The 132860-nt window shown below is 36.8% G+C and overlaps 1 protein-coding gene, 1 non-coding gene and 1 pseudogene across 2 annotated transcripts; 1 reads left to right on the top strand and 2 right to left on the bottom strand.

The window, feature by feature from the left end:
- The first annotated feature begins 563 nt into the window (after positions 1-563).
- On the top strand, positions 564-71860 carry Hsdl2 (hydroxysteroid dehydrogenase like 2). The gene is made up of 11 exons (XM_026391158.2): positions 564-676; positions 14550-14713; positions 15630-15728; positions 17963-18077; positions 20629-20732; positions 22895-22993; positions 41971-42165; positions 44491-44565; positions 56799-56948; positions 60508-60636; positions 70336-71860. The coding sequence occupies exons 1-11, from the start codon at positions 660-662 to the stop codon at positions 70446-70448; spliced, it is 1260 nt and encodes a 419-aa protein (XP_026246943.1). The 5' UTR covers positions 564-659; the 3' UTR covers positions 70449-71860.
- LOC113184460 (U6 spliceosomal RNA) lies at positions 64027-64129 on the bottom strand. The gene has a single exon (XR_003300999.2). It is a non-coding gene; the product is annotated as a U6 spliceosomal RNA (small nuclear RNA).
- Positions 71861-118544: 46684 nt separating the features above from the next.
- Positions 118545-119063, bottom strand: LOC113184436 (peptidyl-prolyl cis-trans isomerase A pseudogene; annotated as a pseudogene).
- Positions 119064-132860: the final 13797 nt, after the last annotated feature.

Consider the following 132860-nt stretch of genomic DNA (forward strand, 5'->3'; position numbering starts at 1 on the left):
CTGAAAAGATCTCTGTTCCAGAAACTGCCCTCTCACCACAGGCTATCCACAGACGAGTGAGATCAGGAAGGCTTTACTCCACACTGGGTGGGCGAGTGGAAAGGCGACGCTTGCTGGCTTCTGCCCCAAAGTGCATTTCTGCCGGCGGGCCCGGAGCCAGGCTTGAGGATGGGGTGGAGAGAAAAGGTGGAACTGAAAGGTCGAGAGCCAAAGCACCCCAGGTAGTCCCTAGAGCTCAGGGTCTCCAGCGGACCAGTCACTCGCCTGGCCTGAAACTGGCTCTAGAAAAAACCCCAGGCGCCAGCAAGGACGTAAGTAGCTACTGACGTATCCCGCACCGCAGACGCTGGCAGAAGTCAATTGTCCCCGTAGAACCCCGGGAGAGGGGCGGGGCGGAGGTGCCTCTCAGGGCGCTTGCGCAGAGAGCCGGTTTCCAGGGCCCAGGCTGAGCGCGGGACAGGCACAAACGCGGAGCTCCGGCGCCCCACTGCGTGCGCAGGCGCACTCAGCGATCTCCGCCTTCTTCGAGCGCCCATCCCCTGCGGGCCTCGGGGGCGGGGCCTCGGGGGCGGGGCCGTTGAGGAGCTCAATGCGCATTGAAGTTGCTCCTAGTGCTCCCGGCTAGCAGCTGCCGCCACCTCCTCAGGTCTGCGGAAGTCATGTTACCCAACACCGGGTAAGGGGCTGGGGACAGTGCGGGGAGAGATCGGGCTGAGTGAGTGCATGGCGCGGTGGGATCGCTGCGAATCGCCCGGGCCAGTGAAGGTGCTGGGCGTTGGGTCCTTAGGACGTGCAGTAGTGCGTGGAAAGTAACCCCAAGTTGTGTACTACGGGGGGCCTCCGTGTAAAATCCTCTTCCTCAGGTAAAGAGTCTTGAGTGGTTTTCCCACTACTTAACCCTACCTTGGGTTTAGAAGCAGTTACGTGGGACTAGCCGAATGCCTGAAAATTCTAGGTGAAAGGTCACTGGAACAAGCTAGTGACCTTGGTGTTTCCACTTGTTCGGAACATTTGATTTTAGAGTTATAAGATAGTTGGGATACTTAAATTTAGTAACAAACTGCTCTTAAAATGTGGGTGTCTTTTGGCAGTGATTTTTTTTTTCAAAGTTTTAAGCGAGATAACATATAACAAAATGGGCCATTTTAAGTGTACCGTTTGGTAGTGTTAGGTATGTTCACATTGTTGTGCAACTGATCTCCAGAACTTTTCATCTCGCAAAAACAGAAACTGTACCTCCCAGTTTTCCTTTTCCCTGAAGCCCCTGGAAAATACCATTCTACTTTGTTTCTGTGCAGTCTGGGTACTTCTAGCTGAATGACAACTGATACATTCTGTATTATCTTGAAACGAGTACATAGCCAAAAGGCTTTTAATGAGTTCAAAAAGGTGTGAAGTAAAGAAGAATCTTTGAAAACGTCTGTTACTTTCTGATCTTTCCATTATAGGGGTTTATAAACTATTTTGTATACCATCCAAACAGGGACACTTATTTGAAAAAATAGTAGCAAACTCCATTTTGGCTTTGCTTCTTTTACTTAACATGCCTTGGGATATACAGTCATTTTCAAAGTACATGTATATCTTCCTCCTCTTTTTAATGATTGCATAATGTATTACATAGTTTTACCTTTATTTAGTTAACTTGTGCCCTATTTTTGGATACCAGATCTTTGCGGTTTTTTTTTTTTTTTTTTTTTTGGTTATTCCATCTTTGCTTCCAAGATTATCCCTGAATTCTGTTTGCACAGTGAGTGTGTGTGTTTGTGAGCATATCTCTAGGATAAATTCCTGGAGGCGAAATTGCTGAATCAAAGAGTATATGTACTTAAATTTTGATCATTGTTACAAGATATATATTTGTCTCCAAAAGGGTTGCATACCCAAAATGATGAATGAGGTTTTCTAATCCAACCTGTTGAATTTGGTCAGAACAAAATATTTGATAATGAAAATCTAATTAGAGAAAAAAATGGCTCCTCATGATATTTCAACTTTGTATTTGTTTCATCACAAGTGAGGATGAGGATCTCTTTATAAATATAAACCATGGAGCTTTTTGACTCCCAGAGGCTATTTGGTAATATCTGAGATTTTTGATTGTCATAATTGTGGGGAGATTCTAATGGCATCTAGTGAGTGGAGTCAACTAGATGCAGGTAAACATCTTACAGTGCACAGACAGTTCTACAACAAAACATTATCTAGTCCAAAATGTCAGTAGTGCAGAGGTTGAGAAGCTGTGGTTTAAAGCCAACTGTGTGTCTTTTTAATGACTGGCTTACCCAGTGAGATTTTTTATTGATCTTTGAGAGCTTGCATATTTTAAAAATTTATTCTTTATCATATGTGTTACAAATACTTTCTCAGTTTTTTAAAATTGTGTCTTAGGTTTGATTGTTATTTGTTTAACATGAAGAAATGTGTTTTTATGAAGTCAGAACTATTAATCTTTTAAGGCTTTTGTGTTTTTGGAACAAGCTCAAAGGCCATGTGTCACATCCACAGCCCAGTTGTGCCAGGCCAAAGAAAGTGCACAGAGACAGCGTCCAAAACGTGATTTATTGGGGAAAGCTTACCAGTGATCAGTGACTGCTCCAAGAAGAGTTCAGTGACAACAGATTGAACTGGTAGCTCTTCTGTCCTTCGAAGTGCTTTGCAAGCAGTGTCTACTTTCCCTCAGGTGTTTTGTCCAGTGGTAGCCAGCTGGACACATGACACATATCTTTTCCAGTGTTCTTAGTTTGGCACCCATTCCCACTTAGAGAAGTTTTGTTTTGTATGTTTGGTTGCAGAAGCAGTGATATCATCAGCATTAGCTTGTATACATGACCAACATATCAAGGAGCAGCTGTTATGGTGAACATGTAAGAAACTAGCTTTCTACATATAACACTTTCTTCATATAATACTAGTAAATGTTCAATTTGAATTTCTAGTGTGCATAAGAGAAAACCAGTGTCTTACAAGATATATGATGTACTTGGACTTTCTGGCTCAGGTTTACTGTCATTGTTCCCTAAATTTTTTGGACAGAAAGGGGGCATTCAGCAACAAGATGTTTTATTGTCTCTCTTTTCTTTAGGGATAATGGTACACCATGCTTACATACACACACACACACACACACACACTTTAAATTCTTGTTATAGTATTTTTATGGTTCTCTACTTTTTTTAAAAGTATTTTTTAGTTGTCGAGGGACCTTTATTTTATTTGTATGTGTGCTGAAAATCAAACCCAGTGCCTCAGGCATGCTAGACAAGCATGCTACCACTTAGCCACAACCCCAGCCCCTGGTTTTCTACTTTAAAAAAAATTTTTTGTGTGTGTTTGAAAGGGATCAAATCTAAGGCTTCATATATGATAGGCAAGTGCTCTATCCCTGAGCTACTCCTCTAACTTTATTTTTATATTTTTATAAATATTTTACATTTTATAGCATTTATATGTGTGTATATATATGTGTATATTTTGCATTCAGATTTTTAAAAAGTAAGACTGTTTTATTAGAACTGGAGGAGTTGCTGAAGAAGGAATGTTCAATTTGAATTTATGAATTCAAGAGTGGAAAAGTCCTTCTAGCACCTAAAAACTGGAACTTACAGTCAGGAAAGTAGGATGGCTTCCCATGTTCAGAGTTTTTCATCCATTTGAGATTAATTTTGGCTCGGAGGAAGTCCACTTCATTTTGGTTCTGATAGCCCTCCATTAGTTTCAGCAGCTTTGACCTAATAGTTAATCCTTTTCCTTATGTCAGCAATTCTACTACTATCACATGTGAAATTCTTGTATGTATAGGGATCTATTTCTGGACTTTATGTTCTATTATAGTGGTCTTTCTGTTCATGCAATGGTATCAAACCACTTAATTACTCTAGTTTTATAAAATATGTTAATATTGAGAAAAGCTAGATTTTGCCTCATTTGGAAATTTTTTTTTCAAAAACTTCCTGATTATTCTTGGGTCTTTATTTTTTCAAATGAACTTTTGAATAGTTTGAATAGTTTTTTTTTTTTAAATTAAAAACTTTTTTTTCTGGGTGTGGTGTGCATGGTCATAGTCCCAGCTATTTGATAAGCTGAGGCAGGAGGTCACTTGAGCCTAAGAGTTTGAGACAAGCCTGGGCAACATAGCAAGACCCTGTCTCAAAACCAAAACCAAGGGGCTGGGGTTGTGGCTCAGTGGTATAGCACTTGCCTAGCACATGTGAGGTACTGGGTTTGATTCTCAACACCACATATAAATAAATTAATAAAATAAAGGTCTACTGACAACTAAATATGTGTGTGTGTGTGTGTGTGTGTGTGTAAAATTAAACAAAAACAAAACCAAACAAATCATTTTCCTTTTTAAAAATGGTTAAATATTTCTTCACATTTACCCTGATTTTCAGATCTCAGAGAATTTTAGTAAGTTGAGGTGTAGGTTATCTCTACATTTGCAAGTTTTAGCTACCTACCCTTGGTATTTGAGAAATGTGGACTCTTTCTCTGAGGTGCTCTTGTCATTAACATTCTGGTTCTAATGCTTTGGAGCTGGAGGAGATCCTTCCTGTAGTACCAGTCTAGCTGCCTTTGACTTTCTTGCTGCCAGTGCCATCTGGCTCTGGGTGAGGAGGAGAAGCCCTTTATCCTAGTGGGAAGCAATCCAGCTCTATCCTGGGCCTTTTAAAGCAATAGTTGGGATATTTTCATGTGAATATTTACATTAAATCAATTTAATAATCTGTGTATACTACTTTTTATATATGGAAAAGGGAATATTACATAAGCAGATGTAAAATGTCATATATATATATATATATATATATATATATAGTGTGTGTGTGTGTGTGTGTGTGTCTGTTTGCATATTTCTGGAAAAATAAGTACAGAAAGGATCAACCAGAAATCAGTGAAGCATGTAACCTCCAGGTAAAGTACCAGACTTCTTTGAATGTATATTAGTATAAGATTTTTTTTTATAATTTTTAAATTTGTTTTAATTAGTTATACATGACAGTACAATGATCTTGACAATACATTTGAATCAGACGGGATATAATTTCTCATTTTCTGAGTGTACAGGTTGCAGAATCACATTGGTCATGCAGTCACATATATACATACAGTGATAATTATTTCTATTTTATTCTGCTGTCCTTCCATTCCCCCCTTCCCCTCCCCTCCCCTTCCATCACTTTTCTCTACCCAATATAATGTGACATACTTTTTTTTCCTCACATTGTCATACATGTATTCTGTATAAAGATGAGGGTCTCCTTCCATTTTCCGTGCAATTTCCCTTCTCCCTCCCTTTCCCTCTAGTACAAGATTTTGACTTTTAAACGATGTACATATTTTACAATATCCCTTATCAAAGATGAGGGGATAGAAAAACTAAAATTGAATTAAAAAATAAACAAACTTAGCTACATATCAAACTTAACACATAAACATACAAGGAAAAGAACAAATTCTTAAAATTTTTTAAAAAATATTTATTTTTTAGTTGTTGTTGGACACAATATCTTTATTTTATTTATTTATTTTTATATGGTGCTGAGGATCAAACCCAGGGCCTTGCACATGCTAGCCAAGTACTGTACCGCTGAGCCACAACCCCAGCCCCAATTCTCATAATTTTTGATGTATGATCTGTCTATACATTTTAAAGGGATTTGAGCTGAAGGCAAAAAGAAGTGCAAAGAAATCTTCAATTCTGCTTAGGAGACTTATTACTGGCATTGGCATAGTTATTGGAAGACTATTGTATCTTATGCTACATACCTCTCTCTCCTTGCTCTGACTCCTTAACAGAAGAATGGATGGGATTCTTACTCCTCTTCCCTTTGATAGGAGTGAGAGATCCTAGAAATTCTTTTTGTAGTTTCCAACTTGGCCCACAGGGCCATTGTCCTTTTTCTTTTAGAGTCATTTCTGTCAGCATCATGTTCTTATTACTGAAACTGTCAAGGCCTGGGATTCTTAGATCTCAAGTGTTTATCTTAGGCTTTTTTTTTTGGACTGTACTGGGCATTGAACCCATGGTCTTATGTATACTAAACATATATTCTCAACAATATATTTTAATTTTGTCTTTTTTAACCCTACAATCATTATTTTATTATTAAAATCTTTAGATTCTATACTTATTTACCCATATCTTTGGTTTTCATATCTTCTTGCATCTCAGACTTTCTTTTTTCTTTTTTTTTAAAGAGAGAGTGAGAGAAGGTGAGAGAGGGGGAGAGAGAGAGAGAGAGAGAAAGAGAGAGAGAGAGAGAGAGAGAGAACTTTAATATTTATTTTTTAGTTATCGGCAGTGAGAGAAGGTGAGAGAGAGGGAGAGAGAGAGAGAGAGAGAGAACTTTAATATTTATTTTTTAGTTATCGGCAGACATAACATTTTTGTTTTGTATGTGGTGCTGAGGATCGCACGCATGCCAGGGCCGCACGCATGCCAGGCGAGCGTGCTACCGCTTGAGCCACATCCCCAGCCCACATCTCAGACTTTCCATCTGGAAACTTCTAATTGAAGTAGTAAGACATAAAGAAGACGTATATAGACTGGGGTTGTGGCTCACGGTAGAGCGCTCGCCTACCATGCATGAGGCACTGGGTTCAATCCTCAGCACCACATAAAAATAAAATAAAGATATTGTGACCATCTATAACTAAAAAATAAATATTTAAATAATTAAGAAGTATATGGATTGCAATGAAATAAACATTGTTGCCATTATTTGTAGATGATATCATCCTACATAGAAAACTAAAATAATGTATAACTAAATTATCAGAATTAATAAGAATTTGACTATTTTAGGATCTAAAAGTCAATGAAGAAAAATAATTTAGATTTCTATACATGAACAAAAATCTGTAAGAAATATAGAAATATAGTAGATTTATAAAAGTATAAAATTCAAAATCCTGAGTAGGGACTCTACTATAAAACAAATGATCTATATCCTTCAGCAAATAATGGTTTATAGCTGGAAGGGGAATTAGTACAGATTGAGATTTATAAGATATGACAAATGCAATGTGAGAGCCTTAATGGATCCTGATTTGATCAGACCAACTGTAAAAAGACATTATTGAGAACATTATCAAAGTTTAAATATGGACACATACTGGATGGTATTGAGGGATTATTTATTTTCATAAGCATAATAATTATGTTATATCAAAAGTGTTTATCAGAAAAGTAAATACTAAAGTATTCTTTTTTTTAACATTTATTTTTTAGTTGTAGATGGACACAATACCTTTATTTTATTTTATTTCTTATGTGGTGCTGAGGATCGAACCCAGGTCCTCGCACATGCTAGGTGAGCGTTCTACCCCAGCCCCTAAAGTATTCTTATGTGAAATTATATGACCTTTGGGATTTGTTTTCTGATAATTGCTTTCAAACTTTTGATAATTGTTCAGGAAATAAACTGATTGTACTATTTTTATTTTTAGATATATTTGAAAATTCTGTAATAAATAATTAAAAATGGTCTTAGTCTTTTTTTTTTTCGTACCTTTATTTTGTTTATTTATTTTTATGTGGTGCTGAGGATTGAACTCAGTGCCTCACAAGCTAGGCAAGTGCTCTACCACTGAGCTACAACCCCAGTTATGGTCTTTGCCTTTTGTTGTTGTTGTTGTTGTTGTTGTTCCTTTTTCTTTTTGGCACTGAGGATTGGACTCAGGAGCACTTTTACCACTGAGCTACATTTCCTTCCCTTTTTATTTTTTATTTTGAGGAGGGTCTCACTAAGTTGCTTAGGGTCACTCTAAGTTGCTGCTGAGGCTGACCTAAAACTTGTGACCCTCTTGTCTCAACCTCCCCAGCAGCAGGATTACAGGCTTGTACCACTGTGCCTGACAAAAGTGATCTTTGTCTTTACACTGATTGTTTTTTGTTGCAAAGGAATATTAGTAACTATACAGTGGAGAAATCTGATAATATTGGTTGGATGATAAAATTAGCATTATCAGTAAGACCAGGTAGATACTGTGTACTTCCTGATCTGATACACTGAAGAAAATAGTATTTCATATTCTGGCTGGGAATGTATAGCCTGGCTCTGATAATGAGGAAATACCGGATGAATCTAAAATGAGATTCAGGGGCTAGGGTGTGGCTCAGAGGTAGAGCGCTCGCCTAGTATGTTCGAGGCCCTGGGTTCGATCCGCAGCACCACTTAAAGATAAATAAATAAAGATATTGTGTCCAACCTCAAAAATAGAAATAAAAATAAAATAAAATAAAATGAGATTCATTCTATTATTATTTTTTTAAAGGAATGGAGGAGTGCAGGTGCAGTGGCACATGCCTCCAATCTCAGTGGCTTGGGAAGCTGAAGCAGGAGGATTGTGAGTTTAAAGCCAGCCTCAGCAACTTAAGGAGGCTGAGACAAGAGGATCACAAAGTTGTCCTAAGCAACTCAGCGATAACTTGTCTCTAAATAAAATGAGCTGTGGATGTGGCTCAGTGATTGAGCATCCTTAGTTTCAATCCCTGGTACCAAAAAAATAAAAGTAATGGGGGTGTTTGGGGTTGTGGCTCAGTGGTAGAGCGCTTGCCTAGCATGTGCGAGGCACTGGATTTGATTCTCAGTACTACATATAAATAAATAAAGGTCCATCAACAACTAAAAAAATTCTTAAAAATTAAAAGGAATTGGGACTGTATTTTTCAAAAGGTCAATACTGTAAAAGACAAGAGGCTGCAAAAATGTTCTAGATTAAAGGAGATGAAAGAGATATGAAAGTAAAGGCATAGTCTGATCTTCACCTGGGTCCTGTATTTGAGGGCAAAAAATTGCTCTAGGGCATTGTTGGGTCCATTGACAAAATTAAAATACTGATGTTATATTAGATATAAGTAGTTATTGTGTTAATGTTATATATACTAAGGTTGTTAACTCTACTGTGGATGTATAAAAAGATAGGCCTTGATGTATTCATCTTACTCTTAAGTGGTTTGGAAAAAATAAGATCTATGGAAGGACAAGAGTGGGGATGAGCAGGAGTACAAATGACAAAGCAATGAGGTCAACTACTAATCTGGGTGGAAGATATTTGTGTATTCTTCATATTATTCTTACAACTTTAAGTTTGAAATTATTTACAAATACAAACTTGAAAAAAAGTTAAAAAACAATGGAGTACCCAAGAATAAAGTCAGTAAAAAATGAGTAATACTTTTCTGTAGAAAATTATACAATTATATGGGGCTGGGACTGTGACTTAGCAGTAGAGCGCTCACCTAGCACATGTGAGGCACTGGGTTCAATCCTCAGTACCACAAAAAATAAATAAATAAAATAAAAGTATCATGTCCAACTACAACTAAAAAAAAAAGTTGCTTTTTTTTTTTAAAGAGAGAATTATACAATTATATGAAAAAACATTAAAAACCTAAATAAATGGAGAGTGATACCATGTTCATGGATTGTAAAACAGTTACGAAGACACCAATTCTTACCAAACTGAGTTATAAATTTAATATAATTTCTATCAAAATCCCAACTAATTTTGCTGTGTAGATAGATAAAATATGTGTGAAAAAGCAGAGGTCCAAGTATAGCCAAGAAACCCTTGAAGAAGAACAAATGGAATTTTTTGCCCTATCAGTTATCAAGAATATTAAAGCTATTATAATTAAGACTGTGTGGTCTCTGTAGACCAGTGGACAGAATAGAAAGTTTAGAAGCAGGTCTATAAATTTATGGAGTTAATAAAGCTGACATTGAAGACTGTAGGAAAGATAAGTTTTTCAGTTTTATACAGTTGGTTAATCATACATGGGAAGAAATAGATTGGCTTCCTAAACTTTAAAACTTTAAAAGGCAAACCATAAAACATGTGGAAGCTTAATATGCTTGTAGGTAAGGAAGAATTTCTTACCCTAAAAGCATTGGCCATGAAAAGTAAATGTTCATAAATTCTGCTATATGAAAAATGAAGAATTTCTCTTCATTGAAAGATATAAAGATAGTGAAAAGGCAAGACACAGTGAGAAGATATTTGAATGTATATAATTTATAGACTTTATGAGTCAATAAGAAGAAAAATAACCATATAGAAAAATAGAAGAACAAATTAATAGGAATTCTTGGGAGAAGAAACATTAAGTGACCATTAACATGAAAATATGTTCAACCTCATTAGTAGTCAGAGAAATGTAAATTTTAAACCAGCATTTCATACTACCAGATTAGCTAAAAAAAAAAAAAAAAAAAAAATTAAATGACTGACATTACCAAGTGCTTGGGGGCAGGGCGGGGGGGTGTGTGAACTGTCATCTCATATACTGCTAGTAGAAATATTAACCACTTTGGAAAGGGATTTGGTATTGCTTGAACTTCAGTGTTTATTTATCTATTCCCATGTAACAAATGATTCCAAATTTTAGTGTTTTAAAACAACTTTTTTTTTTGTTTAAGGTAATAGGGAATCAACTTAGAGTGTTGGGTAAATGCTAGGCAAGGCTCTCCCACTGGGCTGCAATCCCCAGCTCCTTTTTGGTTTTGTTTTGTTTCAATTTTTTAGTTGTATATGGACATAATACCTTTATTTTTTATTTTTACGTGGTTCTGGGGATCGAACCCAGTGCCTCACGCATGCTAGGCAAGCGCCATACCGCTGAACCACAACCCCAGCCCCTGTTTTGTTTTGTTTTAATTTTATTTTGAGACAGTATCTCAATAAGTTGCTCAGGCTGACCTTGAACTTGTAGTACTGAACCCTCAACTTCCAGGATTGCTGAGATTATGTGCACTACCATGCCTGGCAAAACCAACTTATTTTTCACAATTCTTTGGGTTGCCTGGGTTCTTCTCCATGTAGTGCATACATATGGCTGCATCTAGCTGGTAATTTTGCTAAAATGTCTTAAGTAGCATCAACAAATGATGAGAGGCCATGTGGAGAGACACTCTGGAGGGTGTCTGTTCACATGGCCTCTCATCATTTGTTAATCTACTCACTAGCAGCAGGGCATCTGGCTTCTAAGAGAAAGTAGAAGCTGCCCACCATTTTATGGTTTGGAAATTCAAGAGTGTTGCTTCTGTCACATTCATTTAGTCAACAAAAGCCATAGGCTAACCCAAACTCAAAGGGAGGGGAAAATGTACTCCTTCTCTTGACGGAAGGAATGTCAAAGAATTTGTGGTTACCTTTGATTCATAAGAATATCCTTTAAGCCAACAGTTACACTAATAGATATGTGTTCTAGGGAAACCCTTGCATGTGTGACTGAAGATAGGTTCCACAGTATTTATCACAGCATTGTTCATACTGCCAAACAACAAAATACCTGGAAAATACCTTCCACTAAGTCCATAAGCAGCAGGATAAATAAAAAATTTATAGTTCATATGTGGACTCTCATATGTTGATAAAAATAAAAAGTATAGTCACTTGCATCAACATGGTTAAATCTCCAGTGTTTGAAAGAAGCAAATCTCAGAATAACATATACTATATGAATCTATTATATAAAGTTCAAAATTAGACAAAAACCTAAACAGCATGTTGTTTAAACAATGGTTAGGCAAAACTTTTCTGAGAAGTACCAGACAGTAAATATTTGGCTTTATGTAGATATACATATCAATTTCCATTTTTTTTCCACAAGGTCTACTAATGGGGAAAATGGAATTCTATTTTTGAGATGGTAGTGTGGTATAATATAGTTCCTAGAGCTGCTACCACAAACTGGGTAGCTTGAAACAAATTTTTTTTTTAGATATTTATTTTTCAGTTTTCGGTGGACACAACATCTTTGTTTGTTTGTGGTACTGAGGATTGAACCCAGTGCCCCACGCATGCCAGGCGATCGTGCTACCGCTTGAGTCACATCCCCACCCCTTGAAACAAATTTTTAAAAAAATATTTATTTTTTAGTTGTAGATGGACACAATATCATTATTTTATTTATTTATTTTTATGTGGTGCTGAGGATTAAACTCAGGGGCTCACACATGCTAGGCAAGTACTATATTGCTGAGCCACAACCCCAGGCCCTTGAAACAAATTTATTCTCTCATTGTTCAGGAAGCGTGAAGTGTGAAGTCATGGTGTCAGCAGGGCTCTGTCCTTCTGAAATGCTGAGTAGAATCCTTGGTCGGGTCTTCCTAGCTTTTGATGGTGCCAGCAGTCAGGGGTAATCCCCCTCTAGCAGCTGTATCCCTCCAATCATATGGTGTTGACAACATGGCATGTGGCTGTCTTCACATAGTCTCCTTTCTTCTTAGGAGGACACCAGGAATAATTGCATTAAGGGCCCACCCTACTCTAGTAAGACTTCATCTTAGCTAGTTCTGTTTTCAAATAAGGTCATATTCTGAGGTATTGGAGTCTAGGACTTCATCATGTCTTTTGGGGGAACACAATTCAGTCAATAACAGGGAAATAATGTTTTGCTTAGTTGGTGTTCAAGGTAGTGCTCTATCAAATTGATCACAAATATTCATCTGTAAAAAAACTTTCTCAACTTTGATCAGACATACATAAGCAGTGGTCATATTTGGCTTGTGGGCCATAGTTTGCTGACCCTTGGTTAAGAGATTGATACACACATAGTAGAAATGATTACAAAAACAACAACAACAGGGAAGAATGATAATATTTAAGGTAGTTTTTACTTTGTGGGGTGGGAGAAGGAAGGAGGAGGATAGAGTGGAGAGAAATAAACGGGTGGTGGCAATATTGTTTTTCTTGGTTATACCACCATTCATTTTCATTTTGTTCTTTTAGCTTTGCACATTCATTTTACTTGCTTTTTGTATATTTGCTGTATTTTACCAGAAACTGTCTCCACTTTTGCCTTCTCCCATTTTCTGCTTTCTTCTCATCAAATAGTTATTCCTTATTTTTTTAAAATATGTAATGCTTTTATTCATTCTTTTTTTTTGACAATATTTGACACTTCTGAAAATCCCTAAATAGTTATTCCTTATTAAAAACCTCTCCTCCTTTCACCTCTGCTGTCCTACTTGAGGAGTGCAAGCCACCCTCCAGGGCTTGACAGGAGCCGGACCTTCTTTTGTTAACATGCTTGCCTGTCCATGACCACTTTTTTCTTTGCCATTGTCACTTTTGCTGTCTTCTCTTCACCTTTATCTTTAGGCAGGCTGTGTTATTTGTCCTTAGAAAGCAAACAAGAAAGTAGTTTTCCTTCTTTGTCATCCTACTTTATTTTAGGTGTTTCCTTCTCATGAACAACTAGGAATGTAAGATGGAAGGATGTGAAGAATGAAGTGGACATAGGGAACTGTCAATGCATTCAATCAGAGTATTTCTGATCAATACTTAGCTCTTTTAGAGCCCTTTAGGGGCTCTTTGGTTGTTGATACCGGAGATTGAACCCAGGGGTGCTCTCCCACTGAACTATGCCCCGATCCCATTTTTTTTTTTTTGAGATACAGTCTTGCTAAGTTGCCATCTTGCCTTAAATTTGTGGTCCTCCTGCCTCAGCCTTCTTAGTAACCATGATTACAGGCATGTGCCCCGCACTGTGGTCTAGGTTGGTTTGTTTAACAGCTTTACTAAGATGTGCTTCACACCAAACATTTCACCTGTTTTAAATATGTAGTTCAGTGGCTTTTAGTATATCTACTAAAATCACCACAGTCAATTTAAAAACCTTGTAATAACTGAGTGGTGTGATGATTCATGCCTATAATCCCACCTACTGAGGCAAGGAAGATGCAATTTAACCAGACCCTGTGCAAAAGAAAATAAAAAGGGCTAGGGGTGTAGATCAGTGGTGGAATCCTTTCCTAGCACATGTGAGGCCTTGGGTGTAATTCCTAGCACCACAGAACACAAAGACTTTTCCACTCACTTTCAGCTCTCAACTCCCAACCCTCCTACTCTCAGCTTTAGGCAGCCCCTGATCTTGTGTCTCCATAGACTTGTCTATTCTGGATACAAAATGCAGTCCTAACACATGTGGTCCTTTGTGACTACATTCTTTCACTTAGCAAAATGCATTTGATTCATTCATGTTATGGTAGCATTTATGTAAGCATTTTATTCTCTTTTATTGTATGGATATATGCTACATTGTTTATCTATTCATTAGTTGATAGACATTAGGGCTGTTTCCACTACTATGAACATCCACTGAACCATTATTTGTTTTACATAGTTTCTTTGTTATGTATTCATTGTAGAAAATTTGAAAAGTATTAGAGAATATAAAGAACCTGGTGAAATTTATGCATAATTCTGCCATTCAAAAATAAGCCTTGTTAATACTTTTTTTGTGAAATAATGCATGTTTGTGTATAGTATTTTATTAATTTCTCATTAAAATTTACTTTGAGCAGATTTTGTTTGCCAAACCACAGTAAGACTGCAGTTGTCATAAATAATTTATAAGTCATTATGCAGTGGGAGTATAGCAGAGTTATTAGCTATCAGATGGGCAGCAGGGGCTTAGAGAAAATTTCACAGAAGAAGAAATATGTATATTATGAAAATGTGCATGAGCTCCTGATACTGGTTAGTAATAAAATATTGCACTTTCTAACAAGGTCACATTTGTTCTGTTGTAGGAAGCTAGCAGGATGTACAGTTTTTATCACAGGTGCAAGCCGTGGCATCGGCAAAGCTATTGCATTGAAAGCAGCAAAGGATGGAGCAAATATTGTCATTGCTGCAAAGACTACCCAGTCACACCCCAAACTTTCAGGCACAATCTATACTGCTGCTGAAGAAAGTGAGTATGACAGTCCCATTTCATGAAGTGCCCTCACAGTGATCTCTATAGTTTAAGCTATTTGAAAAATACCCTAAGATAATTTTATCTGTTTAAGGAAATATTTATTTTGTTACCTGAAAGCAGGAGTTTTGACTGTTTTTCTTCTCTAGCACTTCTAAGCCATATGAGAGATTTCAGTTAAAAATCATGTCTCAGGGCTGGGGATGTAGCTCAGCGGTAGGGCAGTTGCCTACTGTATGGGTGGCTCTGGGTTTCATCCCCAGCACCCTCCTTCTTCCCACCAGGCAATAATTCTTGAATGGGAGGGAGCGATGGAGTGAAAATGGAGAGGAGACCATCTGAGTGGGGGATGGTGTGAATATTTTGAAAAAACTCTTACTCTCTGTTCACTTTGCAAGTTGTTCTCTTAATGTTTTCAGTTGATGAATAATTGTGCTTATTTTCAGGGATTGTGCTAGGTTCAGTAGCAGGAGAAAAGGCTTAAATATTCAAGTCCAGTTTTGCTGATCAAGATTATAGCATTGTTGGTTATGTTGGAGAAAATGAGCAGGAAGTGCTTAGAAGGGGAAGATAAACTGGCAAAACAGGAGCAATAGGTGATATATTAATGACAATTCTTTAAACTAGCCTGTTATTTTTGTGTACTTTGTGAAATTTTCCATGTTAAAAGTTTTTTTAAATTACCTTCCTTTTTTTTTTTTTTTTAATAGAGTTGGCCCAGTTAGTCTGAAGCTGGATGGGGTTAGTCAGTCTGTCCTACTGAGTGGTAGAGTCACTAGTGGTTATAACACTGTAGTAATTTATATTGATTTTCTGAAAATAGGGTACTTTTTTCTTTGGACGGTTATATCAGAATGGAAGGTGTACAGTATTTGAGTGTGCTGATGCTTTTCTGTTTGTTTGCCCTTTGTAGTTGAAGCAGCTGGAGGGAGAGCCTTGCCATGTGTCGTTGACGTGAGAGATGAACAGCAAATCAACGATGCAGTGGAGAAAGCCGTTGAGAAATTTGGAGGTAGTGCCTTAATTCTGAAGTAATTATTGACTATTGATAAAATATAGGTATAATAACACCCAGTGGATGATTATTGGATATTGATAAAGTGTAGATAGTATCAGAACACCCAGTGGATGCCCAAAACTATGGATAATAACTGAGCCCTATAAATTCTGTGTTTTTTCGTATACATACAATATGATAAAGTTCAGTTGTAAATTAGGTCAGTAAGAGATTAACAACAATAATCAATAATAAAATAGAACAGTGATAATAATATGATTATAATAAGTTGTCTGACTGTGGTTTCTCCCTTTCATAGTCTGAACTTTGAGGTACATAACTCACCCGAGCACGTTAGCATAACTAGCCCACATTCCTTTTTCCTTCTTCACAGTGTCATCTGTAGAAGATTCATTCTTACTGTAGTTCTTAGCAGCCTCAACATGACAAAATTTTTATTTCCTTGAGAACTTTCACCTTCTTACTTAAAGCACTTTATGGCTTTTCTGTTGCTTATCTGAAATGCCACCATCACTACTTTTACATTTTAGGGCCATTGTTAAGTAAAATAAGGATTCCTAATACATAAGCATTGTCATTGTGATACCGGGACAGTCAATTTGATAACCAAGATGCCTACCAGGTGACTAATGGGTGGGTAGTACCCCACTTTGAAGGCTGGAAGGCAAGAGAATCACAAGTTTGATGCCAGTCTTGGCAACTTAGCAAGACCTTATCTCCAAATAAAAAATAAAAAAGGCTGGGAATGCAGCTCAGTGGTGAAACACTGATGGGTTTAATCCCCAATACTATTAAAAAAAAAAAAGTGAGAAAGAAAGAAAAAAAATAGTAACAGAAATTGGTACTGAAGGGTATGGAAATTGAGAAATGAGAATATGATCCAAATTTTATAATGTTACTATCTATGAAGAAAGGGTGCTTATGACTAAAGTATTTTAGTGAATTTAATGATCTTATTTAAATAGTTTTCCACATGTTTTGAGAAAGGGGATTGGAAAAGTTAGCAGAATAGTAAAAGATGTTCTTAGAAGCTGTCTAACCCAAGAAGTAGAAATTGTAGTATTCCTGCTTTATGGAATATTAACTGTCCTCTCCTTTTTTTGCATTCATTTTTTAAAAATTTTTAAAAATTGTGGCAAAAGACAAAACTTTCCATTCTGACCATTTTAAAATATATAGTTCAGTAGCATTAAGTTCATTCATACTGTGCAACAGTCATTAAGTGAACTTTAAAAAAGAATAACAAAGGACATGTAGAAACAAAGGAAAACATTTGACATATTTTATATTTTGCCATTTTCATTTGGTATTATTTCATTAAGCATATAACTATAAATGATACATAGTAGAAACTGGATGGAGTATACAGAACTAGATACAGTATACAGAAATCAGTTAAAGATTTGTGTTTTTTTTTCCGGCCCTGGGGATTGAACCCACAGGTGGGCGCTTGACCATTGAGCCACATGCACAGCACTGTTTATTTTTTATTTTGAGACAGTCTTACTCAGTTGCTTATGGTGTCACTAAATTGCTGAGGCTGTCCTCAAATTAGTATTGTTACTGCACCCTGCTAGTTATTATTTATGTGTGTATGTGAGTCACTAAAACAAAATTGATCCATTTTGATCCTTTTTATGGGATTGAAAGTTAAGGTCTTTCTCTTCCCAGTTTCAAGAACAGAAAGGAGCCCTTGCCTTTAAAAATAGGGTCTTGGGGGAAAGGGAGACTTGTATACTTGGTAGGGGCACAGGCCTTGGAGACATGCCAGAGAAGAATTTGACTTAGGATTCATGGAGACAGGGAGGGAAGACCAGGAGGTAAAAGAACAAGTAGGACGGAAGCTATAAACCATTGAGGACTAAGCCTCCTAGAATTTTCCATGGAGTGCTGGTGATTGCCTGTATTTCTATTGTACTGCTACAAATCATGTGGTGCTGTTTGTTTTTTTTTTAAATAACTTTATTTATTTATTTTTTTATGTGGTGCTGAGGATCAAACCCAGTGCCTCATAAATGCAAGGCAAGTGTTGTACCACTGACCTATGACCCCAGCCCCATGTGGTGCTATTTTGAAACAGCTACTGAATCTTATTATCTAAAAGTGATATTTGTGAATCAACCAAGAGTTCAACAATGTAGAGTAAATGCTTTTATTTGTGTGCGTGTGTGCATGTGTGTGATAAAGTGTCCCTTCCATTAAAATGAAACTGATTATTTTGGAAACAGGAATTGACATTTTGGTGAATAATGCCAGTGCTATTAGCTTGACCAACACATTGGAAACACCTACAAAGAGAGTGGACTTGATGATGAGCGTGAACACCAGAGGCACCTACCTCACGTGAGTCACAAGGAAAAGTTGTGGGGGGAGAGTCACAGTGTTTTCACAAACAGATGTGAACTGAATTAGCAATATAGTTTTAAGCTAGCAGATACATTTTACTATTTTATTAAGCTGAAGGTAGTAGTATTGTAAGTGTGGTTCTAAGAGATTTCATATAATATAAAAGACAGGGCTTGTTGCTGTGAAAAATGTACTTGATCCAGGATTAATGCTAATAAGTGCCAGGCCTGCAAGGGGAAGATGGAAAGGTTTTGTCTCACAGATCAAGGGAAAGCTCATGTTTACAGTGTAAATGAAATGCATTCTTTCCTGTGAGTATAAGATATAGTCTGGAAAATAGATTTAGTTGGTTTCTACTGATGATTTGATGAAAATAGGGTATAATATTTTTTTCCCCTCTTCACTTTACACCCCATAAAAGTGAAGTACCTTATGCCTATTAATGCCAGCTTCTTGGGAGGCTAAGGCAGGAGGATTGCAAGTTCATGGCTACACTTAGCTACTTAGTAAGACCCTGTCTAAAAAAAAAAAAATAACAATAACAAAAAATGGGGACTGGGGATGTAGCTCAGTGGTAGAGCACTTGCCTAGCTTGTGGCCCTGGGATCAATCCCTAGTACCACACACACACACAAAAGAAGAAGAAATGAAATGAAAAACCTTATGTACAAAAACCTGTAACATCAGGCACCAGTGATCGAAATGAGGCAGATTAAAAGCTGCTGAACAAGGCTTTATTTAGATTTGATCCCTGGTGAGATCCTCCAGTCCACCCGAGCCCGGTCTCAGAGAGTCTTGCCCAGGCTCAGCCAGATTGGAATTTTATTGGGTTTAGGGCAGGAAGGGAGGGCTTGAGATAGGAAAGGAGGTTTTTAGAGTCGCTTGTCCTCCTGGGGTTGGTTGGGGGATCTGTGTCCTTCCAGGATTGGTCAAGAGACCCTGCTGATTGACAGGTGGTTAAGAGGCACCATCACTGCCTATCTGTCGGTGCCTGATTGGTTGTTCTTTCTGGCGCACGGGTTGCCTGGTGCTTTATCCCCTTAGGCACCTCAAACCGGCCTAACAAAACCCTTTAGTCATGTTGATTGTATTTGGAACGTTTGTAAATTTAATAAAATGTTGCAGTTGGGAATTAGAGTATTGTACATTTAGAACATTTAGAAGTTTTTTTTTTTTAAAACGACTTGAAAGAAGAATGGACCAGGTTTGAAAACACATCATGACTTGAATATAAAATAAAGCTATATAATAATTAAGCTTAATATATTGTTTAGCTATAAGATGTTTTTACTGGCATCAGATCAATATTGGCATCAGATCAATATTGGCATCAGATTTGCCATTTTAGGTCAGGAACCATTTTATCTAGAGGTTCCAAAGTTTCGATTCTGGGGCAATATTGCTTAACATGTGCCTGCTAAACAGTCAACCCCACCCCAGCTTATGATGCAACTTATGAAATTCCTCTTCCGGGCTATAAAGCAGCTTATGAAATTCCTCTTTCGGGGTATAAAGCTGCTCTGTGAGGGCCGACATGCTGTTGCTCTCCTTGGAGGGACAGTATTGTTGGTTTGCCTTGTGCTACTGATGGTAAATCTCTTGTGAGATTCCGGTGTGTGGCATAGTCTTTGGATTTTGCATGGACTCTGTGAGTGTCCTTTCAATTGTAACTTACTACTTAAAGTTTAATCCTTTGTTCAGTTCCAGATTGTCATGACTATGGTGGGTGTTACCAACATTTATAGAGGAAAACTAAAAATTAGAATATCCTGGGTGTGGTGGCCCATGCCTGTAATCCTAGAGGCTCAGGAGACGGAGGCAGGATGATCATGAGTTCAAAGCCAGCCTCAGCAAAAAGCAAGGCACTAGGCAACTCAGTGAGACTCTGTCTCTAAATAAAATACAAAAAAAGGCTGGGGATGTGCCTCAGTGGTAGAGTGCCCCTTGGGGAAAAAAAATTAGAATGCTATGTAATTTGGGAAGGGGCAGAAGCAGAATTTGAACCCAGGACTGTCTGACTTGAGCAACACCCATGTTGTTGTTTCTTCTTTTTTAAACTTGAGTTTTTCCCCCAGCCCTTTTTATTGTTAATCTTGAGACAGGGTCTTGCTAAATTGCTGAGGCTGGCCTTGAGTTTGTAATCCTCTTATTTTAGCCTCCAGAGTAGCTGGGATTATACACCCAGCTGAATACCCATGTTCTTTACCACAGTGGCAACTGAAAAGTACATTAACTGTTTCTGTAAAAGTGTGTGTGCTGGGGAGGGAGAATTTATCACAGTTGGGGTTGAGGATAATCTTAGCTGGACATAAAACTAATGTATCAAAGATTTTTTTTCATCAAGCAGATTATGTACTCAGGCTATTCAGTAAAGTTTCAAAGCATGAAAATTAGTTGCTTTTCTATCTTCTTTCTAGAAAACAAAGAAAACTATAGAAAACTAAGCAAGTTGAGTTTCTCTATAGGAGTAATTTAAAATATAACTTTAAAAAGTGCAGAAGTTGTGAGAAAGCGATTAACTTGACTTGTGTTTGCTTCTACTTTCCAGATCTAAAGCATGTATTCCCTTTTTGAAAAAGAGTAAAATTGCTCATATCCTCAATCTCAGTCCACCACTGAACCTAAATCCAATGTGGTTCAAACAGCACTGTGGTAGGTAGTAGGGTCAGGGGATGGTTTACTGATTTGTTTTGAATTAAGTCAGTGTATTTATTATGTAATCATAACTTGTACATAGTACTCCGTGGTAAATTTTCTGTTCCAAATCAATAGGTAGCATTTTGGAAAGTAGATTAGTGATCATTTATCTATAATGTTAGAAATTTATAATTTAAAAAATTGAAGTATAACATACATTCAAGAAAGTGCACAGATCTTAGTGGTTCAGTGAGTTTTGAATATGTGTATACCTGTATAATCATTACCCAAATCAAGATATGGATTTCTTTTCTTTTTTTTTTTTTGTTTTATATTTTTAGTTATAGATGGACACAATACCTTTATTTTATTTATTTATTTTTATGTGGTGCTGAGGATCAAACCCAGTGCCTCACACTTGTTAGGTAAACACTGAACCACTGAGCTACAACCCCAGCCCAACATATGGATTTTTATTATCCCAGGAAACTCTTTCACATCCCAGTGGGTATGTTTTACTGTATGTAATTTTTCCTTTAATAAGTTGATTAAATACACAAAAATAAAGGGATAGTTTTAAGATTTTTTATTAATCACTGGACATGGTGATGCATGCCTGTAAGACTAGTGACCTGGGAGGCTGAGGCAGGAGGATCACAAGTTCAAAGTGAGCCTGGGCAGCTCAGTGAGAATTTATATATCAAGATAAAAAATTAAAAGGGCTGGGGATGTAGTTCAGTGGTAAAGCACCTCTGGGCTCAATCCCTAGTACTGCAGATAGATAGATAAATAGATAAATAGATAAATAGATATATAGATAGATAAAATTGATTTAATGATTTTAGGTGAATGTGCTAAGTAACAAGATTTATGTATAGTATGTGCCTGTTTTAAGATCATTATGTCAAATACTTGGTTCATGTTGCAGTAGAATTCACTAACATTTGGAAAGGCACTTGGAATGGGAATCCCTAAAACAAAACAAAAGAAGTTCTGCTTTAATCGATTAAGTGAATTTGCAACCTTTTGTTGTTATTAATATTTATTTTTTGTGGTACTGAGGATCAAACCTGAGGCCTTGTACGTACTAAGTACATACTCAATTACTGAGCCATACCCCCAGCTCATGTTCTTGTTTAATGGTTTGTGGTTTCTCTTTAAATAATCACCTTTGGGGTTGGGGTTGTGGCTCAGTGGTAGAGCGCTTGTCCCACATGTGTGAGGCACTGGGTTCAATTCTCAGCACCACATATGAATAAATGAATAAAATAAAGGTCCATCAATAACTAAAAGAAATATTTAAAAAATAATAATCACCTTTGTTTTTTAAAAAGAAAAAAAAACAAATTAAGAAGTAGTAATGCAATTTATTCCTATAATATTAAGAAAAACAAAAGTTTATTCATCTTTTCTTTTAATCAAATATCAGGAAGGAAATATTTATTTATTTATTTATTTATTTATTTATTTTTTAAAGAGAGAGAGAGAGGAGAGAGAGAGAGAGAGAGAAAGAATTTTTAATATTTATTTTTTAGTTCTCGGCGGACACACCATCTTTGTTTGTATGTGGTGCTGAGGATCGAACCCGGGTCGCACGCATACCAGGCGAGCGCGCTACTGCTTGAGCCACATCCCCAGTCCAGGAAGGAAATATTTAAAATGGGTTCATCTCTGCTCAACTAGTTCCATGAAAACTGTTATTCAAAACTTAGCACATTTATTTTTTTAAATTAATTAATTAATTATTTTTAGAGAGAGAGAGAGAGAGAGTTTTTGATATTTTTTTTTTTTTTTTAGTTTTTGGCAGACACAACATCTTTGTTTGTATGTGGTGCTAAGGATCGAACCCGGGCCGCACGCATGCCAGGCGAGCGCACTACCACTTGAGCCACATCCCTAGCCCTGAAAAAACTTAGCACATTTAAAACTGTATTTTGTATCTTTTAATATTATTGAAAAAAAATTCTCAAAAATATATCAGGGAGTTATGGAATATAGTTCAGTGGTAGAATGCTAGCCTAGTATGCACAAGGTTCCCAGTAGTACTGGGGTAGTGGGGGGATGGAGATAGATCAATCTTTCAGAGAGAAAATAGTAACAGAAATAAATTGGTTATGCATACTCACAAATCAATTTGTTTCTGAATTACATTATTATTATTTGTGGTTTGTTTGCAGCTTATACCATTGCTAAATATGGTATGTCTATGTGTGTACTTGGAATGGCAGAAGAATTTAGAGGTGAAATTGCAGTCAATGCCTTATGGCCTAGAACAGGTATGTACTTGTTTAAAGGTACCTTTATTAGATTTGCATTTATTGTCCCCCTTTCCCCTGGTGCTGAACCCAGAACCTCACCCTTGGATGCCCTAGGCAAGTGCTGAACCACTGAGCTGCACCCCCAGCCCTATTCTTGTTGGCACTCTTGAACTGCTTCTTGGAGTGGGCCTGCGTAGACTATCAACAGTAATATCATTCTGCTTGGAAACAAGTTACATTTTTATTCTGCAGCATAAGAGCCTAATCTGTCACCTTTCATTTTTGACTGGGGCTACATGGCTGACTCTTCAGCTGAAGCTGTATTAGGAACACTGAACACTGGGCCGTGTGGAGATTCTCATGAAGGCCAACAAGAGAAGTGCTTCCCTAACCTCTTCCCTGTCTTGTCTTTGGTATCTTCCTAAATTCTACAGATTCTTATGCTTTTGTTTTTTCCTTACATATCCCCCAAAATGCTTTTTAACTTTCTTATATTCCTACTATTTTTATCTTTGCTTTTATAAAAGGCTGCATTATGTATAGTTTGATATAAGTTCTTGTGAGTTCACAGAGTGCCCAGAGCCTTCTTGGATGATAGGAGAGTATTCACATGCCTGGGCTTTGTATATAAATTTACAGTTTTTAAAACAATATTTATTTTTTAGTTGTAGGACACAATAACTTTATTTCATTTACTTATTTTTATGTGGTGCTGAGGATCGAACCCAGGGTCTCGTGCGTGCAAGGCGAGCGCTCTACCGCTTAGCCACAACCCCAGTCCCAACATTTTCAGTTTTGGTATGACAAATTGATGGCCTCCTGGCTGCTGAAAATCTGTCTTGTGGGTTTTTTACTTACCACTTTTATATCAAAATAGCTTAAAGAAAGAAAAAGAGAAGATAACTTATTTCATCATATATTTTTTTATATACTTAATAGATATTGCCCATGAAAGCCTTAATTTCTTTCCTCTTCAATCTAAATGGGCGTTTCACCCCTGAAAATGTATGTCTAATGATTATGTAAGAGAAGCGACTGAGAAGGACTTTGATTCCTTCTGGGAGAGAGGACACATGGGGCCAGCAGAGAACAGAGGAGGGAGACTAGATATAGACAGTCCCCAACTTACGATGGTTCGACTTAATGATTTTCCAACTCTTCAATGATGTGAAAGTAGTTCAGCTTTCAGTACTTCTGATTTTGAATTTTGTTCTTTCACTGGCTAAGAATATGCAGTACCACATATTCCATGGTACTGGATAATAGCAACAAGTTGCCACTTCCAGTCAGCCACAGTCATATGAGGGTAACAGCCGATTTCTGCTGTGTACTGTGCTGTCAGCATCGTTTTGGATTTTGTATTTTGTGTTTTTGCATACTGTTATATTTATAAAATGCCCATCTTGCTAAGTGTGGTGACTCAGGAGCTGAGGTGGGAGAATCAAAAATTCAAAGCCAGGGGCTGGGGCTATAGCTCAGTGGTAGAGTGCTTGCCTTGCATGTGTGAAGCGCTGGGTTTGAGGCTCAGCACCACATTAAAAAAAAACAAAAAACAAAAAACAGTAAATTAATAAAAAGGATATTGTGTGTCCATCTACAACTAAAATAAAAATATTTTTTAAAAAAATTCAAAGCCAGCCTCAGTGACTTAGCAAGGCCCTAAGCAACTTAGTGAGACCCTATCTCAAAACAAAAAAGCTGGGGATATAGTGCAGTGGTAAAGTGCTCCTGGATTAAAACAAACAAACAAACCCAGATGCCCATCTGAGTAAGTACATGAGATATTAACACTTTGTCACAAAATATGCTTTGTATTAGACTCTTTTTTTTTGTTTCGTTTTGTTTTTTGGGTGTTGGGGATTGAACACAGAGGTACTTTACCCTTTACCGCCAGTCCTTTTGGCTTTGAGACAGGGTCTTGCTAAGTTGCTTAGAAAGCTTCACTAAGTTGTTGAGGCCGGCTTCAAACCTGTGATTCTCCTACTTCAGCCTCCCAAGTTACTTGGGAGTACAGATGTATACTACCTCACCCAGCAATGATAGACTTTTTTAAAAAAAATACCTTTATTCTATTTATTTAGAGAACAGGGTCTTTCTAAATTGCTTGGGGTCTCATTGAGTTGCTGAGGCTGGCCTCAAATTTGCAACCCTCTTGCCTCAGCCTCTCAAGTTGCTGGGATTAGAGGCATGCACCACTATCCCCAGCTTTTTTTTTTTTTAAGTATTTTTTAGTTGGACACAATATCATCTTTATTTTATTTATTTATTTTTTATATGGTGCTCAGGATCGAACCCAGGGCCTTGCATGTGCTAGGCGAGCGCTCTACTGCTAAGCCACAATCCCAGTCCCACCTAGCTCTTAAATGCATTTTTGACTTAAGATGTTCTCAATTTATGAGGGGTTTATGATAAGTTGAGGAATATCTATACTCAAAATTCCTGGATAGAGGGCTGGGATTTGTAGCTCAGGGGTTGAGCAAGCACCTCTCGTATGTGAAGCACTGGGTTTGATCCTCAGCACCACATAAAAATAGATAAATGAAGTAAAGATAGTGTGTGGGGCTGGAGCTGTGGCTCAGCAGTAGGGCACTCACCTAGCATGTCCAAGGCACTAGGTTTTATCCTTAGCACCACATAAAAATACATAAAATAAAAGGTATTGTGTCCAACTACAACTAAAGGAAAATATTTTTTTTAAATAAAGATAATGTGTCCATCTACAACTAAAAAATAATTTAAAAAAAATTCAGTGAAGGTAAGGGGACCCATATCCAGGCACAGAAAGAAAAAAACATCTAGAATAGCAGCTTTCAGTTGAATAAAACTGCTAATAAAACTGCTAACAGAAAATACCTTGATTAAAAACTACAACTACATTAAGAGATTGAATTATAGCAGGAAAAAGTGCTTTCTGGAAGTAATAGATTGTTGTGAATTAAAAATGTATGTATAATAGTTGAATTCAAGGACTATATTTTTATTGTAATACCTGAATAAATAGCTTGGAAGTTCAAGTGCAAGAAATAAAAGAGCAAATGCACTATGAGTAAAAAGAAGAAACTTAGAAAACACATCCAGGGAACATGCAAATATCAGGAGTCCCAGAAGGAGGGCTGGAAAAAGAACAAATAGAGTAGAAACAATAATTGAACTAATAATGGAAAGCAATTTCCTGAGGCTGAAGAAAGACATACATATATGGATTGAAAGGTTTATCAAATATGAGTCTGAATTTATAGGGAGTGGGAAAAAACATCTAAGGAATCTCAGAATTTCATGAATAGGAAGAAAATCTGTCAAGCATGTTTCTTACCAAAAAAAAAAAAAAAAGAGGTCCGTAGTCTCTTTTCATCTTCAACACCAGAAACAAGAAGGCTGTGAAATAACATCTGCACATTACTGACAAGAAGGAACTCAGCCAAGATAATATTTATTGAAGGAAGGGAAGATATGTGAGTCTGCTATCACACTTGAGAAAAATCTAGAAAAGTCTCTTAAACAGCAAGCTGTCAGAACAAAGACTTTTTCAGGATAGAATTCAGAAAAGAAAAGAGAAAATAATGATAAACAAATAACACTGCAGTATGTATGGCTAAATATAAGTGGATTATGATAGAATAACTGGGAATAAGAAATATAGGTAATAAACAAGAATTCTTGATATAGGAGAGTATAAGAGAAAACTTTAATATTGGTCTTTAACCAAAAGCAGTAAACTCTCTTCAAAACCTAGGAGTTGGGAAAGTCATTGTATTCTAAAGGGCTCATATGAGCCTAGAATTGGGTACAGAGAAGCATTCTGACAGTCTATTTTGGGGCAGCCACAGCTCTGTTTGGTGCTGGGACATAGAAATGTGTTTGGATTTTCAAAATTTATAAACAACTACCTTTTTAGTCTTACCTTTTTTTTTTTTTTTTTTGGTACCAGGGATTTAACTCAAGGACAGTCAACCACCAAGTCACATCCCCAGCCCTTTTTCATTAGAGACAGGGTCTTGCTGAGTTGCTTAGGGCCTCGCTAAGTTGCTAAGGTTGGCTTTGAACTTGCAAAATGTTCCTCCTGAGCTGCTGCCTCAGCCTTTCAACATCTCTCATACTTTCTCAGCTTCCTTCCCCCAGCCCAGATGTCATTGCTACCAAAATTGATAGAGTTAGGTAGTTAGAAGGGAGGACTCTGAAGTAACAAAGTTCTAATAAAGTTATCTTTGTACCTCTTTTATGTTGTCACTTTCCATTCATTTGTTTTCCAAACATTCATTGAGACTTACATGGTTCTCAGCAGTATTCATTGATGACGCATTCAACAGATATTTCATCTGTTACATGCAGGCATTGGATAATGAGATGAACTGGGGTCTGTCACCCTCACAGAGTTTACTATTTAGGGTGGGAGATGTAAGAGTTTGTTACCATTGTTTGTGCTTGTTCTTCCTGCTTGCCTGCACTCTCTAACCTGTAGGTTTTGGGAATCCTGAGTTAACAAAGTGAGAAAAAGCCTATGACTAAGAATTTTAGATCTTATTGATACAACAAACATTATTAGACACCTGTTAATTTTGCCAAGCTCTGTTCTGTTTGCTTAAGGAACATCAGAGAACAAAACAGGTAAGAATCTCTGCCCTCAAGGAACTTAACAGTCTAACTGGGAGAGACATAATAGACAATCAAATAGATGATAATGCTGTGAAGAAATAGAACAAAGAAAGAGGGACTGGGAATCTCATATATTGGGGAGAGAAGGTTTCAATTAAAACAGAAAAACAAGGTAGAAAGGTTTGGCCTTTTTGAGAATGTGGCATTTGAACATAGACTTGGAGGTGACAGAGTGAGCCTTGGGAATAGTTATCTGAAGGGAAAGTATCCAAGGCAAAGCAAAGTAATCAGTGAAAAGGTCCTATGGACAAGCATGGCTGATGGGGTCAGAGAGCAGGGAGAAGGCCAGTGTTTCTGGAGTGAGGGGACAGTAGTGGGAAATGATGAGATGATATCTAAGGGAAGTAGAGGTCAGATACCATAGGTCCTTGTCAAAGTTCAGCCTTTTACTCAAGAGTGAAATAAGCAGTTGCTGGGTTTTGAGCAGAGGAATGATCTGACTTATCTTAAATGCCTAAAGAGATCTCTCCAGCTGTTCTGTTGAGCCTAGATTTTTGGGGAGGTGGGGCAAGAGAGAAACTGGACACTACTGCAGTGACAGTAAAGGTAGTGGAGAATAGTCACATATTGAGATATTCTAAAGATAGAACCAGCAGGCTCTGCTGACGGATTGTATGTGGGTACGAGAGACAAAGAATCAAAGATGATGCCAAGATTTTTGCCTTGAGCAAACTAGAGCAGTGGGCCTATCATGAACTGAGAGGGGGAGAGCTATAGATTAGGAGAGAAAGGTTAGGAATTCAGTTTGAGGCACTGTGTTTGAGCATCAGGTAGAACTGGTCAGTAGACAACTGGGCATATGAATCTGGAGGTTATTAGCTTATCAATGGTGTATAAAGCCATAACACTTGATGTATAAGGAGAAAGGACCATTGGCCAATGCATCATTAAAAGGATTAGAAAAAGAGGAAGACTTGCACAGGCCATTAGGTAGGAAGAAATCCAAAGTATGATGCCTTGAAAGCCACTTAAATGTTTCAAGGAGGAAGGGGAATGATTGTGTCAAATGTTGCTAATAGTTCTTATATGGTGGAGAGTCATTGGATTTGGTAGTCTGTGCATTTCCTTTACTTAAAACATTTGTAATTATTAATTTATAATTAATTATTAATTTATAATTGGGATTGTTCAGTGCATTCCTAGCTAGAATAAAAACTTCTTGACAACAGGGACAGTGTCTGCTTTGTTCATTTTTTCTATTTGTTATAGACCTTCAATAAAAGTTTGATGAAGCTGGGTGTGGTGGCTCACATTTGTAATCCCAACAGCTCAGGAGGCTGAGGCAGGAGGATTGCCAGTTTAAAACCAGCCTCAGCAAAAAGCGAGATGCTAAGCAACTCTGTGAAACCCTGTCTCTAAATAAAATACGAAATAAGGCTGGGGATGTGGTTCTGTGGTCAAGTGGCCCTAAGTTCAATCCCTGGTACCTGCCCTCCAAACAAAGTTTGATGAATGAACAAGTGAAAGAATGAACAAATGTACAGTATGATTGCCTCCTGCTTAGTGTCAAAGTAGACAAAACTTGGGCTGGGGCTGTAGCTCAGTGGTAGAGCGCCTGCCTAGCATGAATGAAGCACTGAGTTTGATCCTCAACACCACATAAAAACAAACAAACAAACAGCATTCTATCCATCTACAACTACAAATTTTTTTTTTAAAAGTAGACAATTTTTTATGAAGGAGAATATTGTGTGGTACTACATACAGAAGGGATCATCAGGACCTGCAAGAGAAATCAGCTCTTTGCGATAACTTTAAGGTGCTTGTTTTTGGTTTACTAGACATCTTGGTGCCAGTGGTATCATATGGTCTGAGACTTGATGACATGGTAAATTAATTTATAATCATATTCCTTGTGACACGTGGAAGGATGAATTATATACAGGGTACTTTTTAAACATAGCAAAAGTTCCTTCTAACTCAGGTTAAAGGGTAAAGAATGGAGATTTTTAAAAGGAGGCATACAGTAGAAATAAGATTTCAAGGGGATGTGAGGCTATCGAGGAAAACTGGGCAATACATCCCTTGGCATAGCCAATTACATATGCAAAGGCTGGAGCATGGGAAAATCCTATTTCGCATGGTGGAACTCCTAGGAGTGTGATGGGGTGTATGATAGGGCGTTGGCTGTTATTTCCCACTAAACTTGAGCAACTCAAGTAGTTCAGGTTCACTGGAATGTTGGGTGGAGATGAGGGTGTGGAGGGAGATGGATGAGCTAAGCCTCAGGTCTTCTTTGCCAGCTTTAGCTGTTGATTTTTTCCCCCTAGTGCTGGGTGTTGAACAGGGCCTCATACGTGGTAGGTAAGCATTCTACCACTAAGCTATATCCCCAGCCTAGGAGCTCTAAAGTCTGTTCTCATTGCCGTACTAATGAGTAGTGTAATATTCTAACTATCTTTAATTCCTGTCTCTGTAATCTCACAAGTCAATCAATAGTCAGATGTGGGATTTAAACATCTTCAACAGCTATATCACTTCATGTTCCTATTTTCCCTCTTCTTGTTAATGCTCTACTGTTTTAAAAATTCTTCAAGTGGTTCTTCACTGAATATAGGTTAAAATTCAAGCTCCATAGGCAGGAGTGGTGGCACATTATACTTGTCATTATAGCTATTTGAGAGGCTGAGGCAGGAGGATCACAAATTCAAGGCTGGCCAAGGCAATTTAGTGAGACTGTATCAAAATTAAGAAAAAGTAGGGGGTGGTGGTCTGAGAATCGTAACTTTAGTGGTAAAATGTCCCTGGGTTCAATCCCCAGTGCTGGAAAAAAATAACTTTTTTTTTTAAAACAGGGTAGTAATAATTAGTAGTTTAGAAAAATAGCAATAAGGTGATATGGTTGTTTGATGGGGTTTAAGACATTTAATCCCTCATCGGGCTATTGGATGGTTTATAGGATAGAGAGAGGAGGCAGGAAAGATAGCTAGAATGTTACATTATTTATGAGTAAGGCAGTGAAATGGATTTGAGAAGGAATCCAGGCTCTGGGCTGTTTAATTAAAAAAAATAATAATAAAAACACATTTCCTCATCCTGGGCTGTGTAGAAGACTGTGTCAGCTGGAACTGACTATGTCAGCTAGAAGTAATCTCACAGTGTGATTGCCATTTAAGGAAAAGGAGATTTATTGCACTTAGTGAAATGGATACCATGTAACATATATTATTTTTCATCAGTGCAGCGCCCTGCTCTCCTGCTTGACCTCTTGGCTTGGTACTGGTGACATTGCTCTTCCTGGCTTTAGCACTTTCATTCTGCTAAAATCATCACATCCAGAGAAGAATCAGAGAGCAGGCCTCTAATGGTTTCCTGCCTTGAAGATCATTCACTTACACACATACACATATGTGCATGACATGTATTTTGACTTTATTTGCTTTTGAAGTGCTAAAGATGGAACCCAGGGGCATACACATACTTACGCAAGCACTCTACACTTCTGATATATATATATATATATATATATATATATATATATATATATATATATATATATATTTAGTTATGGGAATTAAACCCAGGACCTTATGCATATGAGGTAGTACTCTACCATGAGCTATAGTCCCCAACCCTTTTTAAAATTTTGTTTTGAGACAGGGCCTCACTAAGTTCCCCAGGCTGGTCTCAAACTTGTGATCCTCCTGCCTCTACCTCCCCAACAGCTTGAGATTATATGCATATACCACCATGCCCAGCTTCAGCAAATACACTCTTAATTAGACTTCTAATTTAGAATTTCAAAGAATTTTCATGTGATTCATATAGTTTACATTGAGTCTGAGAGTATGCATGTATGATTATAGTGTCAAGATAGGCTATCTTGAATCACCTCTAGGATTATAATATTTTTCTTTTTATAAGGCCTATTTCATAGTTTCTGTTGTGGTGTAGGGTGAGGGGACAAGGGAAGCTGGCTGCTACTCAAAATGTTGTGTACCTCCTCCATCTAACTGGTCTGAACATATGTGGTGGAAACAGGAAAGTCCACTTTGTGTTGGATTTTATGTGAGCCTGCTGGGATAAGGAGTTTGGGAAGGGCAACTGCTGATCTGGTAATGACAACAAAGAAGAAGGTCACTAAAGTATCACTTCTATGCAGGCCTCTGATACCTGGATCACATTACAAACAGATGTGAGAACTCAGTTAACCAGGGAGGGTGAGGAGACAGCGTGGCAGCTGCCTCCTCCTCCACTTTGGTGCTGGAAATCAAAACAAATCCCCCTGTTTTTCCAGGGACCTATTCACTGACTGAGTTCAACAGCTTTTGTATGATATTTTGTTGAATCTGAGATACCCGTTTAACACTTTTACATTTGTGATATCAAAATGTTTTACATCTCTGGTACCAATATTCACCTTGCAGTTAATGATGTACCATAGTTCAATTGACAGCTCTTTTGTATCCTTAGCTGTGCATAAAGTAAATTTTGTTCTTTTTTTTCCTTTAATTTTTATTGTTGGTTGTTCAAAACATTACATAGTTCTTGACATATCATATTTCACACTTTGATTCAAGTGGGTTATTAACTCCCATTTTTACCCCATGTACAGATTGCAGCATCACATCAGTTACATATCCACTGTTTTACATATTGCTACACTAGTGTCTGTTGTATTCTGCTGCCTTTCCTATCCTCTACTATCCCCCATCCCCTCCCCTCCCATCTTCTCTCTCTACCCCCTCTACTGTAATTCATTTCTCCCCCTTGTTTTTTTTCCCCTTTCCCCTCACTTCCTCTTGTATGTAATTTTGTATAACAATGAGGGTCTCCTTCCATTTCCATGCAATTTCCCTTCTCTTTCCTTTTCCCTCCTACCTCTCACCCCTGTTTAATGTTAATCTTCTTCTCATGCTCTTCCTCCCAACTCTGTTCTTAGTTACTCTCCTTATATCAAAGAAAACATTTGGCATTTGTTTTTTAGGGATTGGCTAGCTTCACATAGCATAATCTGTTCTAATGCCATCCATTTCCCTGAAAATTCTATGATTTTGTCATTTTTTAATGCAGAGTAGTACTCCACTGTGTATAAATGCCACATTTTTTTTTTATCCATTCGTCTATTGAAGGGCATCTAGGTTGGTTCCACAGTCTTGCTATTGTGAATTGTGCTGCTATGAACATCGATGTAGCAGTGTCCCTGTAGCATGCTCGTTTTAGGTCTTTAGGGAATAGACCGAGAAGGGGAATAGCTGGGTCAAATGGTGGTTCCATTCCCAGCTTTCCAAGAAATCTCCATACTGCTTTCCAAATTGGCTGCACCAATTTGCAGTCCCACCAGCAATGAACAAGAGTGCCCTTTTCCCCACATCCTCGCAGCACTTGTTGTTGTTTGACTTCCTAATGGCTGCCAGTCTTACTGGAGTGAGATGGTATCTTAGGGTGGTTTTGATTTGCATTTCTCTGACTGCTAGAGATGGTGAGCATTTTTTCATGTATTTGTTGATTGATTGTATGTCCTCCTCTGAGAAATGTCTGTTCAGGTCCTTGGCCCATTTGTTGATTGGGTTATTCATTTTCTTATCGTTTAATTTTTTGAGTTCTTTGTATACTCTGGATATTAGGGTTCTATCTGAAGTGTGAGGAGTAAACATTTGTTCCCAGGATGTAGGCTCCCTATTTACCTCTCTTATTGTTTCTTTTGCTGAGAAAAAACTTTTTAGTTTAAGTAAGTCCCATTTGTTGATTCTTGTTATTAACTTTTGTGCTATGGGTATCCTATTGAGGAATTTGGAGCCTGACCCCACAATATGTAGATTGTAGCCAACTTTTTCTTGTATCAGACACCATGTCTCTGATTTGATATCAAGCTCCTTGATCCATTTTGAGTTAACTTTTGTGCATGGCGAGAGAAAGGGATTCAGTTTCATTTTGTTGCATATGGATTTCCAGTTTTCCCAGCACGATTTGTTGAAGATGCTATCCTTCCTCCATTTCATGCTTTTAGCCCCTTTATCAAATATAAGATAGTTGTAGTTTTGTGGATTGGTTTCTGTGTCCTCTATTCTGTACCATTGGTCCACCCGCCTGTTTTGGTACCAGTACCATGCTGTTTTTGTTACTATTGGTCTGTAGTATAGTTTGAGGTCTGGTATCGCTATACCGCCTGATTCACACTTCCTGCTTAGAGTTTTTTTGCTATTCTGGGTCTTTTATTTTTCCATATGAATTTCATAATTGCTTTATCTATTTCTACAAGAAATGCCGTTGGGATTTTGATTGGCATTGCATTGAACCTATAGAGAACTTTTGGTAATATTGCCATTTTGATGTTAGTTCTGCCTATCCATGAATAGGGTATATTTTTCCATCTTCAAAGATCTTCATCTATTTCTCTCTTTAGGGTTCTGTAGTTTTCATTGTATAAGTCTTTCACCTCTTTTGTTAGGTTGATTCCTGAGTATTTTATTTTTTTGAGGATATTGTGAATGGAGTGGTTGTCCTCATTTCCATTTCAGAGGATTTGTCGCTGATATACAGGAATGCCTTTGATTTATGCGTGTTGATTTTATATCCTGCCACTTTGCTGAATTCATTTATTAGCTCTAATAGTTTCTTTGTAGACCCTTTTGGGTCTGCTAGGTATAGAATCATGTCAACTGCAAATAGTGATAATTTAAGTTTTTCTTTTCCTATTTTTATGCCTTTAATTTCTTTCGTCTGTCTAATTGCTCTGGTCAGTGTTTCGAGAACTATGTTGAACAGAAGTGGCGAGAGAGAGCATCCCTGTCTTGTTCCAGATTTTAGAGGGAATGCCTTCAATTTTTCTCCATTCAGAATGATGCTAGCCTGAGGCTTAACATAGATTGCTTTTACAATATTGAGGTATGTTCCTGTTATCCCTAGTTTTTCTAGAGTTTTGAACATAAAGGGATGCTGTACTTTGTCGAATGCTTTTTCTGCGTCTATCGAGATGAGCATATGGTTCTTTAATTCTATTGATGTGGTGAATAACATTTATTGATTTCCGTATATTGAACCAGCCTTGCATCCCAGGGATGACTCCTACTTGATCATGGTGCACAATTTTTTGATATGTTTTTTTTTTTTTTTTTTTTAAAGAGAGAGTGAGAGAGGGAGAGAGAGAGAGAGAATTTTTTTTAATATTTATTTTTTAGTTCTCGGCGGACACAACTTCTTTGTTTGTATGTGGTGCTGAGGATCGAACCCGGGCCGCACGCATGCCAGGCGAGCGCGCTACCACTTGAGCCACATCCCCAGCCCCTTTTGATATGTTTTTGTATCCGATTTTCTAGAATTTTATTGAGGATTTTTGCGTCAAGGTTCATTAGAGATATTGGTCTGTAGTTTTCTTTCTTTGAAGTGTCTTTGTCTGGTTTCGGAATCAGGGTGATGTTGGCCTCGTAGAATGAATTTGGAAGTTCTCCCTCTTTTTCTATTTCCTGAAATAGCTTGAAAAGTATTGGTATTAGTTCCTCTTTAAAGGTTTTGTAAAACTCTGCTGTATACCCATCCTGTCCTGGGCTTTTCTTAGTTGGTAGGTTTTTGATGGTTTCTTCTGTTTCCTCAATTGATATTGGTCTGTTTAGGTTTTCTATATCCTCCTGACTCAATCTGGGCAGATCATATGACTTAAGGAATTTATCTATGCCTTCACTATCTTCTATTTTATTGGAGTATAAGGATTCAAAATAATTTCTGATTATCTTCTGTATTTCTGAAGTGTCTGTTGTGATGTTGCCTTTTTCATCCCGTATGCTAGTAATTTGAGTTCTCTCTCTTCTTCTCTTCGTTAGCATGGCTAAGGGTCTGTCGATTTTATTTCTTTTTTCAAAGAACCAACTTTTAGTTTTGTCAATTTTTTCAATTGTTTCTTTTGTTTCGATTTCATTAATTTCAGCTCTGATTTTAATTATTTCTTGCCTTCTATGTCTTTTGCTGTTGTTTTGCTCTTCTTTTTCTAGGATTTTAGATGAAGTATGAGATCATTTATTTGTTGGTTTTTTCTTTTTTTTAAGGAATGAATGAACTCCAAGCAATGAATTTTCCTCTTAGAACTGCTTTCAATGTGTCCCATAGATTCCAATTTGTTGTGTCTGTGTTTTCATTTATCTCTAAGAATTTTTTAATTTCCTCCTTGATGCCTTCTATAACCCATTGATCATTCAGTAACCTATTGTTCATTCTCCAAGTGATGCATGATTTTTCCTTCCTTCTTTTATCATTGATTTTCAGTTTCATTCCATTTTTTTTTAATTTTTTTTGTAGTTGTAGATAGACAGCATGCCTTTATTTTATTTGTTTATTTTTATGTGGTGCTGAGGATCGAACCCAGTGCCTCACACATGCAAGGCAAGCGCTCTGCCACTGAGCTATAGCCCCAGCCCAAGTTTCATTCCATTTTGATCAGATAAGATGCATGGTATTATCTCTACTCCTTTATACTGTCTAAGAGTTGCCCTGTGACATAATATATGATCTATTTTTGAGAAGGATCCATGTGCTGCTGAGAAAAAAGTGTAACTTCTTGATGTTGGGTGGTATATTCTATATATGTCAATTAGGTCTAGGTTGTTAATTGTGTTATTGAGTTCTATAGTTTCCTTATTCAACTTTTGTTTGGAAGATCTGTCCAGTGGTGAGAGAGTGTGTTGAAGTTTCCCATGATTATTGTATGGTGGTCTATTAGACTCTTGAACTTGAGAAGAGTTTGTTTGATGAACATAGCTGCACCATTGTTTGGGGCATATATATTTATGATTGTTATGTCTTGTTGGTGTATGGTTCCCTTGAGCAGTATGTAGTGTCCCTCTTTATCCCTTTTGATTAACTTTGGCTTGAAATCTATTTTATTTGATATGAGTATGGACACTCCTGCTTGTTTCCGAAGTCCATATGAGTGATATGATTTTTCCCAACCTTTCACCTTCAGTCTATATGTCTTTTCCTATCAAATGCATCTCCTGTAGGCAGCATATTGTTGGATCTTGTTTTGTGATCCATTCTACTAGCCTGTGTCTCTTAATTGGTGAGTTTAAGCCATTAACATTTAGGGTTATTATTGAGATATGGGTTGTTCTTCCAGCCATATTTGTTTATTTATGTTACTAAATATGGTTTGTTTTCCTCTTTGATTATTTCCCCCCCTTTACTGTACTACCTCCCACTGTTGGTTTTCATTGTTATTTTCCATTTCGTCTTCCTGTAATGTTTTGCCGAGGATTTTTTGGAGAGATGGTTTTCTAGCTGCAAATTCTTTTAACTTTTGTTTATTGTGGAAGGTTTTAATTTCATCTTCCATCCTGAAGCTTAATTTCGCTGGATACACAATTCTTGGTTGGAACCCATTTTCTTTCAGTGTTTGAAATATGTTATTCCAGGATCTTCTAGCTTTCAGAGTCTGTGTTGAAAGATCAGCTGTTATCCTGATTGGTTTACCCCTAAATGTAATCTATTTCCTTTCTTTTGTAGCTTTTAAAATTCTCTCCTTATTCTGTATGTTGGGCATCTTCATTACAATGTGTCTAGATGTGGTTCTCTTATGATTTTGCACATTCGGCGTCCTGTAGGCTTCTAGGATTTGGGATTCTGTCTCATTCTTCAAGTCTGGGAAGTTTTCTTGTATTATTTCATTGAATAGATTGCTCATTCCTTTGGTTTGGACCTCTATACCTTCCTGTATCCCAGTGACTCTTAAGTTTGGTCTCTTTATGTTATCCCATATTTCTTGGATGTTCTGCTCATGGTTTCTTAACAGTCTTGCTGAGCTGTCTATGTTCTTTTCAAGTCGAAGTACTTTGTCTTCATTGTCCGATGTTCTATCTTCTAAGTGTTCTACTCTGCTGGTAGTATTCGCAATTGAGTTTTTAAGTTGGTTTATTGCTTCCTGCATTTCTAGGATTTCTGTTTGTTTGTTTTTTATAACCTCTATCTCCCTGTATAGTTGATCTTTTGCTTCCTGGATTTGTTTATGTAATTCATTGTTGAAGTGATCTTTCATTGTCTGATTTTGCTGTCTAATGTCTTCCTTGAGACTCTAGATCATCTGAAGCATGTATATCCTGAATTCTTTATCTGACATTCCATCTGCTGCAGATATTACCTCTTCTAACGTTGAGTTGACCTGCATTGCTTGTGGTCCTTTCTTTCCTTGTCTGTTCATACTGTTCGCGTTTCTTTCTGCTTGGTGAAACTGTTGTGTTAATGAATTTTCCCCCTATATATTTATATTGCTCTTGTATAGTTGCAAAGTCTCCCTCGAAGGCGCAGGCGGTGGCTCTGCCCCTCCTCCAATTGGGACAATGTGTCTATCACGCCGGCAGGCTGCTGGGCCTCTTCTGCCGGTCGGTAGCAGGTCCGCCTACCTTGCAGGAGCGGGCTGCTGGGCCTGTTCTGTCTGTAGGTTGCAGGTCTGTCTAACTTGCAGGTGCGGGTTGGGGCTCTGCCCCTCTTCCAACAGGGTTGATGTGTCTACCATGCTGGTGGGACGCTGGGCCCTTTCTGCCAGTGGGTTGCAGGTCCGCCTACCTTGCAGGCATGGTTGGCGGCTCTGCCCCTCCGCAGGCCGCTGGGCCTGTCCTGTCGGTGGTCGCAGTTCCACCTACCTTGCAGGCGCAGGGGGTGGCTCTGTCCCTCCGCTGGCTGCTGGTCCTGTTCTGCTGGTGGGTCGCAGGTCCGCCTACCTTGCAGGCGCAGGGGGCGGCTCTAAATTTTGTTCTTTATAATCAGTGACATCATTGGGTCAGTGAGCACAGGTACAGGTGAGGGGCAGTGAGGGCTGGCAAGTTTGAGAAGTGAGGCAAGCTCTTTCACCAGAGAAGGAGTTGAAGGCAGTGCTGATATTTTAAGCTTGATATGCACTCCAATGTTTATATAAAAAGAAATCTTTGATTGGTTTTAAAACTCTTGTTACTGTTTTGCGTAAGCTGTCAATAGGAGAATCAATCAGAAACTATTCAATATCTTTCCAATTATTCCTTAATAAGACTCAAGTTTTGAAGTTACTTGTGATCCAAGTCTTATCTGTATTCATAACAAACTCATTCATTTTCTTTCCCAGAGGTCATCAGTGAGTTTTATTTGATTGATCGTATAGGCTGTTTTGGTTATCAATTTTTATTTTCTGTTGAGTTAGCCTATTGTTATTGCAAAATCTTGAGATTCTGAAAAGACTTAGGCCTTCTCTCCCTCTGAGAATGTGGCTCATAGGGAGAGATTTGTCTGGCGTGTGTAAAGCCCTGGGTTTGATTCCCAGCATGACCAAAAAAAAAAAAAAAAAAGAAAAAAGAAAGGAAAAGATAGCTCTATAGCTCCACAGTTTGCCTTTATTGGTGCCTTCTTTGTATTTTTTCTAGAAAGATTGTTACCTAACGATAGGTTGTTTTGGAGAACCATTCCTTGTTCTTATGTTCTGTACAAGCATGTACATATTTGTACTTGATATATTTCTTTTTCTTTTTTTTTTTTTGGTAGTGCTTGGGATCAAACTCAGGGCCTTGCACATGCAATGCAAGCACTCTACTCCTGAACTATACCTCCAAATTGACATACATTATTAGTCTTCTAATTTAGAATTTTAAAAAATTCTCATGCTATTCATATAGTCTACATTGAAATTGGGAGTATACAAATATGTATAATGGTCTCCAGATTTGCCCTCTTGAAATATTTTGAGAAAAATTGTGCAGTTTATAGGAATGGGACAATTACTGAATTCTAAGAACTTGGTTAACGCTTTGGGTAGATTGAAGTCAAGCTGCCAGGTACTTGAATTCTAACTCCTGTGACCTTGGATCAGTCACAACCCTCTGTGTCTTAGTGCTTCTATCCTTAAAATGGAAATAACAGTATCTAACACTTGGGTTCTAAGAATTCAGATACTGTATGTAAAAGTGTGTAGCAGCATTCCTGGCACAAGGCATATTTGATGAATGTTAGCTGCTGTTTTTTTTTTTTTTTAATTAATAAGATGTCACTTTAAGGATGAAACCTATTGATTAAGTTAAAAAAAAAGAAAGAAAGAAAGACAAATTAACTCCTAGTGAATGAACTTTAGTTATAAGGTAGAAAGCTATCTTCTAACTCAATGCTTTTATGAAATCCCCTAAGTTACTTGAGCATTCTTTCGAAGTTCTGACATAAGCTCTGTGAAAGTAGTGGTTTATGTCTTTTGTCCACTCCTTTTTCCCTAAGTAATATCCGACTCGAATTAAGTACTCAATAACTATTTTTTGAATGAATGAAAAAGAGCCAGTGGCTCTTATAAGCTACAAACATTTTATCTTACAGACCAAAGTATATATAAGTTATTCTAGTGTGTAATAATTTTTTTTAAAGAAAGAGAGAAGAGAGAGAGAGGGAGAGAGAGAATTTTAATATTTATTTTTTAGTTTTTGGCAGACACAACATCTTTGTTGGTATGTGGTGCTGAGGATCGAACCCGGGCCGCATGCATGCCAGGCAAGCGCGCTACTGCTTGAGCCACATCCCCAGCCCGTGTAATAATTTTTTTCCAAAATTTTTTTGGGTTATAGATGGCCACAATATCTTTGCTTATTTTTTATGTGGTACTGAAGATCAAACCCAGCGCCTCACATGTGTGAGGCAAGTACTCTACCCAAGCTACAGCCCCAGCCCCAAGTGTGTAATAATTTTATATGTTGTTTTAATGATGGAATGGAGAGAAGTTTTGTTAGAAACTCAAGCCTAAAGTTCGTAGAATCAAGCTGGGCAAAGGGGCATATGTCATCCCAACAACTCAGGAGGTGGATGAAGGATAATGGAATGTTCAAAGCCAGCCTCAGCAACTTAGCAAGGCCCTAAGCAACTTAGTGAGATCCTGTCTCAAATAAAAAATATAAAGGGCTGGGGATATGACTAAGTGGTTAAGCGCCCCTGGGTTCAATTCCTGGTACCAAAAAGAAAAAAAAAGAAAGTACATGAAAACAAATTGATTTTCATTGCTTTGTGTAAACTAAAATATACATAAACAAATTTGAGATGTTAAAATTTTCGGCAGTATATAATTAACAATGTACCATTCATCATAGAGTCACACATTACTTCATATAAGAAATATGGACTTTGGTCAAGTATCTGCACAGCTATTCAGGAGGCTGAGGCAAAAAGACTGCAAATTCCAGGCTAGCCTTTGCAACCTAGTGAGACCCTGTCTCAAAATAAAAAATAAAAAGGATTAGGGGTGTAGCTCAGTGGTAAATGCCATGGGTTCAATAAAAAAAAATATCCAAATGGTGAAAATCAAAAATTGCAGATTATATATATATATTTTTTAAGGAAGAGAGAGAGAGAGAGAGAGAATTTTTTAATATTTATTTTTTAGTTCTTGGTGGACACAACATCTTTGTTTGTATGTGGTGCTGAGGATCGAACCCAGGCCGCACGCATGCCAGGCAAGCACACTACCACTTGAGCCACATCCCCAGCCCCAAAATTGCAGATTATATTTAAAAATTCTTTGGACTGGTAGTGTAGAAGTTCTGGGTTTAGTCACCAGTACTCAACCTGACATATACAGATTCTTCCTTTGCTTCTTTTTATTTTCTTTTCTAAATTTTTCTATAAACTAGTATTATATGAATTTAAAGATAACCCTCCAAAATCCTGTCAGTATATATTGCATGCTTGTGGGCTTTCATCATTGTTTCAGACATTGGGGATCCAGTGATGAACAAGAGAAACAAAGTCTCCATTTTCAAATCAGGGGGAAGAGAGGCAGTAAACTTAGGAAAGGGTGCTCCATATTTTAGAGATGGAAAACTGAGGACCAAAGATGTTCATTTAAAATTCCCCTCATGTGCCTTGTGCTAAGTGCATTTTCTGTTATACCGTATAGGCTTTCTTGACTCTTGGGAATGCCAGGTGAATCCTTTTTTTTTTTTTTTTGTATTGGGGATTGAACCCAGGGGCATTTAACCACTGAGCCACATCCCTAGCCGTTTTTTATATTTATTTAAAGACAGAATCTCACTGAATTGCTTAGGGCCTTGCTAAATTGTTGAGCCTGGCTTTGAACTCAGGATCTTTCTGCCTCAGCTTCTAGAGCCTCTGGGATTACAGGCATGTGCCATTGTGCCTGGCGCCAGATGAATTTTTGAACATCCTAAATCAGAAATCTCTTTATCTGTGATTCTCCTAAGGGAGTCCTTGTAGGGAAGCATTGTATAGGATAAAGAATATGTGTTTTCTACCCTGTTCTTTCTCTAGAACATTTACCTTTTTGGACCTTGTTTTTATCATCTAAGGAATAAAGAGATTAGTCTTGGTAATTTTGAAGGATGGTGCTTGCTTGTTACTTCCACAGTCCTTTTGTTTGATTTGGAGTTATGTACATGTACATGTGTCTATTTTTTCTACAGCCATACACACAGCTGCCATGGATATGCTGGGAGGATCTGGTGTTGAAAGCCAATGTAGAAAAGTTGATATCATCGCAGATGCTGCATATTCCATTTTCAAAAAGCCAAAAAGTTTTACTGGAAATTTTGTTATTGATGAAAATATCTTAAAAGAGGAAGGAATAAAAAATTTTGACATCTATGCAGTTAAACCAGGTAATACTTGTAGTTTTTTAACATAGTGATGTGTTTTTCCATATTTTCTGCAATGACTACATCGTGTGTGTGTGTGTGTGTGTGTGTGTTTGTGTGTGTGATCATAAAATGAATATGTTCTTTTAAAAGCTGTCCTTCCAATGAAGTGGAAAATCCAAACTAACAATATTTGAAAAAAGAGAGAAAGGACAAATAGAAGTGAGTTGAGGGCTTTTGAAGTGACGCAGAAGGGTTTAATCAGCTACTGGCCATTTTCAGATTTTGAAACCAGAAATGAAAATTAGTTTTTAAAGTCAGTGTTAAAATCAGAGTAAGGATTTTATTCAAGGATATGTATCAGATGGTACAGTAGTTTTGTTTTATTTTTTTGTTGTTGTTGTTGTTGTTTTTTTTTTTTTTTTTTACAAACTTAAGACTGTGGACTCATTCTGAATGTTTATTTTTGGGAGAGGGTTACCCAGGATTGAACTCAGGGGACTCAACCACTAAGCCACATCTCCAGCCCTATTTTGTATTTTATTTTAGAGACAAGGTCTCACTGATTTGCTTAGTGCTTCACTTTTGCTGAGGCTGGTTTTAAACTCGAGATCCTCTTGCCTCAGCCTCCTGAGCCACAGGGATTACGTGGTGTGTCACCGCTTCCAACCCAAGTGTTTATTTTTTTAAGTGCAGTGTCTAATACCTTAATGATGGATTGTGAAGGTGCATTGATGAAATCATACTGTCTTAGGTACAGCAGTCTGATTTGAGAAGTTTGCAGAAGGCTCCCTTATTAAAAAATAACTTTCTCTTAAATTGCAGAAGAAGATGATAATGGATTTTTACTTTATATAATAAGTGTATTCTAAGCCAGGTGCAATGGCACATGACTGTGGTCTCAGCTGCTTGGGAGGCTGAGGCTGGACAATCATTTGAGCCTAGCACTTGGGGACCCTCCTGGACAATATAGTGAGACACTGTCTCACACACATGTGTAAATGAGTGAATGAATGAATGAATGCAAGCCATAAATATGGGTTATATTTATTTGTATTAAAGCATATAAATCATTAAATTGAGCTTGTAGCTGACAGAAACCACATTTTTAGATTTGTGTCATCCCTACCTGTCTCTTTAGTTCACTTTCACATACATTATCTAATTAACTTTCATAGCAATCCTGCGAGAGAAGTAATAGTGTGTAATGATTAAGAATGTGGAATTTGGGGAAAGACAACTTGGGCTCAAATTTGCCTCTCCTTGCTACTGTGTAGCTTTGAGCATATTACCCACTTTCTTTGTGCCCCAGTTTCTTTTTTGGGAAAATGAAGCAAATGATACCTTCCATACAGGCTTTTTGTAGAATTATGTGCAATAATGTATATAATGTGTTTGGCACAGTACCTGGCATATAGTACACTCACAATATTTAGTAGTTAAAATAGTCCAGTGTAAAAAACAGGCTGAGGGAGATGAAGCCTTTGTCTAAGGGCTGATGGCTAATAGGTGGCAGAACCTGAACCAGACTCCTGTCTTCTGGGTCTTGGTACAGCATGATGATCACGTCAGGTTTTAAAGACCCAATGTAATTTTATACAAACTTTTAAGTTAGGTTTAAATTAAAAATCTTATCAAGTACTGAGAACTTATTACTATGACCAGTTATTCTGATATTAAGGTATAACAAATATCAATTAATTCTTGCTTTCCAGAAGTTTGTTTAATTTTCAAAGACAGAGAAGGGAGGGAGAAAAACAGAGAGAGAGGGGTTAGGGGAGAGAGAGAGTGAGAGAATTAACATCTAATTTTCCTACAGTTTTGAAGGTTTTGTGACCTTTGAATCTCCTCCATGCATGTGCCATGAAAGGTATCAGTGTGATGTTAAGATAATTAATTTATTTGTAAGCACAACTGTTAACCGAAAATAAGGCCTAGGAGAAGAAGGTGTCTTAGTTTACATGATGTTAGAGTGGGAAGAAGAGGAAGAGAGAAAAGACCCAAGTGCATTGATCTGGGAAGCAAGTCCTCCTTAATGAGGGCCTCCCTGCTCTCAGGGGCCAGGTGAGCTGAGTTGTGGACAGAAGGAGTTGTAAGGATGAAGAGGGTAAAGACTTCACATAAAGGTGTTTTTTAAAACTAGATCTTGAAAATGAATTGAGTCATGGGAGAAGATATCTAGGTTATGGGAACATTAATGAAAATAAGTAGTTTGATAATTCTCCCAGAAGCCTTTACTGTTTCTCCAGAATGATTTTAAAATAAAATGATAATGTTTATTAAACAGGTGTGAAAATCCTAATGTCTTGTAATTATATTAACATGATTATTCTGGGGTCAATTTTTCAGGCCAGCCTTTATTACCAGATTTCTTCTTAGATGAACACCCAGAGGTTGCAGTTATCAAGCAGATGGAATCACCTGGTAAGATCCGTAAGATCTAGTCCATATTTTTTGTGAGAAAATATAGATAGTAACTTATGTTTTTTTTCCAAAACATAGAATTTATCCTGTAATAGTGACATTTCTGTCTTCTGCTTCTAAATAATTTTGTAATTTAAACTAAACAAGTTATGTGAGTTTAGTTAATTCTGGCAAAAAAGGAGAAAAAACGTGTTTTTTTTCTGTCTATGAGTAAGGCTCTTAAGGGTCTCACTAAGTTGCTGAGACTGGCCTCAAACTGGATCCTCCTGCCTCAGCCTTCTGAGTTGCTGGGATTACAGGCTTGTGCCACTGTGTTAGACTTTTAAAATTTCTTCATTTTTAAAAAAAATCTATTTAAGTTTTATTCATTTTCTTTAGCATGCTTTCCTTAGGCATTTTAAGGTGATATGTTATTTTATTTTGAGGAAAAATGTGTCACATCAAAATTGTTTTAAAACCATTTTCACAGTTTGTACCCTGTGACTGCTTTGTGGAAGGCATTTATTTCAAGAAGGTTTTGGTTTTACTTTGTCTGTGTAACTAGGAATTTATAGGCTCCTTGAGTTGGTCTAGAGTTTAGGTTCTAGTCCTTGTGTTCTGAAACTATACCTATTGCTTCCTGAAAGAAGTCAGAAGGAACTCTCTTTAACTAATACCCGTAGGAAGAATTTCTCTTGTGTTTACTAGTAAGAATGGCTGTGCTTCTTGTGGGTCCTTACCTTATTTTTGTATTATAGGTACTGTGAATCTCCTAAGTGATCCTAGATTTCTTTAGAAGGCTGATAGAAAAGTTAGGAACAAATATCCTCTGCACATTTAGTGAATCTAGAGGCTATCACCAAACCTTATTTCCAGTTTAAGCTTATTTTTTTGGTCACTATCTTTTCTTTGCCCAGATTTTTCAGGAAATTGAAAAAAATTACTTAGGTAATAAAAAGCGTAATTTTTCTTTTGTATAACAGAAAATTTGAAAATAACAGAAAGGAAATTAGTTAACTCTGAATCCTACCACCCAGTCACAGCTCTTCTAAAAATTATGTCTTTGGCTGGATGTTTTAGTGGAAACCTCTAATCCCAGTAGCTAAGGAGGCTGAGGCAGGAGAATCTCAAAGCCAGCCTCAGCAATTTAGTTAGGACCTAAGCAACCTAGTGAAACCCTATCTTAAAATAAAAATTAAAAAGGGTTGGGGATGTAGTTCAGTGGTAGAGTCCCCCAGGTTCAATCCCTGGTAGCAAAATAAAAACAAAACAGACAAAAAACACAAAACAGGCTTGTCAGTCTTTTTCTTAAAAGTCCTCTTACAGAATGGCAGAAATTACCTAAAAAGCCTGTAAAGTCTTTAAGAATATGGTCTTAAGTTTAGGTAAGCCCCAAATCCTGATTTTTGTCTTGTACCCTAAGATTGGATATTTTGAAGGAAGACATTTATGAACTGAGTTTGTTTAATTCGTCTCATATTTAAAATAAGAACTACTTTATTGGTCATGTATCTTCATTAATGGCTGAGATAGGAAGACAATATGATATGGTTAAAAAGAAAGTAGGGGTTGTGGCTCAGTGGTAGAGTGCTCACCTAGGACAGGTAAAGCCCTGGGTTCAATACTCAGCACCACATATAAATAAATAAAATAAAGGCATACATATATTAAAAAAAAGGTAATTAGCTTGAGAAGCAAAAACACAATAACAAAATTAAAATAAACATTAGGGGCAATATAGAATAGAAATCAAACCAGAAAATCTTGTTGGAGTTCTCTCTAATACAGAGGACAGACTTGACTCCCAGAATACAGAAGAAAAGCACAAAAAGATGGGAATAATGGCTCTTCTTTTCTCCTGCAGTTAGCACTGCCTCTCATTATTTCATATTGTCTTCCTATCTCAGCCAGTTATGTATGACTTTCTGTACCTGTTTCATATAGTGTTTTTTAAGACTTTATTTTTTAGAGCATTTTTAGTTTCACAACAAAATTGAGAGGAAGGAACATGAACAATCCCATGTACCCCATACCTCACACATGCACAGCCTTCCCCATTATCAGAGTAGTGTATTTTTTAAAATCAAGATCAATATATTGTGAAGTTTTAATGTGGAGGAGTTCTTGTGGATTTCATAGGAAATTATTTTTAGAGACAAACTTTTGCTTTTCAGCATAGTCTTGTATTATACTTGTGCTACATTATTTTTTTATAGGCAGCAGATTATATTTTCTCCCCATTAATTCATCCTCTTACTAGGAGGTAGTGTAGTCAAATGTCAGGGATGTGTAGTTTGCCTTTGAATCCTGGTCCATCTGGTGGTATTCTCATGTGGTACCTGTTGGGTACATAGACATGGAATTTTTTTACCTGCTTCCAGGACTCCTCTTTCCAGTATGCCCTGCTGCCAAAGCTCTTTCCCTCCCCATCTTGATCAGCTATGCGCTGAGGTGTGTTCTTCCCAGGACTCACCACCACAGGACTCTCCCTGCTGTCTCTTCTTCTCTTATTTGGGAGCTTCAAGCTTGAACTTGGATTGCAAAGATGAGAATGAGGAAAAATAGAGTCTCTCTTGAAAAACCACATCTGTGTTTTACAGATGGCCGACTCCTAGTTTTCAAGTTGATATAAGCCCAGACTCTAATCCAGAGAATTAAAGAGTGCCTCTCTCCTTTTTTTAAGCTGGCCAGGGCTGTTCTCCTTGGGAATCTCTCATGCGGCAGGCTTGTGTTTCTTCAGCTGACTCTGTACCTTAGGGTTGCTGAACGTGCTTCCTAGATTTAACAGTAAATTTGTGTCTCAATCTAGGAGATAGTTGTATTTTTTTTTTTTAATCCATTGCTGGGGATGGAGCCCAGGGGCTGTGCGTATGCCAGACAAGTGCTGTATCACTGAACTATATCCTCAGCCACCACCACCCCCCGCTTTTTTAGCACATTACTTATATTTATTTAGAGTGAAGTTAGGAGAGGCTGTATTAGGAGGCTGCTAGTCATTCATATGTCTTTTTCTTTCTAAGTTATTGAATTGCTGTAAGTGACTTGCATTCCAGCTTACATGTTTACAGTCTGCTGACTGCACATTTCAAATACTTTACAGGTTTGCTTTTCCTTCTGATGTTTTATTCTTTCATGCCAAGTCATTATGCATATGTCTAAATGTTCCAGGTGATAAATAATACAGCTTATCTCTTGAAAATGTCTTTCAGTGCTGCTAAACTCAAGTTTTTCCTGAAATATCTTTGGCACCTGACAGTACAGATGATATATCTCGATTAATATACAAATCACCTTGAGTAGTCACTCACCAGTAAGGGAGGGGTTCCAGCAGTTATTTATATGACAAATGCTCTTCTCTCTGGTGTAACTACTAAAACTAAACACATTCCCTGCCCATGGAAACATGAAGGAAGCCTGTGTCTTTGCTACCCTTGCTTTGGCAGTCTCTGCTTGGGCCAGTTCTGGTGAGTTCAGATCTTGGATCAATGCTTGTCCTTTATGTTGGCTTTATACAAATTAGATAGTTAGATGTGAAAGGAAATGTGGAGGAAGTATTACTCTGTGGATAACATTACAGGATCTGGAGTCAGACTGTCTGAGTTCAAATTGCTGGTGTAATTCTAGTTGTCATTTTAAAACCTTTCTCACTTCTTATTTTAATTCATTTTTTTCTTTCTCCTGTCTTGCTGAGGATTGAACCCAATAACTTGAGCCCACAGGCTTGTGCATGCTAAGCAAACACTCTACCACTGAGCTACATTCCCAGCTTTTAAAATTTTTTATCTAGAGACAGGGCCTCACTGAGTTTCTTAGGGATTCACTAAGTTGCTGAGGCTGACTTTAAACTTTCGATCCTCCAGCCTCAGTCTCTGGAACCGCTGGGATTATAGGTGTGCGCCACCATGCCTGACAGTTTTCTAATCTCTTGCTTTCCTTTTGTAAACACTGTGAGGATCAAATGTGGTGGTACATTATATTCTGCATTTGATATGGTAAGCATTCTCTAAATATTGGTTGTAGTAATTATCACTGAGTTAATTATCTTGAATTTTCCGAGTGCTCAAACTTACTATTTATATATATGCCTTTTCTAGTTATTTCTGCTTTTGTCTAACTATACTGACTTGAACTTCAAGGAGGTTCATTGAAAATATTTATTTTAGCTATTCTTACTTTATTCTTAATTTTAATGGGAAAATCTTTAGATTTTACCCATAAGTAGGGTGTTACATGATGTAAGATGGATTTTTTTGTTTGGTTTGGGGTGTAACTCAGTGGTTCAATATGTGTTTATTACCATGGGAGACACTCAGTGTTCAATCTGCAGAACACAAAAGAGAAAAAAAGAGGATTTTGTTGTTTTAATCCAAAAAGTTTTATGCCTGTACTCTTTAGAGTAACAAGCTGGTTACATTTTGAATATGGTAAATGAATTGGGTAACTTTCTTTTTCTGTGCTGTTTTCTCTGAATGGTTGAAATATCTCACCTGCTAAATCACTGGGACTTGTAAAAAGTTATTTCTTTGAACAAACTTTTTATTTTCTCATTCAATTACCAGCTCTTTAATTTTGGATGGTTACTGGGGATTGGACCCAGAGATGCTTTATCACTGAGCCACATCCCCAGCCCTATTTTGTATTTTATTTAGAGATAGGGACTCCCTAAGTTGCTGAGGTTGGCCTCAAACTTGCAATTTTCCTTCCTCAGCCTCCTGAGTTGCTGGGATTACAGGTATGCGTCACTGTTCTGCCTTAAATTTTTAAAAATTATTTCTGTGATGCTGGGGATTGAACCCAGGGCCTCATGCTCTGGTAAGTGCTCCATTATTGAGCCTACCCCCAGTTACCAGCTTTTCAAAAATAAAAAGCCAGTCATCCATTTAAGGTTTAAAATTTACTTAAGAGTTGAAATGTAGTATTAACTTAAAAAAAATCCATGTTTAATTTTCCCTTTTCTCATTTTTTTGATTGTTTGCCAGAAAATTGCGGAGTTTATTGTTATCTTAATGTTTTTTCTCCATACACAAGACTTTAAATTTTATTTTTAATTGTATTGCTTTAAAATACAATTTTAAAAATATTTTTTAAATAATAACTATTGATATAATTTATCTTTACCCCGAATTCACCATTCAGAAATGTAAATTCCTTTTAATTTTGACTGTGCATTTAGCTCTTTAATATAATTTTGGATATGTCCACTAGATTTTGTGTACTTCTTTCAATTTTAATAGCATTTAAAATTAGTCTTAGTATGGAAGTATAGACAAGTATAGAAAAGTATGAGAAGCTTGAAGAAAAATTTTTAAATGACCTGTAATCTACCTCCTAAATGTAAATGTTGCTTTGTTTTGGGGTTTATGTTCTTCTTATCACCTTTTTTTCTTTACAGATGTAAAATTCATACCCACAAATGAATATTTCATCAGATTGGATCATTTTATATTCAATTATATATACTCTTTTTTTTTACTTATAATTATGTTGTGAATATTTTCCATGTCTTCAGAAGTAACTTGTTGAAATGACAACTTAGCATTATATCACATGAATATATTATTTTTTTATCTTTATTTATTTATTTTTTAGTTTTTGGTGGACACAACATCTTTGTTTATATGTGGTGCTGAGGCTCGAACCCAGGACGCACGCGTGCCAGGCAAGCGCGCTACTGCTTGAGCCACATCCCCAGCCCAAATATATTATTATTATTATTTTTTTTAAAGAGAGAGAGAAAGAGAGAGAGAATTTTTTTAATATTTATTTTTCAGTTCTTGGCAGACACAACATCTTTGTTTGTATGTGGTGCTGAGGATTGAACCCGGGCCTCACGCATGCCAGGCGAGCGCGCTACTGCTTGAGCCACATTCCCAGCCCAAATATATTATTTTTTAATATATTTTTTAGTTATATAGGTGGATTCAATATCTTTATTTTCTATTTTTATGTGGTGCTGAGGATCGAACCCAGTGCCTCACTCATGAGAGGCAAGCACTATCTCTCTCAGCCACAACCCCAGCCGTGAATATATTATTTTAGTGGTTTGTAATTGTTTCATTTTATAAATGTTACCACATAAGTTTTTGTTCTTAAGTCACAAAAAGTGGGTAATTAGGCAAAAGGAAAGACATTTTAAGGCTTCTGATACATTTTACCAAATATTCTTCTAGAGTCATACATCTAATGTCAATGTATACTTAACTGTGTCAGTGCACTATTGATATTGGAATATAACGCTTAGGATATAGCTTGCCTACCATGTGCAAAAGCCTTGGGCTCTATCCCCAATACCACAGTCAATCAATCAATCAATAAACAGACAAATAAATAAATATTGAAATACATGCCTCAATTTTTAACCTGGTTTCTAAATAATAGTACCTTATAGCAGTATACCTCATCCACTTACACTAAAGTATATTTGAAAAGTAATTTATTTTCAAGGATATACTAGGAAAAAACATTGTACATAGTACACATTATGAAGGTTATAAAGTATTAAGTCAATCATTGGGCTGAAGGTTACTTTTCAAATGTACTGTGAACTATTGACAAGATGTTGTGTTTCAAATTGCAGGGTAAGTATGTGGGTATTCACATATTCAACCTTTTGTAATTTAATTCAATTCAGACTGGCTGCCACCTTGTCTAAAATAATCTATCCTATCCCAGTTCTTGCTTTTTAAAATAATAATACCTGTCCCTTCTTGACCTAATTTCATCTAAGTGTACATGTGTTACCTGTTTGTGTAATGTCTGTCTTCAGTAGACCGTTTTCCTGTTTTGGTTTGGCCTCATGATAACAATGGCCTCAACAAAACGAATTAGGAAGTATTCCTTCTCTTTATTTTTGGAAGGGTTTGAAAGGATTGACAGGCATAAAAGAATAGAAACTATGTGATTGTTTCCATTTTTTGGAAGGTAAAAATAAGGCAAACTGAATGGTATCAACCATTCAGAGGAGAGGGCCTGGATTGGGCTTTTGGGTACCTTTAATATCCTGCTTCTTGACCTAGATGGTGACTACTAAGGGCTTTTGCCATCTGATAAGTTATTAGCTGTATACTTACAACCTCTCTCTTTAGATCTATGTTGTATGTTAGTAAAAAGCAGTGCCATGCCATAAGAAGCACTAGAAGTTATTTGACCTGGAAGCAGGCGATGAAAGAGTACATTGTAGTGAATTTAAAAACGATTATAAAACTGACTAAAAGAAAAAAGAGTAGTCTATCTCATTTGCTTAATTGAATCTTAAGGATTTTATCTTTGATTTTTGCTTGGACTTGAACTTTAAAGAGAAGAATAATTTTATATTTGTCTTTGAAAACATTATACTGGAAGGTAACTTACATTTGGTATACTTATGCAGTATCTTTATGCTGTCAGTTAGACATCATTTCATAACTTTGGTGAGTTGTCCTGGATAAGATGGCAGGGTATAATTTATGAGGAAATAGATGGGGGATTTTATTTTTAGCCTAGAGGTCAGTTTTCCCTCGGAGTTAATTAAGAAATGTTCTTACCTGTATCTGAGGGCAACTACTAAATTTCCTCTAAGGATTCCAGGTGGGGAAAAAAAAAAAAGGAACTCATTGGGGAATAGCACCATGCTGTGGGAGCAGAACAGTCCTATGAACTGTGCCTTCTCCCCTGGCTAATCATATGCCGAGTTGTTTTAAGCAGTTGGTTAAGTGATGCAAGTCTTATAGGTGAGTCTCTATTCCTCCAGCCTCCTGTTTGCAGGCAGGGGAGCTATCACCAGATTGACAGTTTGACCTCCCTTTTTGTCTACTGGGAGGCACTAGCCTGAGCCAGTGAGATGGGGAGAAGAAAGTGACCTTGCCTAGTTCTTTTTTTTTCTTTTTTTTATTGGTTGTTCAAAACCTTACAAAGCTCTTGACATATCATATTTCATACATTAGATTCAAGTGGGTTATGAACTCCCATTTTTACCCAAAATACAGATTGCAGAATCACATCGGTTACACATCCACATTTTTACATAATGCCATACTAGTAACTGTTGTATTCTGCTACCTTTCCTATCCTCTACTATCCTCCCTCCCCTCCCCTCCCATCTTCTCTCTCTACACCATCTACTGTAATTCATTTCTCTCCTTATTTATTTTCCCATTCCCCTCACAACCTCTTATATGTAATTTTGTATAACAATGAGGGTCTCCCTCCATTTCCATGCAATTTCCCTTTTCTCTCCCTTTCCCTCCCACCTTATGTCTCTGTTTAATGTTAATCTTTTCTTCCTGCTCTTCCTCCCTGCTCTATTCTTAGTTGCTCTCATTATATCAAAGAAGATATTTGGCATTTGTTTTTTAGGGATTGGCTAGCTTCACTTAGCATAATCTGCTCTAGTGCCATCCATTTCCCTGCAAATTCCATAATTTTGTCATTTTTTAGTGCTGCATAATATTCCATGGTGTATAAATGCCATTTTCTCGAAGAAGCAACTTTTAGTTTTGTTAATTTTTTCAATAGTTTCTTTTGTTTCAATTTCATTGATTTCCGCTCTGATTTTAATTATTTCTTGCCTTCTGCTACATTTGCTGTTGTTTTGCTCTTCCTTTTCTAGGGCTTTGAGATGAAGTGTGAGCTCATTTATTTGTTGGTTTTTCCTTTTTTTGATGAATGACCTCCAGGCGATGAATTTCCCTCTTAAAACTGCTTTCATTGTGTCCCATAGATTCCTATATATTGTGTCTGTATTTTCATTTATCTCTAAGAATTTTTTGATTTCCTCCTTTATGTCTTCTGTAACCCATTGATCATTCAGTAACATATTGTTCATTTTCCATATGATGTAGTATTTTTCCTTCCTTCTTTTATCATTGATTTCCAGTTTCATTCCATTATGATCAGATAAAATGCATGGTATTATCTCACCCCTTTATATTTACTGAGGGTTGCCCTATGGCATAATATATGGTCTATTTTTGAGAAGGATCCATGTGCTGCTGAGAAAAAAAGTATATCCACTTGATGATGATTGATATATTCTATATATGTCAGTTAAGTCTAGGTTATTGATTGTGATATTGAGTTCTATAGTTTCCTTATTCAACTTTTGTTTGGAGGATCTGTCCAATGGTGAGAGAGGTGTGTTGAAGTCACCCATAATTATTGTGTTGTGGTCTATTTGATTCTTGAACTTGAGGAGAATTTGTTTTATGAACGTCACAGCACCATTATTTGGTGCATAAATATTGATAATTGTTATGTCTTGTTGGTGAATGGTTCCTTTTAACAGTATATAATGTCCTTCCTTATCCCTTTTGATTAACTTAGTCTTGAAGTCGATTTTATTCGATGTGAGGATGGCCACCCCTGCTTGATTACGAGGACCGTGTGCGTGGTATATTTTTTCCCAACCTTTCACCTTCAACCTGTGTATGTCTTTTCCAATCAGATGTGTCTCCTGGAGGCAACATATTGTTGGATTTGTTTTTTTAATCCATGATACCAGCCTATGTCGCTTTATTGGAGAGTTTAAGCCATTAACGTTTAGAGTTACTATTGATATATGGTTTGTACTTCCAGCCATGTTTGATTATTTATCTTTTTTTTTAAATTTAGTTTGTTTCTCCATGATTAGCTCCCCCCCCTCCGCCCTCTATCATTACCGAGGCACTTCCCTCTGATGGTTTTGGTTATTGTTTTTCATTTCTTCCTCGTGTAGTGTTTTGCTCAAAATGCTTTGCAATGCTGGTTTTCTGGCTGCAAATTCTTTTAGCTTTTGTTTATCATGAAAGATTTTTATTTCGTTGTTGTACCTGAAGCTTAATTTTGCTGGATACAGAATTCTTGGTTGGCATCCATTGTCTTTCAGTGTTTTAAATACGTTGTTCCAGGATCTTCTCGATTTTAGCGCCTGTGATGAAAAATCCGTTGTTAACCTTATTGGTTTACCCCTGAATGTAATCTTTCTCTTTTCTCTTGTAGCTTTTAATATTTTCTCTTTGTTTTGTATATTGGCTATCTTCAAAACAATGTGTCTTGGCGTTGGTCTACTGTGATTTTGTGTGCTCGGTGTCCTGTATGCATCTACAATTTGTATATCTGTTTTCTTTTTTATTTCTGGAAAGTTTTCTGTAATTATTTCATTCAGCAGGTTACTCATTCCCTTGGTTTGAATCTCTGTACCTTCTCGTAAGTTTGGTTTTTTTATGTTATCCCATATCTCTTGGATGTTTTTCTCGTGATTTTTTACCAGCCTTTCTGAGTTGGCTAGACTCTTTTCAAGATGATATATTTTGTCTTTATTATCTTACGTTCTGGCTTCTACTTGCTCCACTCTGTTAGTGATACTCTCAATTGAGTTTTTAATTTGGTTTATCGTTTCCTTCATTTCTAGAATTATTGTTTGATTTTTTTTTATAATCTCTATCTCCTGATAAAGATGCTTAACTTCTTCTTTTATCTGTTTATGTAATTCATTTTCAATGTGTTCTTTCACTGTTTGGATTTGCTGTCTCGTATCCTCTTTAAGGTTCCATTCCATCTGTCTAAGGTATTCCTTGAGTTCTTTATATGTCCATTTTTCTGGTGACTCTAGGTCCTCCTGAATATTTAGGCTGTCCTTCATTGTTTGTACTCCTTTTCTTCCTTGCTTTTTTATGCTGTTCATGTTACTTCTTGTTCTGTTTGACTGCTGAGTTACTGTTTACTTTTATAAATTTATTTGATGCTGTCGCTGCTGGTTTCAATGAAGTTATCTCCTCCACTCGTGTAGTCAGTTCTCTGCCATGATGGTATCCCATGCAAATGGTGACCGTTCTTTCCCTTTGTCGGGTGACCAATGCAACGGGTGGGTACTGAGTGTCTCTCCCAAGCCCTGTTTCAATCCTGTGGCCACTGCCTATGAAGGCTCGGTTGGCTTTTACCTCTGCATGTTTAGAAGAGCTGACCAGTTATTTCAGCGGCATCGTTAGTGCTGAGTCACGAGAAGCAGGCGAACCGGAGCTTGAATGCAGCCGATCCGGGCTCGGTGTGTGTTCTGAGAGGCCCAAACTGTTGGCCCCAGATCCATGTCAGCTCAGCATTGCCTAGTGATCCTGAGCAAACAGCATTTAGACAGTTTACGATTCCCTATGCCCGCGCAGCTGGAGCGGTCAGAGACTTGATCTCTCTGCGCCCACCGCCATGTTGGATCCCTTGCCTATTTCTGATCCTTCTAAGCATTCTCTTTGTGAGCAGGCTGTCTTTGGTGTTCACATTAGCTCTGCCCACAACATTTTTTTTTAAAGAGAGAGAGAGAGAGAGAGAGAGAGAAATTTTTTTAATATTTATTTTTTAGTTTTCCGTGGACACAACATCTTTATTTGTATGTGGTGCTGAGGATCGAACCTGGGCCGCACGCATGCCAGGCGAGCGCGATACCGCTTGAACCACATCCCCAGCCCTGCCCACAACATTTCTAACCCCTAATGGGAGGATGCAGCAAGTTCAATCCATGGATAAAGGATGGGGTGAATAAATTTAATGTAGAGGGAAAGTGATTACAAAGTTCACTTGGCTATTGATTAAAGCTACAATCTCCACTTTAACTCCAGTAATTCCATAGTTGGTATTTTGATCTTCATTTTTCTGACTTCAAGGTCTTTTTTTCTCATTTGGTTTTAATATTCAAATAGGGCTGGGGTTGTGGCCCAGTGGTAGAGGGGTTGATCCTCAGCACTGCATATAAATAAATAAATAAAATGAAGATCCATGGACTACTAGAAATATTTTTTTAAAAACTCAAAGAGAATATTAAAAAGTAATTAATTATGACCCCTAAAACTCCAGTAGTTTTGTTTAGGTCTGTTTATTATAAACATTGTATTGTTTAGTAGTAGGTTTTTTTGTTTTGTTAATTTTTTTTTTTAGTTGTAGTCGGACACAATGCCTTTATTTATGTATTTATTTATTTATTTTTGTGGTGCTGAGAATCAAACCCATCGCCTTGCATGTGGTAGGAGAGTGCTCTACCGCTGAGCCACAACCCCAGGCTACTTTGTTTTGTTTTTTTATAACCTGTTCTGAAAGTCAGCCCTTTCCTTAGAGAGTATAAGCTACTACATTCATAGTTATAACTCATATGTTTGGCTGCTACTCTATCACTTTGATTTATACTTTTATATGCTACTTAATGTGTTTAAAGTTATTTGGTCAAACAGGTCTATTTGGTAGCATGTCTCTCTTGCTTACTAATTAATCTTGTGTGTGGCTTTAAGGCTATTTACATGAATAATATTCTGCAGGTGCTGTTCCTGAAGTCAAAGAAGAGAAGCCACAGCCACAGTCAAAAGCACATTTTGGAGCTGTGGAAGAAACATTTAGAATTGTTAAGGACTCTCTCAGTGATGATGTGGTTAAAGCCACACAAGCAATCTATCAGTTTGAACTCTCAGGTAAGGACTGTGTTGGATAATCTGAGGCTATTATGAAACAAGGTGGAATGTTTCTTTTGGAAGAAAATCAGTCTACAATGGTGATAACCTGAATACTTGACTGTATTTAACATGCTTGAATGTAGACATTCAAGAATACTGTTGATTTCTAAGCTAAGATCAATGAATATGGATGCATGCAAAATAGTTTTATTACATATACTTCCAGTGTTAAATAACAACTTGATAATGGAGAAGAAAATTCTATGCTGAGAGGCATATGCATCATGACAGGGAGTGCAGTGCAATAATTTATCAATCGTGAGCAACTTAGTATTTTTATCTTTGATATTACTCAGATCAGTCTGAGTATAGTCAGCTTTTAAAAACCTCTTAATGTTTTTCTTTTCCACATAGTAAAATTAACACAGGTTAATGTTAGTCCTCAGAAGTAACTACCACAGTTCCATTACAGAAACTTTTGCATTCCATGTCTCCTGAGTTATTTAACATATTCCTTTTTTTTAAAGAGAGAGAGAGGATTTTTTTTTAATATTTATTTTTCAGCTTTTGGCGGACACAACATCTTTGTTTGTATGTGGTGCTGAGGATCGAACCCGGGTAGCGAGCGTGCTACCCCTTGAGCTACATCCCCAGCCCTATTTAACATATTCTTGCCTTTGTGTTTTCACTTCCTTTTTGTCCTTGGAATCCATGGTTCATTGCTTCAGTCACTCTCTAGCCTGTGTCCTAAACTTGTCCCAGACCCTTTCTCTTCATGTTGTTATCTGTCAAAGGCCCTGTAGTCTCAGTTGAATCATCAGACTATCTGAGAGCTTCATAGTTGCATTAAGGCTGCTAAGCCCTGTTGAAGAAAAGGAAAAAAAAAATCAGGTCTGCACCAGTAGAAGTTCATCAGTGTCCCTCTTCAAATGGTACCTCAAGTAATACTTCTTCAAGTAGCACCTCAGAATTCTGTTTTCAGCCACTGCCTTATTTTCCACAGCAACTATTTTAAACCCTTTCAGAAGGCTACAGACAGAAATTGCTCTTCTTCCTACCATCAGATATAAATTAACCATTATAGGTTCCTCCTTCCCTCCTGTATAATGGAGCACATCCCTCCATCTTTAATTTCTGTACTATCCTGAGTGCCTAGAGTCGTACTCAAATGCAGAATCTGATCCAGTTGGTCTGGGGTAGAGTCTAAGATTGTGATTTCTGACAGGTGGTGACAGTATTACACCTCATGAATGTCACTTTCAGTAGCAAAATTCTAGGTGTTTTCTCTGTCCATCTCAGGAATTATGTTGTTCATCATGCCTTCTTCAACCTGCTCATCCTGCAGCCTCCTTCCCAGTGATATTTTAATGTTTCCAAGCCTATTCTGTCTTTAAAACAGAGCATAGCAGCAGTAACAAACCACACACCCTGTCTTTCTCTCCCTTTCAGAGCCAAACTTACTTTCATCTGCAACTCACACTCTGGACACTGCTCTCTTATCATTTATCCCTCCCTGTTCCATAGACTTGACTTTCACCAGGGACCTGGATGGACATTCATGCCACCAGTGGGCATTTGTCCATCCTACCTGTGACCACACTGCAGCTTCCGAGGCTGTTGACTACTCCTTCCTTCTGGAAATGCCCCCTTTCCTTGTTTTTATTCCCCACCTCCTTTGCTAGATGCTTCTCCTCTATCCTTCCCTTAACACTGTATCCTTTAGGTTGCTATCTTAGCACTCCTTATACTTTATACAGATTTGTTTGAGGAAACTCCAATCATCCCCTGGTTTCAATGACCATATGAACTGATTAATCATATATTTACATTTCTAGCTTAGTCGGATTTCATTTGACTTTTTTTTTTAATGTTGTAGTTGGACACAATACCTTTATTTTACTTATTATTTATTTTTATGTGGTGCTGAGGATCAAACCCAGGGCCTCGCACATGCTAAGCAAGCCCACTATCTCTGAGCCACAATCCCAGTCCTTCATTTGACATTTTAATTTGGCTGTCCCAAAGATACCTCTATCTGAAAATGTTCAAAACAACACAATATTTCCAATACCTGCATTTGCTGTTCTTCTAATTAGTCCTTTCTCAGTAAACCCAACACCCATTTTTGCCCAAGTTCCCAAGCCAGAAAACTAGCAGATCAGTCCTGTGCACGCGGCCCACCTTTCCTTCTGCATACTTGGTCCATTTTCTGGCTTTGAGGTTCTGCTTTGAAAATTTCTCTCAAGTATGCCCATTTGTCCTCATCCCCATGGTCACGATCCTGATCCAGGGATCACCTTCAAGCTCACAAATGATCCCACCAATGTCCTTACTAGTCTTCTCCATCCTCTTCATCCCTTTCTAATGTATCACCTGCACTGAAGGTAGGGTGAGCTATTTAAGATGCAAACCTTATTGTGTCATTTTCCTTCCATGGTGACAAAGGATGAGGGATGAAGTTACTAAATCCTTTACGTGGCTCACTGTGTCCCCCACCGAGAGTGCCTTATGAGTGAGTCTGGTGCCACTGTCCTCCAGTCCTACAGTACTGTTTTCAGGTCCAGTTCCTCACACAGGCTTCATGCCCTCCTTTTTTTTTTTTGTATTGGGGATTGAACTCAGGGGCACTTAACCACTGAGCCCATCCCCAGTCCTTTTTTATATTTTATTTAGAGATAGGGTCTGTCTGAGTTTCTTAGAGACTCCGCTAATTTACTGAGGCTGGCTTTGAAAAGTGTGACCCTCCTGCCTCAGCCTCCTGAGCCTCTGGGATCCTGCCCACTTAATTCTGTTGATGGTTTTGTTTTTGTTTTACATATCCTGTTTTCATTGCCTGAGGTATTTTCCCTCTTCCCTGTCCAACTAACTAATTCTTACTTAACTTTCAAAGTTCAGCTTCAACTGGGCTTTCCTGGCCCTAGTGGTTTTTTTCCCCCCTAGGTGTGTTGGGTGTTGGGGATTGAACCATGGCCTTGAACATGCTAGGTGAGCCCTTCTACCACTGAGCTATATACTCAGCTAAATCAATTTTTTGTTATTATGGTAAAATACAAATAAAAGTTGCTAATTCCTTTCAAGAGTACAGTTACATTCACCTTGTTTTACAACCATCTCCAAAACTTTTTCATCATCCCAAACTGAAGTTCTATACTCCTGAAATAATAACTTCCCATTTTCTCCTGTTACTGGTACTTAGTAATCCCGTTTCTTCTTTTATTAGTACGTTCATACATCACCTTCCATTTCCTCTCTTATTGTGAGAACAGTGTTTTTTTTTTTTTTAACATTTTACTAGTTGTTGATAGACCTTTATTTATTTATATGTGGTGCTGAGGATCGAACCTAGTGCCTCACACATGCTAGGCAAGCGCTCTACCACTGAGCCCTTGCCCCAGCCCAGGGAACAGTGTTTCTCTTATCTTATTGAAGGCTCTTTGGAACCTAGCACCTTGAAACAAAATAAGTGCTCAATAAATATTTGCTGTTTGGAAGATTATTCTAAGTATTAATTATTAATATTTGGAAGATTATTCTAATCATAATAATTGTTTATTTCTATATATTAATCTCTATATAGGTGAAGATGGTGGCACATGGTTTCTGGATTTGAAAAACAGGGGTGGGAATGTTGGACACGGAGAGCCCTCTGATAAGGCGGATGTGGTGATGAGTATGTCCACTGATGATTTTGTCAAAATGTTTTCAGGTAAGTTTTCAATTTTGTTAGTTCGCTTGTTGTTCATGGAGAATTTAGTTCTAATATTTTACTTTATTCTTTTCCAAAGAATCAAGACTCATTAATGTTTGTTTTGGAATCTCAGCCTCGATTTATGTTGAAGAGCATAGTTTGGGGAAGGCTATTCTTACTGTTGCCCCTATGGTCACTTCTGTCTTACTCAACAAATGGAAAAGATGGCAGAATTTTTTTTTTGACTGAGAAGCTAATATAAGACATAATGTTAGAAACAGGGATAGTTCAGATGGACTCCTAGGTGTGCTTCATCCTGGTAGACGGATTAAGATATTTCCAATAATGCCATGGTTACTGGAGATGTCATACTCAGCAGCAGTTCATTTATTGAGAGTGGATCATGCTTTAGTCTTGCCAACTGTTGCAATAAGAAAATGCCAGCCCTCTGCCATGGCACTGCTTTCTGTGGAACCCCCAACTCAGGAACCTTTTGCATGATTTTCTGTCTGTCCGTTTACTTCTAACAATGTCCGAAAAAAATAAAGGATAATTTGTTCTGTTTTCTATTCTTAGAACTCTATTCCAATTGGTACGTTCATTAACAAATTCTAAAGTGTTAGCAGCACTTTAAACTAAGGTATTATAATATTCCAAAGTCTTTCATAAAATGAATTATAAATGTTATGCATATTTTGTTCTGTTTTAATCTTGACAAGTAGGATCACAGTGTATCCTGAACCCTCTAAGTCTTGCTTTCCAATTCTAATCAAGGATGCCTGTGGCCTGCATTCAGTTTGAGCCAATCTGATGTCTTTATGATCAAGATTTCTTTAACTTTCCCCATTCCTTGTAGTAGGGTTAAACATACAAAAATAAGAAAATATGCTTAAGAAAAAAGAAAACAATTATTTTTTATTACACCACTGAAAAATGACCATCAATTAATTTAGTGTAGCATCATACGTATATATTTGTTTGTGTGCATGTGAATGTATATAATATAATGTATGCTTATTAAAAACAAGATGATACTACTGAAAAATAAGATTGTACTACTGTTTGGTAATCTTCACATTGTGCTTTATAGAGCATCTTTCAGTATTAATAGTTATCTCTTTATTCATTTTAAATAGTTTAGTGTGTGTTTAGGGTTTTAAATACTTTCTTCATAGAGCTTAAACTTGTTTTGGACACAAAAGTATTTGATAAATTTTTAGTGAATATGGATCTTACGAATATTTTTTAAACTTAAAGATCATTTAAAAATTTATTGTCAACTTGTAAACTGAAATGACAGTAATTATATCCAATAATTACTGTCCTTTGGGATAAAATATGTTCTTCATTTTATGAAGATAGAGACTGAGACTTTGATGAATTAAATAACAAGCCCAAGATAGGGAGTGATAAATGTTGGACACAGGATTTGAATCCAAGCTAAGTCCCCAAAACTCATTCTTTTAATTATTGTGCTCTGATGATCTTCAAAGGTGAATCAATGGCCTCTTTAATTTACCTGTCCTTACATAGCATAAACTAGAAATAATGGGCTTTTCACTTATATATTTCTGTGAATGTGCTCTTGCATTGACTAGGAGAGGTAGGCCAGCCTTTGAATATTTTTCAAAAGATGTAAGTTATTATGAGGTGTATTTTGTAGCAATGGTTTCACCTGGGAGCAAGTGAGTTTGCTCTTTCATTCTTAGCTATTGATCTCATCTGCTTTTCTTTAAATGGGTACAATTTAGACCTTACAGCCTAAGAATTCTACTTTTAGAAACCATAGGCATTTCTATGCCTTTTTGTATAGTAGATACATTATGAATATAAAAACTTAAAGCAGCTAGTAAACAAATTATCACAATCTCTTCTTTTGGCCAGCAGAGGCCACTGTGTGGTAAATCAATAAGATAGAAATAAATTTTAGCAAGACATAGTGGTACGTGCCTGTAGTTCCAGCTACTAGGGAGGCTGAGCCAGGGGAATCACTTAAGCCCAGGAATTTGAGATTAGCTTGGGCAACAGAGAGAGACTCTGTCTCTTAAAGGAAGGAAGGAGGGAGGAAGGAAGGAAGGAAATGTGTTTGTGCCAGGTGAGGTGGTGCACACCTATAATTCCAGAGGCTTGGGAGGCTGAGGTAGGAGGATTTCGAGTTCAAAGCTAGCCTCAGAAGCTTAGTGAGGCTGTAAATAACTTAGTGAGATCCTGTCTCAAAAGGAAATATAAAAAAAAGGCTGGGGATGTGGCTCAGTTGTTGAGTGGCCTTGGGTTCAGTCTCTGGGAAGGATGGAAGGAAGGGAGGGAGTATATTGTACTTAATAGCTATTTTTAAAAGTTTTAAAAAATAGTATTGTTGAAGTATAAAATTACATACTATAAAATTCATCATTATCAGTTATATGTACATACTATAAAATCCATCATTTTACGTTACATGTACATGATTTTTAGTAAATTTCTAGAGTTGGTCAAACATTACCACAACATAATTTAACAATATTTTCCTTATACCAAAAAAAATCATCTCTGAAGTTGACCCCTGTTTCCACTGTACTCCACCCCGCCCTCAGCTAGCCAAACACTATTGTTCTCTGTCTCTACAGATATTTTGTATAAATGGAATCAGAAAGTTTGAAGTCTTTTGCACCTGGCTTCTTTCACTTAGCATAAGGCTTTTGAGAGTCAGCCATCTGCGTTGTAGCATGTCTCAGCAGTTCATTTCCTTCTTATGGGTGCATAGCATTCTGTTGTAGAGCTCTATCTCTATCCTCACACCGTTTATACCCTTAACCAGCTGATGGACATTTGAATTGTTTCAAGTTTTTGGTTGTTATGAATATTGCTACTCTGAATATCATCATACATGTATTTGTATGGATGTATATTTTCATTCCTCTTTGGTGAATTTCATTGGGTTATATGGTAAGTTGATTTAACTTTTTAAGAAACAACCAAGGGCTGGGGTTGTAGCTCAGTAGTAGAGCGCCTGCCTAGCCTGTGTGAAGCACTAGGTTCAATCCTCAGCACCACTAAAAAAATAAACAAAGTTATTAAAAAAAAATAATAAAGAAAAGAAACAATCAAACTGGTAAAGTGGCTGCACCATTGTTACATTTCTAACAACAGTGTATGAAGGTTCCAATTTCTCCACATTCTCACCAACACTTTTTTTTTCTAATATTTATTTTTTAGTTGTAGTTGGACACAATACCTTTATTTTATTTGTTTATTTTTATGTGGTGCTGCGGATGGAACCCAGGGCCTCATATGTGCTAGGCAAGTGCTCTACCACTGAGTCACATGACCCCAGCCCCCCTCTCACCAACACTTATGATTATCTTTTTTATTATAGGCATTTCAGTAGGTATGTAGTAGTATGTCATATGGGTTTCTTATTTTTATTTGTTAAATATGGAACAAATAAATTTGCATGTCATCCTAGTGCAGGAGCCATTGGTAATCTTCTCTGTATCATTCCAATTTTATATATGTGCGTCCGAAGGGAGCATTAACTCACATTTAACTTGGAAAACCTTAATAATTATGTTGAACATCCTTTCCTATGTTTTATAGTATATTTGGTGAACTATCCATACAGTTTGCTCCTTTCTAAATTGAGTTCTTTTTATTATTGAATTAGAAGAAATCAAGATTGTCTTTTTATTTTCAGTGGTAGGAGTATTTATAAATTCTGGATATATGTTCCTTATCAAATACTCTTTCCCAGTCTGTGGTTTGTCTTTTCATTTTCATAGTAGTATATTTTATATTACAAAAGTGTTTTGTTTTGATAAAGTCTTTGATATGATTTTTTCCAGTATGGTTGTTGTTTCCCCTGAGCATTTTATTCTTTTTTATGTTATTGTGTATGGAATTGTTTTGTTAATTTTATTTTTGAATTACCTGTTCCTGATGCACATAAATATAATTAATTTTTGTGTATTGATTTAGTATCCTGTAAATTAATTTGTGAAGCCATTTGGAGCTCAGATTTTGTGGGAAGATTTTTAATTACTAATTCAGTATCTTGTTATATGTCAATAGCTTTGATTTTAATGACTTCATCAAGGCGTAATTCATATACTCACACATTTCACCCATTTAAAGATTTATAATTCAGTGGTTTGTCACAGTTGCTTTTTGAACACTTTCATCACCAACAAAACAAAACAAAACAAAAAACACCTCATACCCTATCTCTCTATTCCTACCTCTAGCTCTAAACAACCACTAATCAACTTTCTTTCCCTAGATATGAATAGGATTACTTAATATGGGATCTTTTGTGACTGATCTCTTTCACTAGTTTTATAATGTTTTCAGGTTTCATCCTTGAGGTAGCATATTTTAGTACTTCAATATCTCTCTCTCTCTCTCTCTCTCTCTCTTTAAAGGAAGTGAAATTCACACATGCAAACAACCATTTTGAAATGATCCATGACATTTAAAGCATTCACAGTGTTACCAGCACTTCTGTAGTTTCAGGACTTCTTCACCACCCCAGAAGACACCTTGAACCATTTAAGTAATCACTACCCATTCCTGCCTCCTCCTGGCAACCACTAATCTGCTTTCTTTCTCTACTGATTTACATTTTGTGGCTATTTCATATAAATAGAATCATATGTGATCTTTTGCATCTGGCTTCTCTCACCTAGCATAATGTTTTTGGGGTTCATCCAAGCTGTAGCATGCATCAGCACTTCATTTCTTTTTATGGCTGAGTAAAATTCCATTGTATGAATAGACCACAATTTGTTTATCCATTCATCTGCAGACAGACAATTAGTTTGTTTCTACTGTTTGTTAGGAATAATGCTCCTACAAACATTCACAGGCAAGTTTCTGTGTGGACATTTGTGATAGGTCTCTTCCCCAAAGTGGAATTGCTGGGTCATATAGTAATTCTACATTTAAGTTTTCAAAGAATTGCCAAACTGTTTTTCAAAGGGGCTGCACTATTTACATTTCCATTAGCAATGCATAAGGGTTTCTGTTTCTTCATACCCTTGCCCTCATCAGCACCTATTGTTTTTTAATTTTATGGGGTTTTTGTTTATTTATTTTTTTTGTTATTGCCATCCTAATGGATATGAAGTTGCATCTGGTAGTTTTGATTTGCATTTACATAGTAGCTAAAAATACCTAACGTTTTCCATTTTTTCATGTGTTTATTGGTCATATGTATAACTTTCTCTCTCATCTTCATCTTTAAATTGGGTTGTCATCTTGTTTCTTTTCTTTTTATGGTGCTGGGTATTGAACCTAAGGTCTTGCACATGCTAGGCAAGCACTTTACCACCAAGCTACATCCCAGCCCAGGTTATTTATCTTTTTGTTATTGAGTTTTAAGAATTCTTTGTATATTTACAAAATTGTGATTTGCAAATACTTTCTCCCATTTTTTTGTAGTTTTTTTTTTTCACTTTCTTTTTTTTTTCTTTTTAAATGTGAGCAAGAGCCTTTATTGTGCTTTTGCAGAAAGGCAGGGTAGGCAGGCTTAGGATTGGAAATGTAGCCCTTTATTTGTGTATTTGTTTCTGCCCCCCAGGTTGGGGGCGGGTGCTTGAACCCAGGGCCTCGAATATACTAGGCAAGCTCTCTACCACTAAGCTACAACCCTAGCTCATCTTTTCACTTTTTTTTTTTTTTAATTTTTTTTTTTTGAATTTTTAATATTTTATTTTTTTTTAGTTCTCGGCGGACACAACATCTTTGTTGGTATGTGGTGCTGAGGATCGAACCCGGGTCGCACGCATGCCAGGCGAGCGCGCTACCACTTGAGCCACATCCCCAGCCCATTTTTTCACTTTTTGATGAATATTTTGAAGCAAATATTTTTAAATTTTTATTTATTTATTAGCAGTGCTGGGGATTGAACCTAGGGCTTTCTACATGAGTTGAGTGGCTAGTGCTGTGCCACTCAACTGTATCCTAGCCTTTTTATTTTATTTTTTGAGATAGGATCTTGCTAAGTTCCCAGGACGATTTTGCTTTTGTGATCCGTCTGCCTCAGTCTTCTGAGTAGTTGGAATTAATAGGCATGTACAACCAACCACACCTAGCTAAAGTTTTTATTTTGATAGACACCAGTTTATATATTTTTTCTTTTGTTGCTTATGCTTTTTGTGTCATATTTAAGAATCTTTGCCAAACTCAAGGTTAAATATTTACCACTAAATTTTCTTCTAAGAATTTTTAGTTTTAACTCTGATTTAAGTCTACAATCCATTTTGAATTAAATTCGTATATGGTTTGATACACATTTTCCAGTAGCTTCCAGTGGTTTCATTCTTTTGAATATCATATCCAGTTATCCCAAAACCATTGAATAGGCAGTTCTTTCCCTCATTGAATGGTCTTGGCACTCTTGTTGAAGATCAGTTGACCTTAAGATATATGGGTTTAGTTAAACCTGTAAATGTATAGGTAAATCTAAATATATAATCAACATGTGGTTCAGTATTTCTACTCTTAAAAAGATTTGAAAATAGACACTCGATAAATAAATAAATAAAGGCACATGTGTTGCTCACAAAGTTTCCATTCACAGTAACCAAAAGGTGGAACAACCCGAATGTCAATCAACAGATGAATGAACAACTTGTGCCATGTATACACTATATACAATGGAATAACCTTCAACCATAAAAAGGAAGTTCATCCAACATGGATGAACCTTGAAAACATTACACTAAGTGAAAGAAGTGAAACACTAAAGATCTCATGTTGTGTGAATCCTTTGTATAAAATATCTAGAGTAGGTAAGTCTCTGGAAACAGTTAATTGGTATTTGTCAGGGTCTGGAGAGAGAAGGAATTACTGATGTGAAATCCATATAGGGTTTCCTTTTGGGATAAAGAAGATGTTTTGGAACTAGGAAGATAACAGTGGTTGTGTACAATGTTGTGACTATTTAAATGCTACTGAATTGTTGCCCCTTTATATAAGGGTGCTAATTCTCCCATGGAATTTCTACCCTCAAATGTTCATCTAAACCTAATTAACTCCCACAGACCCCACCTCCTGACACCGTCCCACTGGTGTTGGGGCTTCAGGATACGGAATTTGGAGGGACACATACGTACTTAGCAAAGCCTTCCTATGATCTTCTCAGGGCTTTCCCCCTCACAACTACTTGATGCAGTTGCTCTGTTGTCAGATGTGTCAGACTGTCCTTCAGGCTACTTTTTCCTGGAGCCCTTTGTCTTCATGTTCCAGTCTGAACTGTAGATCTACAAGCTGCTCCACAGCTGTTGTCTTAGAAGTTCAGTTAACTCCTCAACATTGAATTTATTTCCAGGATTTCGTGTCTTCTTTCTTAGGTTTACATTTTTATTATGGCGACACATGTTCTCCTCTAGCTATGTGAGAGGATATGTTTGAGGTACTTTTTATATGTCTCTGAAGCTATTTTTATTCTACTAACAATCTTGATTGATTGGCCGGGTAGAGACATCTGAGTTGAAATTCACTTTCTCTTAGAATTTTGAAGCTTTGACTCCCATCTTCTAAGATTACAGTTGAGAATTTGATCCTATTCTTGTTCTTAATCTTGCCCTTTCTGAAAGTGAATCAGATTCATCTTTGTGGTGTTCCCAAATTTCACAGTGATTCAAAGTAGCCTGGTCGTTTTTTCTGACTCTCCTGGGTGCTTGGGTCCTTGAAATGTTCTTATAGTATTTCCTTGATATTTCTGAAGAAAAGGTTAGATGTGATTTCATCATCATTTTTTTCTATTGTATAATTTATTTTACTTTCCAGGAGATCAACTTACTTTCTATTGCATTTTAATATTAAGAATCAAAACTTTAATTTTCAAGACCTCACTTTTGTTTTCCAATGGTTTTCTTCTTTGGCTGCCTCCTTTCTCTTCCTCACTCTGCTCCACTCACCTCTTCCCATCTCTTACTATCTTTGGTTTTCTCTTTGCCCTCCCTCTTTCCCCTTCCTTTGTTCATCCCCACCTCTTTTTTTTCCCATCTTTCCTGTGCTTCTGGTCTCCTTTGCTTGTTTTAGTTTTCTTTCTTCTGCACATGCATCCTTCCTCTTTCAGTCGCCTTTATCCATGTTTTTGCTTTTTTTTTTTTTTTTTTTTGGTCTCATGATATCCATTCATCCATGGACAAAGCTTTATAAAGCTGATTGGAAGCTGTGTTATGTACTGATAGACTTCACTATATTATAGAGTGGCAGAGCAGTGAGCACAGTTGCCCAGATGGTAGAGTTTGTAAGTTTTTGGAGGGGCTGTTCTTGTTTCTTCAAAGAATAAAGACCTTTCAGTATCTTCCATGTAAGTGAGTGTTATTCTTTCTATTATTTATAAGTTTAGATGTTTTAACATTTTCTTTTAGAGAGGCACAGCTCAAAAAAGAAGGGGACTTGATTCTTTCCATCTGTAACCAATTTATGAGGGTTTGTAACCCTTATTTAGAATAATTTAAAGGCGTCTACTAATAGATGTACAAAATACATTAACCTGTACACTGTATGTGGTACCTGGGTGGAGGGTGTGAGCAACTAATGCATGGACATGTAGCGTGTCTTCTAGGACATATGAGCAACATATAAACTGGCATACAATAAGGCAGGAAATCGTAAATGAGTTCTACATACACAATATGTGACCTTGGGCAAGTCAAAATCCTCTCCTGAGCCTCAGTTCTTTTCATGAATTCCACTGTATGCCAGACTGTGAGTGACACTGGAATAAAATAGCAGATAAAAAACAAAGCTCCTAGCCGGGTGGAGTGGTGCACACTTGTACTCCCAGTGGCTCCAGAGACTGAGGCAGGAGGATTGCATGTTCAAAGCCAGCCTCAGCAAAGGCGAGGCCCTAAGCAATTCAGTGAGACCCTGTCTTTAAATAAAATACAAAATAGGGCTAGGGATCTGGCTTAGTGGTTGAGTGCTCCTGAGTTCAATCCCCAGTATCCCGTCCCCATCCCCACAAAAAAAGATAGCTCCTTCTCTCCACAGAGCTAATATTTGTTATCTTCTTTATTAGCTACGGTTCATCCCTTTGTTCATGTGTTTTAACACTCACATTTTTTAAATACTGTGGCATTTCTATTTCTAGGATTGAAATAATATTAGCACATACTTCTGTGTCCATACATTATATTTAATGGTCACTTAAAATATTTTATGCATTTACACTATTTAATTACCCGAATTTAAACGTTGAAAGGGCTAAACTATAATAGATTGGAAAATTAAACAATGATAGTATTTGTTTACCAGAATTTACTTGGACTCTGTTTCTTTTACTTCTTTTTTTTGTTTTGTTTGTTTGTTTGTTGCTGATGGACTTTATTTTTTATTTATTTATATGTGGTGCTGAGGATTGAACCCAGAGCATCATGCATGCCAGGCGAGCCCTCTGTCACTGAGCTACAATCCCTGCCCCACCATGTTTCTTTTAGTGTAGAACTACTAGAGGATGTTTAAATATTCCATCTTCAGCTTTTTGTCATAATCTTTGCTGATTGTTGATATTTTTTACATTACCTCTTGTGTTATAGGATTTTGTTAACATATAAATCTAGGAATTGAAATTCCCTAGATACTGATATAAAAGGCTGTAATAGAAATTTCTATGCTTCTGAGAGTTTTAGAACTCAAAAGAGAGTCTTTTTATGATTCATATTCTTGAAGTGATACATCCCTAAGGGCACTAAATAGTTGCTTACCTCTCTCATTTTCTCATTTTAGGAAAACTAAAACCAACAGTGGCATTCATGTCAGGAAAATTGAAGATTAAAGGAAACATGGCCCTAGCAATCAAATTGGAGAAACTAATGAATCAGATGAATTCCAGACTGTGATGGCAAAGAACAAAAATGTTGACTGCTACGCATAAAAAGTAAAAAAAAAAAAAAAAAAAAAAGAAAAAACCAAAAAAAAAAAAAAACCTCAACAATTAAAAATCTAATGTTGTTGTCTTCCCTATTGTATGTTAAAAATGTGCATGTCTATTCTGGAAAAAAATAGATTCAATAAGACTCAAAATCGAATTGAAAGCGCCAGCCTAATGGGTGCAATGGCTCATGCCTATAATCCCAGTGACTTGGGAGGCTGAAGCAGGAGGACCATAAGTTTGAGGCTAGCCTGGGCAATTTAGCAAGAGGCTATCCCAAAATAAAAAAGGGTTGCAGATATAGCTCAGTGGTAGAACATTACCTGGGTGCAATTGCCAGTGCTGAAAAAAACAAAAGTACGAAAATGGTATAGCTACTTAAAAATCAAAACAAAACAAAACCAGGTAGCCAATCAAATATAGACTTCACTAAGTAGATTTCCAAGACATTCTGTTTTCTATATTTTGAGGGGTTTTCCTCTGAGCCTTATGTCTCTTTCATTGTCTTCTAGTAAGAAAAGTACATATTATGAACAACCAATCAGGATAAAGCAGTAAAATTGATCATTTACAAAGCTTCTTCTGATATAAATTGAAGCTAATTTGTATTAAAATTTTAAATTTTGGATTGTATACTAATGTAAATCTTAATGTTTTGGATTTTTGTAAGCTTATTTTATCGAAAATATCTGCTTTTCACACAAGTAAACTGCTTAATAAATACTGCTTGTAAAAGCTAATGGAATAAAGTTTTTCATTTTGTTAACTAGCTTTTCAGATATAGTAATCTTCAGGAAAATATTAATGTAATTCAACTAATTGCAGTATGTATTCTATTTAAAATATATTTAAAAAAAACCCTACTTTCTTTTGCTATTGATTTGCCTGATCTGGATATTTCATATAAATGGAATCAAGTAGGACCTTTTGTGACTAATTTTTCCTTAGTATGTTTTTAAGGTTCATCCATGTTTCTTATGGTTTGGATTTTTAATGTCCCTAGAAAAGCTCAGGTGTTAGGCAATGCAGGAATGTTCAGAGGTGAAATGATTGTAGATTATGAGAGCTATAACCTCACCAGTGGATCAGTCCATTTGATGGATTGATAATTTGGTTGGGCTATGTGATGGTAACTGTGGGCAGGTGGGGTGTGGTTGTGGTTGGAGGAAGTAGGTCACGGGGGTGTGCCTTTGAGGGTTTCATTTTGTCCCTGGCTCCTTGCTCTTCCTGTTTCTCAGCTGCCATGGGCTGAGCAGTTTTCTTCTGCCATACCTTTCTGCTATGACGTTCTACCTCACCTCAGGCTCACAGCAGTGGAGTTGACCAACCATGAATTGAATCTCTGAAACCATAAGCCAAAATAAACTTTTCCTTCTCTTTTTTTTTGTATTATTTTGCTTCAGTTTATTTTATTTTTGGAAAACAATTTATTGCTTTCCCTTCTAAAGCTTTGAGAATTCACACGCACACACACAAAACAATAACACCTATAGATTGCTTAGGTCAGACGAAGAATGCAAGAAGTGGATGCCTATACCACTGGGTGCCGGTGGATATGCACTGATGTTTAAAGCAAGCTCCCTCCGATTTGTATCACAGCCTTCAGAGAGACTGCAGCCTTCACACTCCATCTCAGATGACACACTTGGGTCATTAGTCAAGTCCCTGAAATGGTATAAAAGTGCTTTTCTTTTTGTTTCAGGGTAGTTTTGGTTTTTGTGTGTTTCCTTTTTATTCATCCATTCCTCCCTCCCTCCCTCCCTCCCTCCCTCCCTCCCTCCCTTCCTTCCTTCCTTCCTTCCTTTGCCTGCCTTCTACAAAAAAAAAAAAGAAAGAAAGAAAAGAAAAGAAAAGAAAAGAAAAGAAAAAAAGAAATTTTCAATTAATTTCTGAAAAATAATTTGGTCAATAAATTCACTGTTTGGTGTTCACGGTCAACCCTATATCGGCTCAGCTGTATTTTCTTCTTCTTTTTTTTTATTGGTTGTTCAAAACATAACTAAGATAGCAGAATCACGTCAGTCACACATCCACATTTTTATATAATGCCATATTAGTAACTGTTGTATTCTGCTACTTTTCCTATCCTCTACTATCCCCCCTCCCCTCCCCTCCCATCTTCTCTCTCTACCCCATCTACTGTAATTCATTTCTCTCCTTGTTTTTTTTCCCATTCCCCTCACAACCTCTTATATGTAATTTTGTATAACAATGAGGGTCTCCTTCCATTTCCATGCAATTTCCCTTTTCTCTCCCTTTCCCTCCCATCTCATGTCTCTGTTTAATGTTAATCTTTTCCTCCTGCTCTTCCTCCCTGCTCTGTTCTTAGTTGCTCTCATTATATCAAAGAAGATATTTGGCATTTGTTTTTTAGGGATTGGCTAGCTTCACTTAGCATAATCTGCTCTAATGCCATCCATTTCCCTGCAAATTCCATGATTTTGTCATTTTTTAGTGCTGCGTAGTACTCCATTGGTATAAATGCCACATTTTTTTATCCATTCATCTATTGAAGGGCATCTGGGTTGGTTCCACAGTCTAGCAATTGTGAATTGTGCTGCTATGAACATCGATGTGGCAGTATCCCTGTAGTATGCTCTTTTAAGGTCTTCAGGGAATAGTCCGAGAAGGGCAATAGCTGGGTCAAATGGTGGTTCCATTCCCAGCTTTCCCAGGAATCTCCATACTGCTTTCCAAATTGGCCGCACCAATTTCAGTCCCACCAGCAATGTACAAGAGTACCCTTTTCCCCACATCCTCGCCAGCACTTGTTTGACTTCACAATGGCTGCTAATCTTACTGGAGTGAGATGGTATCTTAGGGTGGTTTTGATTTGCATTTCTCTGACTGCTAGAGATGGTGAGCATTTTTTCACGTACTTGTTGATTGATTGTATGTCCTCCTCTGTGAAGTGTCTGTTCAGGTCCTTGGCCCATTTGTTGATTGGGTTATTTGTTTTCTTATTGTTTAATTTTTTTAGTTCTTTGTATACTCTGGATATTAGGGCTCTATCTGAAGTGTGAGGAGTAAACATTTGTTCCCAGGATGTAGGCTCCCTGTTTACCTCTCTTATTGTTTCTCTTGCTGAGAAAAAACTTTTTAGTTTAAGTAAGTCCCATTTGTTGATTCTTGTTATTAACTCTTGTGCTATGGGTGTCCTATTAAGGAATTTGGAGCCCGACCCCACAATATGTAAATCAGAGCTAACCTTTTCTTCTATCAGGGACATTAAACTTTTCCTTCTCTAACTTGTTTTTTTTTTTTTTAAGAGTGAGAGAGGGAGAGAGAGAGAGAGAGAATTTCTTAATATTTACTTTTTATTTATCGGTGGACACAACATCTTTGTTTGTATGTGGCGCTGAGGATCGAACCCGGGCCTCACGCATGCCAGGTGAGCGCGCTACCGCTTGAGCCACATCCCCAGCCCCTCTAACTTGTTCTTGTCAGGCATTTTGGTCACAGTGATGAAAAGCTGACAAACAGTGTTATAGCATTGGGGCAGTGTCATTAATACAGTTGCTGCTTAGATACCCATTTTTAGGCCTGATATAAGTTATCTGGAACCCAGTTGTACCCTGTCATCTTTGACCTAGTTAAAACTTCCTCTCCCTGTGTGGTAGTTTGTGATATAACCAACTTTTCCCTCATCCCAGTGATCCCAAACCCAACGTATCCCACAGCTGCTGGCCACGATAAAACTTAATAGTCAATACCAGAGTTCTGTAAATAAATTCTCCCTTTTTGCAAGTATTTTCTTTAAACCAGCCAATTCATAACTCCCTCAGAAAGTCTAGGACATAATGCCTGTAGTCCTTAATAAATGCGTAGTCCAATAATTTCACTTTTCCCAACCTCTCGTCTTTTTCTTCTTTACCTGCTTCAACGAGCTGCTTCCTGCCCCCAGACTTCATGTCAATCTGTCAGCACTTCTGACTTTCCTAGGATCTGGGAGTAATAAATTTGTGTTTCATCCATTTTGTTTTCACCTCATTATGTCGTTTTTTTTTTTTTAAGAGAGAGAGAGAGAGAGAGAGAGAGAGAGAGATTTTAATATTTATTTTTTAGTTTTTGGTGGACACAACATCTTTGTTTGTATGTGGTGCTGAGGATGGAACCTGGGCCACACACATGCCAGGTGAGCACGCTACCCCTTGAGCCACATCCCCAGCCCCATTATGTCTTATCTAACACACTTGAACCTAAATTTCCTCTGGTCAGGACTCTCCTAAAATAGGTGGCCATTTCAGCTATGATCACTCTATAGAGAGACTTTAAGACCAAATTAGAAGCCATGGGACTGGGGATGTGGCTCAGTGGTAGAGTGCTTGCTCAAGGCCCTCGGTTCCATACCTAGCACACGGGGAAAAAATTAAAGAAAAAACGAAATTAAAACAAGAGTTGGGCAGGTGCACACGTGTGTGTGTGTGTGTGTGTGTGTGTATGTATGTGGTCTCAGCTGCATATATATAATGACTTATTTCACTCAATGTCTTCCAAGTTCTCCATGTTATAGCATGTGACAGATTTCCTATTTTTAGCACTGAATAATATTTTATTGTAAATATATATCACATTTTCTTTATCCATTCCACGCATCTGGCAGGGTGGCTTCTTGGGTATTGTATATAATGCTGCAGTGAACATAGGGTGCTGACAACTCTTAAGACCTTGCCTTCAGTTCTTTTTCTTTTGTTTAATATTTACTTTTCTTTTTTAGGTGTAGATGGACACAACACAATGCCTTTATTTTTATGTGGTGCTGAGGATTGAACCTGGGTCCCGCCCACGCTGGGTGAGCGTGCTACCCCTGAGCCACAATCCCAGCCCCGCCTTCAGTTTTTTTGGATATATTCAGAAGTGAGATTCACTGGATCATACAGTAATTCTATTTATAATTTTTTGAGGCCCCTCCATACTGTTTTGCGTAGTGGCTGTACCTTCTCACATTTTCATCAATAGTACACAAAGGTTCCAATTTCTCCACAGGATCACATTTTTGGAATATGTAGCAATTAACTATGAGATTTGTGTTTGTTTTTTGTTCAAAAGTATCAAAAACATTAACACATTAATTTCATTCACTCTAGTCCAGGAAGGGTGTTGATATGGGATGGTATTATCAACCTGAATGGGCTCTAGATTGGGAAGGGCTGACATATAAGATAATTTACTAACGGGGCAGTGCAAGCTAGCTGTCCAGATTTGGGATGACCTTGGATTCTTTCTCTTTTGTTCAAACTCTTCCATTACCTACCTTAAAGGTAAGAGTAACTAAGGCTTTACTGTACTAGATGGAGTGAGGCCAAGATGTGGGCATCACATAAGGTTCATCAGACATATTGCAAATGTTGCATATTGCAAACATTATTTTTTTTTAAGAGAGAGTGGAGAGAGAGAGAGAGAGAGAGAGAGAGAGAGAGAGAGAGAGAGAGAGAGAGAGAAAGAGAGAATTTTTAATATTTATTTTTTAGTTCTCGGCGGACACAACATCTTTGTTGGTATGTGGTGCTGAGGATTGAACCCGGGCCGCAGGCATGCCAGGCGAGCGCGCTACCGCTTGAGCCACATCCCCAGCCCCTTGCAAACATTGTTTTGAAGATAGAGTTGTGAATATAACGGGAATTAAGAGCATAGGCTCTAGAGCCTGACTGCCTGGGATGAATCTGGGTTCCCCTAGCTACTTTTTTTTTTTTCCCTCTAGCTACTTTCTATATGATCTTGAACAGATTTCTTAATTTTTCTAGGCCTCAGTTTCCTTATTCAAAAAATGGTAATGCTAACAGCACCCACTTCCTAGAGTTCTTAGATTTAAATAAATTAATATTAAGTTCTTGAGTAAGTGCTGTGGAAGTGTTTTGTTAGATAAAATAAAGGTCCCATCTTGCCTCTCTTGTGCCCTGTCCTGTGAGAGTGGTCTGGTGTCCCTGGGGTGCTCTAACATTAGTTGGTGTGAGCTTTAGATGCTACTAAACAGTCCCCGTCCCTCGGTGGGATAGGTGTGTCACAGGTGAATGTTAGACATCTCCACGGGGCATCAGTGACGGTCAGCTGTGTGGTCGAACGTCGGACAGAAGTGTTCCAGCACATCCCTGGGTGTGGAGAGGACTCTACTCGGTGCTTCATAACAGGTGCCACGCACGTCACGAACGGGGCAGGTTCTGTCAGCTCCCGGCTTTAGGTTGGGGTGTGAGGCACTAGAAGACAGCAGGGACCTCAGGCCCGCGGTGTGTGACGGCGGCGGGCCTGGGCACCTCAGAACGTGGCTTCCACACCTGTCCGGGCGGTGGGAACTAACTCCCGCGCGCGTACGACGGGTTGTCCCAAACCTTTCCGGCCAGCGCGCGCGTGTGCTACAGGACGGTCGGTCCGCACCACCTCCGGACAGCGACTCCTGCGAGCGCGGTGCACGTCGTAGGAGGTGTCGTTACACACTTCCTGTGGGTCTCGCCGACCACGGCGCGCTTCCGGTGCCGGCTGGAGCCCCGGGTCCGAGCCCCCGCCCCGCGCCCGGCCCCGCCCCGCCCGCGCCCCGCCCCCCGCGCTCCGAGCCGGGCGCGCGGAGCCCGGGGCGCGAGGAGCGGCGCACGCTGGTGGCCGAGCCAGGCTGGCGCCCGGACCCCCCGCCAGCACCGCCTTCCGCCGCCCGCGGGCGCTTTCTTCGTTCCACTTGCCTTCGGTGCCCGGCCCTCCGGCCGCCCTCCTGCCCCCTCCCCTCCGTCCCGCCCCGTCCAGCCGGGGCTGCCCGGCCCCCGCAGGCCCCCAGCCGCCCGCGTTCCTATGGACAGACGCACAGACACCTGCAGGTGGGTGAGAACCCGCGCGCGGGGCGGGGACTAGCGCGCCGACGCGGCGACCCGGGCAGGGAACCCCTTTGTGTGGGGGCGGCCGCGCAGTGACCCGGCTGAACCCTCCTTTTGTCTCCTCTGGGGCAGCGAGGCCGGAGCGAGGGCACAGACCCCGCGGCCGGACGTCGGCGGCCGCGGGCTCGGGGTGCTGGATCTGGGGGCGGAGACCGGGCGGGCGGGAAGGCTCGCGAGCGGGCGGCGGCGTTTCCCGGGCCAGGCGCCTGGCATCTCCCGTGGCCGCCGCGGGCGCGCTGTTGGGGTCTGGCTCCCTGCTCCTGCTCGCGGGTCTGAGGAGGTGGGAAGGAGGGCGGGAAGGAGGAGAAGAGGTCTGCCCTCCTACTTTCCAAGTCCGAGATGGTCATGGAGAAAGAGAGGTGGTTCAGGGCTTCGTCGGACTTGTTTCCCTCCGCGGAGGCTCGCCGAGGTGCGTTTGGGGCGTGTGTGAAGGAACGTGCACCGCTGCGCTCCCTTATTTATTGTTTCTAACGGAGGAGGGCTTTCTCCGAAAGGCTCTTCCGTCCCCCACCCCCATCTGAGGCTGCGCACAGTGATTTGTGTTTGTTATCAAATATATCAAGGAACGTAGTCCCCGGGGTAGGAGGACGTTGGGCTGACCAACATCAAATCAAAATAAGACCCAAATCACAGGCTGCTTTTGGCTTTCTGTAGCCAATTTTTTGAAAAAGGTTAGGTTGATACTTGGAAAAACGAGTGTGATTACGATTTTTACGATTACATTTCTGTTTTTGTTTTGAAGTTTTGGAGTAAAGTTTTGTCCTTCCCCCCTTCCCGCCACACACACACAGTTAGGATTAACATGAGAATATGGTACTGTTACAGACGAGACAGGTAGTGACAGCCTCCGTGGTGGGGGTTATATTGGAGTGCAATAAGCAAGGTTCTAGCCTTCTGTTTAGGCTAAAAATCCTCCCTTCACTGGTTGAAGATATGAGATCTTTCACATATGGGGAGAACGTGAATATTAGAATTGAGTTTTTCCCCCTATGATTATACTTCCCTTATTTTATTGACTGCATTTATATATTCTGCGAATATAACCAACGATGAAGTTGTTATGTATAGTATTTTGAAAAGTACCGTAGGGTGATATTTCTGATCTCTTAGATGGCTAAGTTGTTTTGTAAACAGTTGCTATATATTTGTAGATGCTGAAATAATAAATGAAGTGCAGTAAGCATCCAGAAAATGAATTTGACGGATTCAGATTTTTAATGTAGGTGTGGAGTTTTATCTTTATATTAATCTCAATCTGATGCTTAGTTCTGGAAACTTTTTTCTTTTACTATATGAGAATTCATATCGACAAACTTAAATCTGATAGTTACCAAGGAGATTTTTTTTTAAAAGCAGTTTTGAGGAGCAAAATTGGACAATTATAGGTATAGGCATTTGGAGCAAGTGGAGTTTCTTTTCAGAAAAGCATTATCATCTAACCTTGAAGGGAAAAAAGTAGAAATATACTTGTTATTTAAATTTCCATCAAGTAAGGTGAAGAAATTAATCAGAAAAATACAATTTAATGCATTTTTATTTAGGCAAACTAATTTTTGTTAGTATACCAAAGTTTAATATGCCTAAAATAGTGATCTTTTTCTAGGAGAAAATTTTATCCTCAGTTCTGCCCCAATTACATTAATAGATTAATATTATCATCATGACTCATTTTATAAATGCCTGACTGTACATTTATACACACTTTACTTAAAACCCAGAATAGGCTTCATGGAACAATGACCCAGCAAAACTCTTTGAGGTGATCAAATTTTATAGATCTTGCTGTGACTTTCTGTCTAGATTAGGCAAATGAACTTAAACTCTGCACAGAGCTTAATGAGTGGCTCTGGTAGGGCCCTTGACCAATGTTCTTCCCACACCTCTTTATATTATGAATAGTCCAAAGAGGAGAGATACTAAAATTATGTGTGGCTTTATCATGAATTGTGGAAGGGAGTTCTAGACCATTCTCAGAATTCTGGCTCTTAAGCTGGTTGAAGTACTAGAAAAGATAAGCTAACAAATTGAATTGCTTGTTTATGCATTTACCAGACTGTCAGTGGTAGTGATAAGATTTAATAAAGAGTCACTGTGTAAACTAAACATTAACAAAGTGTGGCCTGTATTGAGAATTGGTTTGGGAAATTGTAGTTGCGCCTGACAGTCTTCTTGATCAGCACTATAGTGCCTTTATGTGGCCTAAAAGATAATATCTAGTTTTTAGGTTTTTTTTAATTGATATGTAAATACTGTTTTAGGTGTTTGTGTGAAACATTCTAGAAAATATTACATACAACTTATTTCCCATTTGGTAATTGGTGTTCAGGAAGGGATATAAATTATCTTCCTTTTTTTAAAAATTATTTTTTATTTTTAGGTGGACACAGTATCTTTATTTTTTATTTTTATGTGGTACTGGGGATTGAACCCAGTGCCTCATGGGTGCTAGGCAAGCACTCTACCACTGAGCCACAACCCTAGCCATATCTTCCATTTTTCACAGGTCAATTTTTTTCCTGTTGCTTTTTACATTTTTATAAATAAATAATATTTCCAGAAAATTTTGGATTTGTGTAAAATTGGATTTTAAAATACAGCTGACATCAGATTTTTAAGACAACACTAAGCTGTCCGCAATTACATTTATTTTAATATTTATTTTTCAGTTTTAGGTGGACACAATATCTTTATTTTTATTTTTATGTGATGCCGAGAATCAAACCCAGTGCCTCATGCATGGTAGGTGAGCGTGCTACCACTTGAGCCATATCCCCAGCCCCTGCAATTAAATTTTATCAGCTTTTAAATCCATAGATCTTTCTGGCATTTTCTTCTTTGTTAATTACCAATATATTGCCGATATCATTAAAGGATACTTTAAAAATAGCCGCTTTGATAACTGGAACCATCAAATGATTAGTGTTAGTATTGGTAATAATCAAATAGAAAACTGGAAAGTAACAGTTTTGTTCTTTATAATAGATCTTTGACTTTCAAGTCCTTTTTTCATGTTGTTTTTATAGCCGGATGGGGAAGCAGGTCTGACCTGAGAGGTGTGGAAGTCAACTCTTATTCCAGCTTCTTTTAACCTGCATTGTTTAAAAACAGCAAGAGCCCAGGCTGCTTGCTGAAAATGCAGAATTCATTCTTGGATTAATATTCTGGTACCAGATGTATGAGGCTGGCTCCAAAGAAGCTTTTTCTTTTAAATACTGTCAAAAATGGAGAAGCTGAAGATTGGAGAGAAGCCATTTATTTTGAACAGTTTATTTTATGACAGTTTGTGTTTGTAAAGAAACCTGCTCATAATATTTACTTAAGAGATCTACATAGTTGCCCAAAGAAGCCCCACAGGTTTCTCTTTTTTCTTTAAAAAAGTTTCCATAGAGCTTAACTCTTATGTGATACTTCCTGACTTTGCTTCTGATTAGTTGATTTATGGACTTTATTTACCAGCATGATTGGAGAATTCTTTTGCTAGACTGAAATTGCACTCTGCCTGGGCTCTGGTCTGTTTCCTAGGTAACAAATGCACTGCATAGATTCCATAATGAGGACTGTGGTTGGCTAGTTACTGTGTAAATTCTGTTGTTTGGTAAAGCTTAGTCTCAAATTCAAATAAAGGTCAAGAAAGCAAAAGTACTGAAAATGCAAATTTTGAAATTTTATTTTGTATCCAGTGCCAACAAAGTTTAATAGGCTTTTCCAGAGAATTATACAGCAGCATTCAAGTTTGTTTTGCAAAGTCTTACACTTAAACAGTTGGAGAGCTTTTTCAATATTTTGTACTGTTAATGCTAATGGCACTAGTGACAAAGAGGATATATTTCAGAAACATGTTATCATTCATGCAAATACTATAGAAAACAAAGGGATGGTGTGATATCAGTAATATTTTTACACTGAAAGGGAAGCAATATATATCTCAAAAGGAAAAAATTGTACAACTTCAGGTGAAATGTAACTTTAAAAAATATTGACGTTAAAACATTAAGGAAACTTTTAAAAACATTAAAAATCTCACCATAAAATGATACATTTGTACTCTAGCCTTTTTTTTTTTTTTCCTTCTGATTTGCCTGAACTTTGATGGGCCTGGCACCAAGGAACAGGTTTCCCTTATTGTAGTTCCAAGTTAGAGAATATCTTTCATCTCTACCCGACTCTTCTGTTGAGATCTATAGCTTCTGTCATTCTAGGTGAAGGTCCAAAGTAGTATGTGTGGAATTGCTAATAACTATTAAATGTTTGTTTAAAAAAAAAAAGGAAGAAAAGAAACTTATCAAAAAAACAGAATTTCACTAAAACCCTTTGCAAATGTCTTTTTACTTGATGTCTGAAATTTTTTTTTGTTTGTTAATCATTAAGGATTCTCTTGGCTCAAATATTAAAACACAACTCTTTTTTTTTTAGTGATTGTTCCAAACATTACAGAGCTCTTGATAAATCATCTTTCATACATTTGACTCCATTGGGTTTTGAACTCCCATTTCTACCCCAAATACAGATAGCAGAATCACATCTGTTACATACTCACATTTTTACCTAATGGCATATTAGTGACTGTTGAAAACACAACTCTTTAATTCCAGAGAATTATCTAAATTTGTCCCCATTAATTTCTCTCGCTTGACCAGATTGTTTTTGAATTACTTTATTTTTTAGTTGGATTTTCTTTATCTTCTTGATTTTCCTCAAAGCCGACACTGCTTATATTTCTGTCCTTTTTTAATTGTAAATATTGTATCCTTTCACATTTTTCTTATTTTTTCCATTGTAAATATTTGTTATGATTTTTAGATTTTATGATTGCATTGGGTAAGGCATAATACCACCTATAAAACAACCTATTTTATTTTGGGAATTCATATTTTTAGGATAGAGTTAATAATATTTGTGGATTCTTATCCAGTTAGGACACTTCCTCCCCCAGCCTACGTTCATTTGGTAAGGCTGCCATACAAAGTTTCACACACTGGGTGGCTTAAACAACAAAAATTTCTTTTCTTTTCCTTTTTAAAATATTTTTAGTTGTAGATGGACATGATATCTTTATTTTATTTATTTTTATGGGGTGCTAAAGGTCGAACCCAGTGCCTCACACATGCTACCACTTAGCTAGAACCCCAGTCCCCCAAATTTATTTTCTGACAGTTCTGGAGGCTAGACATCAGATCAAGATTTCATCAGGGTTGGGTTCTTCTGAAGTCTTGGATTATAGATTGTTGAGGGCTACAGCTGAGTAGGGATGACACATGGCATTTTTGCCAGAAGTAGTGGTTGAGAGGTGACGCCAGCTATTAAGCTATTAAGATGATGATTTGCCAGCTATTAAGCTATTAAGATGATGACTTTTGAGTTCTCGCAGAGTTCCTGTTGAGTTCCGGTTGAGCTCTGGCGGGGATTCCTGAAGAGTTCACATTGGTTGGGGAAAGTGCCAGAGGAGAGATTTCTGATTGGTGGTTCCTGGAGGAGCCGCTTGGGGAGAGTTCCCGGGAGCGTGTGTGGAGTGTGCTGGTTGGAGTTCAGAAATAAAGTTTGTTCCTGCTTCAGTGGCTCGTGATTTGTGCCCAGCCAGACTGTGGCAATAGATGCCATTACTTCCCTGTGTCTTCATGTGGTTTCCCTGTGCTGTGCCCTAATCTCCCTTTATAAGGACATCAGTCAAAAGGTGTATCAGCTTCCACACATGTGACTTCATGTTACCTTAATTGCCTCTTTTAAAGCCTTTATTACAAATATGTCATATTTGGAGGTGCCAGGGGTTAGGACTTGAACAGATGAATCTGGGGAAATGCAGCTGAGCCTATAACATACCTGTCCCCTGCCCACTTCTTGCTTTATGTATATACATGCATACTTCATTTCAAATGTGTGATTTCTCTGGTTTCATCTTTTATGTTGTATTTTCCCCCCATATCTCCAACACATTTGTTTTTTAAAGGAACACAGAGCAGAGAAGTATATAATAGAAAATGAAAATATAGCTGTTTTGCTCATTGTTTTATAACTACAACAGACAAGTTCAGAGAATGCCTTGTGCAAAAAAATAAGGTTTCAAAGATTGCAGGGTGTGGTGTGGTTTTGCACACCTATAATCCTAGCTACTTGGGAGGCTGAGACAGGAGAATTGCAAGTTGGAAGCCAGCCCTAGCAATTTAGTGAGACCTTTCTCAAAATAATTTTTTTTAAAGGGGTGGGGATGTAGCTCAGTGATAGAGAGCTTGTGTAGCATGTTCAAGGCCTGGAGTTTGATCTCTAATACTGGGGTGGTGGTGGGGGGGGACAGATCCAAAGATTGAAGTGTTCCCTCAGCAAAGCTGATGATTTTAGTCTCTGTTGTGTGATATTGTGAACTTTAGTTCATGATTCTACCTTGGGTCTAGAAAAAAACTGGTAAAGTGTTTGGGTTCGGGTGTTAACATACTTATCAAAGTTCCTCCCCAGGATGCTTGAGCCAGGTAGGGTTGTACTTGTTAAACTCCTTGTTATGCCCATAGCATCAGTGTGTTGTATTTCTCCAACACTTGAATAGTGCACTCTACTGTCTTTGAATTACTTCTGACATGTCTGCATTTTTGATCCCCACCTTTTGGTTGCACATGGCTGACTGTAACGTCTCCTGTGAGAGGTGCTGGCATGGTTTAGACAGGGTGGGAACTCTTGCAGTTGTAGAAGTTGTGGCACATCTCCTTAGTCATGGCACATTTCTGTGCCTATAAATCATTACTCTCTTGGCAGTTTGTCATTGTCAGGCCCCAAAATGGAGCAATCTGATCAACCCAATAATATGCTATTAAAAATAATTAAAGTAGATGGTTAAAGGTTTTATTTTGTTTTTCAATTTTCATATTCATTATTTTTAAATATTTTGAATGGTTTAGAGTTGAAGGTTCTTAATTGGTTTGTAACACTAGAGAATGTCATGATGGTCAAATTCAATGGAAATGCTATTTTCTTGTGAATTCTGAGGACGTGTTTCTTTCGATTGTCTATTTCAGATATTGGTCTTGCTGCTTTTATATAAGTTCTACACCATCCCGTCATTTCACTCATTCCTTTTTTGAGAATTTAATAGGGTCTCTCCTGAAATACAGAATCTTTTGATTCCAACTACCAACCAGGCGTATTCATTTGGTAGTTCACTAGTATTTCACATTTGACATGTCCCAAACTTGACATAATATCTTCTTCTCCAAATCTGTATCTTCTCTCATACTCCCCAGCTCAGTGAATGGTACCACCTTCCATCCATTTTCCCATCCATTTCCCTAGATACATAGGAGTTTCGGTGATTCCTCTGTTATTCTCAATCCTTTTTTCTGTTCACAAACTCCTAGATCAGTCTGTTCTTGCTCCCCAAGATTTCTCAGTTCTCTATGACCCTAGCTGTTACCTTTGTAATAAGTCTTAATTCTGCAGTTAAATATATTCATTGTGCAACACAAGTCCTTATGATAAAGCTCCTATAATCATTTACTTGTCTGAAGTGCATCAAATCCTCACAAATGGCTCATGTGAAAAATATCCTTTTAATATGAAAAACTGTTCATTTGTAGCTTTTATACTTGAAAGGCCAGTTTGGCCAAATAAAAATACTTGACTCACCTTTTCTTCCATCAAGTAGCTTGAAAAATGTACTTTATTCTAGGGATTGGCAAACTTCTGAGAAAAGCCAGACAGTAATTAAGTTTTCAAGTTATAGATCTCTGTCACAATTATTTAACTGTCATTGCATCCCAAGAGCAGCCATAGAAAGTGTGAAAATGAACTATCCTATGTGTTCCAGAAGATTTTATTTTTAGAACCAGGCAGTGTGCTGGATTTGGTCCATTAGTCATAGTTGAATGAACCTTTTCAAAAAATAAAATATAATTTTAAATGCATATTAGTTATACAAGTTGAGGGTTTTACTGTGCCCTTTCCATACATGCATAGTGCTTTGATCATGTCCATCCTGCTGTTGTCCTCCTCCCCCAACCTCCTTCCTGTACACTAACAGTCCTTCTTTTACTTTGAGGTCATCCTTTTTGCTTATTTGCTTTAGTTTCCATACATATGAAAGAAAATATGCATTACTTGTCTTATCAGGTCTTATTTGATTGTATTTCGGTGGTAAAATGTGTTTCAAACTCTAAATCAACATGATTTTCTTTTTCTTTTTTTTTGTAAATAACTATCTTTTTTGCCTAGATGCCAAAAGTACTTTTTTGTTTATCTTTAAAGGCAATAATTTTACTAGAATATGTCTGCATGTTGACTGTTCTTTATTAATTTCCCCATAAATACAATCCATTTTATTGTATTAGCCTCAATATATTTTTTATACTTTCATTAGTTATAGTTCTGTAGTATTGTTTCATTATTTTTATTTTTCAGGTATTCTATTATATGTATGTTGGATCTTTGGTGCTTGTCTTTACATCTGTACCTTCTTCAAATTCCTTTTATCTCAGTTTTTGTGTTTGCTTTATGTTTATATTTGTACTTTCCCCTACTTATATTTAAGACTCTTCAGTGTACTTTCCATGATATCTATTAAGTCTAGTGTTCCTTCTAGTTTTGTTTACCTTTCTTTTTTTTTTTTGTATCCTGGATTCTGTCATTGCTGTTTGTATATCTAGCTAGTCTAATTTTTTTTTTTTTGTAGTTGTAGATGGACAGCGTGGCTTTATTTTATTTATTTTTTATGTGGCACTAAGGATTGAACCAAGTGCCTCACACGTGCTAGGCAAGCATTCTGCTGCAGCCCCAGCTACAGTCCCAGCCCCTAGTCTAATTTTTTAACTCTTCTGTTTCTCATTTGTGCTACTCTTTCATAACTTTTATCATTTTCTAAATTCCTTTAATTCATTTTGAAATATTAATTTATTATCCTTATCTGCTTTATGGCCATTTTAAAAATATATACATATATTTTATATGTATATATATTTTAGTTATAGATGGACACAGTACTTTTATTTTGTTTTTATTTTTATGTGGTGCCAGGGATTGAACCCAGTGCCTCATGCATGATAGGCAAGCGGGCACTTTACCACTGAGCCACAACCCTGGCCCCTGCTTTATGGCCATTTAAAATTTTTTTTTGTGATGTACCTTCATTGGTTATTGGTATATTATTTGGTTCTTTTTAATCTTCCTTCTCATTGTGCCTTTTCATAAGGTTAAACTAATTCTTTTTCTTTTGTTCATATTTAAGTTAGGTGGATTTGCCTGTATTTTAGTTTTCTTAGTCTCATGGTTTGAAGATTTTTCTCCTTTGTTGCTTATGTGAAGTATTTTAAAATATGGCCATTTGGGGGTTGGGTTATACTCATGTAGGAGGCAGGAGAAGCATTTGAATTCAGGAGATCAAGGCCAGCCAGGGTCACATAGCAAGACTGTGTCTCAAAAAAAAAAAAAAAAAAACCCAAAACAAAAAAAGTGTTGGAGGCGTAGCTCACTGGTAGAGTGCTTGCTTAACATGTGCTGAGGCCCTGGGTTCAATTCCTAGCACCAGGAAGAAATAAAGGCCACTCAGTTTAAGTCAAAGTGAAAAGAATCATTGTGTGCCCTCTAAAATAGCTAAATGGAAAAAGTTTAAAAAAAATGTCAAATGCTGTGAGAATGTAGACTGTTAATTTGCTCTGCTATTAGAAGTGTAAATTGGTATGGTAATCTAAATTGGTACGAGCAATTTGGAAAGCTATTTGGCAGTATCTATTTCAAGTTAGACATGCATATTTTATGGCTCTGTAATTCCACTTGAAAATATATACTTACCAAAATAAATGTACTAGAATGTTCATAGCAGTATTGATAATATCACTGAACTGAACTCTGCCCAGTGACCATCAGTATAGTGTGTAGTCAAATGTTACATTGTTGGGCCCAAATTAATCACATGTCCTAGCATCTTATGTTGTCTCCCTTCCCAGTGAGTCTTGATTTTTACCATGTAAGTTGACCAGTTGGTTAAGTTTTATACAACAGAGGCTTGATAAATGCTTACACATTGAGGAGGAAATCCTATCCTGAGGCTACCATGAAAGGAAGTCCTGAAGTAAGAAAGGTCACATGGAAGAGAATCGAGGTGCCCCAGCTGAAGACCAGCATTTATTGTAAGTCATTGGTGTGAGGCTATCATTGATTTTATAGCTTAGCTAACTTTAACAGTTAAAAGTAGCTGCATGAACAAGTCCAGATAAAGTCAGGGAAGTAACTGTGAGATAACCTATTGAATTGTGAGAAATAAGAAGTCATTTTAAGCCATAAAATGTCAGGTGGCCTGTTATACAACATTAAACTGACTCAAAATGAATAAATGGATGTTGGTATATTGACATATGGTATTGTAGAGCAACGAGAATGAACAGTCTACATCTGCATGCAGTGGTGTGTACAAGTCTCAGACATATGTTGAGCTAAGGAAGCCAGATACAGTTCACGATAAATGCCTCCACATATATAATATCCCCAAATAGGGAAAATCCATCTGTTCCGTTAGAAGTCAGAATAGTGGCTACCCCTGGAGGATTAGTGACAGGAAAGGGAAAAGTGGAAGCTACCCAGGTGCTGGAAATGTTCTTTTTCTTGATCTGGTCCCTGATTTGTTCTGTTTGTAAAGTTGGGAAATGGCAACAAGGTGTTCATCTATTTGTTCATTTATTATTTCTTCCCTTACCTGTTTGTATATTTCAAGATAAAGGAAAAATAAGGCCTTTTATGTAGCCTCTTCAATGGTATTCTCAGGTTGGTCTTTTTTGATATCTCTCTCCTTTATCCCTTGGTAAACCTCTCTGGTTGATTTGGATTCTAGGGCCATAGTTTTCTTCCAAAGAAGACCTCTTAGTAGATCTTCATGGCCTTGTGGTCTCCTCCAGCAGCCTGATAAGCTTTTTTGATTGTTCTTAGACACAGTTTCTCTTAAATGGGACCTCTCTTTTTAAGGATAGTTTTTTGAAAATGTTTTTTTCCCCCTTAACTCTTAAAACCACTAGAAGGCTTTCTCTCTGCTCCCTTATCTGCCCAATTGCTGATCATGTGTAGATATTTTTGTAGATGTTTTGGCTATGCCTACTTATTTAGTATTCATGGGGCTACCTTATCACTTAATTTTGTTGAACTTTCTGGTTATTCTGTTTGCTCCATCTCTGTGTGTGCATGAGCATTTGTACATGTGATGTGTTTCCTATTGAGATAATTGTCAATTTACTTGTACTTGTAAGATAATGATACAGAGAAGTTCTTTGTATGTTTTTCTTACTTTGCTCCAGTGATAACATTTTGCAAAACTACTTAAAATGTCACAACCAGATAATTGACTGTTACTGTGCCAAATTATGCTCCTCCAATTTGTATGTTGAATCCTTAACTCCTAGAACCTTAGAATGTGTCTGTATTTGTAAGTAGGGCCTTTAAAAAGATGATTAAGATGAAGCTGTTAGGGTGAGCCCTAGTCCAGTTTGACTAGTGTCCTTATAGAGGAGGAAATTTAGACAAAAGAGAAATTAGGGGAATGCACACAGGAAAAACTATGTGAGGACATAATAAGAAGGTGGCCATCTGCAAGCCAAGGAGAGAAACTTAAGTAAATTTATGTTTTTTCAGGCATCCAGTCTAGTATTTTGCTACAGCAGCCCTAGCAAACTAATACATTGATACTAACACCACACTTGTTCAAATATCCCATTTCACTGATGCTCATTTGTGTATGTGCTAAGTTCAATACAGTTTAACTAACACCTGTTCAGATTCCTGCTTTTACCATCCCTCCATTATCACCCTGCCCCCATCCATCCCATTGCTAAACTCTATAAAAACCATTAAATTTCTTAACTTAAAACTATTATGTAAATGGGAGCATACAGTGTGCTACTTTTTGGGATTGGCTTTTTTTGTGTAATATAATTCTCTGGAGACACTTGAAAGTTATTGCATGTATTGGTATTTTGTTTCTTTCTATTACTGACTAGTAGTTCCTGAGTGAACCATAGTTTATCCTCTGAAGGATGATATCTGGGCTAATTCTAGTCTTCACTATTACAAATTTAGCTGTTATGAACATTTATATACAGGTTTTGGCATGAACATAGTTTTTCTCAGAGATATATAGGTTTTAATACCAAGGGTATTAATTGCTGGCTTATTTAGTAATTGCATATTTAGTTTTTCAATTAACTGCCAAACTTTTCCAGGGTGATTATATTCACTAGCAATGTATATGTGATATAGTTTATCCACATCCTTGTCAGCATTTGGGGTTGTCACTGTTTTATTTTAACTACAGTATCTAGTGAGTGTGTAGTATTATCTCATCCAGGTTTTAATTTGCATTCTTGTAACAGCTGGTGTGTAATATCTTTTCATGTGCTTATTTGGCATCTATATGTGTCTTCCAAGAAATGTCTCTTATTCTTTGATTCTTTTCTAATGGGATTTTTAAAAACATGTTTTTTTTTAATATTTATTTTTTAGTTTTAGGTGGACACAATATCTTTATTTTATTTTTATTTGGTGCCGAGGATTGAATCCAGTGCCTCACGCATGCAAAGAGAGAGTGCTACCACTTGACCCACATCCAAAAAATGTTGAGTTTTGAGCTCTTTATATATTCTAGATACTAATCCTTTATTGGTTATGTGCTATGTAGATACCCATTCTGTAGTTTATCTTTTCCTTATGGGCTTTCACAGAAGAAAATATTTTTAAAAAATATTTATTTTTTAGTTTTAGGTGGACACAATATTTTATATTTATGTGGTGTTGAGGATTGAACCCAGTGCCTCATTCATGCTAGGCAAGCATTCTACAACTTAGCCACAACCCCAGCCCATCAGAATAAAATATTTTTTATTTTTATCAATTTTCCATTTATGGATTGTGCTTTTAGTATCAAGTCTAAGAACTGCCTAGCCCAACATCTCAGAGATTTTCTTCTGTTTTGTTTTCTACAACTTTTGTAGGTTTATATTTTATAATTAAGTCTATAATTATGTTTGTACGAATTTTTAAATAAGTTGTGAGGTTTAGGTTGAGATTCCTCTCTTTGCCTGTGGATGTCCAATTGCTGCAGCACTATTTGTTGAAAAGGCTGTCTTTCCTCTCTAAAATTTGCTTTTGCACCTTTGTAAAATCAGTTGAGCCTATTTCTAGATTAATCTGTTAATGTGATTGGATTTGAGGAGAGTATAGAACTGAGCCTTTGCCACCATCTTGCTTGCTTTACCTCTTGCATGCTTGGAAAAGTCCTTGGTTTATTCTTAAGGTTTTTGTTGTTATCTTTTTTTTTATCTTGGAAGATTGTTTTTTATCTGTTAATCAAAGGGGACAAATGTAGAAATGTGCAATGTATGCAATAATCTGATTACTACCTGCTTTTCCAATTTATCTAATATATAATATATTTATGGATTTTAATTATTTTTTGTGAAAAGAGTCCCCAAATGTTTAAGTGAATTTGGCAGTGCAATTGCTTTTGGAAATCTGTGAAAGGAATTTTTTTTCTGTCATCTGGATTAACCCAACAGAAAAATTTTCAAGATTATTTTTTTCCTACAAGGAAAATTCTCTTTTAAGTTTTTCATCTTTGAAATTTGGAACTTTAAGCTAGTTTTTTGCAACCAATTCAATAAAAGATCAATCCACCTCACTGACAAATCTGTGAAATTTACTGATTTATTGAAATCTTATTTGAACAGCCTTCAGAGATTTCTGTGAAATTTTAGCTGAAAGTATTCCCATTCTTCCTTCAGAGCAGCATTTTAAGGAACATTCTACTTTTAAAAGTTAAGCATCATATAATTTTGTAGTCTTATATTTCTGTTTTGAATATAGTCAATGAATATGAATATGTTAAAGGAAAAGTATATGCTCATAAGTAACATTCTGTCTATGAATCTATTTTGCTTATGAATATATTTAGTATATGGCTATCTTCCTGTTATGTGTATGTTCTTAAGTTGTTTTTTAGTCAACTGGTTGGCTTCCTTCTAGCAGTCAAGTCTTACTTAACACAAGGGCTTAGGAATAACTCAGTGTAGAGCGCTTGCTTAGCATGTGCGAGCCTCTAGGTTGGATTCCCAGACCATAAAGATAATGATGTGTTTATACATTAAGGTAGAAGATCTGTATTTTTCAGCTGGGAGCAGTGGCTCATGCCTGTGATACCAGCAACATGGGAACCTGAAGCAGGAGGATTGCAAATATGAGGCCTACCTGGGTAGCTTAGTGAGACCCTTTCTCAAAATAGAAAGTGCAAAGGGCTGGGGATGTAGCAGAGTGGCAAAGTGCCCAATGCTTAAAACAACAATAAACAACTTCATTTTTCCACTAATGGAGTAATTACTCAAAAGTTGAGAGATTTTCCTATTAAAAATTATTTTTAGCCTTAAAATTCATCTTATTAATTTGCCTTAATAGCATTTTCATTTATTGATTTCTTTCTGTTAATCATGCTATAGATATTTTGTGTAAGAGCATACTATTAGCCTAAGAAGTAAGCATTTCTTTATATAATATGTAATATACAACAATATTTTGCTAAAAATGAAAGATTATAGTTTTGTATAATGTTTTTGAGACACAGGTACACTAATAACAAAGGTAAAGCAAATTGACTGTAAAAAATTTAAACTTAAAACAATGGAAGGGAAGGAACAGTATAGAAAAAGTATGGCAGCAGTATGATAGACAAAGAATGATATCTTTATGGTATTGTATTGCTGTTTTATTTTCATGATTTGCAAAATCCAGGAAAACTCCAATGAATAATAGATAAAATAAAAAACAATTTATAGAAGAAAAATGTTCATCCCCTGTTAATTAAACACAAAATACTATGGCAACCCAGGAACAGTTTTTTTTAACCTTATCAAATCAGTAAAAATACAAAATTAAGTAAACATTCATTGCTGGTGAGGGGGAAAAAGGAGAATAGGCAATTATTCTCCATATGTTTTGCTGATGGGAATATGGTATATTTTTTCTATTTTTTAAAAATATTTATTTTTTAGTTGTAGTTGGATACAGAACCTTTATTTGTTTTTAGGTGGTGCTGAAAAGGGATCCCAGGGCCTCGTATGTGCTAAGCAAGCACTCTACCACAGAGCCATAACCTCAACCCTATTTTTTTCTTTTAAAAAATTGAAGTATAATATAAAAATGAGCATATGCCTTTGTATATTAATTTTTACAAATGAAATATATTTGACCACCATTCTGATAAATAAACAGGATATTACTGGCACCTCTGTGCTCTTTCCAGTATCTAACACAGAAAATAAATATCCTTGCTGATTGCTGAGCCATGTGTATATGACTAGTTTTAGTTGGTACCCCTGGTTTCCCAAGTTTATATTCACACCACCAGTTAAGTGTGTGTTCCAGTTCTGCTTCTCACAATTATGCTTTTGAAAAGCAATTTGACAGAATGTTTCAAGGGCCATAAATATGTTCATAATAGTTTATCTGGAAATTTTGCTAGTTGAAAGATAGAGAAAGATATGTGCACGGAAACATTTATTGAAGCGGACTAAATCTGGCCTGCTGTGACCCCAAACTATTCATTGTCTGTGGCTACTTTTGTGCTACAATGGCAGGATTGAACAGTTATGATAGAGACTTTGCAAAACAAAATATCTGACCCTCTCCAGAAAACATTTGCTGCCTCCTGTTCTACAGCATTACTTGTACTGAAAGATTGGTGGTAACCAATATACCCATCCATAGGGTACTCATTATATAAGTTATTGTGGAATTGGATATAGTCATTGACAAGGTTGATTGTGAAGATTATTCAGCTAGAAAATATTGGGCAATTGCCATGTATTAGGTACTTTTTCTAGATACTGGGAAATCAGCAAAGACAAAAATAGCTGCCCTTATAGAACTTTGGTTTGAATAGGGAAAATAGAGAATAATCAAGATAAATAAGTAAAATAACATATAAAGAATAAGTGATAAGGGCTGGGGTGGTAGCTCAGTGGTAGAGTGCTTACCTAGCATGTGTGAGGCACTGCTTCCATCCTCAGCACTACATAAAAATAAATAAAATAAAGGTATCATGTATGTCTACAACTAAAAATATTTTAAAAAAGAATAAGTGATCAAGAAAAAAGGCAGGGAAAAGGGATAGGATGAGGGCTTGACATTTTAGATAGTGTTGGCAAGAAAAATCTCACTGAGAAAGTGACTTTAGAGTGAGGGCTTGATGTTCAAGTGTCTGGAGGAAGAGCATTTGAAACAAAGGGAACAGAAGGACAAAGGGCCAGTTAGGAATGCGCCTGATGTGTTCTAGAAACAGCAGGGAGTTCAAGGATTACATCAGTGTGAAGGGGACAGTAGTAGCAAGAAGCTGGACGGGTGATTGGTGATGGGGTAAGGAAGCCAGACCATGTAGAACCTTATAGCAAAATGAAAAATTCCTGTCTAAACTTTTCAAGTAATGAAGAGAAAAAAGGATAACCTTTGGGTCCTCCATTTTCCCTCCCTAATCATGAAATGATTTCAAGCCATGCCTAAGGAAAAGATTGGAAGAAAATGTCCTAAAATATTAACAGTATTAATATACTACAGTTATGAATCACACGTATTTTCTTTTGTTGTGTTAGTCACAACAAAATACCTGGGGGGACCTAATTCCTGAGAAAAACAACTTAAAGGAAGACAGATTTATTTTGGTCTCCTAGTTTCAAAGGTTTCTATCTGTAGTTACATGGCCTATTGCATGGGTCTGTGGTGAAGCATAACATCTTGGCCAGGAGGGTGTGGCAGAGCAAAACTTCTCACCTTGGTAGCCAGGAAGCCAGGTGGCCCTGACCAAATACAGCCTTCAGGCATGCATGCACATCAGCTCATCAACCTCCACCTCCCCAAATTTCCATAAACTTCCAATGGTGCTACAGGAGAAATTGAGTACTTTATTTATTTGGTACCAGGAATTGAACCCAGGGGCGCTTAACCATTCAGGCACATCCCTTCTAAATATTTTATTTAGAAACAGGGTCTTGCGAGTTACTAAAAGCTCAAGCACAGTGTCCAGTCCAGGCAGCCCTAGGAGAAAGAGCACTTGCTTCCTGGAGCAGTCAGGAACTTTGCTTTTTAAGTATTTAGGTCAGGTGGTAAAGAGCATGATTTATACAGACACATAGTGTCATGAAGGAGGATCAAATAGAGAGGGGTGAGTGTGGTGTAACCCTGTCCTTTGAAGTATGCCACCAAAATTCTAGTATTTGAGTCCCCTAATCTCAGAGGGTAAAGACCACTGAACTCACAATAATGGACATACTTAAGAATGAACAATTTTTAAATAAAATGAGTTCATTTTTTAAATGTATGGTAAAGGTTTTGTTAAAATTTGAAGTATGGGAAAGGTGAAATTTAACTTATAGAAAACTCTAACAATTTGTGAAAACAAATATTAGCTTACTTTTGTTTGTGTAGTTACAAATAATTTTGTATTTGTAGTGTGTTTCTGGTGTATTTTGTGTTTGTTACCACTAAGGGATTGCACAAAATTCTGTTACTTTTTGTTGGGAAAAATGAAGTATTTTTTACAATGTTATTTATTTATTTAGCACTAAACCTTTACAATTTTTACTTGTTCAGCTTTTCCCCTTTCCCTTTTTTTTCTCCCCTTTCATATAGTTGGATAAATGCAGATAGTCTGCATGTTTCTGCCACAGTAGCTTAATAAGAAAGTTGTTGCCTTCCTTGCAGACTCATGGCTTATAATATAGGATTTTTTTTGTGTATATTAATTCTGAATAGAAGCTGAGATTAAGCTTAACTAGAGGTGTGGTAGTTTTGGTGGTAAGTTCCTAACAAACAGGTCTCAGATATTTTCATATTCAGTAGTTATTGATATTGTAGCAACTGTGGTATTTAATTGAACCTGAAGGTCACTTGGAATTTTCCTACTCCAGTATAATAGCCCTCTGACAAGTTTTTTTTTTTAAGTGCAATGCAATATTTATGATTTAAGCAAATAGCTAAGCTATTTAGATACTTTTAAGGTTTGAGGTAAGAATTGGGAGACTTTTAGAGCATTTGGGGGGTACATGAAGCAAAGCCATTTGTTTTCATAGCCCCTCATGAATTAAACTCTGAATTAGTCTCTTTCCCACCTCTGCTGATAAACCAGGTTCTGGTCCAAAAAGTGGCATATGACTTGGATTCCCCATAAGATCTTTGCCAGTAATTCTTTTTTAAGGCTTAGGTTATACATTATCTGCACATAAGAATGCTCAAGAAGGATGTGTGGAATCGAAGGTTTTAAGCAATCACTGTGATTATTTCTGTTTGACTTTTTCAAATGGAAATTTTTGTTCTGTGTTATACATGTGCAGCACCAAGGGAACTAAATATGTACCTATTGGGATATCACTTACACTTTTTATATCTGTAAGATCAAAATGTGACTCTGGGATGCTTTATCTTTTAGCTTTACTCAGTAATTCTTAATCTTTTCATGTTTTTTTTTTTTCTTTTACCCTTTGAGAATTGGGTAACATCTTTGACTCTTCTCAGAAAATGCACATCTGTACATATAACATACAGGTTTGTATGCATTTTAGGAAATATGAGGACTTCCTTGATGTATTATGCTAACAGTCTTTATTTTTTTGTGTTTGCATTTCAGCATATGATTTTCCCAAGGATAGATACTTTTAAGGTTTGAGGTAAGAATTGGGAGAGTAAATGTCTGAAAATTTTATTTTTTTTTGAGGGAGGAGAGATTAACATGATATCTTTCCATCAGAAATCCATTTAATTTTTTTTTCTGGAAAAATCTGAAGTTGTTTTGCAGTGTTGTGTGTTGTTAAATCATTCTTCTGCAATGTATATTATGGAAAAATAGTCTCACTACTAGTGTGTTCACAAAGGCGGTCTAGTAAGGGAAAATTAAAAAGCTTAAATTCTCATTTTCATTGCTAAGGGAATAAAGAGGGAGAATTCATTATGTTAAGCATTACAAATAAGCATGTATTAAAGCAGCTACATATGATGATGGCATATTGTCAGAATACCCCAAGAAAGATAATTTGCATGGAAGATGATTATTCAGTAGGGCTTTAATTTACAAGAGCATTCCACTATTTAATTGAGCCCTTTTACACACACTGCTTCACTTCAATGGCTTGCATTTGCTCCCTTCATATGTACAATGCCATAAGGGTGGTTAAAATCCAATTCAGTGTAGCTGGAAGGTGAAACAACAGCTGAAAGTCATGTCATGAAATATACATTATTAAACATCTATGGATTGATTTTAAAATCAGTTTTATGTTGGCTGGTTTGCGCTATAAAGCTGATTATCTTATTTTTTTCCTAATAAGATTTTTATATAAGATCATTTGGCTCTGTTGGCCACTAGTCAGTGTTTGTGGTTCCATTATTATTATTATTATTTTACTTTGGTAAAAAAAAATTTACCTATACTTTTGTGAAATAAGCAAACAGTCTGAATTCATAGTTCTTACACAAAGAAAATTATTTGGTCATAAAACAGGTACTAAAATAAATATTTCAACAGATAGCTGACTTGTCTTTAAAGTGCTAAGAAGGCTCGGGGTGTGTAGCTCAGGGGTAGAACACTTGCCTAGCACATGTGAGGCACTGGGTTCGATCTTTAGCACCATATAAAAATAAATAAAATTAAGGTATTATATCCCTCTACAACTAAATTTTTTTTTAATCTCAAAAATTGGTGCTGAGAAAGATAATTTGTGCTAAGAATACTTATTTATTTGGTACTGAGATTGAATCTGGAGACATTTTCCCACTACATACCCCACCCCGTTTTTCTTTTTTTTCCCCTATATATATATTTTTTAAATTACCTACACATGACATTACAATGATCTTGGCAATTCAAACATTTGTATCATTGGGGTATAATTTCTCATTTTTCTAATTGTACAGATTGTGGAATCACACTGGTCATAGAGTCACCTATATACATACATTAATCATAATGTCTATTCTATTCTGCTGCCCTTCCTATCCCCCCTACTCCTCCCCTCCTCTCCCATCATTTCTCTCTATCCACTCTAATGTGACACACTTTTTTTTTCTTTTTCTCATCACAACGTCATATATGTATTCTGTATAACGATGAGGTTCTCCTTCCATCTTCCGTGCAACTCCCCTTCTCCCTCTTTTTCCTTCCCACCTCTCTTCCCTATTTAGTGATAGTCTTCTTCTCATGCTCTTCCTCCCTATCCCATTTTGAGTCACCCCCCTTATATCAGAGAAGACATTCGGTGTTTGTTTTTTAGGGATTGGCTAACTTCACTTAGCATAATCTGCTCTAATGCCATCCATTTCCCTGCAAATGCCATGATCTTGTTATTTTTTAGTGCTGAATAATATTCCATTGTGTATAAATACCACATTTTTAAAATCCATTCATCTATTGAAGGGCATCTGGGTTGGTTCCACATTCTAGCTATTGTGAATTGTGCCGCTATAAACATTGATGTGGCTGTGTCCCAGTAGTAGGCTCTTTTTAGGTCTTTTGGTATAGTCCAAGAAGGGGAATAGCTGGGTCAAATGGTGGTTCCATTCCCAGCTTTCCAAGGAATCTCCATACTGCTTTCCAAATTGGCTGCACCAATTTGCAGCCCCACCAGCAATGTATGAGTGTACCTTTTCCCCCACATCCTCGCCAGCACTTAACTGTTGTTTGACTTCATAATGGCTGCCATTTTTATTGGAGTGAGATGGTATCTTAGAGTAGTTTTAATTTGCATTTCTCTGATTGCTAGAGATGGTGAGCATTTTTTCATGTATTTATTGATTGATTGTATATCCTCTTCTGAGAAGTGTCTGTTCAAGTCCTTGGCCCATTTGTTGATTGGGTTATTTGTGTGTTTTTTTTTTTTGTTGTTTAACTTTTTGAGTTCTTTGTATACTCTAGAGATTAGAGCTCTATCTGATGTTTGAGGGGTAAAAATTTGTTCCCAGGATGTAGGCTCCCTATTCACCTCACATATTATTTCTCTTGCTGAGAAAAACTTTTTAGTTTGAATTTGTAGTTCTTTGGAATGATAGTAAGGAGTGTGGGATAACTGGGTTAAATGGTGGTTCCATTCCTAGTTATTTGACCCAGCGCCCCTCTCCTTTATTTTGGATAGTAGGGATTGAACTCAGGGGCACTTGAACACTGAGTCACATTCCCAGCCTTATTTTGTATTTTATTTAGAGAGGTCTCACTGAGTTGCTTAGCACCTCGTCTTTTGCTGTGGCTGGCTTTAGACTTGTGATCCTTTTACCTCAGTCTCCTGAGCCTCTGGGATTACAGATATATGCCACTTGTGCCCAGCCAGCCATAAGAATTTTTTAAAAAATTTTTAGTTGTAGATGGACACAGAACCTTTATTTTATTTATTTATTTTCATGTGGTGCTGAGGATGAAACCTAGGTTTTCACACATGGTAGGCAAGTGCTTTATCACTGAGCTACAACCCACCCTCATAAGAATTTTTTTAAAATATTTTTTATCTTTTAGTTGTAGTTGGACACAATACCTTTATTTCACTTATTTATTTTTATATGGTGCTGAGGATTGAACCCAGGGTCTCGAATGTGCAAGGTGAGCGCTCTACCACTTGCTGAGCCACATCCCCAGCCTCCTCATAAGAATTTTTAGAAAGGATAGTATAGATGTTTAATGTCTTCTTTGTCCTCAGAATAGTGTGTAGAAAAGCTTTATCATAGAGAAGAGGTTTTGGATGAACCAAAAACAAACTCTTTGTGGACATTCCTTCCTGGAGACATTTAAGATAAACATGGTGTGAGAAGCCAATAGCCAGACCTATTCTTTTTTTTTTTTTAATTTTTTTTCCTAGTTGTAGTTAGACAGAATACCTTTATTTTATTTATTTATTTTTATGTGGTGCTGAGGATCGAATCCAGCGCCTTGCAAGGCGAGTGCTCCACCACTGAGCCATAATCCCAGCCCCCAGGCCTATTCTTAATGAGGAAACACTGAGGATATGTGCCAGTAAGGAAACATTGAAGGCCCGAAGATTAAATCTGAAACAAGATAAAGATATCTGTGATGACCATTGTTTTAGGGGTCCCATCAGTGTGGTAAGATAAGAGAAGAAAAAGAGATACAGATATTGGAAAGGAAGCCTTATATTGATCACCATTTGCAAAAATAGTGATGGATTAGAGGAAATGAACATTTTTGAGAATAAGATGAAAGTCCAAAGTGGAGGGAGGGGAGATTGAAATATTCTCTGTTGTGTGTCTGCCATGTTTTTGGTGAATGATGTCTTTCTGCTGAAAGTGGAAAGGTTGAGGATGAAATTGTGCAAGTAAGAGGCATGGGAGGAAAGAATTTGGAACAGCTGTTACAATTTTTAAAAAATTACTTGGGGGGGCTGTGGCTGTGGCTCAGTGGTAGAATGCTTGCCTCGCATGTGCAAGACCCTGGGTTTGATCCTCAGCACCACATAAAAATAAAGAAGTGAAATAAAAGTATTGTGTCCAACCACAACTAAAAAATAAATATTTAAAAAAGATTACCTGGAATAACTCCAAGAGTTCAACTGAGGGTAAATTTAATATGAAGACATTGGAATCAGCCAGTAGAGGAGGTTGGTCCCTGTGAGTCAGGTTGGCTTCTGGATTCTGTGAGCATAAGCAGTGCCTGAGCTGTATGTGTGCAACTTAGTAAACAACTTGAGTGGTTAAAGGAGTGGTTCAGCCCCTTCCACAGGGGTTTGCTTCTGAGCTCTGATGTTTTACTCCATGAGACTCTGGTGTTGAAAACTATATGGTCAATTGTAAGGAAGGTAAGAGAGAAAGGAAGATAAGATTGTTTGGGAAGAGAAACCTGTGTAGTATTTTAATTTGAGCAAGTCTATCAATTGGATGACTCTGATATGTACAAAGAGACCTAAATAATAATTCCTTCTTTTTAGGGTTGTTATGAGGAATTGACTAAATCAGATGTCACAATAGGTATGAACTATTTCTCCATAGTGCCTTGGATTTAGTAAATTCTTAGTAGATAATATATTTTTAAAAGAAAAGCAGTAATCCCCGTGTGCCTACTTCCTTCAAATAGCAATCTTGTCTCCAATACCTATCTTCAGTATTCGTCTTCTTTTCATTTTCTCTTTGCATCCTATGTCTTTAGGTCTACCTTTGCATCTTGAGAAGCTTCTACCTGAGCCTACTGCTACTTGTTTCTGTTTCTCTCCTTTCTTTCACAGCCTTATTTCTCGAATAAATAGGTTATGTTGCTGTTTATTCTCTTATCATTGTCTCCCTAATCCCAGAGAATTTGACTGCTTTTACCTCTGTTCTACTCAGTTTCTGCATAGCTGAACATAGATGTGAGAAAATAAATAAGTAAACTATGAGGTGACAGTAAGTGCCAGAGAGAAATGTATTTCAAGATAGGGAGGATAGGGATTCCAGGTATGTTTACTAATTTTTTTTTTAGAGAGAGAGAGAGAGAGAGAGAGAGAGAGAGAATTTTTTAATATTTATTTTTTTTTAAGTTTTCGGCGGACACAACATCTTTGTTTGTATGTGGTGCTGAGGATCGAACCTTGGCCGTATGCATGCCAGGCGAGCGCGCTACCACTTGAGCCACATCCTCAGCCCTGTTTACTAGTTTTTGTAGTGCTGTCTTGGGGGACCTTTCTAATATGGAGACTTAAGCAGATAAAGTGAAGAAACAACATGCAGACATCTGGGGAGAAGACCATTCCAACTAGACAGCACAAAATACTTTCAAGTATTTTCAAGTGTTTCTTTGAGGAAGAGCAGGGAAGATTTTGCAGATGGAGCAAAGCAACTAAGTGAGGATGACATCAGAGAGGTGAGAGGTGACTTGTTGGGAGTTTATGGACATTATCTTGTGCTTGCTTCTGTTTCCTCTCTGAGAGTGAGGAATGAGCAGAAGGAATTGGAGATGTGAAGAGATGTTCAGTAGGAAAGTGAATGTCAATTTGAGCCAAGTGTGAACCTGGGGCAGTAGCACCAACCTCACCTGAGAATGTGTTGAAAATGTAATTTGTGGGGTCCATTCTAGAGCTCCTCTATTAGAAACTCTAGGGGTGTTTCAACAATCCCTCTGGGTTAGGCCCAAAAACATTTGTGTTAGGGAGCTAAGTATAATTAGCAGGTAGCACTGAGGACCCACTTGAGTTTAATGGTCTTAACTTTAATGTGAAAACAATTATTATGTTATGTGGAAGTAAGAAAGGGATTAGGGAATTGAGTGTGTGTAAGGGATTGTTTAAAATGATCTACCATGCTGTCTAAGCTGCATAAAGAAAGAAATAAGGTCAGGGCATGTGGGGACAATGAAAAAAGGGAAGGATCAATTGGGTTAAAGAACAGGCTAGTGAAAGAAATTTTGACACAGATCTGATTGATTCCAAATTTCAGTTATTTCCCCTTTTCATAACCAATGTTTCTTGACTTTAGAATTTTATATCAGAACAAGTAATTTTGAGTTAAAAGTTTTGCATTCGAGTCCTACACTTACTTTTATCTGGTCTCTGGTAAGGTATTTAATCCCCCTGAACCAGTTTCAGTATCTGTATAATGGAACTAGAAGTAATTAACAATTAAGTTTCACATTTCTTTAGAGCATGAAATAAGTAAATGCTAAAAAAAAAAAATGGTTTGTGAAATATGGAGTTCTCTCTCGTAGTGTGAGACCTCCACTGTTTTCCATATTACCTTTCTTCCTCTTTTATAGCTTATATTTTATTCACGTGGGACTTACTTCATGGATATGACAAAAGTATAAGTCTTGTAACTGAGGAAGGAAAAAGTATTTATGACTATTGTGATTATTTGTCTTATAATATAATATTGTCTTTAAAATACATTAGGTATTCTGTAGGCCAAGAACAAGTGACTGGGAGCAGATTTGCCATCCCTTTTTTATTATTTGACTCATGTATTATTCAAAACAGTTACTGCTTTCTCAAGTATTTGGGATTTCCCAGATATCTTTATTTTCCACTGTAATCATAGAATCTTTTTTGCATGATTTGAATTTTCCAAATTATTGAGATATTAAGCCACTAATATGTAGTTTATTTTAATTTTTATTCCTGTTCCATGTGCATTTGAAGATATGTATCCTGCTGTTGTTGAGGGAAGTGTTCTCTAAGGATTAATTACATAAAGTTTGGAAGTGTTTTGAACTAAATAAAAAACACATCAAAGATTTTCAAATGCAGCTAGTAGTGATTTGAGGGAACTGTATATATATATATATATATATATATATATATATATATGTGTGTGTGTGTGTGTGTGTGTGTGTGTGTGTGTATATATATATATATATTTTTTTTTTTTTGGTCTTTTTTGGAACTGGGAGTTGAACCCAGGGCTTTGTGAATGCAAGGCAGATGCTTGCCACTGAACTACATCCCAGCACCTATTTGAGGGAATCTATATATAGCAAATGAAAACAATAATCTCAGTTTCTGTTTTATGAAATTAGAATACTGAACAGAGGGCTGGGGTTGTGGCTCAACGGTAGAGTGCTTGCCTAGCACGGGCGAGGCCCTGGTTCCATCCTCAGTACCACATAAAAATAAATAAATTAATTAACCATATTTTAAAAAATACTGAACAGAAAAAATTAAAACCAAAGAACCCCTTCCCCCCAAATCATAGCAAAAATAAATGAAAGAAATAATAGAAAAGAATGGAAAAATAAATGAAATAAAAATCTGGTTCTTTGAGAAGCTAGCTCATTGAAAATAAAATAGCAGGGGATAGGAGATACAGATTAACAGTATCAGGAATGAGAAAGGTGACAATATGAGTTCTACAGTTGTTAAAAGGATAGAAAGAGACTATTATAAACAATCTTATTCCATTAATTTGATAACTTACATGTAACAACAACAACAAAAAAGCATTCAGATCAGAGGAGGAAAAAACATTCAGATTGGAAAGGAAGAATTGCCAGTGATGTAGTTCAGTGGTACTGCTTAGCATTTATAAGGCACTGGATTCAATCTTCAGCCCCAAAAAAGTGGGGGGTGGGGATTAACACTTATTCACTGACAAAATGGATCATATCTTGTGGAATCCACAGAAAAAATACTAGAATAATTAGTTTGATAAGATTGCAGAGAATAAGTTCAATATGTAAAAATCAGTTTTATAACTGTATATTAGCCACAAACAGTTGGACATTGAACTTGGAAGATACTATTTGCAATAGCATAAAAAATTACTTAGAGATGAAGCTAACAAAATACATGTAGGATGTACCCTAAAAATTGCAGAACATTGCTGATAGAAATGTAAAACAAGTAAATGAAGAGATACTCTTGTGTTCATGGATCGGACAACTCATTATTATTAAGATGCCATTTCCCCCCAAATTAATTCTTATACTTTCAGTGCAATCTCATTTAATATCCCAGCAAGCTTTTTGGTAGAAATTGAGAAACCGATTCTAAAATTTGTGTGGAAATGTAAAAGGACTTAGCCCAGCAAAATAATTTTGAAAGAATAAAATTGTAGTACTTATTTCCTTGTTTTAAGACCTACTGTAAGGTCACAGTAATCAAGACAGTCTTGCTTCTATAAGGTAAATTAGTGGAAGAGCATAGAGTTTATAACTAAGCCTACCAGATACGATCCATTATTTAACAAAGGCCGAAAAGTAATTCAGTGAGAAAAGGATAATATTTTCAGCAAAAAGTGCTCAAGTAGCTCAGTATGCACAAAGTGAACTTCAGTCTATACCTTCTCTCTGTACCTTATGGTATCTGAAAATTAACTTAAAATGGATCATATAATTAATGTGAAACCTAATACTAAAATTTCTAGGGAAAGTATTGGGACAAAATCTTGGTGACTTGAGTTATGTAGAGATTTCTTAGATGTGATTCAAACCAAGTTCCACCTAAGTAAAATTTGGTAAGTTGGATTTAATAAAATTTAAATGCCTGAGAATGGAAATATAAATCAATGACTGGAAAGAAATTTTACATGTTATATATCTGACCAAAGACTTGAATCTAGACTTCTTGATTCTAAATAAAGAAGGTGAGCAAAAGATTTGGACACATCACTAAAGAATATATATACAGGTGCCAAATAAGCACATAAGATTCTTGATGTTATTAAAAAATGGAAATTAAACCACCATACCAAGTATTGGCTAGGAATTGAGTAACTGCAGTTCTCATACTCTGCTGGTAGACATATAAAATGGTACTGCTTTGGAAATTTTTCACTTTAAAAAAAAAATCAAAATTATATACTTACCCATATGATGTTAAGTATTTTTCCTAGTAAAAAGGAATGTGTGTATATATATAAAAACTTATATGTACATGCATGTTCATAGGATCCTTACGTGTAATAACTAAAACTGAAAATAATCTAATGTCCATCAATAAGTGAATGAATAAAATAATTATGATGTATACATATAATAGCAGATTTCTCAGCTGTGCAAAGAATGAACTATTGATACACCTAACAATATTAATGGGTCTCACAATACTTAATGTTAAGTGAAAGAAACCAGGCTATAAAACACTTGTCCTATGATTCCTTTTTATTTAAAGTTCTAGAAAATGAAAACTCCTTATAGAGATGGAAACATAAGTGTTTGCCCTGGGAGGAGGTTTAAGAGTAGGAAGAGAAGGAGCTATAACAACAGATCTTCGGGAAACTTGGGAGTGATTATATATTTATCTTTTTGGTCATGGTGATAGTTTGTTTCTTGATTATTTTTTCCATATGTCCAAATTGTGCATTTAAGAAATATACAATTCATTGTATTTCAGTTATGTCATAATAAAGCAATTCTTTGAAAAGTAAAATAGAAGAGAGAAATATGACAGAAGATACCTAAGTGTAATAAGACATATTTGGGAAATAGAGCATATTATTAAGCAGATACTAGGAACCAGAACACTTAATGAACAAAGCCTACTATTGAATGACTTTTGGAACCAATATTTTGCTGCTTTTAGTTCATCATTTCCTTATTGATTTCTCTATAAAACATGGTTTTTACTAGCATATTGCTACTATTGTACTAACATGAGATTTAACACAAATTGAATGCTTCTTTGTGATGTCTAAACTTAGGCTCTTAGTTTCCCAGTTTTCAGGATCTACATAGAAGTTTTGTGATCTGTTTTTTATATGTTATTGCCAGGACATCACATTTCTAGTATTTAAGTATAATTTTACACTAAAAAACCTTATTAAAAACAAATACATGGGCTGGGGTTGTGGCTCAGTGGCATAGTATTTGTCTTGTACACGTGAGGCCCTGGATTTGATCCTCAGCATCACATACATACATAGATGGACTGTCCATCTACAACTAAAAAAATTTAAAAAATATATACATGGTGTTATATTCCTGTAAGTGCCGTGACTCAGGAGGCTGAGGCAGGAGGATTGAAAGTTGCATGCCAGCCTGGGCAAAATAAAGGACTGGAATGTAGCTCGGTAGTAAAGCACCCTTAGGTTCAATCCCCAATTACATCCCCCCCAAACAAACAAATATAGATGATTTTTAGACTTTTAGGAATTTTGAATTATCCTTTGTCTCTTCTAAATATTACTGTACCTAGGGCTGGGGTTGTGGCTCAATGGTAGAACACTTGCCTAGCATTTGTGAGGCACTGGGTTCGATTCTCAGCACCACATATACATAAATAAAAATAATAAAAGTCCATTGACAACTAAAAAGTATTTAAAAAATAAGATAAATATTACCATACCTAAGTTTAGCTTTCTTGGTGCTTGGAACATAAATACTCAGTGATATTGAATGAATCAGTATTGTCTAAAAGAGGCAAAGTGGACATGGGATCATGAAATTAAATTCCAAATCCTTCAGTTCTTTTAGCTATTCCCAGCAGGGACATGTTCTTTTTGAAGCTCATAGATATTTTTGTACTAACATGATTTTGATAAAGCAAATAGTAACTATATAGTAATAATTTGATACTAGTGGATTATATCTGTGTAATTGTTAGATTATTGTAGCATTTAGTTAGTATTTCATTAACTGCTGATGTAAATGTCTTGTCGCTTTTTCCTAATTGTACAATATTACAAAAATTGGACCAGTACAATAGGAAAGAGCGAGTTCTGCCCCTCAATGATGTCATCTGAATTTAAGGTCAAGGAGTTCTTATGTTCTGTTTGAGAAAATGACAAAGTGAAAACAGTTCTTTGTTATTTTATACTTGGTTGATTAATTAGACTGTTTAATAGAAAGAAGACTTGCAAATTTAGTTTCTTTTATATTTTCAAAACCCTTAAGATGGAAAATAGAAAAGATAGAAGTAGATGAACATGCTACATGCATATTACGACCAAGAAAATATAATTTAGTCTTTAGCCACATGGCTTTGAGCAGAAGTACTACCTTCAGTTGTGATAAGATAATGAATGTGATGTAGTATCAAATAACTAGAGACAGAATGAAATTGATATCTTACGTTAGTTGTAAATTATTTATCATGTGATAAAGCAACAGCATATGCTTGATGGTTTTATCACCATTCATTTATATGATACTCCCTGTATTCCATATGAGGGGGTATATTGGTCCTAAGTCCCCCCCCCCAAAGGCCCCCATAAGAGTTTTGGTATTCTGTCTAAATTAACATCCACAAACTTAAACTACAGATAGGATGACAGAGGAAGAAGCACTAATAAAAACACAAAGAAATAGAGAAATGAACAGGGTGTTGAAACTGAGAAATATATAGATTTTTCTACTATAACTGTGTGTTGTGATTCTAAAAGAGAAAATTCAGATCATCAGGAAAATACTGAATACAATGTTAATTTTTAGTTCTTAGTATGAACAAAGTCAAAATACACAGAATAAAAATAGAAGCTAGAAATACTGATGTCCTAAGTTTTTCTTCTAGGAATTCTTTCTAAAAGACAGTCTGTGGTTTGCATCCAGACAGCATATGTTGGTTCTTTTCAACATTCTGTTCCTAGCACCTGGCATAAGTGCTGGGAGTGAGGAATAAATAATGTTATCTTTTTTTTCTTCATGGTACAGTCTAAGCTCTCTCCTTTTTGTTTTCTGTCTTTTGTTAATTTCTCCTTTTCCTTTATAAGTCCTTTCTTTTAGTTTCTTTTATCATGTTTCAAGCTTGTTGAGCTTAATACTCAGTTTATTTTTCAACCTTTTAAAGACATTTTTTAATAAAAGCATGCACTTTCATTTCCTAGGGTCCACTGATTTACCTGTTTTCCTTGGGTTTTTTTCCTTTCTTTTCTTTTTCTTTTTCCCCCAACCCTGGGGATGGAACCAAGGGGCACTGTACCATTGAATTACACCTAGTTCCCTATTTTATACTTTTGAAGCCCTAAAGATAGTCCTAACTTTGATTCAGATGGCTTGCTTTTACTTATTGACCTCATGGGCAATAGAACTGGCCTATAGGAATTAGCTGTTTTTTGTGAACTTTCAGCTATTTACAACTTTTGGCTTTTGAAGAAGGTCTTATTAAATTTGTGTCATACCTCAAAATATATGGAGAGAGTCTAACAGCTGCCCTAAAAATGTGTGGTAAAGAACACATAACATAAAATTTACCATCATAGCCATTTTTAAAAAATATTTATTTTTTAATTATAGGTGGACACAATATCTTTATTTTATTATTATTTTTTTACGTGGTACTGAGGATCGAACCCAGTGCCTCATGCATGCTAGGCAAGCTCTCTACCACTGATTCCCAGCCTCAGCACACACGCCCGCCCCTCCGTCTTAGCCATTTTTAAGTATATAATTCAGTGACATTATGTACATTCATTGCTTTCTTTTATGATGCTATAGAAAGTGAGAGACCTTTTTTCTTAAAAAGAGGAGGACTGTCCAGTAGGACTTCTGCAGGGGTGAAAATATTCTCTTTTTTTACACTGTCCAGTATAGTAGTCATTAACATAAGCACTCTCAATAGATTGAATTTTTAAATAGCCACTGTATAAGAGGATTAGTAAGCTTTTTTTTTTTTTTTTTTTTTTTTTCCTTTTTGGTGGTATTAGCAATCAGACCTAGGGCCTTGAGCTAGGTAAGCACCCTACCATTTTTAGCTATGTCTGCTGTGTTCCTCAGCAAGTCTTTGAGGACCAAGTAAGGCCCTGGAACTCTCTAGTGTTAGTGCTTTGAGGTGTCCAAAGAAGTCAAGGCTAGCCACTGTGGTAAACGAGGGTTGCATTTTCTCATAGGAATAATAAATTTTTTGTTGGCTATGTTATTTAGATAGATTTAGATAGGTGTTCTACATAATGACCAATCAGAGAACACTTTTACTCTGCTGGACATGAGTTGATATTTAAAATATTTCTTATTTTCTCCTCTTAATTTCTAATCAGTCACCCATAATCCATCCTCTCAGTGCTTTAAGCACTAGAAATATATTCTCTCCTGGAACCCACAGTAGTTGACCTCTCTGTAAGTATACATATCATGAGGAAATGAGCCTTTCCTGTGGTTTCATTTATTCATAATAATATATTCCCAGTAATGGTAGGGACCACTGGTGGTCTGTTCATTGCCTGAATAATTTTGCTGTTTCTAATGGTGAATTTCCTCCTGCTTTATCAGTGTTTATTACTGTAATTATTCACATGTAAAAGTAATTTTGCCTAGTACCTATTATATGAAGGAAAATTTATTAGATACTTTTTTTATGTGGTTTTCTAGTATTCACTGGGTTCTACAATTTTACTTCCTCAGAGTGAGAAAAGCCATGTCATGTCCTTGATTACTGTTACCACTTTGCAGATTTATTACATTGCATAACCAAAATATGAATAGTCTTTGGTTTATTGAAAGTGAATGAGCACAGAAGAAAGCAACAGGCCAAAGGGGTTAAGATCTAGTCCTTATGAATGGAGAAGTCAGAAAGCTCCTGTTAATGTTCTTTGTTCTTTTTTTTAAATATTTTTAAATTACACATGGGCATAATATCTTTATTATGTTTATTTTTTTTTGTTCTTCATCTTTTCCTTGTAATTCTTTTTTAAAATTTTTAAATTTGTTTTAGTTATACATGATAGTAGAACACATTTATGCACTTTGATATATTATACATAGATGGGATATAATTTCATTTTTCTGAGTGTACATGTTGCAGAATCATTGATCATGTAGTCACATGTATACATACAGTAATAATGTCTGTTTCATTCTACTATCTTTCCTATCCCCATATTCCTTTCCTTCCCCTCCCATCACTTCCCTCACCTAATCTAAGGTAATGCTATTCTTCCCTAGTGCTCCCCTGCCTTATCAAGAATTAGCATCCACATATTAGAGAAAACATTTGGCCTTTGGTTTTGTGGGATTGGCTTATTTCGCTTAGCATGATATTTTCCAACTCCAACCATTTACTGGCAAATGCCATAATTTCATCCCTTATTTAAAGCTGAGTAATATTCCATTGAGTGTGTGTGTGTGTGTGTGTGTGTGTGTGTGTGTGTATCACATTTTTTTATCCATTCATCTATGGAGGGACACCTAGGTTGGTTCCATAGTCGAGCTATTGTGAATTGAGTTGCTATAAACATTGATGTGGCTGTATCACTATAGTATGCTGATTTTAAGTCCTTTGGGTATAAACCAAGGAATGGGATAGCTGGGCCAAATGGTGGTTCCATTCTCAGTTTTCTGAGAAATTTCCATACTGCTTTCCATAGTGGTTGCACCTGTTGGCAGTCCTACCAGCAATAGATGAGTGTACCTTTTTCACCATATCCCCAACATTTATTGTTGCCTGTATTCTTGATGATTGACATTCTGACACGGTGAGATGAAATCTTAGAGTAGTTTTGATTTGCATTTCTCTAACACTTTTTCATATATTTTTTGATCAATTGTATTTCTTCTTCTGTAAAGTGTCTGTTTATTTCCTTAGCCCATTGATTGATTGGGTTATTTGATTTTTTGGTGTTAAGTTTTTTGAGTTCTTTATATATCCTGGAGATTAATGCTTTATTGGAGGTCCATGTGGTAAAGATTTTCTCCAACTCTGTAGGCTCTCTCTTCACATTATTGTTTCCTTTGCTGAGAAGAAGCTTTTTAATTTGAAGCCATCCCATTTATTGATTCTTAATTTTACTTCTTGCGCCTTAGGAATCTTGTTTAGGAAGTCAGATCCTAGGCTGATGTGGCGAGGATTTGGGCCTATTTTTTTCTTTTGTTAGACACAGGGTCTCTGTTCTAGTGCCCAAGTCTTTGATCCACTTTGAGTTGATTTTTGTGCAGGGTGAGAGACAGAGGTTTAATTTCATTTTGTTACATATGGGTTTCCAGTTTTGCCAGCACCATTTGAATGTTTTTGGCACTTTTGTCTAGTATGAAATAACTGTATTTATGTGGGTTTGTCTCTGTGTCCTCAGTTCTGTACCACTGTTTGTTTATTTTTATATAATGCTGATAATCAAACCCAGTGCCTCACATGTGCAAGGCAAGCACTCTGCCACTGAGCCACAACCCCAGCCCACATTCTTTGTTCTTGTGTACCCCCATTGATGAATTCTCCAGCTCCATCAAATTCATGACTGCCAGGTCTTGGTATGTTTGTTAGTCTATTTTGTACTACCATAACAAGGTACCTGAAACTGGATAATTTACAATGAACATAAATTTGTTAGCACACGGTATTGGAGGGTGGGAAGTGCAGTAATAAGATATTGACATCTGGCATGGGCTTTTTGGCTTTATCAGTACATGGTGGAAAGCAAGAGGGTGAGAGAGGGGGACAAACTTGCCCTTTTATAATGGCATCAATCCACAGAGCCCTCTTGCCTAATCATTTGTTAAAGATTCCACCTCTTGATAATGTTATATTGCCAATTAGGCTTCAACACAAGTTTTGGAGGGAACAGACATTCAAACCATAGTAATGTCTATGTAGTTATCTAAGTTGTTTTTGTTTTAAAAACAAGGCTTTCAGAAGTAAACCCTCTTAGACTACTCTGTGTGCTTAACAAGTTGAAGTTACTTCTTCTACAAGCCTAGGAGAGTTTGTGATAGTTACTCAGACAATGTTATGTATCAGCTTTTCATTTTAACTTTCAAATAGACAGTGTTTAGAACACTTTCCTATTTCAGCCCTTTCACATTGCTGTTCTGTTTGCCTGGAATTTGTATATACTCTGCTTCACATAACTTGCTCCTTTGCATTTCTCAGTTCTCAGCTTAGGAATCATCTTTTCATAAAGGTCTGACCTAACCATCCTGTAATTTTTATCTTTGTACCTTGTTCAGATTCTTTTCCAGAAATTAACCACATCCATGATTATTTAGCTTCTTTATTTTATCTTAAACTTCTCCCAGTATTGACCTTTAGGCTTATATATCAACCTTCCTGTTGTGCATTTATACTTTTTATTTATTCTCAAATATTTGTTGAATGTCAGATGCTAAGAGGACAGACAGTCCCCTGAATTTGTGGGTTTATAAATTATAAAGCAAATAATGGTTATCAAATACAGTTGACCCTCATTATTTACAGAGTCCTTATTTATGAATCCACCTATTCACTAAAATTAATTTGTAACTCCAGAGTCAGTACTCGCAGCACTTCTGCAGTCATTCATGGATATGGGCAAAGTATTGAAAAATCTGACTGATCTCATACATACATTCTCAGCTGTGTTACAGCAAGACAACACTTGTGTTAGCTCTCATATTGTAAACTAATATTTTTGTGGATTAATTCTGTGTTTTTTGCATTTTAGTAATTTTTTTAAGTGATTCTGCTGTTTACAGTGGCCCCCAAGTGCTTCACTGCTAAAGAATTCTAGTGTTCCTGAATATAAGAAGATTATGATGTGCCTTATGTAGAAAATGTTTGTTTAGATAAATTCTGTTCTGGCATCTGTTACAATGCTTTTGGCTGTGAGTTTAGTGTTAACCAGTAATATATAGTATATTGAATAAGACATCTTTAAGCAGAAACACACATGAAACTAGGTTATATATTGATTGGTTGTCAAAAAAATTATGTGACCAAGTATGGTGGTTCATGCCAGTAATCCTATAGCTACTTGGGAGGCTAAGGCAGGAGGATCCCAAGTTCAAGGCTAGCATGGGCAAGTTAGACCTAACTCAAAGTTTTAAAAAAAGGACTGGGGGTGGGGGCTGGGGTTGTGCCTTAGTGGTAGAGTTCTCACCTAGCATGCATGAGGCTCTGGGTTCGATTCTCAGCACCATATAAAAATAGACAGAATGCACTACCAAAAAAACCAAAAACAAACAAACAAACAAACAAAAACATGATATGATCAGAGATTTGCAAGAATCTAACCCTCGGTTTCCTCCTCCAGGAGCAATGATAAGGTATTTGACTACTTGGTAATGGTAAAGTATTTCTGATTTCTCATAGGAGTAATGTTAAAGGGCTTGCAGTGACTTTGTGGTATATAACTAACCCACATAACAAGAATCAACTCTGCTTGCAGATTATTTTAAGTACAAAGCGGGTGCTGTGATGGAGAGTGATTGGTGTGATAGGAAAGATACCTTTTCTTTAGTTGGGCCTCCTGGGAGGTAACGTGTAGGCTGAGATCTGTAGAATAAGAAAAAGAATATTTTAGGCTCTTAACCAGGAAGGAGCTTGATAGTTTTAAGGAATTGAACAGAGTATGGCTGGAGGAGGATAGCACAGGATGAAGGTGAAGAAAGCAGGAATGTGATTATATTGCTTTAAAGAGACTACACTAAGTTTAATTTTGGAAGATAATGAGCAGCCATTGACAGGTTTCACTGCGGCTGAGATGGGCTGCTCTATGTTTTCAAAAGAGGGCTGGGGTTGTGGCTCAGTGGTAGAGCACTCGCCTAGCACGTGTAAGGCCCTGGGTTTGATCCTCAGCACCACATAAAAATAAATAAATAAAAATAAAGGTATCATGTCCATCTATAACTAAAAAAAGTATTTTAAAAAAAGATAATTCTGTCTGCTGTGAGGGGAACTGTTTAAAGAGGGAAAGAGATAACATGTAAAAATGAGTTAAGAGGCATGGCCATTTAATAATTGCCTAGTTGCCTCTATTACTTCCTAAAATAGTTCTCATCTCTAGCTCATCAGTATTGCAGTTGAACACCTTTGCTTTCATAACTTCATATTGATCATTCTGCCTAATCCCTGCCCCAGAGATGCGATCAATTGAAGTCACCATCTTAACCATTCCACTGCCCTCTTAAAAACTATTCCTGGAGTCGGGGAAGTGTCGGGGAGTGATATTAGCCAAATTATATTGTTATATTATAAAAAGAATTATATATAATTTTTTTATTGGTGTATTATACTTGAACATAATGATGGGATTTATTGTTGTCTGACATGTATTTATTGTTAGACAACAATAAATCCCATCATTATGTTCAACTATAATGCGCCAATAAAAAGAATGTGGGGAAAAAACATTCCCCAGTGACTCTCTAGGCCTCTTGATGGCCTGGTGTACCAGCATGCCACCACATCTCTCCAGTCCCACCCATCACTGAGCTCTCCTCTGTCTGCCCACACAACAGTTGTTTGGGGCCCACATGCCTTTCTTTGCTCTTGAGTCCTTGGTATTTATTTACCATCCTATGCAGGGCTGGATGCTCCTGCTATACTATCCCAGGATACCCAAAGCAAGTATCTCACACTTAATCGTTTTGTATCATTATCATCTGTGTATTAGCCAGCCTCCCAACTTCCTTCCTCACAATTAAACTCTGTGTGTGTGTGTGTGTGTGTGTGTGTGTGTGTGTTTTAATGTGTTTTAATTTTTTTTTTGAGTCCCCAGCACCCAGTGTCAATTTTGGATTGTGGTGAAGATATAACAAATGTTGGTTGAATGACTCTTATAATCAATGTTTGCCCTTTGCAGGGGCAGTGCTGGGAATTATACCCAGGGATTTGGACATCCTAAGCAATGCTTTACCACTGAGCTATACCCACCAACACAAACATTTGCTAATTTCTTGACCAGAATTAGATGATACTTTTTCTTCATAACATTTTTTGGTAGATTTATAGAAAAAAAGGAATAATGAGGAAGTATTGAAATAAAACCAGTGTCATAAAACATGCTTGTTTGTGCCAAAAGTGTTTATTGAGTGCTAGGAGATGGTCTAACTGCGAATACAAAGTAGTGAACAAAACAGTATCCCTGCCCTCTTAGAACTGAGGTGTGTGTGTGTGTGTGTGTGTGTGTGAGTGATCTACCTATGCCTGAATATCTATCAGTTTAATATGCATGTATGTGTGTATATATGTACATATATATAATGTATAGACTTCAAATTGTAGTTTGATCAACTTACAGAAAAGTTGGAAGGCCAGCTCAGAGTTCTTGCATGCCCCATATTCAGTTTCCCTTAATAACATATTACATTAATGTGAGATGTCTGTTACAAATAAAGAACCAATATTGATACATTGTTATCAACTGAAGTCTTTATTTATGTATTTTTCATTTTTGCTTTGTATCCCTGTTCTGTCTTGGATTTCATCCACAAAACCACCTTATATTTAGTCACCATACCCTAGGCTTCTCTGAACAGTGGCAGTTTTTCAGACTTACCATTTTTTTTTTAAATGACTTTGACAGCTTTAAGGAGTACTTGTAAAGTATTCCACAGAATATAAGATATCCCTCAATTTGGGTTTGTCTGATATGTTTCTCATACCTGGACAGGGATTATGGGTTATTAACTGTAAGAATACAGTGATAAAATGCCTTTTGGCGGTCTGGGGGTAACTGGAAGTTGAACCCAGGACCTTGCTTGTGCTAGGCAAGTGCTCTACCATTGAGCTACATCCCCAGACCTTTTTTATTTTTTGAGGCAGTGTTTCCTAAACTGCTGTGGCTGAACTTTAACTTGTGATCTTCCTGCTTCATTGTCCTCCCACCAAGCAGCTGGGATTACAGGTGTGTGTCACAGCACCCAGCTAAATGCTCTTATCACCGCATATGTGATGGTATGTGATGGTATGTGATGTCATCATGAATTATCACTGCTGATGCACTTATCACTTGACTGAGGTGGTATCTATCAGATGTTTTACACTGTTTTCTTTCTCCGCCCCCACTTTGCTTTTTTGGATGGAGCAGCCCATACCAAAGGGATAAGGAATGGTGCCCCACCTTCTTGAGGAGGCAGTGTCTACATAAATTGGAATTCTTGTGTTCAGTGGATTGGTCTGATTTTTTTCCCTATTTCATTAATCATTTATTCATATCAATAAAATTCACAGGTATTTATCATATACTTTGGTTTAGAACCCAATATTTTGTTGCTCAAATTGTTCTAACTCTAATCATTGGGAGCTCTTTTGTTGACTCCTGTGTCCCTTTGTGATATTCCCATTGGTTTATCTTTTGAGTACTTTTTTATTTTCTGGTACTATTTTTGTCTAATTCCTGTCTAGTTGTGAGAAAAATATCAGACAAACCCAAATTAAGTGACACCTTTTATTTTGTGAAATACCATACTAGTAGTTCTTAAAATTGTCAAGACAAAGGTGCTTTGTATTGAACTATTTTTCAAATTCAAATGATTTACCCTCAATAATTTCAATAGAATTTGAAAATACTTTGTGCTTATATGAACTAGGTCTAGTATGGATTAAAATTTTTTCAATATTGGGTTTTGTTTTTATGATGATTTGCATAGCTATTTCTCATAGGTGAAAAATATATGATTATGAATTTTCTCTGAATACCATAGTGTTTATGATCACAGTTTTATACTTGAAATTCATTCACATGTACTTTCACTTTGCAAGTCATATTAGAGAATTTTCACATTTCTCTAGCTTTCAGAAACATTTATGGTTGCCAGTAGCTGAACAGATATCATTATGCTGGAAGTGTTTCAGTGATTATACATGCTGAGTGGCAAAACTGCTTAGTCTAAAAAAAGGACTCCATAATATTTGGCTTTTGGTTGTAATTACCAGTCATGCTTGCCAGAAATTAAGTTTAGCTTTTAGAAGCCTGGAATTCTTAATATGTTTGTCTCTAACTAAACATTTCAGACTGTTATGAAACTGTCAATAATTCCATTATATATTTTATATTCATTTATTCTGAGTTACAGTGGATGAAATAATATATAGCAACGTGATTGTGCAACAACATAGAACGCATAAACTAATAGAATGTAAATAGTAATATTTAATTTTATTACAGTTTTGTTTAAAAGGAACATGTGGTCCCAAGTACAAATAAAAGACTAGAAAGAAAAATACCAAAATGTTAATGAATATCTTTGATATTTTTCTATTTTCTAATAAATTGGCATCCATTACTTGTTTAGTGAGGAAAAGATAGGCATTTTTTAAATGGGAAAAGAACTATATTCTGCAGGGCTTTCCAACAGGTACTAATTTGTTTGTTCTATTCTAGACATTGAAAGTTAAAAGGTCTTTTGAAAAAATTCCATCATTCAGATTGATTTTCTGAATTATTGACGAGTGAGCCAGTTCTTATTTTTATAATAACACTTAAAGTTTTATACCTTTTTTAGTTTAAAAAATCTGTATCAAATGGATTTTCAATTCAGTTATATATATAAATGGATCACGGTAAAAGAGTTACCACTCATTGTTGATGTAGTGAAAACTTGACTTCACTAATTTCTGCCCAACTGGGGCAGAGTTGGAATCTGGGCATCCTAAAACCCAGTGAGCAAAGCCCGGGTGCTGAGGCTGCTTCAACCTCATTTTGAGGGATGGCCTCACATTCCTCTCATAGGGGACTGATGGCCTCAATAGATACCTTGGGGAGCCTGTTTAGGTTAAAAATACCCAGCATTGTCTAGCTGCTTCTAATTTTTTGAGCTTCTGGTGATAAGGGGGAGGTGAATTGAATTCATGACTCAGATTTAGAAGTTGCAGAGTAGCTTTTTGCAGGCTTCCGTCTCAGTATGTCCTTGGGTCATGAATAGAAAATTATAGTTTAAAAAGATATTCTAGACTTAAGATAATTTGCAAAAGTAGTACAATCAAAGGCAAATGCATCTGTGGGGGAGGGGATGGGGGATTGAACCAAGGAGGTACTGAACCACTGAGCTACATTCTCAGCCCTTCTTATTTTGAGAAAGGGTCTTGCAAAGTTACCCTGGCTGACTTCAAACTTGTAATCCTCCTGGGCAGATGTATTTTAAATCTTTTAGTAAAGCTTTTTTTTTTTTTTTAAAGTAAAATAAACAACACTTTTATTTTTAACTGAGCATTTAAAAATATATTCAAAGGTGATTGTTGTTATTGCTGTATTTTTAAAACAGGAAAAAAAAATCAATTTTCTAAACTGGTCCTTGTCCCTAATGGCCAGTACCCTACCTCTTACCTTTCTGTGACTGGGAAGTATCATGATATGCAAAAGATTAGGGACTGGAGTGATCATTTCTCTGACTGCTTCCTGGAAGTGGTATGTTTTATTAGAACATTCTGATGTGTGTATAAACAGTACAGGGGTTACCACAGTATTTGATAGCCCTGCTCTCGAGTTAGGATTACAACATTTAACAACTGGGTCGGCATTCAGTCAGTCTCACTTCATGGTGTTAGTGGAATTAGTTCCTGGAGCCACTGTGCACAGTATGCTTTGTTAGGCTAGTATACCTTTCTCTAGCATGCCCATGAGTTCTTCATAGTGGGAGTTATCAGTACACTAAAAGGATGATCAAGAACTGTGTAAAAGTGTAATATCTTTTCCTAATAATGGCAATCAAAGTAGTCCTTAAAAACAAGTATAACAAAACTTTTTCAAAATTGAGAAACAGTTATATAAAATGAAACATGGTAATATAAATCTTAAATGAGTATTTTGTTTTTTTCTAATACCAAATCATTATACCTTCAAATTTAAGTATATCCTTCCAGATTTATGAAATATGTGTGTATGACTATATATACATATATAGTTTATATATATGACTATATTTATATATATATAACCTGAATTTTCACTCTCTATGTCATGCTACAATACATAGTTTCTACTTAATACCATGTTATTTAATTTTAATTTTTTTGTCATTTAGTTTTTATTCATAATTATGACCTTAACTCTGCAATCCAGCTGGATTTGGGAGGGAAATAAGGAAAATATGGAACCCAAATAACTGCAGTGAGAACGCAAAGATATGGGATATGGTGAATAGACTGGGTGGAGGGATACTCTTCTGAGCTACAGAAGGAATGGTTTGGTGGTTAAGATAAACACAAGTCAAATGTGTTAAGAGTTATCCAGTCAGTAATGGTGATCTTCTTGCTGGTCTTGCCATTCCTGAACCCAAAGCACTCCATGGCTTCTGCCATGTTCATGCCCTCTTTCACCTTCCTAAAGACCACATGATTGCCATCTAACCACTCAGTCTTGGCAGTGCAGATGAAAAACTGGGAACCATTTGTATTTGGCCCAGCATTTGCCATAAACAAGATGCCAGGGCCTGTATGCTTCAGGATGAAGTTCTCATCATCAAACTTCTCCCCATAGATGGATTTGCTGCCAGTGCCATTATGGTATGTGAAGTCACCACCCTGCTACATAAATCCTGGAATAATTCTGTGAAAGCAGAAACCCTTAAGATCAAATATTTTCTCTCCACTACTTAAAGCATGAAAATTTTCTGCTCTCTTTGAAACTTTGTCTGCAAATAGCTTGAAGGAGACATGATCCAAGGGCTGTCCATCGACAGTGATGTTGAAATACACATTGAGATTGACCATGGCTAACAGAGAAATGACCACAGGCGACAGCAGTGTCTTGAAAGCCCACTTACTACTATTTTAAACAATGTGTCAATAAATGTTTTTATATAAAGTTTCTTGGTTGTGCTTTTGGTTTTGGTATGGAGATTGAAACTAGGGGTGCCCTACCACTGAGCTACACCCCAGTCTATTTTATTTTGAGACAGAGGCTCACCAAGTAGCCCAGAATGGCCTCAAACTTATGATCCTCCTGCCTCAGCCTCATGAATTGTGGAATTACAGGCATTCACCACTATCCTCCGTAGTTGCTGATGTTTATTTTTAGAATAACTTCCTAAAGTTATAACCCAGGTGTGCTCCTCTACTGAGCTACATCCACCGCCCTTCTTATTTTTTGAGTCGGGTCTTGCCAAGTGCTGAGGTGGCTGTCCATAAACTTGAGATCCTTTTGTCTCAGTCCTCTGAGTTGCTGGGATTACTGGCATGTTCCACCATGCCTGGCTAGTATATCCTATTTTAGAGCTGAGTGACATTCCATTGGTTGTATATACGATATTTTCTTTATCCATTCATCAATTGATGGATACTTAAGTTGTTTCCATTTCTTGACTGTTATGAATAGTGCTGTAGTAAATGTGATGGTGCTTAATTCTCTTAAATGTACTCTTTTTGTCTGTTTGTTTTTATGTACCTAGATGTAGAATTGCTGGTAGTTAGATTCTTAATTTTTTTAATATTTATTTTTTAGTTATAGGTGGGCACAATATCTTTATTTTATTTTTATGTGGTGCTAAGGATCAAACCCAGTGCCTCATACATGGTAGGCAAGAGCTCTACCTCTGAGCCACAACCCCAGCCCTAGACTTTTAATTTTTTGAGGCACCTCCTTACTGTTTTCATAATGACTGCTAATTTATACTGCCACCAACAGTGTGCAAGGGTGTCCTTTTCTCCACATCCTTGCCAGCAGTTGTTACCTTTCATCTTTTTGGTAAATAGGCATTCCAATAGGTATGAGGTGATATCTTACTGGGCTTTTAATTTGGATTTCTCTGATGATTTTTGGAACACATATTTGTTAGCTGTTTGTGACAATTTTTTTACTGTTGAGAAATTTTCAAAATTATCAGAGTCAATTCTCACTTCATTTGTGGCTTTAGTAGATTGTGTCATACTTGTTATGTATAAGGAGGGATTTGTGAACATTAGAACATAATGGAATTGGTTCTTTTCCTTCCTCATTTCCACTATCTGTAAATGGACTGCTTGTTTCCAAGAGCATTTTTATGTAAATAAAGTCTGTAGCTATACTGGAAGTGAGTATAAGAGAAACTGATACTAGGCCTTCTCTCCCATGAATATTTTGGACCCCAAGCCAGAGTGAGGACCAGGAAATGGTAGATCTTGGGATATGCTCTACCACTACTTTAAAGATAGAAATTATCCTTATATCTATAGGTCCTGTTATCCCAATCCATTATAGGAGAATTGTGTGTGTGCATGTATTTGTGTCCAGTAAATCAATGAATTAATTCTAGTATTTCTGTGGGTATACAAAGGGTCAAGAACCAGGAAAGCAATCTTGAAGAACAGAGTTGGAGAACTTAAAGATTAAGTCTATAGTAGGGTAACAAACTTTTTCTGTAATGAACGGACTTAAATGAAAAAATATATCTAATGGAAAATAATGCTAAAAAGGTACAGCAGAAATGTTAGCTGAAGGTAGAGCATGATAAGAATGTGATGGAACTAACAGAATTTCCTAAGTTCATGGGGATGGAGTGGGGAAGGTGTTAGTCCTAGATGCATCCCAAATTAGTATGTTAAAAAACAAGAAAAACAAAGATTTAAGGAACCTATGATTTCTGAGAAATAACTACTACCAGTATGTGACTAAATGAGTTAGTTTCATTGGGTAAATCCTGGCTGATATATATGTGCTTAAAGATAAAAACTCTTCTTCAAGAGAGTATGCTGGCTTACCAAAAATAAGTGTTACCAAATATGATCTACTTAGCACTGCTTTTTCCTAAAAAACTTCTGTCAAAGGTTAAAATTATTGAATGAATTAGTTGCTTTGCAAGTGTACTTTTCTTGAATATATATATATGTAAGGATTATGAATGTGTTCTTATAAATAGATTCTTAATGAGTCTATTGATATTCATCAGATTTAAAACTGAGTTCAAAATTTTCCAGTATGGTCAAGAATACAGGCCATAAATATGAATTTATGCTGATGAAAATATGAATATATTCCTAGCGAATATATTGAAATTCATTAAATTTTAAACTAGGTTCAGAAATGTCCCAATATGGTCAAGAACATAGCTCATGAATATGAATATAAAGTTATAAAAATGTTCATGAATATATTCATATTCATTAATTTTAAACTGTATTAAAAAGTTTTCCCAACAGGGCAAAGAAGAATATATTCATGAATATATTTATAAGGAGGATATATTCATGAATATAATCATTATAAAGAATATATTCACATTTATGGAATATATTCAAGTTTATATTTGTAAGATCATTCTATAACTATTTGCTTTTTTACAAATTGCATAGGTTTTTAAATGCAACTATGAATGAATGTGAAAGTGAGCCTATTAAAATTTCACTGACATCTTGAAAAAGTGAAAATGTATAAATTTGTCATGGTGAATCGATCTGTTTATGAATTGGCTTCTAGTGAATAGTTCTTTGGCAAATTAATTTAGAGCCCCCCTTTCTCAGTGTGAGATGAATCACTATTTATTACAGGAACTACTTTGGGGAAAACCAATACAAAAATGAGGGGGATTTTGGAAATAGCTGGGCTGTCTGTGTATTCAGAAAAGACTGACTGATAATACCAAAGAAGTAGTGGTACCTGTTAGAAGGGAGGGCTTCAAGCCATTGCCTGACCTTCAAGGAGCCAAGTGTTTGGGTTAGTGAGACAAGTGTGCCAGGCAGTGAATGTGGGTAGGCACTTTTATTTCAAGTTCCTGTTCCTCCTATAAGGAACTATTTGCTTTTTTACAAATTGCATAGATTTTTAAATGCAATTTGGATTCACTTTCCAAACCTTATATGGTTTCATGATGAAGATTATTTCTAGGGTTAGACTGCCCTCTACCTTGAGACTTTTTTTTTTAATTGAAGTATAGTGTATATACAATAAAAAATACAAATCTTGAAAGTACCTAGATTAATAAATTCTTATATATGTATACACCCATATAAATCCCATATAAATACCACCCAGATCAAATTAGAACATTTCTTTCACTCCAAAGAGTTTCCTTTTGCCCACTCCTAGTCATTACTTTGTATAGGTGACCATTTTTCCGACTCCTATCACCTTAGATAGTTCTGTTCTTAAAATTCATGTACATGGACTCTGCTTTGTATATTTAAGTATATCTGTCTTCTTTCACTGAATGTAATTTTTGAGGTTCACTGTTTGTAGTTTTGTTTATCAGTACTTTGTTCCCCTCCTTAGCCCTTTTTATTTTTTGAGAGAGGATCTTGCTAAGTTGATAAGGCTGCCCTCAAACTTGCAATCCCCTTGTCTGAGCCTCCTGAGTAGCTGGAATTACAGGTGTGTGCCACTATTCCTGGCTGTTTGTCCTTTCTTTTATTCCTATCTATTTTATGAATATACAAAAATTTTAATCTATTCTTCTGATTTAGGATTGTTTCCAGATTTTGGCTATTAGGAATAAGACTACTATTGAAATTTTTATGCTTTCCATGGACACATATACTCATTTCTCAGTCTTTTTTTTTTAAATATATTTTTTAGGTGTCAATGGATCTTTATTTATTTACATGTGGTGCTGAGAATCAAACCCTGTGCTTCATACATGCTAGGCAAGCACTCTACCACTGAGCTATGACCCCAGCCCTCTCAGTCTTTTTTGATGATAATCTTTTCACTATCAAATTATGTAAAGTGTATTAAATACCCACTAGATATTAAGGAGCATTTCTACTATTGTGTGTTACATCTGCAAAATAGTTTAATTTCACTCAAAATGAAGGGAAAGTGGTAAGCCATGTGATTTGCTATATGTACTTCTCACTTCATCATTTATTTCGGTAATTTAGAAAGAAATTCTGACCCTTCAGACAGTTTGCTAGCCTGATGTCTCATAAATCAAGCATTCTTCATGACCCGTTTCCACCTGTGGGCAGGTTGAGGCTCAGGGCAACTTGAACAGTGCTTACACAGACGCTTCCGGCCAGCAACAATCCAAATTGTTCAGCCCAGTTTATTTAAAACAAAACAATACACATGCATACTTTCTCTCTGTCTCTTCAGGTATAGCACTTGGAAAAAAACTAAAGATTTGAATATTAATTCTTTTAACATTTTTAATATTTATTTTTTAGTTGTAATTGGGCACAATACCTTCATTCTATTTATTTATTTCTATGTGATGCTGAGGCTCTAACTCAGTGCCTCGCACATGCTAAGTGGACGCTCCACCACTGAGCACAACCCCAGCTCATCTTTTAACATTTTATAGGTACTTGACATACTTAATCTAAGCAAAAATTAACCATAAATGTAAATGGATGCTTAATGAGACAGATCTTGGTATTTTTGTTTGTATAAAGAATTCTTTAAGGGGCTGGGGTTGTGGCTCAGCAGTAGAGCGTCCGCCTAGTCTCGGTTATCATAGTATTTATAAGACATTTTAGTTGAAATATGAAATCATTAAAAGTAAGTTTTCTTATCATATTTATATTTTCCTTATTTATGTTGTGATTTTTCCCATTTACTAGTAAAGGATGTGCTGTTAAGCCTATTCAGTCTTTCTTGTCCTAGTAAACATGTCCTCTTTTCTATGTGCCTGACATTTGTGCACTAAGAACCTCCTTCCCATAGTTCCACAGTGTATTAGATTTATTTCTTAAGGCCTTTTTTTTTTTTTTTTAATGTAGCCTTCTTCCTAAACTAGAGGGAAAGTATTTAGTGACATGAAAAAATTTAAAAATTTTTCTATACTGTTAGACTTGAAATGAACGTGGAGCCTGCGAGGGCCTGAGAGACCACTGTTCAGCTTCTCTATTTTGTTGATGAAGAACCTGGAATTGTAATTACTTCTTCACCATAACTAAAACTGCACAGTTTTATAATTGCTGTTCAACTATAGGTATTTCTAGTAAGACTTTAAATGGTGGGAGTAGTGGCTACGTGTCTATTTAATGCTGTATCTCTGGAACTGAGCAGTGTTTGGAAGAAAATAGGCATTCACTTATTGATGTTGAAGAAATTAATAAATGAATCAAGATTGGCAAAGGGGACTGCTCAAAGTCACATAGCCATTTAGTAGACATCCTGCAGGGAGGAGCTGCTCAGTCCAGTTCAGTACACTAAAAGAGTTTCGTTATCTACTCCTCCAGTCTGCAAAGGTCTGTGGCAATGATTACTTTCCTTAAGTGTAATTCCAGGCTCTGTGACATCTATTTCACACAGTGCCTTTCAATATACAGAGGGGGGGATACACAGAAAGCAGCTAACCAGGGGAACATCAGAAAATGTACTGTCTTCATTTTTGCTAGGAGTCCTTTACAAGATACTTTTGTACTATTAAAAGCATCAAATCATCAAATTTGGGGTGGGGTCGTGGCTCAGTGGTAGATCACTTGCCTCACCCATGAGAGGCACTGGGTTTGATTCTCAGCATCACATATAAATAAATGAATAAAATAAAGGTCTATCAACAACTAAAAAAATTTTTTTAAAAACCATCAAATTTATTCTGCAACCTGTACAATCAGAAAAATGAGAAATTATTTGATTAAAAAAACCCATCAAATTTATGGAAAAAAGCTTTCCGCAGTTGCAGTCTTATTTGTAATCTTATTATTTTTTTTTTTTTTTAATATTTATTTTTTAGTTCTCGGCGGACACAACATCTTTGTTGGTATGTGGTGCTGAGGATCGAACCCGGGCCGCACGCACGCGGGGCGAGCGCGCTACCGCTGAGCCACATCTCCAGCCCTGTAATCTTATTTTTAAATTTAATATTTCTGAAATAATTGCATGCCCTAGCAATAAAAAATTCTGTTTAAGATTAGGTTCATTAACCTCAGGTACTCAGATTCTTAAAGAGATGCTTACAACACCTCAGGAACTATTGATAAAGGACTTTTGTTAATTCAAATAGTATCTTCCAGAGTCAGGGATGTGGCTCAGCTGTAGAGTGCTTACCTAGTATGCTCGAGGCCCCGAAAACCCCCGTAAACAACAGCATCCAGTAATATCTTCCAGAATCATCATGATCCTTAAGCTTCATCCTTAGTTTTTTGATCTCTTGACCTCCATTTGGGATCTTAAATCTGTTTAGCACAAAATGATAAGCTTGCATATTCACAGAAACTTGTTACTGATGGTTTTCTTGGAGAATAACCTCGGGGGACATTGTCTTTTACACTATGTTCCCCACTGTTACCTGCACTCATCTTATTTATTTATTTATTTATTTTTAAAAATTTTTTAGTTAGGCACAATATTTTTATTTTATTTATTTTTATGTGGTGCTGAGGATCGAACCCAGTGCCTCACATGTACAAGGCAAGTGCTCTGCCCCTGAGCCACGCTTCTAGCCCCTGCACTCACCTTTTGATTGCATGATGGCTTTTCCCTTACTCATATTTGCTCTACTATCAGAATTCAAACAATATTAAGAGAGAATGGAGAAAAGATTGGAAAGAAACTCCTGCCAAGTCAGTGTGATTTCTTATATGTTGTTCTATTAAAATGTGTATATTTTATATTTTATTTCGTATGAAATGATAGGTTCATTTTTTCTTTGTCATTTTTACTTAACAGAGAGATACACAAATGAAAATGCTTTCATTCTTTTGAAACATCACTTTAACACTTGAAATTTGTGCTGTTACTTGCCAGGAGTGAGTTTTTCTACTTGTGACATGTCGTGGAGATGAATTAGATGGGTGGGTTTCCTTCTGGATAACACTTGTTTTTTGCTTGTTTCTTTGTTGGTCTCGGGTTTTTAAAGAGGTAATTAAGTTAAAACGAGGTCTTTAGGCTAGGCCCTAATTCAGTATGACTGGTGTGCTTATAAGAGAGGAAATTTGGACAAAGAAATGCACACACAGATGGTGAGACTTTAGAAGACAGGAGTTCATCTAAGAACTAAGGAGAAAGACCTTAGAAGAACCCCACCCTGCTGACAATTTGCTGACCTCCAGCGTCCAGAACTGTGAGAAAATAGCTTTCTGTTGTTCAATACCAATCTGTAGCATTTTCTTCTGACAGCCCTGGCAGACAAATGTAAGCATGATATCAAATATCTGAATGGCAGATTTATATAGTGTTATTAGAGATATCAAGAAAAGATTTTCATTGAAGATGGTAACTAAATATATACATTTTCTATTGCTTGATAAGTATATAAACTTGTTAGTGGCATTGTGGAAAGGACTATAACAAACATCATCTGTTTCCATTCAGTCATTTCTGTTTCCTGGTAAAATTCAGGCTGTATGCCCTTCCTTCCTTCCTTCCTTCCTTCCTTCCTTCCTTCCTTCCTTCCTTCCTTCCTTCCTTCCTTCCCTCCCTCCCTCCCTCCCTCCCTCCCTCATTTGTTCTTTTTAGATGTAGATGATGGTAGAATGTATTTTGACATGATATATATCTGGAGTATAACTTATTTTAATTAGGATCCCATTCTTGTGATTGAACATGATGTGGAATTATGCTGGTCATGTGTTCATATATGAACATAGGAAAGTTACGTCGGATTCATTCTATTGTCTTTCCTATTCCCAGCTGCTCTTTCTTCCCTTCTCTCCCCTTTGTCTAATCCAATGAACTGAACTTCTGTTCTTTCAGCACCCGCCCTCACTTTTGAGTTAGCATCCGCACATCAGAACATTCAGCCTTTGGTGTTTGGGGATTGACTCATTTTACTTAGCATGACAGTCTCTAGGTTCATCCATTTACCAGCAGACACCATAATTTCATTCTTCCTTTTGGCTGAGTAATATTTCATTGTGTAGATCTACCATATTTTCTTTATTCATTCATGTGTTGAAAGGCACCTAGTTGGTTCCATAGCTTAACTATTGTAAATTGAGCTGCTTTAAACATTGATGTGGCTGTGTCACTATAGTATGCTGATTTTAAGTCCTTTGGGTATATACCCAGGAGTGAGATAGCTGGGTCAAATGGTTATTCCATTCCCAGTTTTCTGAGGAATCTCCATACTGCTTTCCAGAGTGGTTGCACCAATTTGCAGTCCCACCAGCAATGATGAATCTACCCTTTCCCCCACATCCTCACCAACATTTATTGTTACTTGTATTTATTTATTTATTTATTTATTTATTTATTTACTTACTTACTTACTTACAGCGGGCACAACACTCTTTGTTTGTATGTGGTGCTGAGGATCGAACCCGGGCCGCACGCATGCCAGGCGAGCGCGCTACCGCTTGAGCCACATCCCCAGCCCCTGTTACTTGTATTCTTGATAATTCCTATTCTGATTAGAGTGAGAATCTCAGTGTAGTTTTAATTTTCATTTCTCTAATTACTAGAGATGTTGAACATTTTTTCATATATTTGTTGACCATTCATATTTCTTCTGTGAAGTGTCTGTTCAGTTCCTTTGCTAATTTATTTATTGGGTTATTTGGTTTTTTAGTGTTAAGTTTTTTGAGTTGTTTATATATCTTAGAGATTAATGCTCTATCTGAGGTGCATGTGGTAAAGATTTTCTCCCATTATGTAGGCTCTCTGTTCACATTCTTGATTGTTTTCTTTGCTGATAAGAAGCTTTTTAGTTTGATACCATCCCATTTATTGATTTTTGATTTTACTTTTTGTGCTTTAGGAGTATTGTTGAAGAATTCAGTTCCTAAGCTGATATGATGGAGAGTTGGGCCTACTTTTTCTTTTAGTGCACAGGGCCTCTGGTCTAATGCCTGGGTCCTGATCCACTTCAACCAACCTATTTTTCTTAACTCATATCCTGCTACTTTCCTGGACTTATTCTGTTCTTAAACAGATGAAATATTTGCTAATCTTTATATACTCTGAATATCTTATCTTTTTGTCTTTCCTTATTATTGTTTTCTTCCTGGACTTCTTACACTATGCATCTTAAGTCAGGTTTTTATTGAGGCTACCTTCTATGCTGGAAACTGCTAGGAACTGAACGTGTAGTGATGAGTGAAACTATAGGCCTCATGCCCAAGGAGCAAACACTAAGTGGGGTGACATAGGGCTACAGGGTGCAAATGGGGAGTCACCTAACCATTCCTTGGATAGGGATAGGGAAGGAATTGCAGAAATTATTCTGAATTACTAGTTCTCAAGTGGGGAAGTGATATAGGAAAACATTTGTCTGGAGACATTTTTGGTTGTCATGACCTGAGGGGGCAGTACTACTGGCATCTAATAAGGATGCTGTGAAACATCCCCCCCACAACAAAACATTATGTTTCCCATAGTGCCAGTAGTGCCAAGAGTAAGAGACCATTCTGCAAGTCAAGTTGTAAAGATTGAGTAGAACGATGTTTAATCTGGCAAAAAATGGCAGCAGTGGCAAAGATCTGGAGTTGGAGATATGATAAATTGGTAAACTAGAATGAGTTTCAGGTGGCTAGAACTCAGTGTTTCAGTGGGGAGGAATTAGGATTAGGAGGTTAGCCTGGAAGAGTTCAGATTCAAAGACTTCAAAGCCATGTTGATAAATTGGGATGTTTACCTCTGACCACTTGGAGTTTATTGTGGTTTGGATCTGGAACATCCCCCAAAGACTCATGCGTTGAAGGCTTGGTCCTCAGTGCAGCTATGTTTAGAAGTGGGATTTTGGGGAAGTAATTGGATCTTAGGACTCTAAATTCATCATTGGATTAATCCATTGATGGAATCATGATTTGATGGCCTTGTTGGGAGGTGGCAGAAACTGTAGAAAACCTAATTGGAGGAAGTAGTTCACTGGAGTATGTCCTTGACAGTTATATAGTGTCCCCTTTCCCTTCCTGTCTCTTACTCTTTGCTTTCTAACTGTCCTGAGGTGACTAGCTTTACCCTACTACACCCTTCTGTCATGTCTCTCTCACTACAGGCTCAGAAACAATGGAGCCAAATAACCATAGACTAAAACCATGAGCCAAAATAAATCTTCCCTGCTCTAAGTTGATTTTCTCAGGTGTTTTGTCACAGTGACAAGAAGCTAACTTAACAGAACTTTTGCTAAATAGTGCTATTACTATAGCTAAAACCCAAATTCACACTAATGTGAATATTCCAAAAGTAAGCAGTTCAGGCACCCTAGTGCATTGTAGCTAGTGATCAGTATGAGTTTATCAAACTGATGCCCATCCTAAAGTACTATTCTAATAGCAAGTTTAAACTTTTGGTAACGCATTTCTTAAGGATCATAGATAAAGCTACATAAGGGAGGTCTTCTTTAGCTGTGGATAGCTGACACTGAAAGAGCTTTTAAAATGAATCCAGTAAGGTCAAAAAGTTTATGGTAGATAGTGAGGAGACTTGATTGGGGATCGGTGTAGGGTTTCCCCAAATCTAACCCTTGCCCTATGAAGAAGGACTCACAGAACTCAGAAAGCTGTTGAAATCATGTCCACTGCTTATTACAGTGAAATATACTGATTGAAATCAGTAATGGAAGAAAAGGGAGACGGGTGAAATCCAGGAGAAGCCAGATGTAAGGTTCTAGGTATGCTCACCCAGGAGATTTACACAAGAATACACTTAATTCTCCTAGCAATAATGCATGATAAAATGTGAAGGCCAGCCAGAGGAGCTCTCCTGAGCTGTGGTGTCTGGGGTTTTGTCAGTCATGTCACCAGCAGTACCTGTGTGACCAGTGTTAGTCAGTGGTCAAACTGATACGTTGTGGCTGCAGGCTTCAGCTTACAAAAACACTGATCAGGCAATATATTCAATGAATTTGGAGGTTTTCTCCCAGGAACCTATCAAGGGCCTGTGTTGCTTCTTTGAATATGCCTGGTTTGAGCAACCCTGGCCTGCTGAATAACCATTTACTGCACAGGACTGTTTTTTTTTTTGTTTGTTTGTTTGTTTTAAGGTAAGGAAATTCATCTTATGACTGTTTTACTGTGAATTCATTAAATTATGGTAAAATGTACACAATGTAAAAGTTACCATTTAAATACTCATTGTGTGTGCAGTTTATTAGCACCAGTACATTCACACTGTTAAATAACCCTCACCGCTATTCATCTCCAGAACTTTTTCATTATCCCCAAACTAAAAATTTAGTGTGCCCATTAAAAAATAACTCTATTCCTGTTTCCCCCATGTATCCACTATTCTACTTTCTCTTTGAATTTGACTATTATTGGGATATCATATAAGTAGAATCATAACTGTATCCTTTTGTATCTGGCTCATTTTACTTAGCATAATGTGTTTAAGTTTAATTTATGTTGTAGAGTATATCATAATTTTATTCCTTTTTAATACTGATTCTGCATAGATTTTAACTTAAAAATAAACTCAAAATTATGAAGTTTTCAAAAGTCCTATATTTAGAATCAAAATTTAATAAGCCTTAGGATGAACTAGAGTGTTTTGAATGCTCATTTTAGGGATATGGTTTTTCTGACAAAATTATGTAAGAATTATGTACCATGCACTGTCCTTCACTAGGTATATTTCATTCAGCCAGGTCAAGAAAAGAGAAAATTTTGCAGAAATATTCATTAGTTTCTTTGGTTTTCCTAAGGACCTCTCTTAGTTCTTAGAGAATTCTATTTTTAAAAAATATTTTGTTTTAGTTGTAGTTGGACACAGTACCTTTATTTTATTTTTATGTGGTACTGAGGATCCAACCCAGAGCCCCACATGTGCTAGGAGAGCACTCTACCACTGAGCCACAACCCCAGCCCTGAGAATTCTATTTTGAAGTACCTATTGTATCATCCTTGGGAATGCTCCATAATTGCTACTTGGTCTAACTGCTGTCTTTCCTAATCCTGCTAGGCATTCATTTGTTAAAATGAATTTGCATATGATTACATAATATTCTAGCATTTTTCAACAACTTGTTCAAATTCTGCACCTTTGGCAAACTTTGTAGGTTTAGTTTACATCCATCCTACTTTTATGTAGTCGATGTTTTCAAAACTCAGAAATCAGAGAGTGGAATAAACTGGTTCCCAGAAAGTAGAGACACTAGTATTTAGAGGGTGCGTTTGAATGGAGACTGGTCAAACTTAGGTATGCTAGGATTGTGCCTTGGCTGCAGTTCTGGAAGTGAGAGAGATATCTATCCTAATATTCTTTGACAATTCTTAGGAGCTCCAGGTTGGCTTGGGGCTCGTGTACCATTCCTTTGAAGCAGTGCAGCACTGGGCCTGGTGTGGCACAGGGTTCAGGAGCATCACCTGAAGATGGTGCATATGGAAGTTAGTAGACTGACACTGGGGCAGATCACTTTGGTTTGAATTCTGACTCCTTTATTTGCTAGTTACATGACAGTGGAAAACCATGTTTTCTTACCTATAAAATGGAGGTAACTACACTTCCCCATAAAAGTAGGTGTATTACTGTACCTAATGTGCTTAGATTAGAGCCAGCACATTGTGAGTGCTGTCAGTGCATGCTCTTCTCATTATCTTTATTGTTAACTTCAATTCTCAGGGGAGTCCTCACCAACATTTCTAAATAGATTACTGTTTTAGAAGATCTAATAGTACCACTTATCACAGTTTTGATATTAAGTACCATTTATTAGGTTTACTTGTTTGATTATTGGATTAATATTACTTTTCTATAAAAATGAGAGTAAGAACCACGTTGGGATTTTTTTTTTTTTTGAGAGAGAGAGAGAGAGAGAGAGAGAATTTTTTTAATATTTATTTTTTAGTTCTCTGCGGACACAACATCTTTGTTTGTATGTGGTGCTGAGGATCGAACCCGGGCTGCAGGCATGCCAGGCGAGCGCGCTACCGCTTGAGCCACATCCCCAGCCCCCCACGTTGGGTTTTGCACAGATTGTTCATAATGACCTGGTAGATTATTAAGAAATGTATATTGAATGTAATTTTGTAGTTATAAAATGCCATTAATAAGCACTAAGATATCATTTCTCCTCTAAAATTAGCAAATTTTTTTTTTAAAAAGTAATACTATCCTATGTAGGCAGAAGATAAGGAAATAGACACTCTAGTATACTGTATGTGGGAGCAGTCTGATAGAGCCTACCTTACAGACAGTTTGACTAAAAAAATTAAAGTTCTACTTTTGATTCTATGTCTAGGTGTTTATCAGGATGATATAGAGGTAGATAAAAAGGTTAATATAAAAACATGTTCATTATAGCCATTATATTAATGAATAATTGGAATCAAGCTAAGCAAAGTGTCCAAAAGTAAAGGTTTGGTTAATTATACTATATACAACATTAAAAGTCATGTAGATTCATGATTCTCAAGTGCAGATTGAAACTGGCTGCAAACACTAGATATAAACACAGATTCCCACACCCAATCTCTTGGTCAACCTCCAAGTTTGAGCTAGAAGCAGATCCTCTACTTTCTAATCAGAACCATAGGTGATTTCAGGGCACAGCTTGATTTGAGAACTACTGTTGCAAATGGCTCTCTAGTTGTGCTTTGGCTCTCAGTCAACTGAGCCAAAGGTTTTATTCTTTTTTCTTTTAGGTACCTGCGATTGAACCTGGGGGCGCTTAACCACTGAGCCACATCCCAGCTTTTTAAAATATTTTATTTAGAGTCAGGGTCTTATTGAATTGCATAGAGCTACATTGATTTGCTGAGGCTGACTTTTAT

The sequence above is a fragment of the Urocitellus parryii genome, chromosome 4 (assembly GCF_045843805.1).
Source record: "Urocitellus parryii isolate mUroPar1 chromosome 4, mUroPar1.hap1, whole genome shotgun sequence".
In the NCBI taxonomy this organism is placed as follows: Eukaryota; Metazoa; Chordata; class Mammalia; order Rodentia; family Sciuridae; genus Urocitellus; species Urocitellus parryii.

Coding starts and splice junctions, on each gene's coding strand:
- Hsdl2 (XM_026391158.2), top strand. Junction 15,729..17,962: donor AGCCGTTGAGAAATTTGGAG/GTAGTGCCTTAA, acceptor TTTTGGAAACAG/GAATTGACATTTTGGTGAAT. Junction 60,637..70,335: donor TTTTGTCAAAATGTTTTCAG/GTAAGTTTTCAA, acceptor TTCTCATTTTAG/GAAAACTAAAACCAACAGTG.